Source organism: Labeo rohita, chromosome 13 (assembly GCF_022985175.1).
Source record: "Labeo rohita strain BAU-BD-2019 chromosome 13, IGBB_LRoh.1.0, whole genome shotgun sequence".
Classification (NCBI taxonomy): Eukaryota; Metazoa; Chordata; class Actinopteri; order Cypriniformes; family Cyprinidae; genus Labeo; species Labeo rohita.
The window spans coordinates 29,425,402-29,569,580 of record NC_066881.1 but is presented as its reverse complement, the minus strand read 5'-3'; the positions used below and the strand labels follow the sequence as shown (position 1 = coordinate 29,569,580).

Genomic DNA, 144,179 nt, shown 5'->3' with positions numbered 1-144,179 from the left:
ATTATCGATGCTGAATATTTTTGTGGAAATCAGTTTAAAAGAACAGCATTTGAAATAGAAATCTTCCGTAAAATTATAAACGTCTTAACTATAACTTTGATTAAATTAATGCATTCCTGCTGAATAAAAGTATCGATTTCTTTCCAAAAAAAAAAAACTTACTGACCCAAGACCAAGTTTAGACACTTTTAGACAATATTAGCAGGTAAATGAAATAAATTAGTAAGAGTGTGAGTTTGCATTTTAAGATTTTTTTTCTGTTCTAAAAATCCATAGGGCCTACGTTGAAGAAACACCCTGTAATGCGTAATAATGTATTAGAGGCACAGTAGTGAGCTCTTCTAAAACGCACATCTAAACACACACACTTGTTTCCAGACAGTTCAGGTAAAATGGGCTGGATGGCAGAATTCAGAGATTTTATGGATAAGTGAGGTATAAGTGTATTTGCGGTTCAGAGAGCCTCCTATCAGCAAGGAGGCCCGGATAGATCTATTTTAAAACCAACTCACGACAACACGCGGCAAGGTGATGAAAACCCTGACACTCTCAAATTGCCCTGTCAATCATCAGGGTCCCTAAAATCGCTGAAATACATACAGGCACAGACAGAAACTTAAAGACAGAGATCGTTAGAATAAAACAGCTTGAGACCAAACACAGAGTTGTCTAAACCAACTATACAACACAAGAAAAAAAAATGTGCATTCCTAATTTTACTGCAATCATATACTTCTCTTCCCGGTCTATGATGTAATATCACAGAGGACTGGTTTGCTGACACTGTCCTAGTCTTTTTACAGCTCTGAGGGAAATACTTAAAGTTTATGTGTGATTTTTTTTTTTATTCCTTCAGGTGACATCAATGATTATAATTATGTAGATAATAAAGTACACACTTCAGCTTAAAAGATGCAGAACAATACAGAAATATTGATTAATATATGTATAAGAATTGATAAAATGCTTCAGTTTATTAAAAAGTACTGCTGTGTATTTTTCTAAGTATTTTTCTGTATTTCAGTATTAAACAACATGTCAAAGACAAACTGTACTGAAATCAATTGTGAGTTGAGTCTAATATTCAAGTAAAACAGAACTTAAAGCATATTGAGTTTATAACATTCGATGCTGTATTTCTAGTATAATGCATTAAATGCACGAAAAAAGTTCATGTTTTTAAACTTACAACAGAAGAAAACACATTAAGGAAATATATTTAATTGTTTTTGCTCTTGGTGACTCCTTATGAGTTTTTTTTTTTGTTTTTTTTTTTAATGAAGAGAAACTACTTTTTAGACCTAAAACACAGGGCAAGTGCTTTATTCCATATATACGTATATTCTAAATGTGTTTATCATTCAGAAAATGGAAAAACGGAAGCAAATAAGGAAGAGTGAGGCAAACTGAGGGTCAGATAAGAGCACAAAAGCAGCTTATGATAACAAGAGGTCACAAGGTTAAATAAACATGCAAGCACTTCGACCTAAAGACAGGAAAACTATGAATAAGGGATGAAGTGGTGTAGAAAGAGGAGAGATGGGAAATATAGACAGCAAGGAAGGATTAACGCCCTTTATAAAATGAAAAAGCTTGCCAAAAAATATACTGTACATGTCGAAAATCAGCATGGCTGTATTGCCAGTTCTTAACAAGAGATGAAACTTTGAAAAAGAGGGTTTTACCATGCAAAATGTTTAACCGTATCACAAAAAATATATATATATATATACTAAAAATGACAAAAATAAACTAGTCAACCAGCTCATCTGCTGATTTTGGTCAGTGGTCTCTATGCATATCTTGTATTTTAGCATTTTCATCCAAACAGACCTTCAAAATGACGTACCTTTCAAATATTTAATTCACCTGATTATCTAAAAAAATAAAATAATATATATATATATATATATATATTATATTAAAACTTTACATTTTTTATTTATATTTATAGTTTATATTATATATTTTAGCAAAAAAAAAAATCTATATCTAGTTCAGAATCATTTTTCTAATGTGTCTTTTGCTTCATTCACACACAAAAGCAACTGTACTGAAAAATAAGTTAATTTGTGAGAAAGTGTAGAAAGGTCACATCATCAGTGTGTGCACAGACAGAGCAAAATGTGTGTTTGGAAGAGTCACTTACCCACTGGTGTGTCCTCATAGATGAGCAGGTACGACTGGAAGAAGTAATTCTGGAAACGAGGCGGCTGATTAGAGGCTGTAGGAGAGAAAGACAGAGACATGGGTCTTAATAAGAGAAAACACACACAGTTACAGCTGTTACATTAGACGGCAAACAGAAGATGACATCGATGAACACATCAAATGAACACTCTCAATGTAGAGCCGCTTCCAGCTTGGTGTGTGACATGACAATATCTCAGCCACTTCTACTACAGTTAAATAAAATGTTCTCCAAAGGTTCCTCGCACTACTATACCACACCATTTGTCATTGTATAGAGTTGGCCGTTTCTTTGTGGTACTAACTGAAAATACAATGTAACTAACTTAACTACATTTTGCAATAGCTCAGATTTTTCCCTGTAACTAGCTATTTTAATATAAAATTCCTTACCTATATTTTTTTATTAGTTAATGTATTGTTTTATTCAGAAACAATGTATTAACTTGATCAAAAGTGATAGCAAGGATATTTATGTTACAAAATCTTTTTTTTTTTAATAAATGCAGTTCTTTTTAACTTTCTATTCAACAAGGAATCCTGAAAAATGTGTAACATTTATATGACATTGAAAATGATATTGAAAATTCAGCTCTGCATCACAAAATAAATAACATTTTAAAATATATTAAAATAGAAAACAGTCATTTGAAATGCAATAATGTTTCACAATATTGCTGTTTTTGCTGAATCTTTGATAAAATAAATACAGCCTTGGTGAGCATAAGATACATCCTTAAAATCCTTAAATTATACTAATACGATTAGTATAAGAAACATTCTTAAAATAAATACAATAAAATAATTTTCTTGGTTAAAGAAACAGCACTTACACTATCAAAAAAAGAAAAACAATCTGTTTTATATTTTTCCATGAACATTGTAATCAATATTCTATTTATTAAAGCCAAGTATGAATCTCATCAAGGTAGTGTTTTTAAGCATTTTATTCCAAAATAATAACAGTAACAATTTAGACAATATATTTTACGTGAACTTATGCTCAGCAATTATTTGTAATAGTTAACTTCTAACTATTTCTGAATTTTATATATATATATATATATAGAGAGAGAGAGAGAGAGAGAGAGAGAGAGAGACTTTAGACAGCTTAGATATTTGAGTTGATTCAACTTACAATTTTAAGTCAGCTGGGTAATAAACACAGCTTTTAAGTTTAGTCAACTCAAATATCTAAGTTGTCACTTAGTACAACTTAACATTTCAACTTATTTTAGTTGACTGCACTTAAAATTTTAAGGCAGCAGTGTAACAAATTATTCTAAGTTGACTCAGCAAATTATGTTTTTTTTGTTTTTTTAAGTGTATATATAAAATAATAATAAACAGAATATTATTTGTTTTCATACAAAACAGTGTTTAGAGCATAGCACTTCTTATTTGAATTCCCCTACACTAGCACTCAATATTTCACCACTACACAGTTTGCTCTGACATGTGTAAACCTCCCCATCTGCACTTGTTGTGTGCAAGACATGTTTCCCCAGTGTATATACTCGTGTGTGTGTGTTCTCTTTCCAGGGGTAGCAGGAGACAAGCTGATTTGTCAGGAAGATCAGGAGAGCTTTGATCGTGTGCATGGGTAGTGGGCCACAGAGACAACACACACTCCAAAAAGGGCTTGTGCGCGTGTGTGTGTTTGAAGTGCCGGTGTCGGATAGGGTGAATCATTTTTTGACTCCACTTTGAACGCGGCAAGAACAAACCAGATAGAGAGAGAGAGAGAGGGAGGGAGATACCGAGCAAGAAACGAGAGCCATCGACTGTGCATCCGCCAATACGCACTAACTAAAATCAATCTAGAGTAACACGTCAGCCTGTGTTAATTACTGAACCATTACAGAATGGCAGCAGAGATTAAAACGAGTTTTAGGTGTGTGACAAACTGGATCACATATTTAATGAGAGTTCCTGCCAAAAGCGAAGCCTGCCGCATCTGTCCCAGCTCCGGCTCCAGATCTTTACACAGTCATGATAAAATTAATAATCATATCATTATTGTTGCTTAATGAAATTTTCTTTGAGCCCAACGCTTTTAAATTAAATTGTAATGAATACTGAAATTAATACGATTTAATTGAATTTTCACACTTAAGACTAAGGCCTGTTCCACACATACGCCTATGGCTGTGTGCAAAACATAAAAGATGCTCTCTTTGCAGGCAGTATATGGAGGTAGAAATGCAAAAAGTACATCCAAATCAGCAATGCTTTTGCCGCTAAGCCAAGATTTATTATATTTCATAAAATGCACTTTATACCAATTTATAAACACATTCAATACAATACAGTTTAGCTTACACTTTGGGGTTTGTAATAGTAAATAATGGCCTGCTCATGACAATTTTAGAATTTACAGACATTATCAAAGAAAAACTCTATGTCGTAATGAAAGCTCTACAAATGCCTACCGCTGCAGTTGTGTGAAGTATGTGTGAAACAGGCTTGATAGCTGATGTTTTCCCATTGTGACACTGACTGAGAGTCTTTTGAGTGAACAGGTCGGACAGAACCTCACGTCAAATCAGATCTCTTCACAGACACTTCATTTTTTTATCAAGACAGCTCACCTCTCTTCTACCTCTTCCACTATTTACCTTAAAAAGGAACACCAACAGGAATTATTTAGCAGAACATAAGGACTGTTCACCTTCCAAAAAGCTCCAAAATGCCAGAAAATAAGACTCCTGCACTACATTTAAGTCTTCTGACTTTATAAGGGCATTTTTGAAAGACTTGAATTTCTGTTGATCTGTTCTTCAAACAAAGCTATCAAATGTGACCCCGGACCACAAAAGCAGTCATAAATAGCACGGGTATATTTGTAGCAATAGCCAACAATACATTGTGTGGGTCAATATTAACGATATTTCTTCTATGCCAAAAATCATTAAGATATTAAGTAAAGATCACATTCCATTAAGATATTTTGTCAATTTCCTACTGTAAATAACAAAACTTAATTATTTAAAACTTTAAGTATATAAAACTTAATTTTTGATTAGTAATATGCATTGCTAAGAACTTCATTTGGACAACATTAACGGCGATTTTCTCAGTATTTTTTTGCACCCTCAGATTCCAGATCTCAAATAGTTTTATCTTGGCCAAATATTGTCCTATCCTAACAAACCATACATCAGTGGAAAGCTTATTCATATATGGTGTATGAATCTCAATTTCAAAAAAATTGACCCTAATGACTGGTTTTGTGGTCCAGGGTCACAAATAAGACTTGAAATACAGCATAGTCCCAATATAGCAAGTCCCATGGACTACTTTTACGGTATTTTTGTGCCTGTACATTACATAAAGCTATCGTGTGGCTTCAGAAGACTAGAAATATGTGGCCCTGGACCACAAAACCAGTCGTAAGTAGCTAAGTAGTTTGTAGCAACGGCCAACAAAAAAAAAAAACATTCAGCAGTCAATACAGCTTATGCATGACACTGAAAGTCTTCTGAAGCCATACAACAGCTGAATTACAGCTTGTTATTTGCTGGAAATACTGCATTTAAATGCCATTTTTTAATATGAACAATTGCAAAGGAGATTTACAGTCGGCATGACATGAAAATTCACTTCATCTATTTCCTAAATGCATGTAATTGATGTTATTGTAAACAATTCATTCATGCATGTTTAAAGAGCTTCGAATATTAAGTATGAAGGTTCATCTCTAAACTTTTAATGTCAGTAGAGCATAAACAGATTGTACAAATTAAAACAAATTAGCCACCAATTCGCAAAAACAGAAGCAAGTTCAAAATGCCTTGAGTGTCTTGGAAGTGGTAAATAATGTAAATGATGACATAAATTTGTACCTGCATGTCATATAAAGCTATCGTATGGCTTCAGAAGACTAGAAATATGTGAGTCTGGACCACAAAACCAGTCTTAAGTAGCACGGGTATATTTGTAGCAATAGCCAACAATACAATGTATGGGTCAGAAATTATATATTTTTTTATTTTATGCCAAAAATCATTGGGATATTAAATAAAGATCATGTTCCATGAAGATATTTTGTAAATTTCCTACCATATATATATATATATATATATACACATAAACTTAATTTCTGATTAGTAATATGTATTGCTAAAACTTTATTTGGACAACTTTAAAGGTAATTTTCTCAACATTATCTCAGCCAAATATTGTCCTATCCCAGAGGTCTCAAACACAATTCCTGGAGGGCCGCAGCTCCACAGAGTTTAGCTTCAACCAGTGCCAACTCACACCTGCTTGGAAGTTTCTAGTAATCCTGAAGACCTGATTAGCTGGATCAGGTGTGTTTGATTAGGGTTGGAACTAAAATTGCAGAGCAGTGTCCCTCCAGGAATTGAGTTTGAGACCAGTGTCCTATCCTAACAAACCAAGCATCAATGGAAAGCTTATTTTTTCAGATTTCAAATGTATAAATCACAATTTTAAACAATTGACCCTCAAATTGACCCTTATGACTGGTTTTGTGGTCCATGGTCACATATAGTACAAAAGCTTCTTTTTAGGTTACTTTCATGATGTGTTCTTGTCCTTGTGGAAGCTTGACAGTCATGGTCACTATGAGTTTGGATAATGACCGAAGTTTCTTTTTTGTGAACTATTCCTTTAAACCCTCTCTCTCTTTTGGGCGAGAAGTGTTTAACATTCACTCTCGAGTTGTCCTGGGGTTCAGGGCTCAAACTCCCTCCCTAATTTACCTCCATTTCATTTAACCCTCCAAACCCTGAACCAATCACAGAGAGCTAATAACCATGAGAGAACAGCTCCCTCAGGATCTATAAGAGACAGAGAGAGCGGGGCAGATTCATGAAGAAAGATGGAGTGTGTAAATGATTGAGAGAGGTTCAGCCAAAGAAAAGGACACAGACAGGAAGAGGAAGGAAGGAGAGGGCAGTGAATTATAAACTCCTGTGGATGATGTTAAGTGGCAGCGACACTGTGTTGTTAAACGTGCCGCCGCAGATCGCAGGTGTCCGACACACACACGAACGGAGAAGAATGATAGACAGGCGCGAGAGAGCAGTGATGGAGTGAGATGTCTGAAAAAAGACAGGACTCGCGGGCTGATAGAAGGACAACAGGAAGGTAATGAGAGCACGCTGAAAAATGAGAGAAACAGATGAGAGTGACACAGAAGAGACACCGCTGTCAGCACAATCAGAGTTTTAATCTCAAAGTCTGAGAGACACATTTGACCCGTGAGCAACAAGTTAGTGTTGGGGCTGAAGGTGGGTGGGGTGTGATGTCACTGGGCTAATGAATATTAATTAGCTTGTGCAGTTGTTGTTAGATCATCAACATTCATGAGGCAAGCCATCACCTCATGTACTGTTCTTCTAGTAGACGTTTCACACTGATTGGACATCGAAAAAACAATATCAGGCCAGCTTCTTCTGATATTTTTATATTTACTTTTATTAAGGGTCAATTTAACACATTAAGTGAGTAGTTTACTTCCAGAATAGTAATTTCTCACCCCTATGTCATCCAAGATGTTCATGTCTTTCTTTGTACAGTCGAAGTTTTTTGAGGAAATCTCAAATCTTTGGACTTCAATGGGGATCAGCAGGCTTAAGGTTCAAATTGCAGTTTCAATGCAGCTTCAAAGGGGTCTACACGATCCCAGCAGAGGAATAAGTGTCTTATCTAGCAAAAGATGTCATTTACTAAAAAAAATGTAAATGTATATACTTTTTAACCACAAATGTCTTGCACTAGCTTGACTTCACGCATTGGTCATGTTGGAAAGGTCAGGCGTGATGTAGGCTGAAGTATCGTGTTTACAAAGCGAACATGCAAACAAAGTCAAACACCCTTTGCAAAAAAAGGTAAACTAAGGATGTCAGATGATTTTGACGTTTTTCAACCTTTTATTAGGGGTGTAACGATACATGTATTCGTACCGAACCGTCATGGTACGGGCATCTCGGTTCGGTGCATGAGGCCTTACAAATATTCCATAATATTTCCATATTTGCAATGCATCCAAATGTTAAACTATTATTTATTATGTAAATTATAGTACTTTAGTCGCATTCTTACGGTGACACAGTGAGGCGGACGCGCTGATGTTTGTTCGGTGTTTTATTTTGATAAAGTACCAACTGCGCTGTCAAGTTAGCAATGCTAGAAGCCTGGAACTGATATGTTTTGTGTTTGTGTGCGCCGGCGTGATTACTTCAACTTTCCTCATACCAGAAAAATCAACTTAAACAAAAAATAATTAGAATGTTACTTTCTGCCATTTGAGTTTCCTTTCTGTCACAAAACTGAACTGAAACTCAGCAAATATATGTTACGTTACGTGTCGTTTTCCCTTGTCTATGAGTTAACTAAATAAAATCTATTTAAATTATTTAGTCCTTGTATATACATATGTACTGCAGATTTTATAGCCTATATGTGACATTCATTTGATATAATATTTAGTATTTTTACATATAGGTGGGAAAAAAATTGTAATTTGTACTACTGTCTGTTTAAAATAAATGAAAAGAAACCTAGCACAGTAGATTTGCTTTTTTTCTGTTGTACCGAAATCGTATCGAACTGACGTACATACCGAACCATGACATCCGTGTACCGTTACACCCCTAATATATATATATATATATATATATATATGATAACTAAACTAATTAAGAGCTTAATTAACATTGCATCATACTCTGTAAAATAAATATGATTTATTGACATGAATATATATCAACAATTTGTAAAAGCATAAGTGTGCAAGCATTGTGTGTTTCAAATACATAAGATGAAGTAAGAACATGAACAAAGAAACAAAGTTAAACAAACTGACAAATAAATTAAAACAAAGACACAAATGAAATAAACAGTCCTTTAATTTTTTTCATGGAGGTCTTACTAACATTTTTGTTCAGGTACAATATAGCCTACAAAAGAAAATAACCCAATGTAAAACAACACTGCATAGTTTTCACTGTATAATTTGATAGATTAATGCTTAAAACTAACATATTCAGATTAATAGCAGTGAGGGATTTTCTCTGGCTAACATGCAAAATCTGATTGTGGCGTGCATATGATTCGCAATTTTTGGCGTTTATATGATATGCAGTTTTGACGTGCACAATAAGCAATGTCTTTGCGTGCATATGATACGCAGTTTTGGCGTACATATAATACGCACCTACCCCACACCACTAATCCTAACCATTGCGTATCATATGCACACAAAGTCCATTTCTGTGTATAAATAGTCCACCAAATAGAAACAGAAACTTGTGGTGTTGACACTCACTTTCATGAGATTGTGTTGACACATCGGATTTTCTCACAGCTGTTCACGTCCAAGACATAAACTGTGTTTAAGTGAATACTCTTCAAGCCGACCACTTTGACATATTTGTGTGTTTTTGATCGTTTGGACGCACACTTGAATCCCAAAGTGTAATTTGCTTGTCCGTTTTGGAGCGCGCACACACAGTTTGGCCGGGGGAACAGCATCTCTAACATGTACCGCAATTTGTCAACAGTAAAGACTGCATTTTACAACAATCACCTATTGTGCTGATTCTGACATTACGTTTGGGTTTTATGGAGGAACGAATGTGCACCACTGTGAAGGTAAGTAAGTTGAAAGAATAGTTTTACCTTTTACCAAAAGTCAACAATAAAATTTGCTTAATGTCACAGCCACAGGTCTAAAGTGTAAGCAGATGTTTGATTGTTTAGTTCTGTCCTCTATCATCATGATCACAGTTAAACAGGGCTTTCATATTTAGCGCTCTGTAGCTCCTCCATGTGAGCGTGATTTCTGTTCTTAATTGCAAATATGAATCATAGACAAATGTCCTAATATTACTGCTCATAAAAACAGCTGACAACTCTGGAGAGATAGAATTGGCAAGATAATGTATATATAGTAATAATAAAAGTATGTGTATTTTCTTAAACTCTCCAGTACCGATAGCAGAACCGTTAATGTCAGAGCTTATCGATACTCCGGTCTTTCATAATTTAGTACCGGGGCTGATTTAATACCGGGTTTCGGTACCCATCCCTATGTAGAGCCCTTTGAAGCTGCATTGAAACTGCAATTTGGACCTTCAACCCGCTGATCCCCACTGAAGTCCACTATATGGAGAAAAATCCTGGAATGTTTCCCTCAAAAACCTTAATTTCTTTTAGATTAAAGATTTACATGAACATTTTGGATGACATGGGAGTAAGAAAATTATTTGGAATTTTTATTATGGAAGTGAACTAATCCTTTAATGTTGTATAATTACTTATGAAAGATTGATTAAATATTACTGCTTTAATGCTTAATTAGCTAATTGGCTAACTGGCTGGGACATGGGCGTGTTTCCACATTCAAAGACAGCTAGACGGAGCACAACAGTATGGAACAGAACACAGGGATCTCGAGATCCAGTTCTCTTAATGCTGTCTTAAAAATGCAATGCTTATGTTGTTGAGAGACACTAAAAAAAACCCAGCCAAAAATGTTAATTTGACGCCATCTGCACACACAAATAATTCAAAAACAGGCTAGTACATTTTCTCTAAGAACAGAAAATGAATTGCAATGATAAGCTGACTTCAATAAAATATGATATATTGCCATCTAAAGCAAGTTTATATATTTTAATAATGAAAAATATTGTGAAACATTATAACAATTTAAAATAGCTGTTTGAATACATTTAATATATAAATACTGTGTAAATAATTCATTAAAAATAATTAATTTTGGAGACTCAGTGTTTAGTGGAGCTCATCTATTATGTCAAAACTTAAATGTCAACCTTTTAACAGCAAGACATAAAATGTATAAAATCTTTTAAACAATTAAAACTTCTAATAAAGCTGTGATTGGCTGTTTCTCCACAAATCATGAGGTTTGATTATTTTGCAAGCTTATCAATTTGATTCTCAAATCAGCTTGATCATTTATAGAGGGTTTGAACTTACATCACGGTTTGGTCATTTACCTGGATGTTTGGCCATACTGGTGATACTCCGATGTAAAAAACAGCATGGACTACATGGTTAATGTGCTACTAAATTTATGCTGTCTAAATCATAGAAAAAATGTTTGGAAGCTGCTAAATCATATAGAGAATGATTTTGTAAACAGGAAAAGGCACAATATTTTGACAAACTAAAGTTAATAGCTAGTAAAGATACATACAAACAGTATTAATTATGATATTAGCCTAATATTTCACCTACCTGACTAGAAATGATAAAAACAAACACGAATGTTGTCAAGATTCTTGTTCATCAGGCAGTTTTTGCACTCTACTTCTTGATTTGTTACAACTTTTGGCAATCTATAGTACTTCAAATGTTTTTCCTGGTCCGCCCGGTTAGTACAGCCCAAAACATGACAATATTTGACCATTTTTAGCAGCAATAATCAACAAAATATGCAAGTTCTGTTTGTTTCAGTGGCATTGTTTACATTCAGTGCCACCAATATGGCAGCTTGATGATGCATCATGAAAACACTCTATTAGATAAATTGATTCATACACATGCTAAAATAATCAAATACTCAAATGTAAAGTTTGCTTTGGTATGATACATGGAGTGACAAAGAGAGGAACTGTGTGTGTGTCTGTGTGTGTGTGTGTGTGTATACCAGATATTCCCTACATTATGAGGACCAAATGTCCCCACATGTATAGTAATACCAGTAAATTTTGACCTTGTGGGGACATTTTTGGTCCCCATGAGGAAACAAGCTTATAAATCATACACAATGAAGAGCTCTGAAAATCTAAAATAGAGGAACGTTTTCAGTAAGGGGTAGGTTTAGGGTAAAGGGATAAAAAATACAGTTTGTACAGTATAAAAACTATTACACCTATGAAAACCCAACATGTGTGTATGTGGTCATTACCTTCAGAAAGTGTGTGTAGCAGCAAAAAGGAGAGGAGTAACTTGACCAAAGTCATCTTGCCTCCAGAACCTTCACACCACGACATCTCCAACCTGCAACACACAAACACACACAATCACCAGTGCGTTCAGAGCGACATTATACAACAACCTCAACTGTTTGGTGCTGCTGGCACTGCAGAAATTAGACACTGCATATTTGTGCACTGGTATTGTTTGTTCGAGCCTTTGTGATTGAAACTTGTCATTAAAAATTCTATGACATTAGCAAAGCACAGCTGGTAATCCACATCTGCGATGTGAAATCCATCTCTCTAAATAAATAATGTATGGTTCATGTTGAGAGTTGTGATGTCTCCAGGTGAACCTCATTACAAGTTCATTGCTCCTGATGTCAACATGTGATATGCAAATAGAAGCATTGGCTGCTTCCTGATAAACTGTAACAGACCGCATGATTCTCAGTGAGAAAAATCTCAGAGGTTTTACACTGGAAGCTCCGGAAATGGCCTTTAAAGCATAAGCCAGACACTATGTGTCCAAGAAAAAAAATCCCGAATATTTCTGAAAATCACTGATTGTTTGGTATGCATTAGTTTTAGGGGGTTATACAGTGATCTTGTTCATGATCTCAAACCGGTTACCAGTATTTGAATATGAAGTCAAAATTCTCATACATGCAGCTACAACAAACGCATGCGAAGAGTTTTCATTGCATCAGTGAAGTTTGCTAAAATGTTATATATATCATATACACACATATACAGCGGGTAAAATAAGTATTGAACACGTCACCATATATTTCTAAAGGTGCTGTTGACTTGAATTTTTTTTTTGCCAGATGTTGGTAACAACCCAAGTAATCCATACTTACAAAGACAATAAAACAAATAAGTTCAGAAATTAAGTTTTGTGTAATAAAATGGAATGACACAGGGAAAAAGTATTGAACACATAAAGAAAGGGTGGTGCAAAAAGGCATGGAAAGCCAAGACACCAGCTGAAATCTATCAGTAATTAGAAAGCAATCCTGCTCCTTGTCACTGGAAATTAATATTAGCAGGTTTCATTGTTCAGTTCACTGGACATTTCCGCAAGACAGTGATCCCAAACAGCCAAGGAAACTCTCAATGGGTTTCAGAAAAAGAAAATAAAGCTGTTAGAATGGCCCAGCCAATCAGCTGACTTGAATCCAATAGAAAATAAGAACTAAATATCAGAGTTCATAGAATAGGCCCACAGAACCTTCAAGATTTGAAGACTCTGTGGAAGAATTGAGCCAAAATCACATCTGATCAATGCATGAGACTATTTTTTTCATGCAGGAGGTGTCTTGAAGCTGTCATTACCAACAAAGGCTTTTGTACAAAGTATTACATTTCAGTAGTTCAATACCCCCCCCCCCCCCATGTCATTCCATTTTAATACACATAATGTAATTTCTAAAAAATTATTTATGTTTTATTTGTATGTATGGATTACTCAGGTTGTTTCTAGTGAGACAGTTTCTAGTAACATCTAGTGAGAATTTCATGCCAACAGCTCCTTTAGAAATTAAGTGTTCCAATGCAAAAGCAGCTAAAAGCCATCTCGGTCAAAAATGAGATAATGATACTGAGTGAATGCTCCTGACACATAGTAAACATCCATCAAATACTTTTACCTCAAACTCGCTAAAATACAGCCTCAGCCCATTCAGAAGGATCAGTACTTACACAGAAACCTATACAAACTAGCCAGAAAGAAATGCTAACTTTAAAGAAATATGTCAGATGGATTTAGAGGCTTTTGCATCTGAACTCTTCAAATATATTTACCGGGAAAAGTGGTGACGTGTTCAATATTTATTTTACCGCTGTATAATAAAAAAAAAAAATGCAAAAAGAAAGGTTCACTGTTTCAAATATATAAACAATATATGGATTCCATATTAATAAATATAGTGAGATTTTATACTGTACATAAACTGCTGTTCAGTAGTTTGGGATCAGTAAGGTTTTTAATGTTTTGTGAAGAAGTCCCTTATGCTCATCAAAGTTCAATTTGTTAGATTAAAAATATAGAAAAACTGTAATATTCTGAAATATTATTGCAATTTAAAATAACAATTTTCTGTTTTAATATACTTTAAAATATTATTTCTGTAATGCAAAGCTGAATTTCATCAGCCATTACTCCAGTCTTTAGTGTCATGATCCTTCAGAAATCAATGTTATATAATCAATGTTGAAAACATTGTGTGCTTAATATTTTTTTGGAACCTGTGATACTTTTTCAGAATTCTTTGAAGAATTCTTTTAATGTTTTACTCAAAGAATCCTGAAAAAAGTATCACAGATTCAAAAAAATATATTAAGCAGCACAACTGTTTCCAACATTGTTATTAAATCAGCATAATTTCAGAAGAATCATGTGAAACTGAAGACTGGAGTAATGATGCTGAAAATTCAGCATTTCGTCACAGGAATAAATTCTATTTTAAAGTGTATTAAAATAGAATACCACCATTTTAAATTGCAATAATATTTCACAATATTACTGATTTTTCTGTATTTTTAATCAAATAAACACAGCCTCGATGAGCAGAAAAGACTTCTTCAAAAAACATTACGAATCTTACTGATCCTAAACTTTTAAATGGCAATGTATATTTTAAAAAATGGCTTTTAAATGTTCAATTGTTCAATTCAGCTGACATTTTTATTTTTCAATATATATCTATAAAACCTCACTAAAGCTGGTGGGCTAAAAGTTAATTTCGTACCCTGGTGAACACCCTTAAGTGTAACTCTTTTGTTGGCAGCAGAGCGTAAGTGAAATAACTTAATTTGAAGACAAAAGGCATCATTTGCCAGCTTGTAGTGTTTCACACCCTGTTGAACATAAGAGCTGCTGTTTCAAAATGATTTTATGCCTTTTATTCTTTTAGCCTTGATATACAAGCAGTAGCTGTACGAGATGTTTAAGTATTTGTACTGCATTTGCAATCTGTCAACATAATCCCAACATGATATTTGGACCAAACTATGCAGCCCTACATTCAAATGCGCACATCAACACACCATATGCTGCATTTCCTCTGAGAAGCAGACTTTCTCACAAATGTTTTGCAAGCAAAAGGCACTTTCAGACTTACGGGAAGTCACTGAATAGACAGTATTGCTTGAGGAGAGGGGTATTATATTGACAGTATTAATGATTAATAGGCATATAATTTATGCATTAAAATGAAGAATAGTTTTACACTTGCTCAAGTGAGGAGGAGGGTTCATTCAACAAGGAATTCCCATAGAGTGAAGTACTCACACACTCGAGTTAATCGAGAGACGTGTGCTGCTAATCATCTCGCCAGCATCTCTCTCGCTCGCTCGCCCTCCCTTCCTCCCGCCGAGTAAAAATAAGTAAATGAAATAAATAAGTGTCTGAGTGAGAAGAGTGAAAATGATATTTACAAGGGAGCTGATGTGATGAGCGACTTAATTACAGCAACTGTAAGGTCGAAATTAATGATGTATAATCACGCCGCGTACAACCTCAGTTTAATTAGGCTAATTACCGAGTTGGGATTGGCTGAGCTTGTTTGTTTTGCTGGTATTTACTGTTAATGCTGCGGCGTTAAAGGTGTCCGCGGGGATGGAGATAAGATACAATCTAATTCTCTCTCCATTCTAGGAAACGATCAAATGGAAGTTTAGCCGTTCAGCATCTTAGGATTTCACTCGATAATGAGGAAAAACCCAGCGCTGGATCTCTGGGTGGAGTGATTTGCACATTTTTACTTATGATCATGTAATTAAATAATATTTTTTCATAAAATTCCATTATATGCTGATTAATCACTGTTTATTACAAACTACAATCAATAATTGCCAGAAAAGCACTCAAACAAATATCATTTGAAGGTATTATTGTGGTATTCCTGAGCGTCACAGTTTAAAAGGGTCATGAAGTGCCTTTTTTATTATTTTGGACTGTTCTCTGAGGTCCACTTATAATGTTATCAAGATTTTTTAAATAAAAAAAACATCATCATTTAGAAGTAATAGGCTATTTTCTGTGTTGTTTCGACCCACCTCATCAGAACGCTCTGTTTGAATAGACGTGGCGGATTGTAGACTCTGAAGTAAACGGCCACTGCCATCACTGGCTAAGAGTTTTGCAGTTTTTAAACAGATGGATGCTGCTGTGATTTAGGTTAAAAATGCATGAACACTCAGTACATATCAAACGATCTGTATTAACAGACAAAGCAATAGTGACCATGTAATAAAAACAGTTACTCACACTTGTGTGTTGCAACAGTTACAGTCAGCACAGCATTGTCTTTTAGTTTCAATCTTTCTGAAAATCCTGCGTCAAATTGTGCCGTGTTTGTAAACGAATCTATGGTAAAATGGAGTGAACAACGGACCAAGTTCTTACTGATGTGGTCTTGACCTCATTAAAAAGTTCATGTACTCTTTCCTAATGTTGGGACGAGAAAGAAGGCAATACAAAGACTGTGTTTTTCTACAAGACTGGCTTCAACATAAGCTGATTTTAGACTAACAAGAATGTTTTGAGTTCTAAAACTTACAGGATGCTTTTATAGTACAACAGCCTTCTACATGAGGACTGTCAAACGATTAATCGCGATTAATCACATACAAAAAAAAAGTTTGCCTAATATATGTGTGTGTACTGTGTGTAATTATTATGTATATATAAATACACAAAAATTAAAGTATATATTTAAGAGAAATGTTTTTATGTACAAAATATTTGTATTTATATATTATATAAATTCTATAAAAATGATAATAAATACATTTAAATATTGTAAATAAAACTTGTAAATATTTCTTAAATATATACATGTTTGGGCTTGTATTTATACATAATTGAACACAGTACACACACATATATTAGGCAAACTCTAATTTTTATTTTGTATGCGATTAATCACGATTAATCGTTTGCCAGACCTAGTCAAAATATGCCGGGAATTTTAATTTCTCAGTTCATGACCCCTTTAAGGTTTTGTGTTAAGTTAAAAGTTAAGGTTGACATTCAGTGCTACCAGACCAAATTTGGACTTGAAAAACACGATTATGGCATTGTATTCACAGTAGTTGCTTGGTGATAAATGCTTGTGTGTGAAAATATTTGTTTGAGTGTGTGTGTGTGTGTGGTGACAGAACTTGATCTACCTTCTCAGTGTCCATGATGGATTCATTATTCAGAGGATCTACCGCACACATGGTACATCTATCTATCTATCTATCTATCTGTCTATCTATCTATCTATCTATCGCTGAGGTCAAAAGTTGACATACAACTTACAGAATTTGCAAAATGATAATCAGTGTTTCCCCTGCCATTATATTAGGGGGGCGACCCGCACCCCCAAAGGCACACCCGCCCCCCTTAAAGGTCAAATAAACTTTACTTTCTATATAGCGCCAGATCACAACAGAAGTCATTTAAGGTTATCTTTTGCTATAAAGCAGGTCTATACCTTGTTCTTTTATTAAACAAACAAAATAGTCTTATGTTATTTGTATTATTTATACAACGGCATGTCATTTCTGTCTCTACATGGACGCGTATCTACAATTTCTCTGCGAATACGCAGATGGGATCGCAGTGTCCATTCATAAAAACGGATTTACTCTATAGCGCGGAATGCCGCGGAATTCATCAATTTTTGGATGAATAAATCAAAAATCACTTAATTCGAATTGCGATATGGACTAGTGTCTAATTATCAGAAAAATTAAAACACAAGAATTTCTGAAAAAAAGAAAAGAAACGATTGTAGGGCCCTATTGTTCAAAATGTTGAAATTGAGATTTTTGGACTTATTTTTTCACTGAAATAAATGTACATAGAGTAAAGAGTAAAGTAACCGTTACCGAGAAAAGTTCCGTACCGTACCGTACCACTGGTACAGCCATTTTTTTTTTACAGGACAATTGACGGACTCATATGCAGCTATTACAGAAGGTTCAAATGCTCACTGATGCTCCAGAAGGAAAAACGGTGCATTAAGAGCCAGTGGTGTAAACTTTTGAACAGAATGAATATGTGCACATTTTTCTTATTTTGCCTAAATATCATATTTTTTTTTATTTAGTATTGACTTTCAGAAGCTATACAGATTAACACGTTTCCCAGAAGACAATAAGTTAAATTTACCCTCATCTTTAAATTAAAAAAATGTTCACCCCCAGCTCTTAATGCATCATTTTGCCTTTTGGAGCATCAGTGAGTATTTGAACCTTCTGTAATAGTTGCATACGAGTCCCTCGGTTGCCCTCAGTGTGAAAAGAAAAATGGATCTCAAATAGTCATTGTTGGAAAGGGCTCTGTCTATCTATCTATCTACCATAGAAGTGTTTGTAAAAGCTCAGTCTTTACATGAACAGTTTAAGTCCAAAAAAAAAAAAAAGAAAAGTGTTTATTCTCAGCTAAGCAAATTACAGTCAACCTGGAAAAGCACACACGTCTGCTGTTTGTCCCTGCAGACTCGGTAGCAGGGCACGCACTCAACAAAAATACATGAACATTGCAACAAAATGAAATGAGCAAGCTGCATATTATAATGTTTTGGTTAGCATGGCAATCCCTGGTGTGGAATTTGAGCAACAACCTTGGCAGTGAATTGCATTTCGAGAGAAACAGAAGAGAAACGCAAAAAAAAGAGGAAGAGAAAGCGAGAGCGAGGGAAGGAGAAATAGTCGCATTTGTTTTCATTTGGCGTCTTGCAGTTTCCTGGGTGATATAATAAAGAGTTCCCTGGCGTCATATAGCAGCACAAACCTTCTCTCGGTCCATCGTGTAGCTGAACATTCTGCCACTGGAAAAGTGCTGTCACATGGGCCCAATTCGCCTACTTCCACTGCAGGGATATCCACACATTCAACATACAGTACTATGCTTATACTATTTTCTGAACAGACATACGGTTTTGCAACAACGCAGAGTAGCTGATGAATGTTTAATGAACGCAATACATCCTAAACATACTGTGATATTCAATAAAACACGCTAGGAGGATGCATATGTGAGCCCTGCTACAGACAAAGGATATGTTTAAAAGAAATACTAGCTGATATATATATAGTTAATATAAAAGCATATTAAACTACTATTTTCAGGCACCATGTAATCATCTTGTAAATATTTTGCATTTTAATTTAATTTTGTATAAAGACATTTTGTTGCTTAAAGGAGAAGTCCACTTCCAGAACAGACTGCTATGGTGCCCGAGTTGAAATTCCAAAATGCAGTTTAAATGCGGCTTCAAACGATCCCAAATGCGGTTGTAAACTACATATACTTTTTAATGTCAAATGCTCGTCTTGTCTTACTCTGCCTGTTTTTTTCCGGTTCATGACAGTTAGGGTATGTCGAAAAACTCCCATCTCATGTTCTCCCTCAACTTCAAAATCATCCTATATCACCGTTTTACCTTTTTTGTTAAGGGTGTTTGATCTTCTTTGCATGTTCACTTCGCAAGGACTGGGTCGGTACTTCTGCAACAATGTAGGATGATTTTTAAATGATTTCAAAGTTGAGGGAGAACATGAGATGGGAGTTTTTCGACATACCCTAACTGTCTTGAACCAGAATACACAAAGTTCAGGTAGAGCAAGACAAGACAAGCAATTCAGTTTAAAAAGTATTTAAATTGTAGTGCATTTATCACCATCATGGTAGAAAGGAGGCCAAACTAATTATAGAATACATGATAAACTAAACATTTGGAAATAAATTAAGCTTTAACTTAACACCTTTTATACAATATCACATGACTCATAGTCACAATAGACAAACTACAAATAAATCTAAAAATTACAGCCTGAAACAACAGCACTCCTCAATATTTAACAACATTTAGGATCACAAATAGCTACTTTCATATTAAAAACAAGACCTTAAACAATAAATGCTGTTTTGGTCATTTTAATAATTTTATTTAGAAAGGAAGCTTTAACCTGATCAAAAGTGATGATAAAGACATTACAAAAAGATTTCTATTTCAGATAAATGCAGTTCTTCTGAACTTTCTATTCATCAAGGAAACCTGAAAAAACTTATGTTTTCAACATAATAATAATAATAATAATAATAAATGTTTTTTGAGCAGCAAACCAGAATATTACCATGATTTCTGAAGGATCATATGACTAGAGTAATGACCATAAACTCATTAGTCAGCTAGAGAAATTAACTCTAGAGAGGAGTATTTTGTTAAATATATGCACCATATAACATATTAATAATAATTTGTACCGGTCCTCAATGTTCAATTTATGTTTGAATAATTCCGTCAAGTTTTAAAGACAGCCACCATTTAAATGTTTGTATTTCAAAAAAATATAATTATGCAATTGTAGATTCTAAATACTTCATTGAGTGTAATATAAGTGTTTGTATACAAATCAGTTCATTTTAACCTTCAATATTATAGTAACGTAGTACCAACTGACTCTTATGAGATTTTTTTCGTTGATAAAATTTGGCATGTACTGTACCTGATACACATTCAAAATAATATCAGTCTAACTGAATTGGAAATGGAATCAAATCCCAAATCCCAAGCCAAAACCCATCCATAATAATGACCCATGAATAATAAAGTAAAAGTTAACATGTTGAAAAGATTTAGGGCTACATCACTTTTAGCCCAGGAGCAATGCAGTGCCGTGCTAGTGTGCTTTAAACAAGCCAGAAAGAAAAGAGTTAGCAGTGTGACTCAAAGAAACGTTATACTGACCTGGAGCCAAATCAGAGCAGGACCCATAACTTCACTCTTCACTACACCGTCATTAATAACGTATACAGTATGAATGCGAATGCCAGTTACATCATCACAACATGTAGTGTACACTTGCAAAACAGAACTCTATCTGACCTCTTACAAACAAACCTTCAATCCCACAAACTCTAAAGAACTTTCTGAACAAAAAAAAATTGATGTAATCGACGCAGACACTAAGACGACATTTCAGGATAAGACAAAAAGATTCGAGAAATCTTACAAAACCAACAACCTCTAGGCCAAAAATAGTACACTGATTCTTCATTTTTTTTATTGTAAAACCACTCATGTCTGGCGGAGGAAATTGAAAAAAGGAATGTAATTCATTTTCAAGATGCTTTCAAGCAGTAAATTGGTTGATTACAGTTTGAGAGCCTTGTTTTTAAAGCATCAAGCAAAAATTGAAAAGAACTACCAATCAATAAAAAGGTTACTTGCCCACAGGGATGGCGTGTATAATCCAGCTCAGCATAAATGTTTGTATTATTATTCAAACTTAATTTTACTAATGAGAAACCCACTGGGCCCTGAGGTCTATAGTTCACAGACTGTGGCACTCTTGATGGAGCAACTCCCTCATCCTAAACTAACCTGCTCCAACATAGAGAAAACTCACTTTATGTTCTCATTTTGATACCTATTTTATATATTACAAACAACACCCACAGTCTTTCTTCGTTTAACTCACCACACACCAAGCACTAAAGGAGCACAGCTTGTGTGATTTCTTTGATGTTAAAACACTTTCTCCTATCTAAGCTTAATATGCAGAGACAACTATAAGATTTGGCAATCTAGTTGTCACGCTGCCAACTAGTTGTGATGCTGTGCACATCGTGCTGCAGGTACTGTGACATGAAACACAACTTACACTTCAGTAAACAAACAGAGCAAATGAGCCCAAATGCGCTGATGGAATTATGGGAGTTTGCCGCATCAGCCCCGTAATGTCATGTGAGCGTGCATTTGACACTCATCTCAATGGACTCAGAATGGAACGCACTACACTTGAGTTAAACTATGGGGAAGTTCACTAAAAATTAATTGTTCCTTCTGACAGTGTCGTTTATTTGCATGTGCTTTGAGTTGCTTTAGTGCCCAATTCAAAATGAATTATGCACATCAGATAATGGGGCAAACACTGCCACAAATCTGAGGCTGTTTGTGCAATCTGAACATAATTTGCATGGGTCAATTGACTTTTTCTCCCACAGTGTCAGTACTTTGTTGTTACCTGTCTCACGCCACACACACAATCGATCTGGCTACAATTACTGCTGCCACGATCACTAAAAAACACACTTAAACATCCTTTTTTACTGCATGCTTTTCAATAAAACCAAGTTGAGTATGGTTGCATCTGAGAATCCATCCACAATGAGCATCATTAAGAAGCATTTATGATAAAAAGATGCAGTTTTTATGCATTTATGTATACTGCAACTGGGTAATTTTACCTGTGCATTTTAGAATAGTGAAAAATCACCTCTGTTCAAAAGTTTAGGGTAGTGAGATTTTAAATGTTTTTTTTTTTAAAGAAGTCTCTTGTGCTTATCAAGGCTGCATTAACTTAATCAAAAATACAGAAAAGCATTAATATTGTGAAATATCATTTCAATTCAAAAGAACTGTTTTCTATCTACATCAAAATGCAATTTATTCCTGTGAAATCCTGTGTTTTTATTCTTAAAAGAACCTCAAAAAGGACATTTTAGACAAATTTATAGCTTGAATAATAAACAGGATTTTACTAAAAAATTAATGCAAGTGCTTTAACAACACAAGCCTGCATTTCCTCTTTTTTTTAAACAGGCCTGATTTCCAAAAGCAACCGCTAACATCTTTATTAACCTGCTTTAGCATTGCACCATCTAACACAAACAACGCTGACTTGAGAATGACATCCATTTGAAATTCCTGTCGTGCTGCGCAACACCCATAACAATCAAAAAGTGAGTGCATGAATTATTACAACCTGCATCTATGCAGGATATTTGACTTTCAACAACACCATTTGGATTATTGGCACTACGTTAAGAGTTTAATCAGTCATTATTCACAATTATAAGAACAATAAAAACCTTGATAACCCAACAAAGCCATCTGCTGACTGTATTACAACCAGTACATCAATTAACAGCGTAAACAACACTATCAAGTACAATGGATTACAAATTTGGATGAAAATGGTTGGTGGATATTTGTGGTAAATGTACAGGATGTAGGAGTTCTTTTAAAGAGAACTAAACTTCCAGCGTATCTGCTCTCGGATTCCAGTAAGATTATGTGTGACAGGATTTAACCTCAGCGAGTACAACACTTCAATTTGTTCTTCTCTGCCCCATCCACTAAGATCATTGTGAGCTTTTTAGAGTCGCCAGTTCCACATAAGTGACCAACCTCTCATGATCTTATTATCCTGCTGTCTGCACAGGCTAATTATTTTGTGCGTCCTTTTTCCACAATATAATGGGATATTTCTTCTCATTCACTTCTAATGATCAGTAGCAGAGGGTTGAATCAAGCAGCTGCAGCCGCAGGGCAGAGCGCTGTAGGTAATTCAGTACAGCTCGACTGCAAATATGATATTGCTTTTATACAACAATTCTATAAACAAGAAGTTAATATCGAGTAACTTACTGTACGTTTTGGAAACAATATGCAGTCCACCCAGGTGAAAATCAGTCTATCTCCAAACATATTGGCTATGCTAGCATGCACTTTTGTAATGCCATTAAGCCAGAACTGTGATTAAGTTAGAGGTCATGCAAAATGTTGTTATTATGTTAATGTGATTGCGCTCATGATTAACAATAGCAGTAAAATTACTGCGGTTTTAACCGTACAATATGGCCATGTATACACTTACAATTTTTAAAGGGAACATCGGATGCAAAATTAACTTTTACATGGTGTTTGCATATAAATGTGTCTTAGCAGTGTGTGAACACAACCACCCTACAATGATAAAAATCCATTCGCTCCTTTTTTTAAATCCACTAAAACCTAAACAGTCTCAATTATCAAGCCATTCTGATTTTCTGAGCAGTATGATGTCATACTGCTCAAGCCCCGCCCACGACCGCTGACGGACTGTCCTATATTTGCATATTTCCACCCTCAGCCAGTTGCATTCTGTCTGCCATTTTCTCGAGCAGCTATAGCGACAACAATGAGTCATAAGCAATGCAGTTTTTTTGTAGTTGGATGTAAAAGTGAACATAATGGTCACTGCACACCGAGTCTGAAGTTTTCATATGCAATTTTTTTTCGGGGGGGTTTTCATAATCGTCATCCTTTCCTAGCAAAATGCTTGATACAGATACGAAAACACAGAAAATCAAACCTGATCCAAATTTTTTATACGGACGAAGGTTTCGGAGGCAGTGATTGACACAACATGAGGTTGTATTTATTTTTTTAAAGTTTAGAATAAACTTTAAAACATCATTTAAAGAGGCATGCACTGAAACGTGTGAACAGAGCAGTTTTTGACAAGGTAAAAAGGGTATTGTTTTATATAACCATTGAGGAATTTTAACCAAAGTATGTTAAAGACTCTTCATAAAGACCCTAAACAATCATACCATCTTGAAAAAAAATGGGCATCCGATGTCTCCTTTAACTTTGAGTTTGCATGTGCTAGTGCACAGACAGATGACGTGACACTAGATATTTTATGAAGATATTTTATGTACCCCATCATTCAAAAGTTTGTGGTTTTTTGCCTGCCTGTTTGTTTGTTTTTAGAAAATTAATATTTTTCATCAGATGCATTAAAGGAGAACCCACTTCCAAAACAAAGATTCACATATAATGTACTCACCCCCTTGTCATCCAAGATGTTCATGTCTTTCTTTCTTCAGTCGCAAAGAAATTTTTTTTTTTTGAGGAAAACATTTCAGGATTTTTCTCCATATAATGGACTGATATGGTGCCCCGAACTTCCAAAATGCAGTTTACATGCAGTTTCAAATGATCCCAAATGCGGTTGTAAACAATCCCAGCTGAGGAAGAAGGGTCTTATCTAGCAAAACGATCGGTTATTTTCATAAAAATAATACAATTTAAATACTTTTTAATCTCAAATGCTCATCTTGTCTCGCTCTCCCTGAACTCTGTGTATTCTGGCTCAAGACAGTTAGGGTATTCGAAAAACTCTGATTGTATTTTCTCCCTCAACTTCAAAAATCATTTAAAAAAATCATCCTACATCACTGCAGAAGTACAGACACAGTCTTTGCAAAGTGAACATGCAAAGAAGATCAAACACCCTTAACAAAAAAGGTAAAACAGCAATATAAGACAATTTTGAAGTTGAGGGAGAACGTGAGATGGGAGTTTTTCGACATACCCTAACTGTCATGAACCGGAACAAAAACAGTCCAGGCAGAGTAAGACAAGACAAGCGTTTGGCATTAAAAAGTATATAAATTAAATTGTATTATTTTTATTAAAATAACCGATTGTTATGCTAGATAAGACCCTTCTTTCTCGGCTGGAATCGTTTGCAACCACATTTGGGATCATTTGAAGCCACATTTAAACTGCATTTTGGAAGTTCAAAATCAGGGCACCATATCAGTCCATTATATGGAGAAAAATGCTGAAATGTTTTCCTCAAAAAACAAACTTAAACATAAATTTCTTTACAACTGAAGAAAAAGACATGAACATGGGAGTGGATGACAAGGGAGTGAGTACATTATATGTGAATCTTTGTTTTGGAAGTGGACTTCTCCTTTAAATTAATCAAATGTGACAGCAAAGACATCCGCAATGTTACATAAGATTTCTGTTTCAAATAAATGCTTGAACTATCTATTCATCAAGGAATCCTGAAAAAAAAAATTCACATGGTTTCCACAAAAAAAAATATAGCAAATGAGCATATTAGAATGATTTCCGAAGGATCATGTGACACTGAAGACTGGAGTTGATGCTAAAAATTGAGTTGATGCAGAAATAAATTACATTTGAAAGTATATTAAAATAGAAAGTAGTAGTTTCAAATAGTAATAATATTTCAAAATATTACTGTTTTCTGTATTTTGATCAAATAAATGCAGGCTTTGTGAGCATAAGAGACTTCTTTCCGACCCCAAACTTTTAAATGACAGAGCATACAATATTTATGAGAAAATGAGAGAGGCTGTGGGAACCAGCAAACATTTTGCATTTCAAACAGTCAAACAAAAACTGCAAGAACAAAGAGATCTGTTCCGTTTGCAAGTTAACATTTTCTGTTACAAAGTGGAATTAAAACAATCACATTTCTTACTGAGTTATCAAAATTATAGTAACTAAGATAAGTAAGTAGAAAATAGTATATAAGCATGTGATAATACATATTAAACAAGATTGAAGATGTACATCAATAGTTTGATGATTATTACCAATAATCAGAGAAATAAAGTTTGTCATAGATTCCTAAGGCAAACCTCTTCAATCCTGTCAACATGCATTGTTTCACTTAAAGTATTCACTAGGAGTTGTGTTTTTAAGCTTTAAAGGGTTAGTTCACCCAAAATGAAAATTCTGTCATTACTCACCCTCATGTTGTTCCAAACCAGTAAGACCTTCGTTCATTTTCAGAACACAAATAAAGATATTTTTTATGAAATCGGAGAGCTTTCTGACTCTGTATAGACAGCAACACAACTACCGCGTTCAAGGCCCAGAAAGGTAGTAAAGACATTGATAAAATGGTCCACGTGACATCAGCAGTTCAGTCTTAATTCTATGAAGCTACGAGAATACTTTTTATGTGCTTTTTTTGTGTTCTGAAAATGAACAAAGGTCTTACAGTTTTCGAATGACATGAGGGTGAGTAATTAATGACAGAATTTTCATTTTTGGGTGAACTAACCCTCGAAATAGGCAGGCTCTCCATCAGTTTGTCAGTTTGGTTATAGCCAGTCTACCTCATTTTGTAGAAGCAACCCTTCTAGCATCTTTCGGAAGCAAAAGTTTATGGACATCATGTGGCGGTCAGAACCACTTGTGTTCCAGCATGCTTTTAAATCCGATCATGAGCGCACACCTGGAAGAAATATGATTAAAGTGTATACATGCGATTAAACGCAACATATTTGACTGTGATTGTGCTTACTGTAATTATGAGCCTAATCACATTAACATAATCACAGTATTCAGTGTACATGAGCTCCAACTTAATCTCATTATATATTGTTACGTCCCAGGACGTATTTTCGTTGTCATTTCTTCTTTTTTTTGGTTTACCAGTGTGGGGGTGTGGTCAAAGCCCTGTGTCTGTGCTATGTTTGTTTTTTCTCTCTCTCTCTCTCTCTCTCCTCTCTGCTCCCTCTCAGGCAGAATCACCATCACCTGTGGCTCGTTATGAGAACGTGACTGAGACTGGAGTATAATGGTGGCAGCCCAGTGTTTGCACCAGAGTGAGACACACTTCTCCCCTGCTCCAGATTGATTGTTGTGTATTAGCAGTGGCTAATAATCCTTCAGTTGTGAAATCTCTGGAGGTAATACCTTTTTTTTTTTTTTGTTCCATTTGTTTAAACTAAAAGCAAGTACGAGAGCTTCTACTCTTTTGAATTGTGTTATCTGTATATTGTTGTGGGAAGCGTAGGGAGAGAGTGCCTTTTTCTTTGGACTTCTCCTTCATCCCTGTTTTTGGTTCAGTTAGGCAGTAGAGGGAAGTTTTATGTTGTTTATTTCTCTTTTCTTTTGGACATTTGAGGTAAGTTAGTTGCTTCCTAAAATTAGTTAGTTGAACCTTTTGTTCGTTATTTTAGGCCTTGCTCTCTCCTGAGTCATTGCTCCCTATCTCTTTTATGTTGAATTTATTGTTCCTTTTTTTTGCAAATAAACCTGTTCTCTTCTAAATATCTAAGCTGGTGTCATCTTCACTCTGGGACAGAGAACTGAAGTGTGTTCTTGCCGCTTTTTTTTTTATTATTAATGCTTTTTTTTGTTTGCTACTTCCCTGATACAAATTTTGATATTAGTAGGAATCTCAAACTTGTTCCACCATTTAGAGAGAGTGAGGTTGATGCATATTTTGTCACATTTGAACGTATAGCCACAAAATTGAGCTGGCCAAAAGATGTGTGGGCCCTGTTTCTGCAGTGCAGGTTTACTGGGAAAGCCCAGGAAGTCTCCTCTGCTTTGCCCCTCGAGAAGTCTCTTGATTATGATGCCGTTAAAGCCTCCGTATTAAGGGCCTACGAATTAGTGCCGGAGGCGTACCCCCAGAAATTTCGCCCCCATGTTAAAACTGCCAAACAGACATACGTCGAGTTTGCCCGAGAAAAATGCACACTTTTTGAAAAGTGGTGTTTTTCTAACCGAGTTGCTACTCTTGAACATCTTCAGGAGTTGGTTTTGCTTGAAGAGTTAAAGAATTGTGTTCCCGAAAGTGTAGCGGTCCATTTAAATGACCAGAAAGTGATGTCTCTCATGGATGCGAGTGTGTTAGCTGACGAATTTGCACTAACGCATAAGAATGTGTTCACTGGTGTGAGGCATAATGCATTGCCTTTAATTGATGAGAGCTCAGCCCAGGTAAAGTCATGTGTCTTTCCTTGTGCTATGACCAAAACTCTATCCAACTCATTTCGCAAGAAAAGTAATGGTAAACGAGCTTGCTTCTTCTGTCTTGACCCAAACCATCTAATTTCTGATTGTGAGGCTTGGAAACAAAAGGTCTCTGCACCAAAACCCCAAAGTGTAGCTTTGGTCAACACGATGCGTGACGTTGATAATGCTGCTACTGCATCTGAGGGGTATCAACCATTTTTGCTGGATGGCACACTGTCTCTTTCATCTAACTCTGAAGAGAAGTCAGTGAAGATTCTGAGAGACACTGGGTCAGTCCAGTCACTCATTCACGAAAAACTGTTGCCTTCACGGTCTAATTATACAGGTGTTGACGTTTTAGTACGAGGTATCGGTGTGCAATGCCTCAACCTTCCCCTACACGACCTGTACTTAAGGTCGGATTTGGTAACCGGCACTGTAACACTTGGGGTTTGTTCGCATTTGCCTGTCGATGGGGTAGATGTTATTCTGGGCAACGATCTCGCTGGTGGAAATATTTTCCCACAACTTGTCTCTATTAGTGAAACAAAAGCAAGTAATTGTTCAAGACTTGTACCATGCTTTCCTGCGTGCAAAGTGTCACATGCACAGGCAAGAGAATTCAAAGATGTAGTTGACCTCTCTGAAACTGCTTTGGACAGATTCTGCTGCTTGGGTGCTGCTTGCCACAACTGTGTAGGTCCACTACCCAAGTCAAAGAAAAAACGTTGTAAAATGAAAAGTGTCTCTTGTAGTTTGCAGCCAAATGAAGTTCATGTACTTATGCCTAATCTTGAGGTGGATCCAGGTGGATGCCAGCACTTTTATGTGCCTGACCTGCCCTAATCCGAAAGGATGCTCATGGTGATAAACACCCTGTATCCTACTTCTCATGAACCCTTGGCCTTATTGTGGGCCCTACAGCACTTTGACCAGCACTATGGAAGTAGTGCTGTTCCAATACCTGTGCATACAGACCATAACCCTTTGAGCAACACAACTACCGCGTTCAAGGCCCAGAAAGGTAGTAAAGACATTGATTAAAATGGTCCACGTGACATCAGCAGTTCAGTCTTAATTCTATGAAGCTACGAGAATACTTTTTATGTGCTTTTTTGTGTTCTGAAAATGAACAAAGGTCTTACAGTTTTCTAATGACATGAGGGTGAGTAATTAATGACAGAATTTTCATTTTTGGGTGAACTAACCCTTCAAAATAGGCAGGCTTTCCATCAGTTTGTCAGTTTGGTTATAGCCAGTCTACCTCATTTTGTAGAAGCAACCCTTCTAGCATCTTTTGGAAGCAAAAGTTTATGGACATCATGTGGCGGTCAGAACCTCTTGTGTTCCAGCATGCTTTTAAATCCGATCATGAGCGCACACCTGGAAGAAATGCGATTAAAGTGTATACATGCGATTAAACGCAACATATTTGACTGTGATTATGCTTACTGTAATTATGAGCCTAATCACATTAACATAATCACAGTATTCAGTGTACATGAGCTCCAACTTAATCTCATTATATATAAACGCAGTAAGTGTGTGAATGCATGCGTGTTGCATTTAGGTGTTCGATTAAACAGGCAAACTGCCAGCTTGCAATACAGCAGAAGCAGCAGGAGACACTGTTAGACAAACATACACAAACACACACACACCTTTCTCACCTGCAGCCTTGAAACAAAGTGAGATCTCAGAAGCTCTGTGTGTGTGTTAGCATCTGCTTGTTGTGCGTTTCACATTTATGAGGGTGAATAATGTGTTTGTGCATGTGTGTGTGTGTGTGTGTGTTTGGCGACCTGTAGAGACGGTAATTACTGCGACAGGATGGGGCCCCAGCGAGACAGCGTGCTGCAGTTCATCCTGTCACTATCGCTCAAGCACGTCTTCTCTTCCAGCCACAAACGTGTGAGGTCTCTCCTCCAACATCTCTGCTCTCTGCTTATTATTTTTTTATTTTTTATTTTTTGTTCTTATATCTTTTGTCTTCTTTTTTTGTTTTGTCATTTCTTTCTCTAACTGCAGAACTAAATGAATTAGTCTCCTGTAGAGCGAGAGAGTGGAGCAGGCTAGCATGCTCGTCTGAGACTGAAACCAAGCTGAAATCCGCCGCTGATACACTAAGTGCGAGTGGCATCACTTCACAGCATCCACCTTTGAAAAATACCAAGCAAATCTGACAGGAACTTCACAGCCACTTTAAACTTTAACTGTAAAGTACTACAATAGAAAGTACATTAAATTAGTAGTTTGGAACAAGTTTGATTCATTTTGTTTGGCTTTTTATGTCAAATGTATATCAGTGACTTTCACAGGCATTCTGTAATCAGATATATTTACAAATGAAAGATATTCAACAAGAAAAAGAAGTTCTAGTGTGATACTAGTGAGCCAATGGGTTGAAGGTACAAATTGCAGTTTCAATGCAGCTTCAAAGGGCTCTAAATGATCCCAGTCTAGGAAGAAGGGTCTTATCTAGCAAAACAATCTGTCATTTTCTTAAAAAAAAAAAAATTTACATAATCTTTTAACCACAAATGCTCATTTCGCATTACATAGTACCAATTCAGTGTTTACAAACGAATGTGCAAAGAAAGTTAAACGGCCTTTACAAACAAGGTAAAACGATGTTGGACGATTTTGAAGTTGGAGGTGTATTTTCGCCCTTCCTTTATTTTATTTTATTTTATTCTATGGGAAGTCATTGGATTGTAAAAAAAAAACGGTTAGAGGGGTTGAACGTTTTTTTCAGATTTTAATTAAAATGATCAAGACCAATATTTTTTCCCTTCGGAATAACATGAATCGTTATGAACAGAAAGGTATACTTTAGGACTGTCATTAATGATTATTATGGTAATCAAGTAATCTGTTGATTATTCTGATGATTAATCGAGTAATCGGATAATTATACATATATTTTTGTAGTAATTAATTAAAAACATATATTAAACCTGCATCACATATATTTGTTTAATTGAATCATAGCGTTTGTAAATTCTTAATTGACATTATGCTTTATTATGATTTTTAAATGGGTGTAACGTGGAAGGCGCCACTTACGGTATTTTGCCGATTACTGGACATGGGCAAAATGCAATCGAGGATTTTTTTTTTAAATCGTATACTCGAATCGTTGCAGCCCTAGTATACGTAGTATATAGGGTCAATTTTAAATTCATGAGGACTTTCCTGATTTGAGTGCCTGCTAAACTTCTGTGATATATTTTCTGCTCTTTTTACAAACTGAGGGACACTGACATTTACTTTGAGGCAATCGACACCATTAAAGGATTAGTTCTCTCCAGAATTCAAATTTCCTGATAATTTACTCACCCTTATGTCATCCGAGATGTTCATTTCTTTATTTCTTCAGTCAAAAAGAAATATAAAAAATTAATTAATTTTGAGGAGAACATTTCAGGATTATTCTATGTAGTGCGGACTTCAATGGGAGCCAATGGGTTGAAGGTCCAAATTGCAGTTTCAATGCAGCTTCAAAGGACTCTAAACGATCCCAGTTGGGTTTTATCTAGCAAAACAATGTCATTTTCTTAAAAAAACTACAAATGTATATATTTTTTAACCACAAATGCTCATCTCGCATTACATAGTACCAACTCAGTGTTACAAAGCGAACGCGCAAAGAAAGTTAAAGGAGTCATCAGATGCTCATTTTCCACAAGTTGATATGATTTTTTAGGGTTTTAATGAAAAGTCTATAATATACTTTGGTTAAAAATTCTCAATGGTAGTGTAAAACAACACCCTTTTTACCTTGCCAAAATCAGCTCTGCAAAAATCATCCCATTCTGGTCAAGGCTGCTTTAAATGCAAATGAGCTCTGCTTGCCCCGCCTTTCTCCTCTCTCTGTGGAGTGACAAGCATGTTTACTTTAGCCACATTTAGCTGTGTTTAGGCGCTAATCTTGCTAACTAGCACATTATTAGGAAAGGCGATCACAAAGATTCATAAAAAAAAAACATCATACTCACTTCTGCTGTAAGTGAAGCTGGATCACGAATGATTCACGCGAACATAGACGGATATATGTAGATCGGGAGGTGCATTCCCTTCACAAACAAACGTAATCCACTGCATCTTCAGCAGCTCAGATGTCAGGAGTAAATGACGAGCACTACGTTCATTATTACATCCAGCAACACAACACCTCAATCGCTCAATTCTTGTCTAGCTCACATCCCTGCTCCGGCATCAAAACATGTAGGTTGGACTGTTACAACTGATATTAGGTAAGACGCTCATGTCAATCAACTATCGTGGGAGCGGCCTCTGTCGGTGTGACACCACAACGACAGGCATCTGAGAATGGAACAATTTGAAAAAGGGGATATTATTTTTACAGATTAATTAAAAACCACTGCATGGATTTTTATCATTATAGGGCAGATTTGTACGTACACTGCCAACACACATTAATGTTCAAACAACATCTAAAAATGAACTTAGCATCCGATGACCCCTTTAAACAGCCTTTACAAACAAAGTAAAACAATGTCGGACGATTTTGAAGTTGGAGGTGGATTATTGCCCTACCTTACTTTTTTGAACCACAGGCGTACACAGGCGAAGAGCTAACTACGTGTGACATTTCCAACGTGATTACATAATGCGTGAAGTCGTAGACATGCATCGCAGAGCTAGAGCAAGACGAGCATTTGTGGTTAAAGTGGTTAAAACTAGACAAGACACTTATTCCTCAGTTGGGATCTTGTAGAGCCCTTTGAAGCTGCACTGAAACTGCAATTTGGACCTTAAACCATTTGATCCTCATTGGAGTCCACTATATGGAGAAAAATCCATGGGGGTGAGTAAATTATCAGGAAATTTTAATTCAGGAGTGAACTAATCTTTTAAACAGATGCTTTCGTAGAGCATATCTGCATATTAGAATGATTACTGAGGGAATTCAGCTTCGTGATCACAGAAATCATTTAAAATTTAAAATACAGTCAAATGGAAAATAGTTGTTTTAAATAATAATATTTCACAATATTATTGTTTTTACTGTATTTATGATCAAATAAATGCAGCCTTACATGATGCAAAACAAAAAACTTTTCAAAATATTACTTTATACAATATTTTTAAAAAGCACACACAGAAACATAGCTGCATGTGTTAAAAATCTGACTTGTGAGTGATACATGAAAGTCTTGGGCAGCAGATCAAACATACTCACAGAAGAGAGAGAAAAGTGAGATTTGTGGGGTCAAAGAACATTGAATTTTGAGTATTAAATGGTTTGTGCAGACTAATATGTTCAACATGTTTCACTGCTATGTGCCTACTGCAAAACTTGGAAGCAGGCAAGACAAGCTCACTGCGCCGACAAAATGCCTAAATCAATAACCTGTCAGAGGAGAGGAGAGCTGGAAAAGGACTGATATTCTCTCTCTTGCTCCCTCTGCCTCTATCTTTTCTTTTCCACCTCTTCCCTCTCTCCACAGAGAGTTTGTTATAGCTTTTCACTATTATTGCATTGCAAAACAAACTGTCAGAATTCAAGAAGATAGAGAGAGAGATTCAGAGAGATAGAGAAAGAGAGGGCAGCTGTTGTATTGTGAAGAGGTCCACCTCTACAATAAACACATCAGACGGGGAAACTCGCAGCCTATCTGACAACACACAGGTGAAACAATGCAAAGACGTAGAATAAAACACATCTTTACTTTCAGCAAAACACACTCTGTCTATTAAATGTGAAGTATGTAAATGAAGTATGCAATTTCTAAGCCACTAGCAAATTCAAACTGTAAAGCAAAAAGCAAAAAAGGTTTTCAGAGCACTTCCACAATCTGCTATTGATTTTGCTATCTGCAATCTCACACTATGGGTTAAGAGCAGCATTGAAAGCAATAAATTGACAGTAAAAACAAGGCATCTGCAATGAAAACATTTTGTTTAAAGAAAATGAAGTCTGTTTTTAGGACCAAAAGATGTGACATTATTTTCATGACAATTAAGTGTACATAGACCAATATGTTTACCAGTTATGTCTTTTAATGACCAGTATTTATTGTTACAGTATCAAAACCAACTCAGGCTCATTATAAATACAAGACTCTGGCTTAAAAAAAAATATAATATATATATATATATATATATATATATATATATATACATACAGTTCAACGCAGATACCAGGTGGAAGTAAAACACCAGGTTCATTCTATAATTGTGGGTACATCTCATTTCTGTGAACTATATTTGTAAGTATATTTTCATCAGTATAAAGCCCCAATGTTTAATTTTCTAGTACACAATTATATTTTTCCCTCAATCACACTACTATATGTCGAAAAAGCCATATCTTTTGTTCAAAAATGATGTTCAAATCACATACAACCCTGGTATTCAGTGGTCCAATTTTGTAAAGTTGCTCATTCTACTCTGCATTTAAGCATGAAAATTACCTCAAATATAAATTAATTTTATAGTTTTGCCTTTAGTTAGATTAGGTTATCAAGACATTTGAGTGTGTGCTTCAAAAATAATAAGTGTTTATTGTGATATAACTTGTTTTATTTGTGTCTGAAAAACCATTGTCAACTAAGTTACCCACTAGAAAACCCTCAAAAAGGAATGGTTTGTCCCATTCTCACATAAATTGCACAGCATGATGATAGAAGCACATGGATGAAACACTAGAAGTTATGTTCTCTCTCCTTCCCCTAATATTGGTTAAACTAGCAAACCTGTGTTAAGAGTGGATTAACTGACCGTCGACAGTGTTACACAAGTATTATTGCTGCGAATTTTAACAAGACAATATGTTTTCTTTATGAAAATATATTTTTAAACATACCATATGCTCAGTGGTTCTAGGCTTCCATGTTGAGTACAGGCCCCAAACACTAAAAATGTCAACTAAGTTACCTGTCAACTGTGTTACCCAGTAAAGCTAACATTAGCAAACATAGATGTTATTTTAGGCACATATTCCTACAGATCATCTTTATTTATATAGCACTTTATACAATATAGATTGTTTCAAAGCAGCTATGTAAGGTAAACTTTTTTTTCTTCAGATTGTCAAATTCTAAATGTACCCTTAATTATAGAATGACCCACCAACATCTTTTGTTCCTGTTCACACAAATTATTACGGGAAAGATTATTGATTAATAAAGACAACAATATTTTTGCATGTTTTCTCACACAACACTACGTTATAACCTCACAATACTTTTACCATAGTACACAGCAACATATTTCAGATTTTACAGAACTGTAGGGAGTGTCATGTATTTGCAACAAGTCTGGGTTATTAAAAAACTGTGTTGTGTATTGGTTATTAGACAAGTAAAACAAAATAATCAATATAAAAGAAAATAAAAACAATTAAACATCAGTCAAACTAATATTAAGCATCCTCCACTACCATAATGCAAAACAAAACAAAACCAACTTAAAATAATTAAACATCATAGAAGTTTGTTGCACTGCCTTAAATTTATGCTGATTTAAATAAGAAAAATATTTACAGTAATCACAACTGAGAATACTGGGAATTACACAAAATAAAAAAAAATGTTTCTACAGGCAAATGTCATGAAAATAAAGTGATTAAAAACATCTTAATAGTCTATAAAATGTTTCCTTTTATTATTCAAAACATATATATGTGACCCGAGCATGCTTTGTCTCCTTATCTTTATTAAACCAATATAAACAGTGACATTTATGATTAAAATACCTAAAAATGGATTTTAATGTTATTTGTGTGTACACACACACACACACACACACACACACAAAAACAAACATTCCCAAGGCTGCATTCTGTACATAAATACCAACAACAAGGATTTGTCACGCTGTAAAGCTAACACTGAATGGGGTATTATGACCGGCCTCCGTCAGATTATTTATGAGTGGGGCTGTAATTGAACACTGCAAATCCTACAGCTTTGAGTTATGGATGAACAGGAGAGGGCGTTTGCAAGTGTTCTCCATATGCTCCTCTCTCTCTCGCTCTTAACAAACTTTACAGATTCATACAAGCTTATTTACACGGTACAACAAAATACACAGGGAGTTGTGCATGTGACATCTGTAGTCAAAATGGGAAATGTAACACCTCAGAGAAACTTCACCTCAAATAATTTGCCATTATACAATACTGTACAGTACAGTTTTTAAGAAATTTATATTTTATTCAGCAAGGATGTATTAAATTGATCAATAATGACAGTAAAGACACAAAAGATTTCTATTTTAAATTAATGTTATTCTTTTAAACTCATCAAAAAATCCTAAAGAAAAATATATTACAGGTTCCACAAAAAATATAATGCAGTATAATGGTTTTGAACCTTGACCAAAAAAAAAAAAAATAAAATAAAAAAAAAAAAAAATAAAATATATATATATATATATATATATATATATATATGTGTATATATATAATATATATATATACATAGAATATAGAATGATTTCTGAACAACTCTGACATTGAAGACATAAAAAAAATTATACAGTAAAAAATCTTTAAAAATCTTACCAACCTCCAAACATTTGAAGAGTAGTGTACATGGCTACTGAAAACAATTAAAATGCTACCAGAAAACTACCAGACTTGCTAAGACATCAAATGATATTCATTAAGCATGCACAACTGATTGAATTAAAGCTGAAATCGTTTTATGGCCTTGAGGTTGCAATTTAAAAACACAGTCTGCATTCAACATTTCTGTCAAACGTGAAAGAGTGACGCTCATTCCATTTTGCAGTAATGAACTACACAAACTCTAAAGCACTTCTGGGACTCACGCTAAGCAGGAGCAATATGAGATGTTAAATGTTTATCATATCACAGTTCAAATCGCATTCACAGTGTGTCAGACATTTGCATGAAATTGCCTCTATTGAATACATACATATATATTCTTTAGTTTATATTTTTGAGTGAAATGGATTCCTGAATATTACTATGCTCACTATGATGTGTCCCATCAGAGGTTTTGTTCACCCAAAAATGACATTTTTTGTCATTATGTACTCATATTACTTTCTTTCTTCTATGAAGCACAATAGTAAAAATCTTAAAGAATGCCCAGTGAATGAGGACTGGATAGTTCAAAACCACAAAAGACATCTAAAATGATCACTAAACTAGTCCTGTACACTGTAAAAAAGAATTTGTTGAGTCAACTTAAAAAAATTTGTTACCCCGCTGCCTTAAAAGGTTTAGTCAACTTGAAATGTTAAGTTTTACTAAGTGACAACTTAGATATTTGGGTTGATTCAACTTACAATATTAAGGCAGCTGGGTAACAAACAGCTTTTAAATTTAACAAAACAATTTTTAGTGTAGCCAGCTCGAATATCTAAGTTTTCACTTAGTACAACTTAACATTTCAAGTGAACTAAACCTATTTGAGTTAACTGAACTTGCCATTTTAAAGCAGCATGGTAACAGATTATTTTAAGTTGACTCAACAAATTGTGTTTTTTGGTTTTTTTTACAGTGTAGTTGTTGTTCACTGATCTTCTCTCCAATGAGTTTTTGGATCACAGTTTTTGGAGCTGATCTCAAGAACTGGATTAGTATGAGTCATATGAATCATTCAGACTGGTTCTGTGAACTGAATCAACTGATTCACAGAAAATATCTGATTCAAAAGAACAACTTATTTACATTACTGTACAAATCAAAATTATTCAATATTTTAAATATTGGTTATTAAGCACCTTCCATCCACAAATCAGAATCAAAGGTGCTTAACTAATTAACTCTCTAACTAACAGTTTAATATTAATATTAGTTTAAACTGATTGATTAAAACATGCAACATTTTGCATATTTACAGCCCCAGTGCTTATTCACAGTTATCTTGATAAGTTGCCCAAAATATCCTTTAAAAATTCACTTTTTTGTGTTGCACAGTTTGAAACTGTGTGAGTGTGAGTAAATAATAACTGAATTTTTTTTATTGCTAGCTGAACTAAACCTTTAAGCTTTCGGCTCTATCTCGTTCTAAAGCCTGTTACTGTCATAAAGCACACATGCAGCCATTCGTTTACCCTCTCTGACCGAATAAACAGCTTGTTCTTAAGAGCATCATGTCACATTCACATCTGTGCTCAATTAAAATCTCAATCACTCATGTCGAAAGACGTTCGGCTCCAAAACAGTATACAAAGATCAGTGTGGTCAAAAATATCGAGAAGGATGCTGTAGTGTGTTACTACAATAGTATAGTATGTATACCAATATCAGTCTAGCCCTACTATCCCATTCCAAATACAGACAATATGCATTTGGATTGATGGGAAGGTCCGGTCCAAAATCCACTCTCCTCTCCTTCTGCACCCCTCATCTTTTTTATTCTGTCCCTCTGACCTCTCTGCGTTCTGCCTGACTGACCCTCCTGATTTAATGACCTCGCACAGACGGGACGCTCAGATAGAACGGGCGAGAAAGGGAGCGAGTGGGAGCCAAAAGCTAAAACAAGCGGAGTGGGATTCATTGCTGCTTACAGATCAGAATTCTCCAATTTTATCCCTCAGATTCATCTTTTATTTTCTTCATCTGTTCGTCCTCTCTCCTGTAGCTTTAGTGTCACTGTATCTGCAATTCATTCCCCTCTCCTTCTCTGATACAGCCATTCATTTCAGGCTGTCACTCAAAATACCTGTCCCATCCTCAGCCTTCATTTCAAATGATCATTCCTCTCTCTCCCTCTGTACTCGTTTTCAGAGTGGATTTGAAAGGAGTGACAGACACGCCGAGCCGAGAAAGCGTGGCAGAGGAGCCAGCAGATTCTATATCAAACAGAAACACTTGTGCGTGCACACAAACACACCTCCGCCGCGCATTCATCATTTTTTGTTATTTCAACAAAGCTAATGCAACCAAAGTCCTGATGATGTCACTCTGATGTATAAACTGACATTCAATCCTCACAAACTCATCAAGTATTCAGAGCAGCCATAATACCTTCACTTCAACCCAAATCATTTTTGCCTACATTTACGGCTTCATAACCACAGAAAATAAAAATGACAATGGCTGTGTTCCAAAACTTAGTGAGCTGTCTTGCTGGCTCCCTGCGTAAACTCACGAGAGACTGATCTGATGCTACCAGCCACAAAAATAGCACTTCTTCCATGCTCAAAATTGAATTAAACTGATTTCAGAATTGAGTTTGGAGTTAGCACATTGCCAAGCAAATGACGCAACTTTTTTTATAACCATAAAAATATTACACACAACAGTCCATTGTGTGTTTCTTAATACATTAAGATTAGATTTTTTTTCATGTATACATATATACATACTGTATGTGACCCCGGACCACAAAACCAGTCATAAGTAGCATGTGTATATTTGGGTCAAAATTATTGATTTTTCTTTTATGCCAAAAATCATTAGGATATTAAGTAAAGATATTTTGTACATTTTCTACCGTAAATATATCAAAACTTAATTTTTGATTAGTAATATGCATTGCTAAGAACTTTAAAGGTGATTTTCTCAATATTTTTATGTTTTTCGCACCCTTAGATTCCAGTTTATCAAATAATTGTATCTCCGACAAATATTATCCTATTCAAACAAAGCATACATTAATGGAAAGCTTATTAAATTTTAAAAATGACCCTCATGACTGGTTTTGTGGTCCATGGCCATCCTATTCAGTGAACTTCACTGGTACATTGTGGGATTGCCTTCTCAGCACAGGACACATGCAATGCTGCCCTAAAAAGAAATCCTATTAAACTTTTGGAAGAGGTTTCACATCTTGAGCTTACCTAGGATGCTTTAAAATGCAGCTCACAAGTTTTGGAACAGAGTTCATGCCTTCTATGAAGTTGTTCCAATGTTCCCAAGCTGATCAACAGTTGAGAAAAGTCCTAAAACTAGAGAACTTTCTTTGTAATCAATAAGTTCAGTGAGTTCACCAGAAGTCATGCATTTGGGGCCAAATGGACCAAAAGGCAATATCTCAGCTTTCAATTAATCTTATTTTCAGCTCAAAGCAATTTATAACACTGTATGTGAATTAACTGTGAGCATGAAGGACAAACAAATAAGCAAACTGAAGCAAGCCCATGTGTTTTGGATCACTATAGAGTGCTTATGCATGCACAGGTGATCAGATCTGCCGTCCAGCTGGAAGTCCACTTGCATGCTGATCACATGCATCACCAATTACCTCCTGCCATCACATAACATCATAAACTCCAAACGTCACTAATGGCATGCCAGCCATTCCTCTTTCATCAGTGTCACCATCAGTCATAATAACGCATTAAATGTGGTTATCAGCTGACACGCTGTTTTATTTGGTTCTTCAATAAGTTTCCGGGGGTGAAACCCCTCACTCGCTTCATGGCAACCCGCTAGTTCACCCTCATGAGCTCGCATGACACATTAATAAATAAAGATACGCGCAGCAGGCGCGCACAGCGCTACCCGATACGCACGACACTCACGCAAAACTAAAAACACTCAAAGGTTACAAAAAAACACAGTAGGCATCTAAAGCTAATAAAACATTGAAACATTATACACACAAGATGCATAAACTGAATTGGCATCTTAAAGCATGTATTTAGATTAGTTGCATCATTGTCTAATTGTCTAACATGTCCAGGTGATACTGAAGTAACGTTATCAATAAAAGTAGCTGTTATATAAACTTGTCAGCAATTTTTCAGAGTAAGTCAGAGATCTTACCTGCTGCCTCCTCCTGATCAGTCCGGCCCGAGCGTTCTTGACAACCGACCGACCGACCAACCGAGCGACCGCTGATCCTGCTGCTGAGAGAGTGCCGGTGCTCCGTGCGCTCAGCCTCCCCGCTCTCTCTCTCTCTCTTTCCCTCTCTCACTCTTTCTCTCGCATCATCATGTTGCGGTTTCAAGTTTAAAACAAGTTGAATGCTGCATGACTGAGCAGCATTGTCGGGTGTCATTTATTATCCACAAATGAAGCTGGCTAGAAATGTCATTTTGCATCTCAATGCATTTAAACAATATGCATGTGACCAATCGTCTCTTAGCATTGCATTACTAGATTTATTTCTTTTTAGATTAAAATTGTAATATCCGATGGTGCTTTGCAATATAAATGAAAACCAAGTTTTAAATAAATTTTGTTAAAAAAAGAAATGCATTTAAATTCAGTAAAGTCTGTGTACATCTTGTTTGCTATCATTAATTGACATTATAACTACAGTAAGAGTTACCACTGTTTATTGTGACGTGTATAAATTCGTATATTACGGCAAATCTATAATGAAGTCATAAACAATGTTTATACCTAAAAGCGCTTGACACGTTGCTATGGTAAAGCGACTTCAGGGCAATGACTAATTTGGTAATCCAATTTTAAATGTGACTGAAAATTTGTTTGTAAACTGTAAAACTTATATACACTTATATTTTAGCCTGTTTGTAACGGCAAGTGGGCACCCTTCTGCCGCTTTATATTATATTATATATTATATTATATTATATTATATTATATTATATTGAGTTCTTTCAAAGCGCAGCTGGGACTCTCGGGTGCACTTGCTGCCATCATGTGGACTAAAGTTTGTACAAATCTTGATACAATATAGGTTTTGTGTTTATTCTGTAGACCTTTTTATGATACTTTATGGCGCTTTTTATTATTTGCTTTTTATATATTTATTTTTAATCGCCATCCCTTCTCCTTGTATTGAAAAGGAGGGGTTTATCGTTTAAAATCATGAAATGAAGAGTTACCTACATCCTTACCGTACTGAACAAGACAGGTTGCTTCAGACACATCTGGTAAATGACTAATATAACTAGGCCTCAGAGCCTCATTGTATTTGCTTGACACTCTACTTCCCTCTGCTGGACAAGCTTCAAAGTTAATGGAAGGAACATGGGAAACATATACTTGGAGAAGCAAGAAAAAGACTTGAATCAAGTATGTGATATAACTTTATATAGATCAAAGGCTTGTATTCCAAATGGAGAAACATCAGACGGCATTAAAATGTTTATTTTACATGAGTTCAATATTCTAAATGCCTGCTACTTGCAGAAGCTAGCTATAAGACCTAAGACTTATTCTCACATTTTATTACTTTGTAATATAATATTATATTGTTTATAATATATTATGCATTACTGTTATACAATTTTAAGTTATTGTAGAAGGAAGGCCACCATATTTTCCTACTTTGTGTATTTACTATTATTATTATTTATTTGTTTGTTTCTGTCTTTCTTTTAGTGCTGGGCAGTGATTAATCACGATTAATCGCATCCAAAATAAAAGTTTTTGTTTATGTATGTGTGTGTATTGTGTATATTTATTATGTTTATATAAAAACACATACACATACAGTATACACTGTAAAAAAACAATTTGTTGAGTCAACTTAAAATAATTTGTTACCTTGCTGTCTTAAAATTTTAAGTTCAGTCAACTCAAAAAGTTTATTCAACTTGAAATGTTAAGTTGTACCAAGTGACAACTTAGATATTTTATATATTCAACTTAAACTTTTAAGGCAGCTGGGTAAAAAAAAACCCAGCTTTTAAGTTTAACAAACCACATTTTTTGTTTAGTCAACTCAAATATCTAAGTTGTCATTTAGTACAATTTAACATTTCAAGTTGACTAAACCTATTTGAGTTGACTGAACTTAAATTTTTAAGGCAGGAGGGTAACACATTATTTTAAGTTGACAACAAAGTCAACAAATTGTTTTTATGTTTTTTTTTTTTTACAGTGTAGGCTAAATTTTGAAAATGTTTACATGTATATATTTATACTCATATAATTGTATTATATATAAAAATATTTAATATATAAACAACATATTTTTCTTGATATTCGTGCATGTGTGTGTATTTAAATATACATAATATATATAAACAGTACATACATATTATGTACACAAAAAATTATTTTGGATGCAAATAATTGCAATTTATCATTGCTTGATTTTTTTTTTAAATCAAGAATAAATGTATTACATTTGATGTACACTTAGTATTACTAATATAGTTACTCTTAATATTGAATAGTGAATGCTGTTAATATTGAAAGGCTGATTTTAAGTTTTAAGTTTTTAAGGTTTTAAGTTTAATTTAAATTAAGAAATGAATATATGATTGTGTTTTAATGTACAATAATATAATATTTTAATTATGAGCTGTTTATAAAATTTGCATACACATGTGTGCATAATTATTAGGCATGTTGATATTCTGGTCATAGTTTTTTTTTTTTTTTTTCAAGCACATTTTACCAATTCCAAAGCACATCAACCTTAATTACTACTGTTAATTTTGTATTTAATCATTTATAAGTGATATATAATTGTTCATGAAGGTTGGAAGTGAAAAACGTAAATTCAGGAAAAAATATATTCAGGTGTGCATAATTATTAGGTTTTCTTTTACAGATAAAATGAGCCAAAAAAGAAATTTTAAATGTCCATGAGATATATTAGGTCATGACCATTGGACAGCAAAATGCTCATTGGTTCAGTACAGTCAGAAATAAACAGGTGGAAAAGAAAAGACATGGTAACTGCAAAACAATTAAGAATTAATTACTTTAAATTGTATAAATGTAGAAAGTTTTCTGTGAGGGTGTGGGATAGGATTAGTCTATAAAGTCTGTGACTATCTGTATATAAAAACTACAGAAGTCTATGTAATGTCCCCATTTAGCCAGAAAAGAGATTTAACTTACGATTGTTTATAAACTAATCCTAACCCACACTCTAACCCTACCCCTCAGAAAACTTTCCACATTTTTACAATTTAAAGAACAAAAAAAAAGTTTCTTATTTTTATACAAATTTTATACTCCCCAAAGGAGGTTTTTTGGAGATCTGGTCAGGTTTAGCTCACTTTTGAGTACACATTTGTCCCTAAAACATGGTTATAGGTACAGGCCATAGGTTCTCACACACGCACAGGGTACATTTCTTCAGTTCTTCGCTTATGTTGTGCTCAAAACACAAGAGGGCAGCAGCAGTGCATCATGAAATTATAGATAGCTCTATCTGCAGACCTGTGATGAACTGGATATAATTTGGGGAGAACAAATATTGACTGGTTGACTGCACATTTTCCTGCTTACGCGGCGACTCACCAAATGAAAAAATACGACATGACAATAAATTTAAGTTGGAGTTGTTTTATAAATTAACATGTATTCTAAAACTAACGTTTAGAAAATAAATACAATGCATTTTATTCCATTGCACTATATAGCATAATCTGCACACCAATAACACGAACATTGCACCAGCAATACAGTAATATTATTAAAGTTCCCTAAAGGCCACTTTCACTACAGTCGATAACAGAGGTACACCATGGCACCAGTTGCGTTTGTACAAAACAAACGGTTATGATTCATTCACTTACGCACTTTTCCTATTCAGTGCAGGATGATTTACTATACTGGGAATAAATCGCTTTTTACTGCATAAACAGCCCGTGAACGATTCTGTACTCCAGGTAAAGGCAATTTATGTCCATAACAGTTTTTAAACAAATATCAAAGTATGCCCTCATACTGAATGAAAGCCTGAACGCCCCTGGAACCATCCCCTCTGAAAAGACTCACTAAAACCAGTCTGACCAGGCTTAAAACCCATGTAAAACTAGTCAACAGACCGGCTTGACCAAGCAAGGAGACCAAGCTGGAGTTCTCTGCCCCCAAACCAAAAGTTAAAAAAAAGTACAAACGGAATGTAAAAACTTCCTGTTATAAGCGCACTTTGAAAAAGACGTTCTGCGTTCTATTCGTGTTCCGCTGTGCTGTATCCAGCTGTTTTCGAACGCAAAAAGAACGCAGAACGCATTCTGTGTGTGTGTGAACGGCCCAAAAATTACAGGCTTAGGACCACGCCTGTTCTAGGAGGAGTGGGTGAAGGCGTAAGTGTAGAAATTTTTCACTGCCACACTTTACAGCTGCAAAGGAGCACAGGGCAAAAAAGTTGAAAATGTCTGGCGTGGCATCCACACTCGCCAAGAAGAGAGCCCTGGCCGCTGGCTTTGGGACGAACACCAATGCGGTGAAGTACCTGAACCAGAATTTTGAGAGTCTGAGAAGTGAGTGTCTGAGCCGAGGGCAGCTGTTCTGCGATCCAACGTTTCCAGCCGCTCCCGAATCTCTGGGCTTCAACGAACTCGGTCCACGATCGTCAAAAACAAGAGGCATTGTGTGGAAAAGACCCGGGGTGAGTACTGTCAAAGCAACATAAATGTAGTTACCAAAGTAATGCATCATTACTCAAATCTGTCTATCTATCTATCTACATTGTTAGTGCGGCATGAAGCATTAAACTCTTGGTAATGTGATTATCATAAAAAGCAATATATGCCAGCACATGACTCATCCCATGAGTATTTAAATAGAAAACAGGCACTGTAGAACAAATCTTCATGCAAATGCTTTTTACTACTTCTGCAGGAAGTGACCTCCAATCCTGAATTTATTGTTGGAGGGGCTTCAAGAACAGATATTTGCCAAGGAGGTTTAGGTAAGTGAACGCCCCTACTAAGTGTAGTTCTAACAAGTCCACAAGGTGTTCCTTATGAGGAATCTCCAAAAGCATGTGAGATTGACCAAATTTGTCTTACCTTTTATGAAGCTCTCTTGGAATTGTTCTTATTGTTTTGAATTATTGGGAAATCCCCTTTGACCATGTGAAAACATTTTTAGAAGCACACACATTGTCTTTGAGTATTCTCTTCCCCTTTAAACTATTTGCATGCTCTCATAATGAGTTAATATTGAACTGCTGTCTAATTATCACTACTAAGTGAGACCCTAGTTACTCACACATCAGAGAAGTCTTTGTGCACCTTTTTTGGAAAAATACTAGCCACTGCTGTTTTCAGCTATCGTGTTTGTTTTGCTTGCAATGAAACTGTTGAGCCGGATGGAGAGATCCTCATGATTTGGGGTGTGTTATGCACCATTGCATAACACAGACGATGATTCTTGTAACCTCTGCCTTACACGGCTGTTTATTATTTAACATGCTAGACATTTTTTAATTTTTACTTTATTACCTATTTTTGTACATTTGCCTCCATTTTTTTATTTCTTTACATAAAATATTATTTGTGACCATGGACCACAAAACCAGTCATAAGGGTCAATTTTTTAAAACTGAGATTTATACATTTATAAATTTTTAATTATAAATAAGCTTTCCATTGATGTGTGGTGTGTTAGCACAATTTTTGCCCAAGATACAACTGTTTGAAATTTTGGAATCTAAAGGTCCAAAAAATCCAAATATAAAGAAAATCACCTTTAACGTTGTCCAAATGAAGTTCTTAGCAATGCATATGACTAATCAAAACTTAAATTTTGATATTTTTGCAGTAGGAAATGTACAAAATATTTTCATGGAACATGATCTTTATGTAATATCCTAATAATTTTTGGCATAAAAGAAAAAACATCATTTTCATTTTAACATCAACTCAACATCAACAATCATTTTAACCCGGTTTTGTGGTTCCAGGATCACATTTTTGTATTTATTAATTTAAGCTTGATTGCAGTATTTTTTATTTCATTTATTTATTATTTAGTCAGTTTGAGATGTGCATAAGCTTGATTTGAGGGTCATGCAATACTTGTAGCCTCGCTAAACACTTCAGAGTGGCATAAATTGTTGTGTAAAATAAAATGCTTTTTCAGTCCTACAGTCCTGCTTATAGTTTCAGTGCACGTTGAGGAAACCACAGTCAACCCTGTCAGCTTAAGTATTGCTATAGTAACACTTTCAGTGTTGTTGCACATCATAGTAGCATCCGGAACATATTGTCATATCTGTGTGATTCATTCAGCTGAAATGGAAACTGTGTTTAAGCTCAGTGAGTTATAGGCATTTCATATCAGCTGATATGTTGTGGAAGAATCTGAAAGGCGGTTTATTTAGTGGCATTCCACTAAACTGAGTTGTCTTTGTGAAGATTATGGAATGCAAGGATCTTGGGGCAGGACAAACAGTGTAGGCCTACAAACAAACCACTGGAGGATTGAATGTCAGCATTTGAGCATGTAAAAAATTGTCTTCAAGGGATAGTTCATCACAAACATTAAAGGATTAGTTCACTTCCAGAGTAAAAATTGACAGATAATGTACTCACCCCCTTCTCATCCAAAATGTTCATATCTTTCTTTCTTTAGTCATATAGAAATTTTGTTTTTGGAGGAAAACATTTCAGTGTTTCTCTCCATGTAATGGACTTCTATGGTGCCCCCAAATTTGAACTTCCAAAATGCAAGGAAGAAGGGTCTGATCTAGCAAAAAGATCTGTTTTTTCCTCTAGTGATGACAGTTAGGGTACGTATAAAAACTCCTCTCTCGTTTTCTCCTCCAACTTCAAAATCGTCCTACATTGTTATTTTGCCTTTTTTGTAAAGCGTGTTTGATCTTCTTTGCATGTTCACTTTGTAAACACTGGGATGGTACTTTTGCAGCGATGTAGGACGATTCTGAAGATGGAAATGAGATTGAGTTTTTAGATGTACCCTAACTGTCATGACCGGAAAAAACAGAGTTCACACTGAGCTAGACAAGACGAGCATTTCAGGTTAAAAAGTATATAAATTGTAATTTAAAAAAAATAAATAAATAATCGACCGTTTATGTAGCTGCTTGCCTTTTCCATTTTTCAATTACAATGAGTACTGAAGCCTTCAAGTTTTTTAATCTTATTTTTTTGTAACTACAGGTGATTGCTGGCTCTTAGCTGCCATTGCTTCCCTAACCCTTAATGAAGACGTTTTGGCTCGTGTCGTTCCATCCAACCAGGGCTTCGGGCAAGACTATGCTGGAATTTTCCACTTTCAGGTAAACAAAGTAGATATGAAAGTTATGTTGCACTTGGACAGCTTGCGTAGAGAAATATGTTGAATAATTGGGATGTTTGCAAAGTGATGACGTTTTAAAGAGCCACTGAAGTGCTTTGAAGCACGCGTCTGTATTCTATATCTTGACGTAATTTCAACTGAAATAGGAAGATAGGGCCATTTCAAGCAGTCCTGTCCCCTTTTTTTAATAGCCAATAGCGGTTTGTTTGTTTCACAGCTTGGACCAGAGCTGCTGAGCTTGGTAAAGCCACATTTGACAGCCACAGTCTCATTCATATCGCTATAAAATATAGCATTCTCTGTAGAATTCAAATATCACATATTCGATACGTTTTGTGGTCTGCGCCGACTCGTGCGTATGGTCCACTCCGTGCTATTGTGTCTCTGGCGGTTCACTTGACAGTATTCATTCACCCCTGTGAAAAGCATATTTACACTGTCTGAATAATTCTCCTATATAGTGCACTACATGTCTTTCACCGTACAGAAAATACAAACACAGCTGTCTATTTATAGTGTAGGGGGCTAGACTTTCATAATCTAGAGAGAATTTGATTGGACAGAATTTTTGATGAGAAGCTGAATTGCAGGGTGATGTCTAACTTGACATTAAGTTAGAGATTGTAAGTTTTGAATGCTTATGTCTTCTAAATGCAAATTTTGTAATTGTTTTGGAGCACACTAGCTTATAGATAACCTTAATACTAAAATAAAAGCCAAAAAAATAGGTTCATATAGCATTTTGAGTGTCTAATACTAGCAGTTATTAGACAGATAGATGTCAAATAATTGGTACCACTCTTCAACCCAGACTCACATTGGCTTGGTTTTATGGGTTGGGATGTTGGAACGTTTTTATCAGGACAGGAAGCTTAAACTGACTCAATAGACGGACAGCATTAGTCCCAGAGGAAGTGCGTGCTCAGTTCCTCTATGTGCTCAGCCTTGTATTTTTAAATTCCACATTTTGCCATGCCACTAAGTTTGATTGTGTTTAAGCATTTAAATCATTTCCAGATCATAACTGTAAGTGACACCAGAGATTATTCACAGGCCTTTCAGATGTAGCAGGCATATTAGGCTTGATGCTGTGCGTTCATGTGTTATGAGGTTGTATTTTAAATCTTGTCTGCCATGATTCCTCCCTAATTTAAGTATATTTGTTTTGATGGTTGCAGTTGTGGCAGTATGGAGAATGGGTGGATGTGGTGGTGGATGATCGATTGCCCACTCGTGATGGAGAGTTGCTGTTTGTTCATTCCGCCACATGCTCAGAGTTTTGGAGCGCCCTGCTGGAGAAGGCCTATGCTAAGTGAGTCATATAATCGTCCTTTTGTTGGGTTTGAGATGTGTTTGGCTTGCATAACAGCCACAACTGCAGTCTGTCTTACATATTAAAAGTGGTCTATTTGTTTAGTCTGTTTTTTTTGGTTTAAAATAGTGTATTTAAAATTATTATATTTAATTATATTATTTATTATTCTTATTTTAAGATTTTTTTTAATATACACTAACTAAAAGTCTTATGTCAATAAAATTTTCAAAATAATTTTTTCATATTTTAAAAAGTAAATTATTCCTATAATGGCAAAGCAGAAATTTCAACATTTTTATTTATTTGTTATGCTATTATTTATTATTATTTTTAATTTAAGATTTTATAAAAATAAATTTATACTAACTAAACGTTTTGAGTCAATACGATTTTTTTAAATATTTCTGAGAAAAGTGTAGGATAATGTTCTGACAAAAGTCTATTTTTTTATATTTTAAAAAGTAATTTATTCCCGTGATGGCAAAGCTAACTTTTTAGCAACATTATTTTTTATTATTATACTATTACTTATTATTAATTTAAATGTAATATATATTTTTAAATGTATACTAACTAAAAGTTTTGAGTCAATAAGAATTTTTTCAAATGTTTCTGAGAGAAGTCTAGTGCACACCATGGCATTTATTTGTTTTAAAAAGTGCAGATAAAACAGGAATAAAGTGACATTTTTTGACAAATAACTGTTTTATATTTTTTTCTATTTTATAACATAATTTATTCCTGTTATGGCAAAGCTGACTTTTTATTATTTTTATTATTATTATTTATCATTATAGTTGTATTTATTATTATTTTTAATTTAAGATTTTATTTTTTATGTATACTAAGTCAATAACGATTTTAAATATGATTTTTTTAAATGTTTTCGAGACAAGTCTAGTGCTCACTAAGGCAGTTATTTGATCAAAAAAGTAAAGTAAAGACAATAATATTGTGACGTAGTATTATAATTAAAAAAAAAACTTTTTATATTTTAAAAAATAATTTATTCCTGTGTTGACAAAGCTAAATTTTCAGAATTGTTTTATTATTATACTGTTATTTATTATTATTTAATTTTAATTTTAATCAATAAGATTTTTTAAAGTGTTTTAGAGAGAGAACTCTAGTGTTTACCAAGGCATTTATTTAATCAAAAAATACAATACAAACAGTAATACTGTGACATGTTATTACAATTTAAAATAACTGATTATTTAAAAATGTAAAATTTTAAACAATTTAAAATAACTAACATTTTTTTATATTTTAAAAAGTAATTTATTCCTGTGATGGCAAAGCTGAATTTTCAGCATTGTTATCATTTATTATACTATTATTTATTATTATTTTTAATTTAAGATTCAAAAAAATGTATACTAACAAAGTCTTGAGTCAGTCAATTTTTTCAAAATGTTTCTGAGGGAAGTGCAATGCTCACCAAGGTATTTATTTGACCAAAAATACAGTAAAAACAATAATATTATGACATATTATTATCATTTAAAATAACAGTTTTATATATATATATATATATTTTTTTTTTTTTTTTTTTTTTTTTGATTAAAAAGTAATTTATTTCTGTGATGGCAAAGCTGAATTTTCAGCATCATTACTCCAGTCCTCAGTGTCACATGACCCTTTAGAAATCATTCTATTTGATATGCTGATTTGCTTGCTCAAGAAACATTTCTTACTATTATCAATGTTGAAAACGGTTGTGCTGCTCAATATTTTGTGGAAACTGTGATACATTCTTGTCAGGAATCTTGCAGAGTGATCAGTAGTCATACACACGCAGCTCCCAAATGTCATATGATACTTTTATATCTTATGCTGGTAGTTTGTTTCTCTCTTTTTTTGCACACTTGTGTGACATCGTGTTCTCTCTTTCAGAGTGAATGGTTGCTATGAAGCTCTGTCTGGAGGTTCCACCACAGAGGGTTTCGAGGATTTCACTGGTGGGATTGCAGAATCGTTCGAGTTGAAACGCGCCCCGTCCAACATTTTTCAAATCATCAAGCAGGCCCTGGAATCTGGAGCTCTTTTGGGATGCTCCATAGATGTATGAGCTCTTTATTAGTTCACCCAAAAATTAAAATCCTGTCAGAAAAGATGAAGTAAAACAGAATGCTTATTTCCTACAGATCACCAGTGCAGCAGACTCAGAGGCCATCACTTCTCAAAAGCTTGTGAAAGGACATGCCTACTCTCTTACTAAAGCAATTGAGGTTAGTCATCTGAGTGTCTTTCATTTTTGGGGCTTTTTTGGCATTACTATTACAGATAATGCCTTGGATTAGACTGAATTCAATTGGTTTCTTTTACGCTTGCTTAGTTAAAGGAGACGTACACTAAAAGTAGTATTTTACTTATTCACTTTTATGTGCGTACTTTCTATAATCTTGTCAGGTTAATTACCGAGGCAGAAAGGAGAAGCTGGTCAGAGTTCGTAATCCTTGGGGTCAGGTGGAATGGACAGGAGCCTGGAGTGACAAGTAAGACCCAAAAATTCAAAACAATATTCATTTATTAAGATATATATTATGCAGTTGCATAAGCTTGTAATGAAGCTGTTGTAGTGTTAAGGTTTAAAAGTGAACTTCCCCCTTTTTAAGAACTACAAAATGTTAATTATTTTACCAAAATAAGAGGGATCATACAAAATGCATGTTATTGTTTATTTATTACTGATCTAAATAAGATATTTCACATAAAAGACGTTTACATATAGTCCACAAGAGAAAATAATAGCTGAATTTATAAAAATGACCCCATTCAAAAGTTTACATACACCTTTTTCTTAATACTGTGTTGTTACATGAATAATCCACAGCTGTTTCTTTGTTTAGTGATAGTTGTTTGAGAGTCCCTTGTTTGTCCTAAACTATTAAACTGCCCAGTGTTCTTCAGAAAAATCCTTCAGGTCCCAAAATTCTTTGGTTTTCCAGCAATTTTATGTAATTGAACCATTTCCAACAATGATTGGATGCCGGGGGGTGAAAACTTTTGGAATTTGAAGATCTGGATAAATTTGACTTATTTTGTCTTCTGGGAAACATGGAAGTATCTGTAACTATCCATTCAAAAGTTTTCACCCCCGGCTCTTAATGCATGGTTTTTCCTTCTGAAGCATCAGTGAGTGTTTGAACCTTCTGTAATAGTTGCATACGAGTCCCTCAGTCGTCCTCAGTGTGAAAAGATGGATCTCAAAATCATCCAGTCATTGTTGAAAAGGGTTCAAATACACAAAAAATGCTGAAAAACCAAAGAATTTGTGGGAGCTGAAGGATTTTTCTGAAGAACAGCAGGCAGTTTAACTGTTCAGGACAAACAAGGGACTTATGAACAACTATCATTAAACAAAAAAAGGGGGGTGAAAGGGGGGTGTCGACTTTTGACGTCAACTGTAGCTTGACTTTACTGCTGTGTATTTTAGCTCTTCTGAATGGAATGCTGTGGATCCGTCTGAGCGTGAGAATGTGAAGGCAGAAGATGGAGAGTTCTGGTAAAATTCAGTTAAAACCATATAACTGCATCACTGAAGCTTATTTTGGCACAATTATTCACTACATGTTTGCACTTGTGCAGGATGTCATTCTCAGATTTTGTGAGGCATTATTCCCGCATAGAGATCTGCACTCTGACCCCAGATACGCTGACATCAGACTCTGTCAAACACTGGAGTACGAGTAAATTCGATGGCACCTGGAGAAGAGGCTCTACAGCTGGCGGCTGCAGGAACCATCCATGTAACCATGTTTATATTTCTGTAACCAACCAAATGATTTAAGTGGGTGTGACAACATCAGCTCAAGTTTGACATGAGTTTGGACTTTGTGTTCACTGTACGAATTGTAAAAAAAAAAAAAAAAAAAAAGCTTTGCACCACAGAAATAAATTACATTTTAACGTATATTCATATAGAAAAAGGGTATTTTAAATTGTAGTAATATTTCACAATATTACTGTTTTTACTATATTTTTATTTATTATTTTATTGTACTTCTGAGCATTCCATGATTCTTTCAAAAACATTTAAAAAACTTTTATGTTAAAAAAAATCCATGTGAAATGTGCAATTTAAGAAACTATGTACTGTAACCTGTTGCTTTAATTGTCATCTTAATTATTTGTCTTCCTCAGACACCTTCTGGATGAATCCTCAGTTTAAGATCAAGCTGGAGGAGGAAGATGATGATCCTGATGATAATGAAGTGGGCTGCAGTGTGGTGATTGGCTTGATACAGAAGAACCGGCGTCAGCTGAGGAAGTCTGGAGAGGACATGCACACCATTGGCTATGCCATCTATGAGGTGGGGCTGATAAGATACGAATGTTTTATGTCTCCTTTCTTGTAAATTTAACAACGTAACTCGTAAAGTGCACTGTTCATAAAACTATTCTTTTTCTTTTTATTCTAGGTGCCTCCCCAGGTGAGAACAATGGAGTAACTTGAAAAGGATTTCCCAAACAATTGCATGAAAGGATTAGCTCACTACCAGAATAAAAATTTCCTGATAATTTACTCACCCCCATGTCATCCAAAATGTTCATGTCTTTTTTTTCAGAAATATGTTTTTTTAAAGAAAACATTCCAGGATTTTTCTCTATAAAGTGGATTCAAAGTGCAGCTTCAAAGGGCTCAACATGATCCCAGCTGAGGAATAAGGATCTTATTTAGCAAAACAATTTCATTTTCTTAAACAATAATAAAAAATTATATAAAAGGTGGTTAAAAAGTGTATATATATACTTTTTTAAAAACAAAAAAATGAACAGTTCTGCAACGATGTAGGACGATTTTGAAGTTGGGGAAGAAAACACCATGCAGTCATGCAGACTTAGACAAGATGAGCTTTTGAGGTTAAAAAGTATATAAATTGTTAATTTATTGTTTCAAAAATGACAGATTGTTTTGCTAGATAAGACCCTTCTTTCTCAGCTGGGATCATTTAGTTCCACTTGAAGCTGCATTTAAACTGCATTTTGGAAGTTCAAACTTGGGGGCACCACTGAAGTCCATTATGGAGATAATTCCTGAATTTTTTTCCTCAAGAAACATAAAGACATGAACATCTTGGATGACTGTACATTTTTTTTCTGGAAGTGAACTTCTCCTTTAATTTCTTTTGGTATTTTGGTAAAAATACTAGCTAATATTAACCACAGAGAAATCCCCTAGCAATCACCCAAGCCACCCTGGCAGCCAGCCATAACACCGTAGTAGCGTTGACTTTTGTTCAGGCAAACACCACTCTGGTTTATTCTACTTTTGGTTCTTGACCACCTCATTACAGTTCCGCGGGCAAAAGGACGTTCATCTGGATAAGAACTATTTCCTGACCCACGCTCAGAAAGCTCGATCCGAGACCTTTATCAACCTTAGAGAAGTCAGCACCCGGTTCAAACTTCCTCCTGGAGAATATCTCATCGTCCCTTCCACATTCGAACCGCACAAGAACGGAGACTTCTGTGTGCGTGTGTTCTCCGAGAAACAGTCTGAGATGCAGTAAGGAAATTCAGCAAATTCTTCCTTTTTCCTAGAGTTTGTAGTCACCAAAATAATTGTAGTCAAATTAAAAAAGGTATATAAGTAGAGTTTGGGATTATTAAGATTTTTAATGTTTTTTTAAAAGAAGTTTCTTATGCTCATAAAGGCTGCATTTATTTGATCAAAAATTCAGAAAAGTGTAATTTTGTGAAAAATTATTGCAATTTAAAATAACGGTTACCTATTTTAATATACTTCAAAATAGAATTTATTCCTGTGAAGCAAAGCTGAATTTTCAGCATCGTTACTCCAGTCTTCAGTGTCACATGATCCTTCAGAAATCATTCTAATATGCTGATTTATGATAAGTGTTGGAAACAGATACTTTTTTCAGGATTCTGTGATAAATAAAAAGCCAAAGAACAGTGTTTATTTAAAATATAAATTTTGTGTCACAATATACACTACTGTTCAAAAGTTTGAGGTCAGTATATTTTTTTTAAAAGAAATTATTACATGGATGAAAACTGATAGTAAAGACTTGCATTGTTATAAAAGATTTCTATTTTGAATAATTGCTTTTTATTAATCAGAGAATCAAAAAAAAAAGTATCACAGATTCCAAAAACATATTAAGCAGCACAACAGGTTTAAACATCAGCATGTTAGAATAATTTCTGAAGGATCATGTGACACTGATGACTGGAGTTATGATGCAGAAAATTAAGCTTTGCATCACAAGAATAAATTATGTTCAAAAGTATATTAAAATAGGAAACCAATACTAGAAATCGCAATAATATTTCACAATATTACTGTTTTGTCTGTATTTTTGATCAAATAAATACAGCCTCAATGAGCATAAAATCTTACTGATACTACAAGTAGTAATAGTAGTAGTAGTATTACTCAGTTTTTTAAGAAGAGGTGCCATATGACCTGTGAAATTCTCCTTTGTATGTGATACACCCATATGTTTATCTGCTCTGTGTCTTTTATTTCCTCCAGACAATGTGATGACCCTGTAGAGGCAAACATAGATGATGTAAATCCTATTTTTCTGTGTTCCCGCTACAATGCTAACATTGACTTTATTAATGTGAATATCATCAATAAACCTTTTTTCTGACCCCTCAGGAGACAGTGTCTGAAGAAGAGGTTGATGCTGGCTTTAGGGGACTGTTTACTAAACTTGCAGGGGATGTGAGTTATTTTAGACCCTGCATAATATAAATTATACCTTGATTAACAAGAAACATGTTTGACCAAAATACATAAAAATGTAATAATGTTTGCTCTTGCCTAAGGACATGGAAATCTCTGCCACTGAGCTGCGAACAATTTTCAACAAAATAGTCGCAAAAAGTAAGTCTTTTCTGAAATTACTGATTAAAAACATATTCATATAGATATTTAGTAAACCAATTGTCTTGTCCTTACAGGAACAGATATTAAGACAGATGGTTTCAGTATGGAAACGTGTAGGGTCATGGTGAACCTCATGGATGTATCCTTTACAAATACTCCAACAGGCAGTTGTTTAAGATGTCCAGAGATACACTTCTGTTTAACCTAGTATTAATGAGAGTCATAAGCTGTTTGACTTAACTCTAGTGCAGGAAAGTGGCAATGGTAAACTGGGGTTAGCTGAGTTTGCCACTCTTTGGAAGAAAATTCAAAAGTATCTGGTAGGTTTGTCTTAAGTTTGGCATATAAAAAGTGCAAACGTCATGGGTCTTGGGATAAAATAGTTGTCTTTTTAGGCCATTTATAAGAAGAATGACATGGATGGGTCCGGCTGCATGAGTACACCAGAGATGCGGATGGCTTTAAAGGAAGCAGGTACGCTGACCTTTGACCTTCGTTCAAATTTTTAGTTTTAAAATGAGTTTTTAATGAAGGAGCAGTAAGTGACACTTCAAAGTAACCCCAAAGTAACTTGAGTTATTGGTAATCGTTGCACAGGATTCTCTCTGAATGACTGCATTCATCAGAATCTGGCTGCACGCTATGGAGACACAGACATGAAGATCGACTTTGATAACTTTGTGTCCTGTGTGATGCGCCTGGAGATGATGTTCAGTAAGATCAGTTCATTTTTTTCCTAATTGGTTGAAATATGTTTTTAATTATAGGTTTTAAAGGGGTCATCGGATGCTAAGTTCACTTTTTCATGTTGTTTGAACATTAATGTGTGTTGGCAGTGTATGTACAAATCTACCCTATAATGATAAAAATCCATGCAGTAGTTTTTAATTAATCTGTAAAAATAATATCCCCTTTTTCAAATCGAGCCGTTCTCAGATGCCTGTCGGTGTGACGTCACACCAACAGAGGCCGCTCCCACAATAGTTGAATGACATGAGCTCTTACCTTAGACCAGCTGTCACAGTCCAGTAACTTTCCATGTTTTGATGCCACAGCAGGGATGTAAGTTAGACAAGAATATCTCCGATTGAGCGATTGAGGTGTTGTGTTGCTGGATGTAATAATGAACATAGTGGTCGTCATTTACTCCCGATATCTGAGCCACTGAAGATGCAGTAGATTTGCATTTGTTTGTGAAGGCAATGCGCCTCCCGATCCACATGTATCCCTCTATGTTCACGCGAATCATTCATGATCCAGCTTCACTTACAGCAGAAGTGTGTATAAGCGTTTTTTTATGAATCTTTGCAATCGCCTTTCCTAATAACGTGGTAGTTAGGAAGTTCAGCGGCTAAACGTGGCTAAATGCGGCTAATGTAAACAAGACCGTCTTTCCACAGAGAGAAGAGAGGGGCGGGGTGAGCAGAGCTCATTTGCATTTAAAGGAACAACTGCTTAGAATGAGATGATTTTTGCAGACCTGATTTTGACAAGGTAAAAAGGGTGTTGTTTTACAAAACCATTGAGAATTTTTAATCAAAGTATATTAGAGACTTTTCATTAAGACCCTAAAGAATCATATGAACTTGTGGAAAATGGGCATCCGATGACCCTTTTAATGGTGTTTTTTAAAGAACTGTATGGCTATAAAGTACTTGAGGTTTGTTGGCAGCATTGTTCATCACTTCATTCATTACATACTTTCTGAATTGTCTCAAATTAGACTTTTTTTAAAAGGGTCATTGGATGTAAACTTTTACGTGTTGTTTTAACATTAATGTGTGTTGGCAGTGTATGTACACATCTACCCTATTATGACAAAAATCCATGCAATGGTTTTTAATTAATCTGTAAAATAATATCCCCTTATTCAAATCGAAAGGCCACTCCCATGATAGTTGATTGACATGAGCATCTCCCGATCTACATAAATTCATCTATGTTCACGCAAATCATTTGTGATCCAGCTTCACTTACAGCAGAAGTGAGTATATATAAGGGTTTTTTTATGAATCTCTGCAATCACCTTTCCTAACAACGTGCTAGTTAGCAAGTTTCACGGCGAAACGCGCTAAATGCGGCTAAAGTAAACAATCTCTCAGAGCAGCAGAGAGAAGAGACGGGCGGGGCGAGCAGAGCTCATTTGCATTTAAAGGAACAACCCCTCAGAATGGGATGATTTTTGCAGATCTGATTTTGACAAGGTAAAAAGGGTGTTGTTTTACACAACCATTGAGAATTTTTAACCAAAGTATATTATAGACTTTTCATTAAGACCCTAAATAATCATATCAACTCGTGGAAAATGGGCATCCGATGACCCCTTTATCTTTCAGTTAAGTAGAATTTCAAAAAGGTTTTTCAAAATGTTATGACTTTCATTACCACCTTGTGTGTGCAGCATGTTTGCAGTAATTCAGTTGTATGTATTATTTGACATTTAAGTTTTTTATATCCATTAAAAGCAAATTCTTCTTTTTTAACTTTTGCAGAAGTGTTCAAAAGGATTGATGTAGACAGCAGTGGGTTCATTGAGTTGGACTTCTTCCAGGTACTGAACATCTTGCAGTCTAATAGTGCTGTATAACTTAATGTTTATTAATTTCGAGCATTTTAAATGGTTCTTTTTCTTTCTTTCAGTGGCTGACGTTTGCTATGATTTAAAGGCCCAGAGGATTATTATGATTATTATATAGTATTTTTATTGTGCTAGTTAACTTGCACAGAAAACCATAATATAACTAAATGCTTAAATGTGGCCCTGTACCACAAAACCAGTCATAAGGATCAATTTTTTTATGAAACTGAGATTTATACATCATAAAAAAGATTTCCACTGATGTATGGTTTGTTAGGGATAGGACAATATTTGACCGAGGTACAACTATTAGAAAATCTGGAATCTGAGGGTGCAAAAAAGTTTTGATATACTTACTGAAGGAAACTTACATGATTTTTGGCATAAAAAAAAAAATATATATATATATATATTGTTGACCCATACAATGTATGCTATTGCTACAGATATACCCATGCTACTTATGACTGGTCTTGTGGTCCAGGGTCACAAATAGTATAATGGACCAATTGGAATTTGTAAATGTTTCCACTGTACTTTGCTACAAAGATACAAGTATAGTTTCCTGTTGTTATATTTGTAATGCACTTTCCTTTTGTTGCGGTGCTTGCAAGGCATCACTGTTTTGATTTTATTGCTGCTCCAAATGGTGTGGCTTGTTGAGGAGAACTGTGCAATTACTTTAAATGATCAGTTGCATGATTTTCACTTGGTCATATAGACTTATATGGAAAGAGCAATCAGAGTTATATATAGGCACCAGATTATCATACCAAACCTTTTGGCCAGTAAGCAACCACATATAGGGCTGCTGTTTGTTTGAGAAATCACTGCTCACATTTTTTAAGAAAATGTAAAACTAGCAGACAACAGTAAGCCAACAGTGAAATTACAGACCTGATGAAATCATTTGACAAATGCAGGATTTTTTTACTTCAGTGTAGATGTGTTTCCTATCCACCTTTCTCTTTAACACGGAAGTAAGCCTATGGGTGAGACTTGCGGTTCATTAGCCGCTATAGGGAAATAACAAGAAGAATAACAACGTGCAGTAAACGGTAAAACTGTTTGCACTACAAAGCAGCATGCTCATAATTAAGATAATACATTAAAATAACATGGTTAGACAATTCGCAAATCAAGCAGCAAAACGAGGTGTTTTGTACTTACATCTGTCTTTAATTGTCTAAAAAACAGCTACATTATAACAGTCCATGAACCATGATATTGTAAAGCCACAAAACTGTAATTTAGATTCAGTGCACAGACTCCATTAATTTTTTTATGGTTTTCATTTGAATTGTATACTTTTACTGAATTAATTTTTTAAGCTGAAACCAAGTTTACTTGTCTTTACTGCCTTGCAAGCACTGGTATTTTCTTAGTGTAAATGCAAATATAACTTGTATTGTGGACCATTTGGAATTTGTTGCTGTAGAAAAAAAAATAAAATCTTTTAATATTTGTAACATTATTTTCCAGTGTTAAAGTTATTCAGTGACTTTCAGGGTGTCCACATCTTAGGAGAATTTATGTCAATCATTTTTTACAACCAGTGTTGGGGGTAACTCATCACAAGTAATGTGAGTTACATAATAATATTACTTTTTTTAGGTAACTAGTAAAGTAACGCATCACTTTTGAATTTCTAAGAAAATATCTGAGTTTTTTTTTTCAAACAAGTAACGCCAGTTACTTTTTTCCCCATTTACTGATTGCCAAGTCTAGACTAAATGTGAACATGCATTAATTCATCTCACTCACAAAAAACAGATTCAGTATTCCTCAAAATGAATAAAAACTGTGAAATGCAAACTCAGAATATGATAAATATGTTAAATAAAACAAATATCCTTTATGTATTTAATCCCATTTTATTAACCAGTGTCTTTACTGCTGACATTTGATGATGCAATTCAACCATACTAATAAGTAAAAATTACTTTAGATAAACTAACATTTGTGCATCTTTTTTTTTTATAGCTGAAGAGTGATCTCTTGCATAAATGTACTTTTCTTTCAGCCTGAGGTGAATTCATTTCACTTTTGGTGTAAAAGGGCTTTTACATTAGAATTGTTTTATATTAAAAACAAAGAAGCAAACCCTGCCCAGACTTAAAAAGTAACGCAAAAGTAATGTAACACATTACTTTCCACAAAAAGTAACTAAGAAACATAATTAGTTGCTTTTTCAGGGAGTAACACAAAATTGTAATGTATTACGTTTAAAAGTAACTTTCCCCAATACTGTTTACGACACAATATTTGGCAACATTTGCAGCCTATCCACCTTCTTTAACAATGAAGCAAGAACATGCAGTAAACAGTAAAACTGTTTGCACTATAAACCACTGTGCTTATAATTAAGATAATGCATTAAAATAATATGGTATGGCACACTAATTTGCAATATCAAGCAGCAAACCAAGCTGTTTTTGTACAGCTAAAAATAGCTGGACATGGAAACCGGAAGCCGCACCCATAAAATGTACAAATGGCCACGCCCACTCTTACAGGAAGAAAAAGGTGGACGCGTCAAAATATATATAAAATACGTTTTAAACAAATATTTATGGTGCGAAAATTTACACTAAAGTGATAAATAATGACAATACTAATATTTGTCGCTGTTCTGTAGAGTTACGTCCAAACCCTGTTAATAGTGACATATTTTTAATTAGTGTTAAAAGTATACTGTCTGAAACAAGTAATATATGCCGTTATGTATGATATATAATATATGAAAGAATTTATGCTTATTTATATACCATGTTGTTTTAATTTCAGTTAGAAAAGTCCAAGGCTTAGTTAAAGAACCCTCTCGAATTCATCCTTAATTCGGACCCGTTATTTGTAACGCACTTGACCGGTTTGTCGTGACAAATGCACTTGTCGGTCTCAGTGTTTAAGGCCCCGCCTCCTCTGGACTCTCGCAGACACACACACCGAAGCTCTAATACAGTGTAGCACTTATATTTAGGGAGAATATAACTGTATATACCCCACAGCCCCCTCACAGAAGAGACTGACAGGACCGCAGCTGCAAGGCAAGTGTAGCGGTTCTTGTATTTCTGCCCTCAGTGAATCATTTCGAGATTTATTTCGTTCTGTTCTGTCTTGTCCTGTCCGTATTGTTGGACTCCGTCGGCCTGCTGTAGTCTGTCGCATTGAGACTTTATTCAGTATTAACTATGCATGTTATGCACATGAAAACGTTTTGGGCTGGCGTAGTATCGCTAGAAATTGCAGCTAAGTTGAAATTAATAACTAAATGAACCGCAGTGATTTGTAAAGGCGAAATAGAGTTACTAAGACAACACGACAAAATGCTTGGCATGCCATACATTTTAGAAATGAAATAATGTACAGAACAACTTTAAACACTTACTAAATAGCCACTAAACGTGTTATATATACAAATGAAGGTTTTAAAACAACCCTGTAGTGGATTTCTCAAAGTGCTAATAGCTTTTGTTCATTTATCTAAATAGAATTCAAGCTGTAAAGTTACACTAAGCGTGATTTGTGTTGAATGGGAGGCCCTCTGTTGTGAGTTTGCCAGCAGCACAATGCAGTCATTGATACAGAGAGATAATAGAAATATGATGCTAATGCTGCCAGTTTAAATAATTATTTTGCATGCCAATATGTAACTCTGAAAATTGAGTGAGAATTCTGTAGAGTCTACAAACCTGCACATATGTGACCCTGGACTACAAAAACAGTCTTTAGTAGCACGGGTATATTTGTAGCAGTAGTCAAAAATACATTTTATGGGTCAAAATTATTGATTTTTCTTTTATGCAAAAAAATCATTAGGATATTTAGTAATGAGCATGTTCCATGAAGGTATTTTGTAAATTACCTACCGTAAATATGTCAAAACTTACTGTTTAATTAATATGCATTGCTAAGAACTTCATTTGGACAACTTTAAAGGTGATTTTCTCAATATTTAGATTTTTTTGCACCCTCACATTCCAGATTTTCAAATAGTTGTATTTCAGCCAAATACTGTCATATCCTAACAAGTACATCAATGGGAAGCTTATTTATTCAGCTTTCAGGAGATGTATAAATCTTATGAGTCTTAAGGGTCTTGTATAAGTTATAAATCTTATATGTGACCCTGGACCACAAAACCAGTCATAAGGGTCAGTTTTTTGAAATTGAGATTAATACATCATCTGAAAGCTGAATTAATAAGCTTTCCATTGATGTATGGTTTGCAGATACAACTATTTGAAAATCTGGAATCCGAGGGTGCAAATAATCTAAATATTGATTAAATCACCTTTAAAGTTGTCAAATGAAGCTCTTAGCAATGCATATTACTAATCAAAAATTAAGTTTTGATATATTTACAGTATGAATTTTACAAAATATCTTATGGAACATGATCTTTACTTAATACCCTAATGATTTTTGCCATAAAACAAAAATCAATCATTTTGACCCATACAATGTTTTTTTTTGGCTATTGCTGCAAATAAACCCCAGCGACTTAAGACTGGTTTTGTGGTCCAGGATCACATATATGTAATAAGGGTCAATTTCAGAAAAATGTACCCTTATGACTGATTTTGTGGTCCATTGTCACATTTTTAACCATAATGTGATGATGATAATTCATCACAGTTATCAAAGACAGCATTTAACACCAGACCTTCTACATATGTTCTGTTTACATTTTTAACCTTACTGATATGAAATATGCATAATTGACTTTGAAGTAATTTTTAGTGATCTAACTGATGCCCACAGCCTTCAGTGTAACCAAATTATATTTGGACACTAAAATTAGTGTTCAGATAATTTGCAAAATTCCCTTAGAAACTAAATATCAAAGCAAATGATAAACAACTTTTCTCTGAAAGGAACATTTTTGGGCCGTTTTTGCATTTAAAGGCTGTCGGGTTGATCACACTAACATGCTCCACTAGTGTTTAACAAACACAAAGTACTAAAAATGCTTCATTTAGTATATCAATTGTTTTAGCATTTAAACCTGTGATGAGATCCCAAACATTCATGTAAGATGCAAAACTGTCACTAGGGTGGTGCCCTTTCAAAAGTACTAAGTACTACATTTCAAGTACTAAGATGTATTTTAAAGTGCTAATATGTACCTTTAAGATAGTAATGTATACTATTTAGGAGTAAATAATATACAAAAAGGTACATAATACATGATTATGTACATCATTTACATGTCAATTGTAGAGTTTCCGGTTTGTTTGTCTTTTTTTGTTATTCCAAAATACAGTGCAAAGTATTCAATGTCTAAACAAGTACTTTGCTATCAGTTTTGCTATTTATACCCACTCTGCATCTCACGGCTCCAGCATGTTCACATATGGAGGAATCGTGGCACAGGTCAGTGCTAACAGGCTACAGGCAGAAGGCGTGGGCTCTTTTGAGCAGGCTTTACACTTCCAGAACCAGGATTTTGAGGCCCTCAAACAGGAATGTTTGGAAGGAGGGTACCTGTTTGAAGACCCATGCTTCCCTGCTGAACCACCCTCTCTTGGCTTCAAAGAACTTGCCCCGTATTCCTCCAAAACCCGTGGTGTAGAGTGGATGCGCCCTACGGTGAGGGAAAAATGCTTTGTTGTTATGCTGCCTCTAACAAGGCGTTTATTTGATCAAAAATACATTCAAAAACAGTAATATTTCATAAATCAAACAGCTGTTTTCTCTTTTAATATATTTTAAGTTGGTGCATTTTCAGCAGGCAGCCATTGCTTCAGTCCTCAGTGTCACATGACCCACCCAATTCTTTCAGTTCATAGTCAGAATGTTTATAACCGCACTGACCCCTCCCTTCTCTCTATTGCAGCTGTTGTCGCTATTATAAAGTCACATACACATGGATTATAACATTTCTTTAGACACGCTTAGTCAGAGTACACATGATTCCTCTAAGGTGGCTTACTGTTAATTCATTACAGAATACGAGAATGTTTCTCTGGCAACATAGGCGTGGCAGCAGTCACGACTGCACGCTCATCTTGTTCCAAAGCCTGTTATTTTTTAGCATAATGCATGAAAATATCTTATTTTCAACACCAGGGTTATTATAGTTAACTAAATCTAAAACTGAAACCATAAAAAAGTGTTACTTGAATTAGAATAGCTTAGTAAAATTAATTATTTTATATCGGCTAGTTGCCAAAGCAACATTTTTTTAACTTGTTGTACTAAAATAACAAAATCTGAACTATATGGTCATTTTAAAAATATTAAAAATTATAATTAAAATTACAATAAAAATGAATACAAATGGAAAAATGCACACAAAGTTCTGAAAACTTTAATTAAAATTACAATGAAAACTAAACTAAATTAAAATAAAAACTTTTAATTATGCTAAAACAATCTTCCATACACTAACAGTTCATGTTGATGCCAAAAAGACAAAAAAAAATGTAATAAAGTCATACCATGCAAATATATAAATAAGTGTATATAAAATGTATATAATGTATAACGAGTATATTTGTAGCAATAGCCAAAAAACATTGTATGGGTCAAAATGATCAATTTTTCTATTATGCCAAAAATCATTAGGATATTAAGTAAAGATCATGTTCCATGAAGACATTTTGTAAATTTTCTAACGTAAAAATATCAAAACTTATTTTTTGATCAGTAATATGCATTGCTAAGAACTTCATTTAGACAACTTTAAAGGCAATTTTCAACGTATTTTGATTTTTTTGATAGTCCTGATTTTTAAATAGTTATTTTGGCCAAATATTGTCCAATCCTAAATCATACATCAATGGAAAGCTTATTTATTCAGCTGATGTATATGTATTATGATGTATAAATCTCAGTTCAAAAAAAAAAAACTGACCCTTATGACTGGTTTTGTGGGCCAGGGTCACACACACACACACACACACACACACACACACATGTCTGGTTTATTATCTTTGTGGGGACTCTCCATAGGCGCAATGGTTTGTATACTGTCCACACTGTATTTTCTATCCCCTTACCCTAGCCCTACCCCTAAACCTAACCCTTACAGAAAACTTTCTGCATTTTTACTTTCTCAAAAAAACTCATTCTGTATGATTTATAAGCTTTTGTACCCATGGGGACCACAAGCCAGTCCCCACAATGTCAAAAATTTCAGGTTTTACTATCCTTGTGGGGACATTTGGTCCCCACAATGTAGCAAAAACAAGTACACACACACACACACACATATATATATATATATATATATATATATATAATTTTTTTTTCTTTTTTTTTTTTTAAATACAACCATATGGGTTTGTTACAAAATTAAGATGCTTTTTTTCATTTTTGCCTGAACTATTTTTATAAATCCTTTGGATTGCCTAGTTCCAGTCTAATCCCTCTTTTCTGTAGGAGCTCTGTGATGATCCTCAGTTCATTGTGGGTGGTGCCTCAAGGACAGACATCTGTCAAGGAGCTCTGGGTAAGCTTTCTGGTTGCACAAACGTCATTCAGTATGCATAGTTTCTAAGTGTTTGTCTCGGCAGGTATTATGTGTCATGGAATCCCCTATAAATGATTCTGTGGCTATAAAACTCAAAGCATGACTCATATAGCTGACCTGAGGCGTGTCTGCATGTGACTCATCCACTTCCCACTGACCTTGAGTCAGTGCATGTTTGCAATTGTGCCAACTTATCTGAATCAGTGTGCATGTCAGATTTTTGTTACCGCCCTTGTACGGTACATATTTGTACTCCTTTTACATAAGCTAGTATAAAACTATCAAACACAGTACCAGGCAAAAGTCTGCACACACTAATTAACAATAATAGATCAAGAATAAGTCATCAAAACTATGAAATAATATAAATGAGTATTATATAGTGACCAAAACTGTTTAACAATTGAAAGCTTACACTGGTAGTGTATGTTCAGCCCATGTCTGGCCCCTTATGGTTTCTGTGGCTGTGGAAAATTCCTGTGCTCTGAGTTGGAGATCCGAGTGGGATGTAAACAGGAATGGGTTCACACAGGCCTCACAGTAAAAATAAACCACACCCCTTTTTCTGTCCCCCTGCTGGTTGTAGATTAATAGTTCAACTGCCATGTTTTATTAAAAGGCAAAATATTGATGAGCATATTCAGGGATTTTGGTATTAAAGTTTAAATTACTTTTTGAATAAGTGGTTTTATTACACTTCTCCCTGCTTCATTTGTTTTGTTTTGTTTTGTTTTTTTTCTGATCAGGTGACTGCTGGCTTCTCGCTGCTATAGCCTCGCTGACTCTTAATGAAAGACTCCTTCACAGGGTCGTCCCTCATGGGCAGAGCTTTCAAGATGATTATGCTGGAATATTCCACTTTCAGGTTCTGAAACACAATTGCATCCTCTAGAGGGTCTTGTTGAAACTCACACACACTACCAGTCAAAAGGTTTTGAACAGTAAGATTTTTAATGTGTTAAAGAAGTCTCTTCTGCTCACCAAGCCTGCATTTATTTAATCCAAAGTATAGCAAAAACAGTACATTTTTGGAATATTTTTACTATTTAAAAAACTGTTTTCTATTTGAATATATTTTAGAATGTAATTTATTCCTGTGATTTTAAAGTTGAATATTTAGCATCATTACTCCAGTCACATGATCCTTCAGAAATCATTCTAATATTCTGATATGCTGCACAAAAACATTTATTGTTAGTATTATGTTGAAAACGGCTGAGTAGAATTTTTTTCAGGTGTCTTTGATGAATAAAAAAGTTCAGATGAGCAACATTTATCTGAAATAGAAATATTTTATAATATTATAAATCTCTTTATCATCAATTTTTATCAATGTAAAGCATCCTTGCTAAATAAAAGTATAATTTATTTTCTAAAAAAAAGAAAAATGATACTGACTCCAAGGTTTTGAATGATACAATGTATAATGTTACAATGGCTTTTTATTTCAGATAAATGCCAATCTTTGGATCTTTGTATTAATCAAAAAATGTAATCAAATTGTTTTTAATATTGATGATGATGATGATAATACAAACAAATTTTCTTTCTTTCAAATCAGCATATTAGAATGATTTCTGAAGGATCATGTGACACTAAAGGCTGGAGTAATGATGCTGAAAATTTAGCTTTGATCACAGGAATAAATTACATTTTAAAATATATTCAAATAAAAAGCAGTCATTTTAAATAGTATAAATATTTCAAAATGTTGCTGTTTTTGCTGTACTTTGGATCAAATAAATGCAGACTTGGTGAGCAGAAGAGATTTCACATTAAAAGTCATACTGTTCAAAATAAAAGTCATACTGTTTTTTTTTTGACATTTATGTTAGTCTTAAGGTGCAGTCACATTTGCATTTAAAGGGGTCAACGGATGCAAAGTTCACTTTTACATGTTGTTTGAACATTAATGTGTGTTGACAGCGTATGTACACAAATACCCTATAATGATAAAAATCCATGCAGTGGTTTTTAATTAATCTGTAAAAATAATTTCCTCTTTTTCAAATCAAGCAATTTTCAGATGCCTGTCGGTGTGGCGTCCCCATGATAGTTGATTGACATGAGCATCTTACTTCAGACCCGCCTTAAATCAGCTGTAATAATCCGACCTCCATTGTTTCGATGCCGGAGCGGGGATGTAAGTTAGACAAGAATATCTTTGAGGTGTTGTGTTGCTGGATGTAATAATGAACATAGTTCAATTTTATTATTATTATATTATTATTAACTGCCTTTACCTGAAAATTGAGTGTTTACTGTTGCCCTTTTGCATTATTGATGAGCTATTTCCTATTTAATACTGTACAACCGCTTTGTCACAACTCTGTATTGTCAAAGGCGGTATATAAATAAAGGTGACTAGTGCTCGTCATTTACTCCCGACATCTGAGCCGCTGAAGATGGAGTGGATTACGTTTGTTTGTTAAGGGAATGCACCTTCCGATCTACATAAAAATGTTTATGTTCGTGCAAATCATTCATGATCCAGCTTCACTTACAGCAAAAGTGAGTATAAGGGGTTTATTATGAATCTCTGCAATCACCTTTCCTAATAATGTGCTAGTTAGCAAGTTTAGCAGCTAAACGCAGCTAAAATAAACAGGCTCGTCACTCCACAAAGGGAAGAGAGGTGTGGAGCGAGCAGAGCTCATTTGCATTTAAAGGAACACTCCCCTCAGAATGAGATGATTTTTGCAGAGCTGATTTTGACAAGGTAAAAAGGGTGTTGTTTTACACAACCATTGAGAATTTTTAACCAAAGTATATTATAGACTTTTCATTAAGACTCTAAATAATCATATCAACTTTTGGAAAATGAGCATCCGATGACCCCTTTAAGTGAAATTTCACAGGCAAAAACTGTTTCAAGATCAATTGTCAATAGTGTAGGCATGTATGAAGTCACTTTCATCAAATCTGCATGGGAAGATCTTTACACACCCAACTGCATGGATTCCTATTGAAATTACTGTATTTTACCTGCAAAAATTCAACAAACAACATTAAATGTGCCCGCACATTTAATCTGGATTCCTCTTAACCTTTGCTTCTCATTAATCTCTGTCTATCATCTAGATGTTAGGTTAATTACGGTTGCTTTCGTCTGTTCTGCAGTTCTGGCAGTTCGGTGAGTGGGTCGATGTCGTGATTGATGATCGGCTCCCGGTCAAAGACGGAGAGCTCATGTTTGTCCATTCAGCAGAGGGAAATGAGTTCTGGAGTGCCTTGGTTGAAAAAGCCTATGCTAAGTATGTCCTGATAGACATTTTGGTAAAGGCCAGCAAAATATGTTCTTACTAACCAATAATCATTTACAAAAGTAGAACGTATCTGTCTTGTTTAAAGAGATCTCCACTTCCAGAACAAAAATTTACAGATAATGTACTCACCGCCTTGTCATCCAAGATGTTCATGTCTTTCTTTCTTCAGTCATAAAAAAATTATGTTTTTTTAGGAAAACATTTCAGGATTTTTCTCCATATAATGGACTGGTATGGTGCATTATCTGTAAATTTTTGTTCTGGAATCTTCTCCTTTCAGATTTTACCATAGTCTAAGTAGAGTATCCTTACTTGTGTGTGTGTGTGTTTTGTACCAGGCTGAATGGCTCCTATGAAGCTCTCTCTGGAGGATCCACCACTGAAGGTTTTGAGGATTTTACCGGAGGGGTTTCAGAGATGTACGAGCTCCGGAAAGCTCCAAGAGACCTGTACCGAATCATCGGTAAAGCCTTGGAAAGAGGTTCCCTGCTGGGCTGCTCTATTGATGTGAGAACTTCATTTACCATACTTCATTTAAAGGGATAGTTTATCCAAAAATAAAATTCTGTCATTAATTACTCACCCTCATGTCGTTCCAATCCCGTAAGACCTTCGTTCATCTTCAGAACACAAATTAAGATGATGAAAGAGCTTTCTGACCCTGCATAGACAGCAACGCAACTACGACTTTCAAGAGATAGAAAGGTAATATTTAGATTCATATATTATTTCTGATTGTGTACCAGATAACCAGTGCCTTTGACATGGAATCTGTGACGTTCAAGAAGCTGGTTAAGGGTCATGCTTACTCAGTGACGGCCCTCAAACAGGTACTGTAATGCCCCCAGTATATGTTGCTCATAGATATATTTGAGTTAATTTTGTCTGCCTTCATGCGTGAGATCTCTCTTTGACAGGTGGAATTTAGGGGTAGTACAGAAAGGCTTATCCGCATCCGGAACCCATGGGGTCAGGTTGAATGGACGGGGGCCTGGAGCGACAAGTAAGAAATTACACAGAAACACTTATTCGGTTCAACTCAAGTCACTGAGTAAGAAGACTGTGTATGTTTCTTTTCCAGCTCTCCTGAATGGGACGAAATTGACCCATCTGAGAAGGACGACTTGCACTTACAAATGGAGGATGGAGAGTTCTGGTGAGTTTCATCAGCAATAAAAATTTAAGTAAAATTTCTCCCAAAAATAAAATTTTGCTGAAAATGTACTCACCCGCAGGCCATCCAAGATGTAGATGAGTTTGTTTCTTCATTGGAACAGATTTGGAGAAATTTAACATTACATAATTTGCTCACCAGTGGATCCTCTGCAGTGAATGGGTGCCGTCAGAATGAGAGTCCAAACAGCTGATAAAAAGTTGTCTCACTTGAATCAGGAAAGAAATATGCACAGAAGCATGTCCAGAATAGTCCAGAAAACTGGACTGGAAACTTTTTCACTGGAGGAATCATTATTTTGGATTATGGACTCTTATTTTGGGCAGAAGTGACCATTTAATGTTCTTACAAACATGCAGTTTTTCACTTGACAAGACATTAATCGATAGAATGGAGTCGTGTGGATTACTTGGACTGTTTTTATCAGCTGTTAGGACTCTCATTCTGATGGCACCCATTCACTACAGAGGATCCAGTGCAATGCTAAATTTCTCCAAATCTGTTTTGATGAAGAAACAAACTCATCTATGTCTGTTTTTATTTTTGGGTGACTTGGCACATCAGTAGACCAAAAAAGCATTGTGTATGCTCTCAGCATAAAGAAACGGTTCCCTTTGTCTCCAGGATGTCATTCAGTGAGTTTTTGCGGCAGTTCTCCAGGCTGGAGATTTGTAATCTGACCCCTGATGCTCTGAGCGATGATGACACGAGTCACTGGAACACCATCAAGTTTCACGGCGCCTGGCGGAGAGGCAGTACCGCGGGAGGTTGCCGAAACCATCCCAGTGAGTAACGCCCCTGTTTACATCCAGCGTTTTTATCATATGAGGTCACAGAGTGGCTGTATTGTTGGTCGTAGTGGATGTCTCTACTGCTGGAAACATTGGTAGGGCTTTATAGCTGGCCGTAGGTTTAGAAAAATGTGATTAATAAATCCAATTGCCAATGAATTGTTTTTCTTGTAAAATTACAATATTTGGATGTAGACTACTGTTTAAAAGTTTTGGGGTCGGCAAGATTTTTAAATGTTTTATGAAAAAAGTCTCTTATGCTCACAGAGGCTGCATTTATTTGATCATAAATACAGTAAAAACTGTAATATTGTGAAATATTGCAATAAAAAAGTTGTTTTTTTAATGTACACTACCAGCAAAAAAATTTTTGAGCAGTAAGATTTTTTTTTTTTTTGATAAAGAAGTCTCTTCTCCTCACCAAGCCTGCGTTTATTTGATCCGAAATACAGCAAAACCAGTATAATTTAAAAATGTTTTTACTAATTAAAAGAACTGCTTTCTATTTGAATATATTTTAAAATGTAATTTATTCCAGTGATTTTAACGTTGAATTTTTAGCATCATTACTCCAGTCACATGATCCTTCAGAAATCATTCTAATATTCTAATTTGCTGCTCAAAAAAACATTTATTATTATTATTATGTAGAAAACAGCTAGCGAGTAGAATTTTCTTTGATGAATAGAAAGTTCAGTAGAACAGCATTTATCTGGAATACAAATCTTTTGTAACATTAAAAATGTCTTTATCATCACTTTTGATCAACTTAAAGCGTCCTTGCTAAATAAAAGCATTAATTTCTGTAAGTTCTTTCCCCAAAAAGATAAAAATAAAAATAAATATGTATACTGACTCCAAGCTCCAAGCATGTTACAAAAGTTTTTTATTTCAGATAAATGCTGATCTTTGAATATTTCTATTCATCAAAGAATCCTGAACATTTTTACTCAACTGTTTTAAATATTAATAATAATAATAAATGTTTTTTGAACAGTAAATCAGCATATTATAATGATTTTTTAAGGATCATGTGACACTTGGTGAGCAGAAGAGACTTCTTTAAAAAACACTAAAAATCTTACTGTCAGAAACTTTTGACTGGTAGTGTATTTTAAAATGTAATTTATTCCTGTGATGCAAAATGAATTTTTAGCATCATTACTCCAGTCCTCAGCATCACATGATCCTTCAGAAATCATTTTAATATGCTAATTTGGTGCTCAAGAAAAATTTCTTATCATTATTAATTTTGGAAAAAGATGTGCTGTTATTTATTTATTTTATTTAGTGATTTATTTTTTGTAGAAACGGTTATACTTTCCTCCTAGTATTGCTTTATGATTGGAAAGTTCAAAACAACAGCATTCATTTAAAAAATAGAAATCTTTTGTAACATCATAAAAATCTTTACTGTCACTTATGATCAATTTAAAGCAGTCTTGCTGAATAAAAGTATTAATTTCTTTCAAAAAAAATCCTTCTGACCACAAACCTTTGAACGGTAGTGCATTAAGTATCATATCACGAACAGGATGAACAGTTATAAATGCATGAATCAAGCTACCAGCTTTATCTGAGATTTTAACCCTTGATTGGCATGTGTTCCTGTAATATTTGGCAGACACGTTCTGGATCAATCCACAGTATAAGATCACACTGCTGGAGGAAGATGATGACCCAGAGGATGAAGAAGTGGCCTGCAGCTTCCTGGTGGCTTTAATGCAGAAAGACCGCAGACGGTACCGCCGCCACGGACAGGACATGCACACCATCGGCTTCGCTGTCTACGAGGTGAGGAGCCAAATAGGTCTAAATTAAGTTTGTAGATAATTATTTTGTTTTAGAAGGGAAAAAAATGCTTAATTGTTTTCTTTCTTTTTTTCTTCTCCATGCAGATACCTGAAGAGGTATGACCCATGTCAGTAATTTCTTAAATAGGTTTGCCAGCATCATTAAGACTTCCATAAACAGGTCAAATTCAACAGAAGGTTATTCACAGTGCATAACAGTGGAATAATTTTGCGTGCTGCACAGATTTGTCATTTCCGTCTGTCTGCAGTATGCAGGGTGTCAGAACGTGCATCTTAAAAAGGACTTCTTCCTGACAAACTCATCAAGCGCTCGCTCTGAGACCTTCATCAACCTGCGCGAGGTGAGCACTCGTCTCCGCCTGCCTCCCGGTGAGTACATCATCGTCCCCTCCACCTTTGAACCCAGCAAAGAGGCTGATTTTGTCCTACGAGTCTTCACTGAAAAGCAGTCACAGACAGAGTGAGTGTGTGTTCTTGTTTGAGCTCTTGAGGCATTTTACTAAGGAAGTTAAATCTATAAGGATTTAAACTATTGTTGTTTTTTTCCCTCTCTCTCAAAGGGAGTTGGATGATGAGATTTCAGCTGACCTGGAGGATGAGGTAAATAAACATTAAGACAAAAAGTAGATGTCATATTCTTTGGACTGTTAAATGAACATGGCTCTTTTGGGTTTTTTTTTATTGTAGGCAGAAATTACAGAGGATGACATTGATGACTCTTTCAAGGCCTTGTTTGCCCAGCTGGCTGGAGAGGTTGGTAAATATATAAAGCAGCGTTTAGATCAAAATTGTTCTCTAATGTTAGAATATTGCATATAAATATTAACTTTTGAACATTTTAGGATATGGAGATATCTGTCCGTGAACTCAGGACTATTCTCAACAGAGTAGTCTCTAAACGTGAGTAACACACTAATTTTCTTACACTTGGGGGTCAGTGGTGTCGAAATCAACTTGTTTATCTAATCTGAATGAGCTGTTTCTCTCTCAGACAAGGATTTAAAGACAGATGGCTTCAGCATGGAGTCCTGCAGAACTATGGTGAATCTCTTGGATGTATCCTTCACTATTTAAAAGAGTATTCTGGGTCAAATACAAGTTAAGGTCTATTGACAACATCTTTAATTCTGATGATTACTATGGAAAATCATTTTAACTCATTCCTGAGTTGGTTAAAAAAAAAAAAAAAGTAGTCCTCTTTACATTAATGCAAATTGCAAGGGCACAGAATTTAGTAGGGACACTAAATGGACTAAAATGTCCCTACTAATATCCTGTGCCGACTAAATTGACCCTAGCAATAATTTTGATCAAACAGTTGATCAAAGCGCATATCGCAAATCATTTAATTCAGATTCAAAGCATGCATCGTGAATCATTTGAATGTGTAAATGTAGCCAATGATTCGTGAAACCGCGCCAAAGTCCCGATCTGAATCAAATGTTTCGCTATCCACACTCCAAAGTTCAGATCTGAATCAAATGATTCATGAATTATTTGATTCAGATCTGAACTTTGGAGCGGGTTTGTGAATCATTTGATTTAGATCAGAATGTTGCGTATCGTGAATCATTTGATTCAGATCCGGACTTCGGAGCAGGTTTGCAAATCATTTGATTCAGATCAAAACTTTGGTTCATGAATCATTTCGCAAATTAAATCATTCGCGATCTGCGCTTCGAAGTTGGTTAAGGCTCATATACAGATGCAGTCTGAAACCCCAAGTTCCAATTTAAATTAAATGATTCGCAATCCACGCTCCATAGTCCCAATTTGAATTCACGAACCATATCAGGATCATTCGTATCACTAAATGATTCACGATCCTGCTTTGCTGTTCTGATCTAAATAAAATGATTTGCGATGGATAGTGCTCTGTGGTCCTGATCTTAATCAAATGGTCTGTGATATGCGAGTTACCATGTAAATCAAATGATTCGCTTACCTGCTCCGAAGTCATGATCTAAACAAAAATTCACACTGCAGGCAAATGTGACCCATATCAGATTTTTTTTCTCACATGCAAAAAAACTCAGATCTGTTTTTGTCATGACAGTGTGAACAGAACAAAGCACACAGAATCTGCTCTTTTCGATTCGAATTTGTGCCACTTCCATATGTGGTACTAAATGTGATACAGGTCAGATGTTTTGTCATGCAACTTTTACGTCAGTCTAGATCGACATTCAGCATAATTCCGTGCTGACGGGAGACACTTTAAAGATTTTACATACTACCCAAATTTGTCAAGATAGTTTTGAAAGGTAATCAGTGGAAGTGTGATGTGTCACACTTGTGAACTAGTTTTGAGAAGCAATTGGGCAGATTTTGTTGTGAAAACCTGGAAACCTTGTTCGTATTGTTTATTTGCACATGCAGGTCAGTTCAGAACCATGATCTGTTCACACTGTAAATCTGATATTGGCCACATTTAAAGCAACAATGTGAACACCTATACAAAAAAAGAATTGAGCACTAGGGCTCGCAGTGTAAATGTAGCCAATGATTCGTGAAACCGCGCCAAAGTCCCGATCTGAATCAAATGTTTCGCTATCCACACTCCAAAGTTCAGATCTGAATCAAATGATTCATGAATTATTTGATTCAGATCTGAACTTTGGAGCGGGTTTGTGAATCATTTGATTTAGATCAGAATGTTGCGTATCGTGAATCATTTGATTCAGATCCGGACTTCGGAGCAGGTTTGCAAATCATTTGATTTAGATCAGAACTTCGCATATCGCCAATCATTTGGTTCAGATCGGGACTTCGGAGCGCGTATCATGAATCATTTGATTCAGATCAGGATTTCAGAGCGGGTTCGTGAATCTTTTGATTCAGATAGGGACTTCAGAGCGCGTTAGAATCCTTTTTTAAACAGTACAAGACATCAAACCATTAAGGCAATACAGTTATTAAAACAAAACAAAGAAGAAAGAAAGAAAGAATACACAAATACAAATCTCTGCCAAAATCAAACCTACACCCTTGGCAATTACAGTGGAAGTATATATTTAAAGGGGTCATCGGATGCTAAGTTCACTTTTCCATATTGTTTGAGCATTGGCAGTGTATGTACAAATCTACCCTATAATGATAAAAATCCATGCAGTGGTTTTAATTAATCTGTAAAAATAATATCCCCTTTTTCAAATCGAGCCGTTCTCAGATACCTGTCGGTGTGACACCACAACGACAGGCATCTGAGAATGGCTTGATTTGAAAAGAGAATATTATTTCGCTCCCACAATAGTTGGAACAGCTGCAACAGTCCTATCTCCATTGTTTTGATGCCGGAGCAGGGATGTAAGTTAAGACAATTGAGGTGTTGTGTTGCTGGATGTAAAAATGAACGTAGTAGTCGTCATTTACTCCTGACATCTGAGCCGCTGAAGATGCAGTGGATTACGTTTGTTTGTGAAGGGAATGCGCCTCCTGATCTACATATATCCATCTATGTTTGTGCGAATCATTCGTGATCCAGCTTCACTTACAGCAGAAGTGAGTATAAGGGTTTTTTATGAATCCTTGGGGATCGCCTTTGCTAATAATGTGCTAGTTAGCAAGTTTAGCGGCTAAATGCGGCTAAAGTAAACAGGCTCGTCACTCCACTGAGAGAAGAGAGGGGTGGGGCGAGCAGAGCTCATTTGCATTTAAAGCAGCCTCGACCAGAATAGGATTATCTTTCCAGAGCTGATTTTGGCAAGGTAAAAAGGGTGTTGTTTTACACTACCATTGAGAATTTTTAACCAAAGTATATTATAGACTTTTCATTAAGACCCTAAAGAATCACATCAACTTGTGGAAAATGGGCGTCCGATGACCTCTTTAAGATATTCTTGATGTTTAAAAGCAGAAACATGAAACTCATATGCTATGTTTATTGGCTTTATATGCCAAAATGTACAAATTTGTGCAGAAATGTTAGCAGTAACATTAACTGTATAAGAAATATTTATTCTGGTGTATTGCCTTGCTAAATTATTTTTTGTTCTAAGTAACGTCAGTTGCGATCAGACAACCTGCATCTGTTTTCACTCTTGACTCCGTTCATCAGAAAGATGGTAGTGCACGGTTGGGTTTAATAGAGTTTCAGATCCTCTGGAACAAAATAAGGAAGTTGCTGGTGAGTACCTTAGTTAATTTCTTCCCCCCACACACTCTGAAATATTTACAGATTCTTTAGTTCAAAATAAATATCTCATGCTTTCTTTTCCACTCAGGGGATCTTCAGAGAGTTTGATATTGATAAGTCAGGAACTATGAGCTCTTATGAGATGCGTCTGGCTGTAGAATCAGCAGGTGAAAGAGACATTTGTTTCATTAATTGGCAAACAATTGTTATTGTTACTATTTGTAATAATATTTAACACCCATTTCTGTTTTACTGTATTTTTGATCAAATAAATGCAACCTTGCTAAGCATAAGACTTAAAATATTATACATATTACATTAAAAATATCAATATTACCAGCCCAACATTTTTGAATTCACTTAAAAATCACTTTCTTTACAGGCTTTAAGCTCAATAACAGACTCAACCAGATCCTTGTAGCCAGATACGCTGAGAACGAGGTCATCGATTTTGATAACTTCGTCTGCTGCTTGATCAAACTGGAGGCTATGTTCAGTAGGTATTTCTTTTCGTATCACATGTTATCTTTTTGTATTTGTTTTTCATAGTCTTGCACTTACTTTGTAGGATCGTTTCAGCAGTTGGACAGAGATGGAACAGGAACGGCTGAGATGAACCTATCTGAGGTGCTCTGGATTGATTTCTTGACACCGAAATGTTAAAACAAACATCTACAAAACACTAATCACTCATTCTCTTTTTTTATGTAGTGGCTCTTCATGACCATGTGCGGTTGAGGTAAACCATTTCATGAACGTCCAACTCAAGATCCTGCTGCAAAGTGCCTCAATGCTGAACTCCTCATGCAACAATCCCACTATAACCTCATTAGAATAAAGTGCTACTAGATTTATAAAGATTTATTTTTCAATCCTAATAATATATACTGCAGTTACACTACAAAGAAAAACCCTCTAGTGTGAAACACAAGAAACCTCCACTCATTGCTTCTGTAATGACCGATGGCTGAAGAACATGTGCATGTTGTGCATTTTGTCCTAACAGAAGACCAACCTTTATTTCCAAAAGGCTGTCTATGAATAGTGCCATAGGAAAAAAAAAAAAAAAAAACACACAGAGCACTGCATGTTCTCCTATGAGGTGAACTAATGCATCCTGTTAAAAAAAGCTTTAGATGCACAATGCGTAATTGTGTCGATATTGTCACTGATTTCCTATAATCAGAGCTTCAGAATAAACTGTTGTTATACTAAACTTACATAAACAGTTTTATTTCATATGTTCTATGAAACGTCTGAGATGTCCTTACAAGTGGGTCATATAAAAGCATTTAATGGTGAATTGTGTGAAATTTAACTCTTAACTTAATTTTGACTTTATTTCACAATTCTGACATTTTCCTCCTGAAAACTGAAAGAAAAAACATTAGAATTGCAATATATAAATTTAGAATTCTAAGAGGAAAAGTCTGAATTGCATAATATAAATTTCTTTTTTGTCTTGCAGTGCCAAGTTTGCCTCTTGCATTTTTTAACTTCTTTTCTGAATTCAGAGTTTGCGCCTCGCAATTCTATTTTTTGTTTCTTCCTCAAAATAAAAAATGTAATTGTGAATAACTATAGCAATTCAAAAATATTTCATCCACATATTTTATTACAAATTATTCCACAAGCAACCATGAAAGCTATTTTTTCTTTCTGAATGGCATGAACAATCTTTAGTATTTACAAAGATAAGAGACGTATTTTAAGATTGGTTCTCCCAGAATACAGAAACACCCATTCAAACAAATCGCTGAGCGATGGCTAACAGTTTCGAATATTCCCCCTCCATTTTGCGCAGATGTGTTGGTATAGGAGTTTTTATTCTCGTTCCTGTGGGGTTTCCATTCTCTTCAATCAAAACCACGTTATTGGAGTCAAAGCGTGGGGTCATTCGGGCTCCAGGCATTTTGTGACCCACTATGAGAGCTTTTTTCTTCTGTCCTTTAATGGCCAGTAAGACTCTGTCTCCCACTTTACCTATTCCATTCTTGGTGTATACGTGAATGACTTTTGGTGGACGGTGGTGGTGGGCGTTTCCAAGAGCGCTGTTGTCGACCACCCTCACGCGTGTTAACTTCTGAATAGCGGACACAGCTGCTGAGACACTGCAGTGAGATGATAATATGATGGTATTTGTTGAGAACAGGTGAGATCATTAAAATGGCTAAATGACAACAATGCAACAAAGAGGTTTAGATGAATGATTTTAGATTTGTTTTCTTAATCATTCATTTATCATGTGGTGATATAAAAGTATATATGCATCACATATTTTCTGAGAATCTTCATCAATAATCATATAATCCCATGTGTGGGAACTGGTCTATAAATAATCGTTTAGAAACCACCAACCCTACATCACAAAACTAGGGTGCCCACACTTGCTGACCAACAAATTTCTGCAGTCATGATTTTAAATGATCATTTTTGTAGAAATTAACCTTAAAAAGACAAATTACAATATTACAATTCCTTCAAATTTCCCCGATGATTGATGATGAACCTCAAAACTAAAGTAAACCTAAAGAATAAAGAAACTGTTCACCTGAAAGCCCTCTGCTGCATCAGTTTGGGCAAAATCGCCCTGGACAACGACAGGGCCATCCTGAACTCACACTGAAAACAAGACAAAATTAAAAATAGTTATAATAAAAACAACTACTTTTTCTCTATTAATAACGGGTATATTATCGAACAATTCTCATGTTATTTAACTGCGTCCGGTTATCGATGTAAGTAAGCAATAAATCTAGGTGATCTATTAACGTTGGTCAAACTGTTCTTGTAAAGTAATATTCAAAATAGTCTAAATAAATAACGTTATTAAATACCTGCTCAGATCATTCACGCCACACCAATGTCATGCACACATCTGCGTCATAACAAAGCGACGTTTGCTCTTTTTCTTGTATTGTTTCAAATGCAGCGAACTGAGCTCATTCACGCCACCTGCAGTGCTGGAGGATACACACCGCACTAGCAACACTCCCTATGGAGACTTTATTATAAGAAATATAATTAATTTTTAAATTAATAAATTGGTTTTGTGTTATCCCCCAACACCCCACCCCCCAAACACACTTATATTTTCTGTTTTTACACTACCAGTTAAAATCTGTTGAACAGTAAGGGGTTTTTTTTAAATGTTTTTTAAAGAAGTCTCTTCTGCTCACCAATCCTGCATTTATTTGATCCAAAGTACAGCAAAAACAGTAAAATTGAAATATTTCTACTATTTAAAATAACTGTTTTAAATATATTTTAAAATGTAATTTATTCATGCAATTTTAAAGCTGAAGTTTCAGCATCATTATTCCAGTCACATTATCCTTTAGAAATCATTTTAATATTATTTTGCTGCTCAAAATAAATAAATAAATAAATAAATAAAATAAATATTACTATTATGTTGAAAACAGCCGAGTAGAATTTTTTCAGGTTTCTTTGAGGAATAGAACATTTAGAAAAACAGCATTTATCTGAAATAGAAATCATTTGTAACATTATAAATGTCTTTATCATCACTTCTGATCAGTTTACAGCATCTTTGCTAAATAAAAGTATTAATTGCTTAAATAAATTTATTTATTTATTTATTTATTTCCTCATGTGTCTGTTTACATACTTATTATTTACATCCAAAAATACATTAAGGAATAAAGTAAAAATGTATTTGTTTTATCAAGTCATGTGTTTCTTAGTTTATTTTTGTGTTATTTTTTGCTTGTTTATTTGTTTTCTGCAGGCTAGGGGCTCCATGCATTTAATCATTGTATATAACAACTGTGGGTCTTCATATTTATGGAGCAAACTGCCAAAAACATATATGCATATAGATGCAGCAAGCAACTAAATATTTTATAATGGTTTTTATAATGGTCAAATCATTTCATTTGATGAAATACAAAAACAAAAAATAAATAAATAAATAAAAATCAGGCTTTATAAATAGTAGAAACCAAGACAGAGCTTGGTTACGTAAAAAAAAAAAAAAAAAGCTATATATGTCCAGTGAAAAATAGCTTCAGCTGAAAGTAGAATTGCTTGTTTACAGTTACATTTTAATAATTTCACACACACATTGTAGGCCTATCATATTATTCATTTATTTAGTCAGTCAGTCAGTCATATTCTCATGTCTGTTATAACCTGACAATATTTTAAAATCAACAGCTAGAGGTCATTATTGCACTACAGATATGACACTGAATTCTGTCGAGGTAGAAAAAAAAAGAAATTATGTTTTATCATTAAAGATGAGGTTATCCCAAAATAAAACGAGACATTAAAAGCATCTCAATGCAGCTGACATTAGATTACACACAATCTGACTGTCACTGATGGTGTGGAGATCATAAAAATGCAATATGTCTAGTGTTAGTTGGTTAGGGATAAGGTTAATTAGTTTGGGTTGGGGTTAGGATTAATTGCTTAGATGAAAGATGGTTAGAGTTCGTTCGTTTAGGGTTATGGTTATCGCTTGTGTTAATGTAAATTAATAAGATTTAGGGTGGGGACTTTTTGTTATTATTGATAACAAGTCATTTGCAAGAGCAATAAACAATATTACACAAATATATCTACAATCTGAATAGCTTTCTGTTTAGGGGGTCTAACAGTTGGTTAGAGTTAGCTGGTCTAGGCGTGTTCACATGCCACGCCTCTTTTCCAACATCCGGGACTTTCAGCGCAAAGCTGGAAAAAACACCTCAGACTCCCAGGAGCGAGCGTTAACAGAGTGTGTCAGCTTTTCCCGCCATTAACGGTCTTTTGTAAAAGAACCTGAACTGAAACTAGCGGTGTTGTGCTGCATTTAAACCTCTTGTGTGACTGAACATGAGCCATTTTTTTAGGAAAGTCTGAGGTGACGGACAGTGTCAGTTTGTGGCGGTCACGCAGGCACGCTCTCGCTCGTTCAAACGGCTGCGCGCACGTGACGCGCACTCGCTCTCACTGGTCAACGGGAACGCGCCCGGGTCCCAGTCAGTCAGTCAGAACCGACCCGAGTCTCGAGTGGAATAGTGACGAACAGAAACGGTAAGAAACCGGCACTTACGGGAACCAACTGTCATGAAAGTCCAGGCTGGTCACTAAACTGTAATGTGTGAATTAACGGCACGAAACTTGAGTGACATTTACACACTTTATGTCTTTGAGGACAAGCTAGCAAGCTAACCGCTAACTAGATTCATAAATATTGAATTTTACTTCGCACATTTATAATTCATAACAATTACATATATTTAGCTTTGTGTGGTGGATACTAAATCTGTTTAGTCTGTTATTTGGTTGTTTTCTTGAATATAAAGTGATTTAAGTTAGTCTGTCACGCAGCTGAATGAGTGTTGGTTTATATTTAGCGCCTCAGCAGAAATATCAATATAAATATAGACGTTTATTTATAGGTTTATTTACATTTAAATGTAGTCACGACTATTTAAGACGCACAAGTATACACAATGCTTTGGTAAAACTAACGTTGCTCTCATTAGGTATCATCTGTTTATATAAATAATGTGCTTATTAAATATCATTGCATTAATTAGCTGACAAAAGAGCATAAAAGAACAGATGAGTCTGGTTTTATTTAAAGAATCAAACTAAACCCAATAGTCTTCCGTGCCTGTGATATTTCTCTGCTTTGTCACATTATATTATGAGGTTCGGTTGTGTGTCTGGTGTTAATCAGCTCTGAGTCCAGACACACATGACTAAAGCCTCTATTTGTGGGTGTGTGAGATAGTGTGAGAGGCCTGGCTTATCTAACCTACATTATCTAACATACATTTGAAATGTTTTATGAAATAACACGCTAAGATGCTATGCTGAGTCTAATAGACCTGCATAGGAAACAAAAAGTACTGCTCTGCTGTATGTCTGTTAGATTGCGTACTGTCTCAGAAAATGCATCATTAAGGTTATATTTTACATAAATAGACCACCTTTGGGAAACGAGACCATAGACATCTCATTCAGTGTTTTCTGTATGGAATGTGAAGTTGCTGCTAACATGGGGACGCCAGGATCCGGACGAAAACGAGCCCCGATTAAAGACCGCTTTTCAGCTGAGGATGAGGCTCTGAGCAGTATCGCCAGAGAGGTAAGAGTTGTTCACCTGCAACCCCTGTTGATCTCACTCGTGTCATTTTGTGGCTGGCGGTGGTTTCCTGTAACCACAATAAAGGAGGCATTCACAGAGAAACTCACCCTGATGTTGTTGTTACAAACCCAAGCAACTTAATTATGCATACATACAACAAAATCATACAGTGATTTTCGCCCGTTAAGCAAATAAGAAGACAAAATAGTCATGCTTTGTAAAAAACGAAGCAAAATTCAGTCATTAGTTGCCCTTCACTGTAGCTTTCATGATCTTGGGACCCAACCCAATTAATCTGCAAGCAACATACAGGTTGTCATGTGAACAAGTAGTGATGATACAGAATTAAGTTTCACAAACCTTACGTTAAACAAAACTCCGGACATCACTGAAAGCTATGATAACTTTCAGTTCAGTATATGAGTCATATGTTGATTCTGTAACCACTCTCAATGTGTTCAGTGTATTTGTATAGCAACTGTGTTTTCCCATCATTGTGCGCATTCTGAATGGGTAGGATGCTCCATCAAAGAGCTTTTTTGAAATACCACACACAAAATGTCCCTCTACTTTACTGGAATATATGTACCTGCCTCTGTGACAGCCTTAGGCTTTGTAAACAGCAAAAAAGTCTTGGGGTAGTGGCCAACACCTTATAATCAAAAACACTCTCCATCTGTCAATCATTGTGCCTGTTTGGGTTTGCTGATGTTGGAGTTGATGGCATGTCTTTGAAGGGTGGTGTTTTGGAGAGAGAGTGTGTTGTTATGACATCTGAAATGGGTATCTTAACTGAATTTAAATGATTTTACTGAATTCAAATGACTGAATTTGGTGTTTTGCATGCTTTTATGGCCCATGTAGTGAGAATGTGGAGTTCATACTCGAGAAGGAAAAAAGCAAATCAGATTTATTTAGAAGCTCAAACTGAGCAAAAATATGCGATTTGGTTCAGTTGTTATTTAAATGTTGAAATTCTGATAGTTTATAATGTAAATCGATGAGAACTTTATAACAGACTGCTTACATAAAATGCATATAAACGACAGTTGTCATGATATACAGTTGAAGTCAAACGTTTACATACACCTTGCAGAATCTACAAAATGTTAATTATTTTAGCAAAATAAGAGGGATCATGCAAAATGCATGTTATTTTTTTATTTAGTACTGAATAATATTTCCACATAAAAGATGTTTACATCCAGTCCACAAAAAAAAAATTTGAATTAATAAAAATGACCCTGTTCAAATTCTTAATACTGTGTTGTTATCAATCTTTTCACACTGAGAACAACCGAGGGACCCATATGCAACTATTACAGAAGGTTTAAATGCTCACTGATGTTTCAGAAGGAAAAACGATGCATTTAGAGCCATCTTTTTGAATTTGAAAATCAGGGTAACTTATTTTGTCTTCTGGGGAACATGTAAGTATCTTCTGTAGCATCTGAAGGGCAGTACTAAATTAAAAAAATATGATATTGAGGAAAAATTAGAAAAGTTTACACCCCTGCTTTTTCTTCTGAATCATTGGTGGATTTTTTTTTTTTGAAGAACAGCATGCAGTTTAACTGTTCAGAACAAACAAGGGAGTCATGAAAAATTATGACAAAACTAAAAAAAAAAAAAAAAACATAGCTGTGGATTCTGGCAACAACAGTAGCATTAAAAATCAAGTGTATGTAAACTTTTGAACCGGGTCATTTTTATAAATTTTGCTATTATTTTCTCTTGTGGAATATATGTAAACATCTTTCATATGAAATATCTTATACAGGTCAGTACTAAATAAAAAATAACACGCATTTTGCATGATCCCTGTTATTTTGGTAAAATAACGTTTTGCTGATTCTGCAAAGTGTATGTAAACTTTTGGTTTCAACTGTATTTTCCAGTAATACATCTCAAAGCTCTGTAGTTTTTATTGTAGGGGTAAAACTTAAATACAGTGATGATTGAGAGATAAACACTTCTCAAAAGGCTCAAATGATATGTGTCAAAAAATTAAGTAAGTTTTTTTTCAGTCCTTTAAGTATTTATCTTGAAATGTTACTAACAATATAAAACTTATCTTTACGTTTACCTTGTGAAAATCATTAAAGATTTAAGACATAAGTGCAAAATGACATGTAGGTGGTTGTTTCTTATAATTATGCTAAAAAGTATGACTAAAAAGTCTATCAGTCAGACATCAGAAGGTGTGTAGACAATGCAAATTTTTGATAATGTGTCATTTGGTGGCCTCAGAAGTTCATGTATCAAATATGATACAGTATGCTTTATAGGGTTAAAGGTGAATGTCTGCTATGTGTCTAATCTCTGCATCTAAGTCTGAATAGTTTGGGTTTGCATTATATTGTTGGTCAGTCCCTCATAGCTCTTTTGTAATGTGCCGATATATGTTGACGTTCAGGTTCTGCCAGTCAGATCTGCAGCTGATGAAGTTTGACTCACAGCTCGAGCAGGGAGCAGCCAGTATGGACTTGTCTTAGATTTTTTAGCAGCACACATGTGTGAGCCCATCACTCTTTCAAGCAGAAATCTCTGACTGCTATCAGTGCTTTGCTCTGGGACTGTTCGAGCTGAAATTAACTTGTATGACCCAAATTTATAATTACAAAGCCCTCGTGTGACCAAATGGGATGACCTTGTTGCTAAGCCAGATCATGAGTTAGAGAATTTGATGTCCGCATCTATTTTTCGTCGTTTGTATGTCATGTTCATTATATAACCGTATGTGCATTTCTTGTTGCTGTGATACAGCATTAGCTAAAGCACAGTACATTGTCAGTATGTTAATTACAGTACTGGCATTTAAAAAACCATTTAGATAAACTAGTCAACATCACTAATCAAATTTGTATTTGTTTTTCCATCTTAAAAGGCACCACGAAATAAACATGGACAATTCTTATTTTTAATGAAATATTGCAGTGTTTATCATGAATAATTTATCTGTGCACATCATTATATTTTAAGTCCCATCACATGCTCTTCTCTGATGATGTGCATTTCATTTAGTAGGGAAGAAAAGATGATTGGAATTTCCATTTTGTGACTTTAAAATGGGGTTTGATGTAAATAACAGGACTTCTCTGCTACGGTTTAGTAAGGGAAAGGAAATCAAGAGTAGGTTCCTGAAACATTATATATACACAATATTTTTTTTCCAGTCAACTGTTTGTTCAGTCTGTAACATGAAGGAAATGAAAGGCAGTCATTTCCTTTTGATACTGTCACTGAAAGAGCAAATTCATGCAGCAATATCTCCTGAATATGGACCATATAAGGATATTTTGAAAGAGGAAGCAGTAAAATCTAAAGCTACATGGTGTGAGTTGTATTGCAGAAGTGAAACTGCATCCAGATTGAGGATGTTTGTTAAGTATCTAAATATTTAAGAATGATTTATTCTTGCACTGAGAGATGTCTGGCATCTTGTCCTAAGTGTGCACTTCTGGAGTTCATGTACTTCTTAATTCAATGAATCATTCACACTTTTTTTTATAGTTAAGAGAAGCTGAATTACATGCCAGTCCATTGCATAAGGACATAAGCTACTAGATCTCCTGTATCTAGAAGTGCAGGAGTCACTCCACCCATGCAGTCCAAAGATTATGAATCACAGTCTACCTACAGTACACATAAAGCTTTGCTTGTTTCATTCAACCTGCCTTTGGATCCACCCATTTTGTGCCTGCTGCGAAGGAAACTCCCTAATGGCTAACAGAAATCTCTCTAAACTGAAAGCATGCTGTTTGATTTGTCTGTGCATGGCCTGGGTTACTGGGGGTGAATTTGAGCCATGCAACCCCCTGTTGAGGTCACTTATGTTGCTGGCCAGTCTCGTCACTTTCAGAGACCAGTGATTCGCATGGTCCATTAGCCACAAAGCAACAGAATGAGATCGTGCCCTCATCTTGGAGTATTTAGGGCGAGGTGTGATGTTTCTTTAGCTATTACTGGCTTGCACTGCAGTCTGTTTAATGTGAGGTCGAAATACGTCAATGTACTGTAGTTCTTTTATGCCAGATGTAGTATTCAAAGTGTGCACCTACTTTATGCAGTGCAAAAATACTTGTACAATGAAATTTTTATTTATTTATTTATTTTACTTTTTTGTTTAAGTGCATTTGTGGTACTTAAGACCATAGTCTATTGGATCAGTTCAGTATTAGACTATATGATGTTGCTATTGCACAATGCACATAAACTGGTTTCCACATGCTGGTTTACATATTCTACTAAAATGAAGGCTTTGCTGAAAAATATTATTTATGTAAAGTGACTTGTCATTTCAATGGCCTAACTTGTCAGCCAAAAGACAATCCACTTAAATCAACTTAAATATAATCAGACATCACTGAAAGTATCATAACTTAAAGGTGAAGTTCATTTCCAGAACAAACATTTGCGGGCAATTTACTCACCCCGTCTTTCTTTCTTTAGTCGTAAAGGAATTGTTTTTTGAGGAAAACATTTCAGGATTTCTCTCCATATAGTGGACTTCAGTGGTGCCAGTGATTTTTAACTTTCAAAGTGTAGTTTCAGTTCAACTTTAAAGGGCTCTAACGGTCCCAGCTGAGGATGAAGGGTGTTATCCAGTGAAATGATCTATCATTTTTTTTTTTTTTTAAATAGACAATTTACATAGATTTTGACCTTAAATGCTCATCTTGTCTAGGTCGGCGTGAACTCTGTGTATTCTGGTTCAAGTTTCTTCTCCAACATCAAAATCATCCTGCATTGCTGTTTTACCTTTTTTTGTAAAGGGCATTGCATGTTTACTTTGTAAACACTGGGTTGTAGGAGAAAATGAGATGGGAGTATTTCGACCTACCCTAAACTGTGTGCAGTGGCCTTAACTGTCTTGAACCAGAATACACAGAGTTCACGCAGCGCTAGACAAGATGAGCATTTGAGGTTAATAGGTATATAAATTGTCAATTTTTTAGAAAATAACTGTTTTGCTAGATAAGACCCTTCTTCCTTGGCTGGGATTGTTTAGAGCCCTTTGAAGCTGCATTTAAACTGCGTTTTGGAAGTTTAAACTCAAGGAGCACCTCGTACAACACAAGGCTATTGGCAACACAAGTCTTTTGGAATGCTTATTGAAAAGATCTGACTCATAAAACATTTGTTCATAAATCAAACTTCTATGGAAGCTCATTTCCGCCGCTGAAAAAAAAAAAAAAAAAAAAAAAAAAAGGTTATTGCGACCTTTTTATCTCAATTTTTACAACAACTTTTTTTTGTCAGAATTGCGAGATGCAAACTTGCAATTGGAGTAATAAAGACAGAATTGGGTGAGATACGCAAGATTGCACGAGACTTTTTTTCTTTTGCAAATGTGAGTTTATATCTTGAAATTCTGACTTTTTTCACACAATTCTACTCACAATAAAGTCCAATTTTGAGGGGGAAAAAAGACATGTTCTCAGAATTGCGAGTTTATATCTCACCCTTCTGACTTAACTCAATTGTGTGTTATAAAGTCAGAATTTCGAGGTATAAACTTTCAATTCTAAGAAAAAAAAAGTCAGAATTCTGAGTTTTTATCTTAGAATTGTGAGTTTCTGACTTTATAACTTGTGGTGAGTTTATATCGCTCAATTCTGAGAAAAGTCAGATTTGCGAGTTTATGTCTCACAATTCTGACTTTTTAAACTTACAATTGCGAGTATATATCATACAATTCTGAGAAAAAAAAGTCAGATTTGTGAGAAATAAACTTGTAATACTGAGAAAAAAATTTAGTTTTGTGAGTTCTTATCTCAGAATTGCTGAGATATTCTAAGAAAAAAGTCTGATTTGTGAGCTTATATTTTACAATTCTGACTTCATAACTCGCAATAGTGAGTTTGCTTCATACAATTCTGAGAAAAAAAGTCAGATTTTCAAGTTTATATCACTACTCTGAGAAAAAACTCAGATTTGTGAGTTTACATCTCACAATTCTGACTTTATAACTCACAATCGAGAGTTTGTATCTCTCAATTCTGGGAAAAAAAGTCAGATTTGCGAGCTTATATCTCGCAACTGCGAGTTTATATCACATAATTCTGAGAAAAAAATGTCAGAATTGCAAGTTTGTATAACGCAATTCTGAGAAACAAAAGTCAATTCTGATCCAAAACAGATGTAAACTTGCAATTACGAGAAAAAAAATCATAACTGTATGATAAAAAGTCGCAGATACTTTTTTTTTTAAATTCAGTGGCGGAAATGGGTTTCCATAGACTTCAGTTGTTGTGCTTTGATTTGCCTGCAGTCCACAAATACAAGACAAGTAGAACAACATGTTTTCTTGCCGTTTTTTAAAAGTCTTTTTATCATATGCAAGTGGTGCAAAAAAAATGTTTGGACTGCATGGACTGCATAGTCTTAGAAACTTATGCTTTGAGTAGATAATAGACGGCAAGCCGGCTGCTTTTTGAATAATGAACTACTGCAAATATAGACACTTTGCATTTTATTGTGACCTGCAATAGCACAGTTGCAGACATTTCCATATCTACGTTGATAAGCTTACTGGGCTGTCAGTCACTCATTGTTCTGTTCACCTATGGAGCTCCTTTTCTGCAGAATACAGTAAGGCCATCTCTCTTATAAATGAACGACTGTGTTGGAGGTTGTAAAGTAAGTGTGTCTCCCCCCACTCAGATTTCCTCTTGCAGTCTCATGATGAAGGCTCTGCTGGTCTATAGATAGAGCTGGAGACACTGGGCTCAGCTGAGCTGCTCTGGTGAGCGGGTCAAACTGTCAGACAGCTCGACAGGTGCTGAACACAAGAATCACACACACACTGAACCCACCCTCTCTAACCTCACCATATGTGTAAAGATTTGCCGTAAGCCTTGTTTAAATGTTTGCTGTCAGGCCGCATGCTTTGCAAAGTCACTGTCCGATCTGTCAAGGCATATTTGTATTGAAGTGTAATGTGATTATTTATTGTGTAGGGTATTAGGAAATGTACGCTGGTCGTATTGCATGTGTGTCACATGAGGAATGTGATAGTCAGAAGTCATCCAGCATATGTTTACCTGGAGTAGGAGTCTGGTGCACTGTGTCTGTGTGTTGATCTTAAATTAGACGCTGTTGCTGAATCATTGTTGTTGTTTTTTTTACCTAGTTAGAGATGAGCCGTACTTCCAGTACATGTGAATCAGACCACCCCTGTTGCTTCAGCCACACCCCCTAATTTACCAAATCCCGCCCTCCAAAAACATGTCAGCCAACCTGATGTCAGCAAACCCAAACATTTAAAAAAGCTAAAAGCGTGGGCTGCTTTTTTTGCAGAGCCTAGAGTTGTCAAAGAGACAGGTGTGGTTTCCCAGGACACCCTTTCACCAACTCTTGAATGCCTTCTTTCAAGCCGTTAAATGTTTTCCTAAACAGTCGAGGCAAGCTTAAGAGGGATGCCCTCCCAGCCATGGTTTCTTTCTTATTCTATCATGTCCACCCTTGTGTTATGAAGATGGTGCTTTTGCTTCCAAGTGTGGTTGCATGGAAAATATGACTGTTCCCTCTTTTTTTTTTATTTTTGTTATGGGTGCTTTTAAGGCATTTATTTATAGGACTGTAGAGAGACAGTTGAGGGAGAAAGAGGGCCAATGGGATTGAGACAAGACTCAGGTTTGAATATGGGTCCTGTGAGCCAGCTGTTCTTATATGTTTCCTTGATGTTCAGAAGAAAAGCATTTATCCAAAATAGAAATCTTTTGTAATGTTATAAATGTCTTTATCATCACTTTTGATCAATTTAAAGCATCCTTGCTAAATAAAAGTATTAATTTCTATAATTTCTTTCCCCAAAGACAGCTTTTGAATGGTGGTGTATGTTACAAAAGCTTTTTATTTCAGATAAATACTGATCTTTGGATCTTTCTATTCATGAGAAAATCCTGAAAATGTAATAATAGTAATAATAAAAGTAATAAATGTTTCTTGAACAGAAAATCGGCATATTAGAAAGATTTCTGAAGGATCATGGGACAATGAAGACGATGTTGAAAATTTAGCTTTGATCACAGGAATAAATTACATTTTTAAATATATTCAAATAGAAAACAGTTATTTTACATAGTAAAACTATTTCAAAATTTTGCCGTTTTACTATACTTTGGATCAAATAAATGCAGGCTTGGTGAGCAGAAGAGACTTCTTTAAGTCTTACTGTTAAAAAACTTTTGACTGGTAGTGTATATATTTAACTACACTTTAGCTAAACTATCATATGAACTAGTCAGTAATTAGACTGATTTAGCCTTCACTAACCAAACAAATGAGCATCTTTAACGGATTACATATACATTTTAAAAATGGTGATGATTCTTGGCTCATTTTGACTGTGTAAGGGGAGTTATCTGAATGATTCATACAGGACAGATGCAGAATAATGATTCCTTTTTAAAACTGCAGGTCTAAGATACCATTAAGTGTCCAGACAGAGTGCTTTCAGCTCAGATTGTTTGATGCAACAGCTATTAAGATAAATTCTCTTTCCTCTCTTGTGCAGGCGGAAGCCAGACTTGCTGCGAAGAGAGCAGCTCGCGCTGAGGCTCGGGACATACGGATGAGAGAACTGGAGCGGCAGCAGAAAGAGGTGAGTCCTACAGAGCAAGTGGGATGAGAAAAGGCACTGGAACCTCATGCCTAATGAATAGTGCTGAAGTTGCACCAATGTGCAGTTTCTCAAGGTCTTCATACCTCTTTCCTGTGCCTTTGCCCAAATCCAGAACCACATGCCTATTATGCTTATTTCAATCAGGTCTGTTAATCTGCAGATCTGTTCTTCATTGATCCTCTGTTCCAAAACCTAGCGAACTACCTGCATAGGTAGCATTGTAAGGCATTATAGGCACACTTTCAACATGAAAGTTGGCAGCATTATTGATGCAGGTTTGCATATATCCTTAATGGAGAAGGAATAGCCATAACGCATTGCGACAAAAATGCGATTGAAACGATACTGAAATGAGTCTCTGATATGCTGAGCATTATTAGTATGACACATGGTTTGCTGCATATTTAGACTGTTCCAAATCCATGACTTTGGAGATTCGATTTCAGTTAGGATGCTGCCTATGTGGTACTAAAAGGCAGCTCAGTAGGTCTTTGGGGCCTCATCATTCAGAATATTCCTGATCTTCTACAGACTTTCACCTCTTTTGTTGCAGTAAAGCAGAAGTTTTTAGAGTGGCCTTTGGTGTAATTTGCTTCTCTTTTTCAAGCATTTTTGTTGAGAAGACAAAGTACGACTGCTTTTACAACTAGTTCCAGATTCACAATCTAGATTTAGCTAGCTGCCTAACTGAGCTCGTAAGTGGAAACAGGACTTTGACAGTACAGTATGTTTTCAATGGTTGCAGCCACATGTGAACGATTCAGTTATCGATGTCAGCTGTATCTGTCAGTGCATTTTCAGATGATGTTCTACACTTACAGACAGGTTTAAAGAATGTGTTTGAATACTGAAGTGCATACTTTCAGTATGAGTAATTGCATGTTAACGGGTTTGTTCATCAGTATGTTTGTTTTTCTCTGTAAGACATTGACCAAAAAAGTACCAAACGATCCACTGTCAATTGCAATAGAAGTCTTTTTGTTTATTTTGTGGCTGTCTTTCTCTCACAGCTGTCTTACCATCAGCACTCCTCCTCTAGCAGGAAATGGGGGCAAATCCACCAATGGATGGTATGAGAAAGATTAGGCCAGTTTGGACATGCATGTACTTTCGCCTTTAACTAATAAAGAGCTTTCAGATGGGAGTGTGCTAGCTGTATCGTCATACATTCAGTTGTTTGTATGTGGCTTTCAAGCATGTTTTTAATAATACTTGTGCTCTTTTGGGTTATAAAAGAACCCTTGTGGTCCTGCTGTTGTCTTTAAAAATAGCATTCCGTTAGGATAGCTTTGAATTCTCTTTTTCGGGAGAGATTTTTGCACATGATCTGTTTGCTATAGTGTTTGTGTGTTTATATATTACAGTGGAAAACCCATAAAATAGATCTCAGGCTTTTAATTTTATCAGTCTAAAAATGAGTGTTGCTACGTGGCGTTTTCTTTATGGGCTGGGTGATATGTTTCTAATGTCTTTGTGATGATTCTGCTGGCAATACTAAGTTATGTTGTGATTTTAATGCATTTTTTTTTAATTCTTTAGAGATGTTTTATAGCAGCTATGATTTTTAAAGCCCTGCACTACATATTTAATGTATTTAAGTGTTTATTGTATTTTACATTATTTTGTAGTGTATCTTTTCTATTGTTGCATATACATGAAAATAGTACATTTAATAAATAATCAATACATTTTATAACTTTGTGCAAAATATTCATTGCATCTACTTGCATCAGAAAAAGCAAACATGTAAATATGAAGATGCATTTTGAATTTAGTCAAAACGGTAAAAAATGGAGGGTTTGTTTTTTTAACTGTATTGCCTGGCCCCTATTATCATGTTGCTGCTAGTGAGATTGTATGCTTGCTCTGAAATTTGAACAGGTTTTATCCTTGCAGAATATCAGCAAGTTAAGTGTGTTTAGAGTTTGTTTAGGACTGCTGGTGAAGACTAACACTAACACAGCTGAAAACAGCTTCTTTTGTTTAAATCTTTAAATCTTCATTCTCTTCATCTCAGGCTGATACAGAAAAGGCCCGTCATGGTCATCATTCCAGTAGCCACAGTCGACGGGTCTGTATCTCCTGAAGTTGCTGTCTGTCTCCTGTTCTTTCTCCTCTTTGTGTTTTTTTTCTTCTGCCTTATTCCTTTTTTCTCGTAATTTTTCATCTACAGGGACTAAATGATGACACGGCATCAGTCCGGAGTGTCGGAAGTTACAGGGTGTGTCATACTGGACTTTATAAAACAATTTGTCATCAACATATATAGCTTATTTTAGACCTGTTTAGAGTAAAACTTCCCCACAAGCTGATGTAAAATAGGTCTTATTAGTGACCCTGGACCACAAAACCAGTCATAAGGGTAATTTTTTTTAAATTGCTATTTATACAACATCTGAAATAATTTCAGAATAAATAAGCTTTCCTTTGTATGGTTTGTTAGGACAGGACAATATTTGGCCAAGATACAACTATTTGAAAATCTAGAATCTAAGGGTGCAAAAAAATACCTTTGGCCTTTAAAGTTGTCCAAATGAAGTTCCTAGCAAAGCATATTACTAATCAGAAATTAGGTTTTGATATATTTAAGGTAGGAAATTTACAAAATATCTTAATGTAACATGACCTTTACATAATATCCTAATGATTTTTGGCATAAAAGAAAAATCGACAAGTTGGACCCATACAATGTATTTTTGGCTATAGCTGCAAATATACCCATGCTACTTAAGGCTGGTTTCGTGGTCCAGGGTCACATCTGAGACATTTGAACATTAATTATAACAAAATGTTTAATTTGAAATATACCAATTTGAAATGGTCCAGTAATCACAAACTGGAAAGTTTTAAAAGCTTGTTTAGAAAGGTAGATCATTTTGCATTTTACATGCTATTGGAATTTGAAAAATAAATTTCTAATTTTAAAGTCAAGTTCGTCGTCTTTACGAGACTTGAGCAGTTCTCATCGCTCCAGTCGGGTTAGTTCTTCCAGGAGAAGAGACTTGGTGGTACGTCACTGTGTGTGTGTTTTATCTGACATTGCAGTGTGTGTATTTTGGCAACATTATTTTCTCTTGTGTGACTGTCATGACTCTCTAAATTAGACTGCTGTGTTATACTAACATTGTTTGCTAAGTTTGATTGTCTAGAAAGTAGGGATGCACGATATTATCGGACTGATATCGGAATCGGCCGATAATGACTTCAAATGTAAATATCGGCATCGGCCCGATATGAAAGATTATGCCGATATGTTTTGCCGATAAGATGAATATGTTAACTCACATGTGCTAAGGGTGTGCTAGGGATTAGATCATGTCAGCAGTGTGGCTCATTCTTGAAGCAAAGTTTTGACTGAATGAGGAGTAGATTCACTGTTTTGGATCGATGCATTTAAACTGAGAATACACATACAGAATGATGCATAGCAATAGCACGTGCAGTGGCAGCAGAGGCTATAGGAGAAAACGCGCCGTTGTTCCATTTGGGATAATTTACTGTTGCCTGTTTCATATCCAGTCACTAGATCGCTAAATGCACATTTTAAATGGTTTTATGGTGCTCTTTGTTGTATTTTGAAACCCAATGGCTGTGTTTGCACATGACATGATCTGCATTTAAAATAAAAAGTAAAATTCTCTTTCTTCGGCGGCGCAACGGCAAAACACACTGTTGCTCATATGAAACATTTTTCGTGAATATGACACAAGTGAGGTATAAAGCATTCTTTATAAGTTAAATAATTGGTTAGCAGGCAAATGTTAGTAGCGACCATACTTTTGGATTCATGCCGTTCGAGCCAATACATTTAAAGCCATAAGCGGCTGTGTGTCCTGTTTTCCCGGTTGGTCACGAATTGCCACAAACTTAATAATATTTATAGTTTCTTTTCACAAATCATCACCGTCTCACCCTTTAATTTCGCAGGTTTGTTTTCTTGTCATTTACTTTTAATCCATGTTGTCGTATCATTTATGCGGGTAAACTGCGTGTGGGAAATAAAAGATTTCGTGGCAATAAATTAAGAATTCGTTAATAAGACTTTTTAATTCGTTCCCTTATTTTACAAATTAATAAATTAATAAAACGTAGGAACGAATTAACAAGTTGTAGGAAATAATTATGTTCGTGTCCCGCAGCCCTGTCAGAGCACAGTGCACCATATAAAATAATTAGAAATTATAATTAAACATGACTTAGTGACTACATTTCTATTACTTTCTTTCCATGTTGAATGCCTTTGTATTGCAGGGCTCTAGACTGATCAAAACTGTCACATGTTTTTGTTTTTTTTTTAAATGTGCAAGTTAAAATTTGACGTGGTCGCACTGCTCCATACAGCGCGGGTTACAGAGTTACAAAGCCGTGGCATATTCAGGATTTCACTGATCACGCGAAGAGTAGTTTTCGTTGTGAGCGCTTTGGGTGTAGAGCCTGGTTTGTATTTGTAGTGTCAGCACGAGCCAGGCGGTGATGGCAAAAAGAACGCGACTATTCTGGAAACGATGGCGGACGGAGGATTTGGTTTTCGAGTAGGGTAAAAGACCGCTTGTTAAACCAGAGAAGGTAAACATGTTGGTTTTCTTGTGCAAAAAAAAGTGTACTGTTTTGCCAGTTGGTCACGAATTGCGACATAACTTAATATTTTTATTTTCCCAAATCCTCACCGTCTCACCCTTTAATTTCTTAGGTTTATTTTCTTGTCATTCACTTTTAATCCATGTTTTCGTATCTCTTACTGTGATAAATTGCGGGTGGGAAATAAAATATTTCGTGGAAATAAATTAACAATTCGTTAATACTACATATTAATTCGTTCCCTCATTTTACAAATTAATAAATTAATAAATCATAGGAACAAATTAAGAAATTGTAGCAATGAATTATGTCCTGTTCATGTCCCGCAAAGCACCCTCACAGTCACCCAGTTTAGTTCTACTTTTCTGTTTTCGTTTTGAAATGTCATATTCAGATTGCGAATTCGAAAGTGAAAGCATCCGAAGTTCGGCTTATAACATAGCAAAAGTGAACTTAATTTACAAAATTCAGATCATAAATAATGCTAGTCTACTGATGAAAAAGAAGGGATTGAATGTAAACCGTTCATTACTATTTATTTAATCCTAACGAATAAGTTATTGTTAAAAACTAACTTTAATAAAATGATATATATCGGTATCGGTATCGGTATCGGCCAAAATGAGATGAAAAAATATCGGCATATCGGATATCGGCAAAAATCCAATATCGTGCATCTCTACTAGAAAGTTCTAGAAAGCTAGAAAGCGTTCTGAGAGCTGCAGGTTATTTCAAGGTTGATGTGCATGAACATTACAGACAGACTTGTGCTATTGATGACTAGCATAATCGAGTGGTTTTCTGTAAATGAAGCATACTGACTCAGTGACTGAGGGCACTAACACAAAAAGGTCTTTGGTGTGATCTGACGTAACACTCCCTTATTAGCACACATGGCATGTGCATGGCATGGATTACTTCATGTTGTATATCCAGCATAGATTGTGATGGTTGTGCTGTTTTCTCTGCAGTCTGGCATCTCCAGTAGTTCCTCTTTGAAGAGCTCCCACTCCACTGTATGTATCTGTGACAATTTACGTTTATTCTCATTTGAGTGTCAGTAGTTCTGCATTTAGGTATTTTATATTGTTCTAGTTTGACGTTTTATAAGGGTAGACAGCCAGATCTGGGATCTTTGTTCTTTCGAGCTATGTATTATGAAAGCATAGCTTTATATATCTGTGACTAGATTCTTTGGCTACATGATTAGACAAAATAAAACTGAACTTGTGATGTGGCTTAGTGCAATAACCAGATCACAATTGCTTGTATGAGCTGCGTGTTTCTAAGCGAAGCACTGCACTGTGTTCCTTTACACATGGGCAGCTCATGATCCAGTGTTTTTAGTGTTTCAGGGCAACTCTGTTCTCAATAAATGCAGCTCTGCTCGAACTACTGGAATGTTCTAAGTATGGGTCACTTATAACGTGCATTTGGGAACGAAAAAATGTGCAGACAACTTCCCAAACTTGTAATGAGAAGCACCTGTAAATAAAAGAGAAGCTGTAGGGATTAGTTTATAGCCATGCTGGCCACATTAAACAACCCTACAAATAATCACTTTTAAATCATAATCACAGTTTTTGGAAAATTGCAATTAGATTTTCCCCTTACATCATGCAGCCGTACTGGTTACGAAATTAAGTTATTAACTTTAGTAAGTGGAAGCTTTACACATCTGTGCTTTTCTATTCCAGAGCTCTGTATATAATGATCTTCATAAAAAACCTGTTGGCAGTAGCTCCAAAAAGGACCTTCTGGTCAGTACTGATCAAGATCCTGAACTGCTTCAAACGTTTGCTGCATTATCTTGAACTGGTTTAGAGCATGATATTTCAGATCTATGACTATGATTCATATATACATATCGGATATGTGTTCATTTCCCATTGCATTACATCATTTCCTTAGACTGGATTATATCATGACCAAAGAAACTACACCAGCTTAAAGAACTCCAAACCTCCTCCCTCTACTGTCTCTACCTATACACCACGGGTTTGTCTCCTTTCTTTCTGCATATTTAATACTCTCACACTTCAAACTTTTGAAAAAACTTCTTTAAGTCCTCCTGGAAAGTTACTGCTCGCTAATTCTCTTGTCTTTTCAAGGTTTTTATTTCCGTATTGGTTGTTTTTTCACTTTTACAAGAGGGTTTGTCATCATCTGATTGACTTGTTTTAGTCAGTGGTTTAGTCAGGATATCTGACATCTGTTGCTTGTTGTTTGACCTTTACAGGCTACGACCACCAGCAGTTCTACAGGTCTGACGCGCAGCTACAGTGCGGTCAGTCTAATTTACAGCACGTCTGATTGGATGTGATTAATCCCCACTCTGTTTTATAAGCCTCTTTGTCATCTGTTCATTTAAAAAATTGTGTTCTCAGGCCTCCATATGTGATGACGGTCTGTATGGTTCATATAGTTCCCGAGCTGTAAGTGATGCCATAGCATACGTACTAAAATAATCTTATCATATCCTTGGAGCTGTGTTAGCTCAGTGGTCAGTGTTATTCCTCCCACAGCCCTCTGAATGCAGCTGGTATTCTTCGGGTGCCAGTTCCACCCGCAGCAGTCCTGTGGTGAGCGTCGCATGTGTCCAGAGCAGTATCAGCTGCTCCTGCATGTGTTCATTCTGAAACACCAGTGTGTGCTTATCTTTATTATACACTCGACCAGATAATTCACCTTTTGAAAGTAGATGTTTGCACTAGTCTAACTCTAGATATTGAACTTTAGTGAGTAATTCATCATGCATTGTTTGTGTTACGAACACGAATGATTCCCTTAAATTGTGTGGCATGTTAAGTAGACGTGTGTTTTTAAGTGATTGAACTTACTGTTTATGATAACAACAACATAAAAATCCTTCATAGACCTACAGTGAAGAAAGGACTAAGCTACACACTACTGTTAAAATGTTTGTGGTTGGTAAGATGTATGTTCTGAGTTTGTCAAGCCAGGTTTAAATGATAAAAAACCCTGGCAAGTTAATAAAATTAGGGATCAAAATCTTGAGAAAAAAAAGCAATATTCGCTGCTCTCAAACGCTCTCAAACCACGCCTGCTCGCAGAAGGCTGTTGCCTCTCTCAACTGCCAAATACAGCTAAAACTGAATAAATGCTCCTGTTAGCAGCTTAATTTAAATAAGGAGACCAAACTGTTTTGCAAATCAACGCAACCAGGTACTATGCATTGACGTGACGAAGGCATAGCTAGCAAGCAAACTGTAGACTGTAGTAACTAAGGTTAATGACAGTAACTCTCGATTGAGCAGCGAACAGCAGGTGTATGATGACAAAGTACCGCAAGTTATATAGTGTTAGGAGGGGCCATGCTCAGTGACTGCGTTTCGTCATCGAATCATGATTTTAACCCCGCCCAGAAAAGAAAGAAGTGGGTATAAGGGTTTTTTGTGCATTTTTGCAAATCGCCTTAGTAATGTGCTATTTAGCAAGTTTCACGGCTAAATGCAGCTAAAGTAAACAGTACTGCTTGTCACCACACAGAAAAGAGGGGCGGGCGAGCAGAGCCAAGGCTCGAAATGAACTCTTTTACTTGGTAGCACTGATGCTACCAAATTCAAAAAGTTAGGAGCACCAAATAAAATTTAGGAGCACCCAATGAATATTAAGGAGCACCACAACTGCCAATTGAGAGGAATGGCCAGCAACATCCTGATGATTAATATAGCTTCACCAGTCGAACCCGATCTTGAATGCTTTACCACACACTTCTTTTTAGTAATGCACTGATCTTAATTCTTCATGGCCAATTCTCATTGCCAATGCTTTACAAGCAAATGGTCTGATTTTGAAAGCATTTTTTAAAAATAATTATTTATTGCCTTAAGAACAAGATGTTTATTTTCTGTATTACGGGTCAAACTCTCTGTAGCCATTTAAATTAGAAGCTGCTGCATGCATGAGCTGTTTCTGATTTAAATTAGATTATAATTTCAATATCTAAAGCAAAAACACAATGATCTGACAAACTTTAACTTTAGCCACACATGAAAGATAACTTACTCCAGTAATCAGGGGCTGGTTGACGGGCTTTTTATTTATTTATTTTTATTTTAACTTTTTTAAGTGCGCACGCCTTAAATGTAAGCGCATGTCAGAACAGCACATGAATAAAATGTTTAAGCGGCAAGGTTTAAAGCACATACAAATAATGTACTTGGATGATTGCAAATAAGTGCAGTGTTTAGTGAGTGAAATTCTGCTGCTGAGTAAACATTTGGTGTGAATGTATGTCGCGTGAGACAGAAGCGACAGAACTGCAACTGATAGAATGTGCGCTGTAGCATGATAGATTATTTCTTCAATAAAAGCAGATTGTAGGGATATTTTAATCGTCAACAATCAAAAATGTTCATATCGCACACCCGTAATTGCAGTGCAGTTCAAAACCGGAACAGAGATTGGTTGAAAGAAAACGTTTGGAGCAAAAACCAGCTGGTTCCGAGTTCAACGGAGCACAATGTGAGTGATAGATGGCTAATATCTAAAATCTGCATGAAAGCTAAGAATGTAAAGATGAAGTTTAACTGGTTATGTAAGCTAATGTTGGATAAAATGGCTCACTGTATCAGCTCACAGCAGTCATATACTGTGCAGTACTTGAACGAAAGTTTTGTAAAGAAATGAAAACAAGTCGCACCACAACAATTACTCGCACTCACACAAATGCTCCCAAATATATTTTGAGGTCACGCAGATTAAATTCCGGGAGCATATGTGACCAAAACAGTCGCAATTTCGAGCCCTAAGAGCTCATTAGCATTTAAAGGCAAATGCAACAAAACGGTCTGAAAAGGACTGATTTTGACATGGTAAAAATTGTGTTTTTTACACTATACTGAGAAATTTTAATGGAAGTAAGTTATAGACTTCTATTAAGACCTTAACGAATCATATCAACTTCCGATGATCCCTTTAATAGAAAGTTTGAACAACATTTTTGAAATAGAAATATTTTATACCTTTATAAATTTCTGTACCGTTACTTTTTTACTAAATAAAAGTATTCATAAAAAAAAGCTTACAGACCCCAAACCTTGGAATGATAGTCTGTATATAGAGTACAAGGATCAGTCTATGGAGATGAGGTATACTTTTTCTTTCTTTTTCTTTTTTTGTACTTACGCCAATAAAAGGGAACTATTATGCAAAATTCACATTTATTAAGCGTTTGAACACAGAGTGTGTGCAAACAACCAGCCTGTAATGGTAAAAATCCACCCTCTCATTTTGTTTATAATCCCCATAAATCATAAACAGTCTCTCCAAATGCGTGTTTCCAGATTTCCCCCTACTCTCACGTAAGATGACAGATGACTTGTGACGATCTGCCCTATTAGAGCGGATTCTTCCCTGAGTGGGCTGCAGTTGTCTGCCATTTCTGTTTACTTGCTGTAGCAGCCAAAAAAAACATTACAAATATTCTGTTGTTGGATGTACCAACGAACATAAGAGTCTTCATAGACTCCTGACATCTGGGCCACTAAGAACATCGTAGTTGAATGTCAATGCAAATGCCATAGCATATCATAAAAGACAGATGATGATGTAAATTCTAACTGTAATTAAGCAAATCGATACCTGCTCTATCTCCATGCAGCATATATCCTCTGGCTCTGTAGGCAACCTACTACAGTTTCCAAACAAAGCACCTGTATAGCAGTTTTTAGATTAACATTTAACATGATGATACATGTTATTCGATGAGTTGAATCAACTCCACAACAACTACATAAATTTATCCACTAACTATTCAGAAATGTCAGAGTGCAGTCTGAAAGTTGTAACCTCTTTTTGAGTCTCTCCATCTCTGTCCGACTGGTTCAAACATGTAAGACTGCACTCCACTACTGGTAATTTATGAAATTTTGACTGTGTTAAATTTGCCTGTTTTGCTATTGCTGGAGTATCTGAAGAATGTGTAAAGGCTCCGCCCTCTCCTGTAGAAGGGGGTGGGGAGCAGCAGCTCACTTACATTTAAAGGGACACGCACAAAAACGGCCTTGTGAAAAGGTGTAAATATGTTCCCTTTAAGCAACTTGGCTTGTCGAAGGTCATCAGCGTCTGGGTCAAAGAATAAAGCCAACAGTCGGTGTAGTATGTCCAGAAATGTGTTAAAACGTATAAGTTACTCATTAAATTCAGTGCATATTCTAAAAGTATAACAGATTGGATGCATTGGTGGTGTTTTGATGGTTTGTTCTCTGAAGGTGGGGCAGGAATGCAGCCAGTATCTTTATTTCTTATGTGGTGCATGCATTTGTCTAAACAACTTAAGTAGCATTGATGTTGTTCAATGACTTGTTACTAATCCAAATGGAGTGCTATTAAAAGAGTGACTCATTCACTGAAATGGTTGCATGTTCTGCTTAACAGTTATGACAGATGGTTTTTGGTTTTCTTTCTTGTGCAATGTGCATTTCTTCTTTTGAATCATCCTCTTTTAAACCTTTCAGTCATCCTCTGATGACGATTCTGGCAGCACTGTATCCCGGAGTCGACGTGGGAGAAGGGATAGTGTGGTGAGCCAGAATAGAAACTATGACCGCATATCTACGCAACCACATATTCTGTTGTGATTAAAACAATAATATATCAGAAAAACTTTTCCACTTCAACTCTTCCTTTGCTTTCTCATGTTCTCGTCTGTGTGTGTGTAGTGTTCTGATTTCTCTGATATCTCTGAGACGGCTGCTGATTATTTCAGTCGCTCTAATCGCAGAGGCAGCATTGTCTCTGATCTTGATGATCTGAGCATCCCAGACCTGGACAGTGTAAGTCAAGATGTGCATGAAGTGTTAACCGATGTGACACGTTCACTAAAGAGCACTGGATGGTTACTTAAAAGAATAGTTCAGTTATTAAAGTTGGTTTACTTTGCATGGCTTGATAGTGTGTATAAAAGGAAGGTATACATATATTATTCCTGTAGAAATGCATCTAACTGTTGCGTGTGTGTCTTTTTTGGTTGGTCAGCGTTTGGTTTTAAAACAGACAGTTTTGGTGAAGTCTGGCTGGAGCAGTGACTCTGATGGTTTCTGGTTAAATCGTAAGAGTTACGTGGCATGATGTGTGCCTAAAGCTACCGCAAGTAGCGTCCCACTAACTTTTTTCTTTCTGTCTTACTTCAGGATGAAGGCAAAACCCATTAATGGCCATTCAGATTGCAACAAGTGTGTATTTCTAAAAGTAACTAATGAGACTAATTCTTCTTTTTCAGCTTGATGAGAAATGTGACAAGCAGTATACAGACACCTACAGCCGGGTAAGAGGAATAGAGATTGTTTTCCACTTCCCTGTGTTGTGATATTTGACATATAATTAAGACCCAAGTTAATGTTTCTCTTCTCATTAGGGGAAAGTTGGTCTGTATTTGTTCAGTTTTTTTCAGTCAGTGTTTACAGGAATAGTTCACTTCCAGAATAAACATTACCTGATAATTGACTCATCCCTACGTCATCCAAGATGCTTATGTCTTTCTTTCTTCAGTCGAAAAGAAATTAAGGTTTTTGAGGAGAACATTCCAGGATTTTTCTCCATATAGTGGATTTCAGTGGTGCCCAACAGGTTGAAGGTCCAAATTGCAGTTTCAATGCGGTTTCAAAGGGCTCTGCACGATCCCAGCCGAGGAATAGGAAATACACAGACAAATAATTAACAGTGTGACTTTTCCAGTGTGATTACGTAATGTATGAAGACACATTTGTGGTTAAAGAATATAAATTTTATTTTATTTTATTATTATTATTTTTTTTATGACTGATCATTTCAAAAGACAACATCCTTATTCCTCAGCTGGGATCGTGTAGAGCCCTTTGAAGCTGCATTGAAACTGCAATTTGGGCCTGCAACTCGTTGGTCCCCATTGAAGTCCACTATATGCAGAAAAAAAGTTTTTTCTCAAAAACCTTAATTTCTTTTCGACTGAAGAAAGAAAGACATGAACATTTTGGATGAAATATGGGTGAGTTAATTATCAGGAAATTCAAGTAAAATTTCCAGATATCAGGTTTAAGTGATACAGTTATAATTATTAAATACACTACTGTTTAAAAGTTTGGGGACAGTAAGATTTTTTTTTAAATAAATTAATTCTTTAATAAAGGTTACAAAATATTTTTCCACAAAAAATGTTAAAAGTTTCCCCAAAAATATTAAACAGCACAACTGTTTTCAACATATTAATAATAATTAGAAATTATTCTAGATTTTCAAAATGATTAAAAAAATGTTTCACTATAGTTTTGATCAGATAAATGCAGCACTGGTTATCATAAGAGACTAAGAAACTCAAGTATCAGTCATTAAAACTCTTAGTGATGTACAATGGTATTCGGAAACTTGAGTCACATTTAGTAAATATAAAATATCTAAGTTGCATCTGCAAATACATTTTCTCAGAACTTAATTTTTGCAAATAAATTTAACCAACAGGTGGTTAAGGTAAATAATTTTTTGATGGATTATTGATGGATATTTTGTGCTCATTTCCTCCAGCCATCCTCTCGATGTGCCACCCCAGCGCTCTCGGCAGCTGCCCTGGCCACTTTGGGAGGCACCAGCTCTAGAAGAGGCAGTGGAGATGCTGGAAGCATGATTATGGATGCAGAGGCTTCTATCAGCGAGTTAAGGGTAATTATGTTGTTAATTTCCATTGCACAAACTGTAATCCAGATTGCACAGGTATTTCTTGAACCAAGATGAATCTACCTGCTTTTGAACATAAAGCATCAAACTTTCCTATTGAATGCATCTGATCTCAGAGAATCCACTTGTGTTCATTTCACAGTTTTATTTGTGTCTGTTAATGCATTCGTTTCTTTCCTCTTTGTGTTTGAATGCCTTTCGGGAAGCGCTTTCTCCCTTTATGTGTTTGTGTGAATGTACAATCAAAGGTCACCGCTCTGACCTTCAGTGAATGCCATACCTTTCCCATGATTCATTCCTCCATCTCAACAGGACATCTATGATCTAAAGGACCAGATTCAGGATGTAGAGGGCCGATACATGCAGGGTCTTAAAGAGTTGAAGGTAGAGGGTCCTGAGCTCAATGCATGCCTTTCCACATTCTCCACTAACACACCAGGCTCTTAGCACTCCTTAGTCTGAAAGCATGAGCCTTGCATGAATCTGTCACATACTACATTAGCTCTTTACAGTCACGTTCACCCCACAGTCATGTTACCTTAACAAGTAATTGCTCCAAAGACCTAAAGTCACATGGAAGTCTTCTGCCTCACTCCCAGCTGCTGATAAAGAAGATGGACGAGGATTGCAGACACACGCATTTAATCAGCTGTAGCTGTGTGAAGATTTGTGTTTGTTCAGTTCACATTTGGATGTTGGAGAACTTCCTTTGAATATCCTGATATCAGTTTGACTCTGTGGAGGAACTGCACATGAACAGACAAGAGTTAAAGGAGAAGTTCACTTCCAGAATGAAAATTTCATGATAATTTATTCAGCCAAGATGTTCATGTCTTTCTTCAGTCGCAAAGAAAATAAGCTTCTTGAGGAAAACATTCCAGGATTTTTCTCCATATAATGGACTTCAGTGGTGGTCAACGGGTTGAAGGTCCAAATTGAAGTTTCAGTGCAGTTTCTGCACAAGACTCTACACAATCCAAAGTGAGGAACAAGGGTCTTATCTAGCGAAACAATAGTTTGTTTGTTTGTTTGTTTGTTTTTAAATAAAAATTTACATACTTTCTAACCACAAATGCTCGTCTTGCTCTAGCGGGTCAATACTTTCGCCTACATCATGTGTGCATGATTATGTAACGTGTGAGGCCAAGCCAGTGCAAGACAAGCATTTGTTGTTAAAAAGTATATAAATTTTTATATTTTTTTTAGAAAATGACTGATTGTTTTGCTGGACAAGACACTTATTCCTCAGCTGGGATTGTGTAGAGCCCTTTGAAGCTGCATTGAAACTGCAATTTGGACCTTCAACCTGTTGAGCACCATTGAAGTCCACTATATGGAGAAAAATCCTGGAATGTTTTCCTCAGAAAACGTAATTTCTTTTCAGCTGAAGAAAGAAAGATTTGAATATCTTGGATGACATAGGGGTGAGTAAATTATCAGGAAATTGTAAAGGAGAAGTCCACTTACAGAACAAAAATTGCCATATAATGTACTCACCCCTTGACATCCAAGATGTTCATGTCTTTCTTTCTTCAGCCGTAAAGAAAGAAAGACATGAACATTTTTGAGTTTTTTGAGGGAAACATTTCAGGATTTTTCTCCATATAATGGACTGATATGGTGCCCCGATTTTGAAGTTTAAATGCGGCTTCAAACAATCACAAATGCGGTTGTAAATGATCCCAGCCGAGGAAGAAGGGTCTTATCAAGTGTAACGATCGGTTATTTTCATAAAAATAATATAATTTCTATACTTTTTAATGTCAAACGCTCGTCTTGTCTTGTTCTGCCCGAACTGTTTTTGTATGTTGAAAAGTTCCCATCTCATGTTCTCCCTAAACATCGAAATCGTCCTATATTGCTGTTTTACCTTTTTTGTTAAGGGTGTTTGATCTTCTTTGCATGTTCACTTTGCAAAGACTGGCTCGGTACTTCTGCAGTGATGTAGGATGATTTTGAAATGATTTTTGTAGTTGAGGGAGAAAATACGATTGGAGTTTTTTGACATACCCTAACTGTCTTGAGGCAGAATACACAGAGTTCAGGGAGAGCAAGACAAGACGAGCGTTTGAGATTAAAAAATATTTAAATTGTATTTTTTAATGAAAATAACCAATCGTTTCGCTAGATAAAACCCTTCTTTCTCGGCTGGGATCGTTTACAACCGCATTAGGGATCGTTTAAAGCCGCATTTAAACTGCATTTTGGAAGTTCAAAATCAGAGCACCATACCAGTCCGTTATACGGCTGAAGAAAGAAAGACATGAACATCTTGGATGACAAGAGGGGAGTGCATTATCTGTCGATTTTTATTCTGGAAGTGGACTTCTCCTTTAACTCTGGAAGTGAACTACTCCTTCAGTGTGACATAGACATGGATGGTTCTTTTTTAATCTGATGATATATTTTTCAGTGTTAAAGTCAACATGAGATGCTGCAAACAACCTGTTTAAGGACTTGATTTAATCTAAGAATTTATTGGATTGTAAAATGTTGGTGTTAGATATACTATTGTTCAAAAGTTTGTGATCAGTAACATTTCTTAAGGATCATGTGACATTGAAGACTGGATTGATGGCTGCTGAAATTAGGAATAAATTACATTTTAAAGTATATTTAAATAGAAAACTGTTAAAATATAATAATATTTTACAATTTTACTGTTTTTACTGTACATTTTAAATAAATGCTGCCTTGGTGAGCATAATAACATAAACGATCATAAACCTTTGAACAGTAGTTTACCTGGATGGGAGCCGATAAGGGAAAGTAATGTCAGAGGCGGAGCAAACTATTATCTTTATGGATGCGTTACAAAGAAAAGTGGACAGTAAGACCAGGAAAACATGCATTTATAATAAGTAAATGGGACCATTTTCATTTCATGTTGACTTAAAAATTTCTATTCAGCTTTATATATAATATTTAGTTCAGTTTTTACCTGTACATCACATTTTTATCTAAACTTCAGTGCAGTGTTCAGTGTGTGCTTTGTTTATTTGCCTGTCACAAAGGTTTGTAGTGGTTTTGTAGCGTGTAAAACTATTCCAGTACATTTGTGTGAAGGATTTTTCCTTCCTTTGATCAGGATTCTCTGTCGGAAGTGGAGGAGAAGTACAAGAAAGCCATGGTGTCCAACGCCCAGCTGGACAACGAAAAGGCCAACCTCATCTACCAAGTGGACACACTCAAAGACGTCATCGAGGAGATGGAAGAGCAAATGTCAGAGCTGCGCAGAGAAACAGAAGACAGATCAAAGGTGCTTATAATAAGTAGTTTCTAGAAAATAAAACTGCTTTTTGATTGGATTAAAAAAAAAAGCATTGCCACAATGTACAGACCCAGGTTCATTTCTGATACGTTTATTTGATGTTGGAATATTATACAGATTATGATGTGAATGTGTTTTTTTTTTTGATTGACAGGAGTTAGAGCGGCAGAAGCACACATGTTCAGTCCTAAATCACAAACTAGAGGAGATGAAGGAGGGCATCCGTCAGCGAGATGAACTTATCGAGGTACAGCCCAGAACAGAAATGAGTTATCGACCACTTCATATGAAAACATTACAAACATTTGCATTAGACTTAATGTTTTGAAAGCTTTTGCAGAATAATCCAATTAAATCTGAGTGAAAGTGTGCTTTATGTTCTTCATGGATGAAATAGGAAGGTTCAGAGTCTTTATATCATTCACTCTCCTCCTGTTTTCTTCCTTCATGTGTTCTGTTTCATCGCTTCTTTGTTGTTGTCTCTACTTTTTCCTCTTCTTTTGCTTTATTAAACGCTTACGCAGGAGAACCAGAAAATTCAGCAAAAACTAGATAACCTCACAAGAGAGGTGTTTGACCTGCAGGAAACTGTAAACTGGAAGGACAAAAAGATTGCGGTAGGACGGTTTAGGAGATGCTGCTTGAAACGATTGGCAAAAATTAACTGTTTTTTCATCTCTTAGTCATCTATTAACTTTAGTTTTGCCAGGCAGCCTCATACATATAAACAAAATTATATGTATAGGATTGATTTATATAAAGGATTGATGTGTGGCTAATAAAATATGCATGTAAAAATTCAGACATTTGGAGCTTGTTCATAAAAAAAGGAAAATGTATTAGTGTAGATTGTGCATAAAAATATTCTTACTTATTCTTACATCATTTTTTGTTTGAATGGATTTATGCACAATATATGGAAAAAAAATTGTAAATGCACAGTGCTGCACTCTGCTGGTATCCCATTAGCCTCACCTGTGTACACCAGAAGTGCTGGGTACCACACAATAGAGTTGAAAACTGTTGAATCTACATACTAGTGCATGAAAATATATTACATCCAGAAGATTGATTAGTTTAACTTGTGATATACTCACTACTGCATGGAAATCAGTGAATTGCTCAAGATGATTGAAAGAAAAGTGCTACACAGACTAATAACATCACTCCTTCACTTCCTGCACTGTTCATCTGTCAGCATGGTCTATTTTCATCCTGCCATCTGTTATTAAAGCTAAGGCTGGGCAATATATGAAATATCTGTGATGGTTGAATAAATACACATGTACACATATTGCTGTTTGTTATGTACTGTCAATGTCAGTATCATTATTATTGAAAGCTGTAGGAAACGTCTTGAAATTACTTCAAAAAGTTAAATTCACTGCAAATACACAGATATGAGGGGTGTGAATCGGCACTGGTTTCACGATTTGATTCATTACAATTATCATGTCAGCGATTTGATTCGCTATCACAATGCATCATGCTTATATCAACTTTATTTTGTGCATTTTTATTAAATTATACAAGTATTTATTAAATTATATAAGCAGGCTACTTTATAAAATAATTACAAATTAATAAACTAAAACAATTGTTAAAAATTTAACCAAGTAAATATAGTTTAAAACATACAAGCAAATATAAAGTAATAAAGGGGGGAAAAGACAATTACAAGTGATAAGCAAAAAGTACTTTCAGTATCTGAGAGTGCTTCAAGTATCCGAACATTTACAGACAATCATAATTATGGGTTTTTCTCTTTTCCTCAGCATTATTGCCGTTTGATTATTACCGATGAGATCATAGACAGTGGCAGCTTTAATAGACTGCGTTCACAGTAATGCACAGATCTGTTTCGACATATCAGATGTTTTGTCCTGTTCTGAAGACATAAGTGACTGTTTACACAATTTTGTATCAGAAAAGTATTGAGAGATGCAAGTGCATTTAACTGCGACCGCGAGCTTCAAGAAAAAGAAACACAATGTGAACATGAAAGCCTGTCAGTACGTGAGTTTTGTGCATCTAATACGTACTTGTATTCCAAATTGCATAACAGTGCATATCCTGTGCAATGAGGTTGCAAAAATGCCATAATCATGTTTTTTTCTCGCACTAAGCTTGGTTTTCCCAAAATGTGCCCAGATCTCAGAGCGCGTTTGCGAATGACATCAGTAGGCTATAAACGATTATGGTCTATTACTGCATTGACGCAGAATCGTCCACATCCGCATCATGAAGCATCTACGCAACAATTAATTTCAACACCCCTAATGTATATCAAAGGTCAAAAGCTAAAAAAAGGTTATATACAAGATTTGGGATCAGTAAGATTTGTTATGTTTTTTAAAGAAGACTTTTCTATTCATCAGAGTTCCATTTATGAAATATTGCAATTTAAAATTACAGTTTTTAATTTTAATATACTTTAAATATAGTTTATTTCTGTAATCCTATTATTCTAATATGCTGGTTTATTATCAATATTGGAAACGGTTGTGCTGCTTAATATTTTTTTGGAACCTGAAATACTTTTTTCAGGATTCTTTAATGAATAAAAAGTTAAAAAGAACATTATTTTTCTAATAATATACATCTTAATCACTTTTTTATCAATTTAACACATCCTTGCTGAATAAAAGTATTAATTTCTTTTAAAGAAAGAAAGAAGGAAAGAATGAATAATCCCCAACTTTGAATGATAGTGTATATTGTTGCAAAAATGTATATTTTAAATAAATGCTGTTATTTTAAATGTTTTATTCAACAAAGAATCCTGAAAAAAGTATCACAGTTTCCAAAAAAAATATGAGGCCACACAACTGTTTCCAACATTGGTAATAAATCAGCATATTAGAATGATTTGAACTGAAGACTGGAGTAATGATGCTGAAAATTCAGCTTTGCGTCACAGGAATAAATTCTGTTTTGAAGTATATTAAAATAAAAAAACGCTTTTTAAAATTGCAATAATATTTCACAGTATTACTGTTTTTTCTGTATTTTTAATCAAATAAACGCGGAGCAGAAAAGACTTTAAAAACATTAAAAGTCTTACTGACCCCAAATGTTCAAAAACACACACACACACAGGAGATATTGCCCAGCCTTAACTGAAGACTGTTCATTGTGTGTTTTCTGCTGTGTCTTTGTCTACTTTCTCTTCACTCCTCTCTCTTTTCCTGCCCTTCGTGTGGCCAGGCGTTAGAGAGACAGAAAGAATACTTTGATTGCATTAGGAGTGAGAGAGATGAGCTCAGGGATGAGCTGGCTGACCTCAAGGGGAAAAGCCGAATGGGAGAGGTACGTCCTTTAAGTGCTCCTGCACAGGATGAAAGCTTGTATCAACAATAAACAGATCGTTGAATGGAAAGTTCTGGTTTGCTGCTTATGTTAGTTTTCTCTGCATATCACTGGCCATGTAAACACTGCAAACTTTGAGCATGACATAACAGTACTTTACTTTTAATTTGAGCTATTTTATCTGAGCTGATTTATTATTGACCATTTCCTTGCATCACAGTGCATTATGGGATGACCTTTTTTATAAAGACTTGCAGTTCTGTTTTAGAATCTGTCCTAGGCATCTTAGAAGGAAGTGCAACTATGCTGTTGTTAAGTTCAGTTATCACTTCGTGAAATTTTTATGAGTTGTTCGTGAGTTCATGACTCCCATAAATCCCAAGCTTTGGTGTGTCCAGAAGAGGAGTGACAACAGTACTGCAGTGTGTACATGGGTAGTGTCCATTATAAAAGACTTTAATTCACTGTGACTGTCCTGCTATGGCAGAAACACGGGCTGGTCATCATACCCGAGGATACGCCCAACGGCGACGTCAGCCACGAGTCCCCTACCTCAGGCATCACTGTGGTCACACAAGAGGCAGCGCAGGTGCTGGAGTCAGCGGGAGACGGACCTTTGGGTGAGTCTCTGCATGAACTGTCAAGCTTATATATATTAGTATGAAACAATGGAATAATGCTTGTTTTGGTATTCATAATCCAGATGTAAGACTACGAAAGCTTGCGGATGAAAAGGATGAACTTTTGTCCCAGGTATGAGTGTGTATGAAGTGATTAAAAATGGATTATTTGCATAGATGAGTTGTAGTGACACATCTGTGCTTTTGTAGATCAGAAAACTGAAGATGCAGCTGGAGGAAGAAAGACAAAAGCACTCAAAGATCGACAGTGTTTACACAGAAGGAGAGCGAATGGAGAACGGCACTGACCTGCATATTATCGAGATGCAGAGTGCGTATTGGGACGCATGCTATGCACACACTTAAGTCTGCATACATTTTCCCTTTACTTTAATACTGTTTGTTTCCTGTAGGGGACGCCAATAGACAGATAAGTGAATACAAATTCAAGCTCTCTAAGGCTGAACAGGAAATGGCAACGATGGAACAAAATGTGAGTTTGTAATTGGAACAAAATTAAGTTGTTACAAGAATTACCTATATAACAATAGTATATAACAGTACTATAAAATGCAACAGAAGTATTATTGCTGTAGATTTTGCACAGAAAATGAAGCCTACTTAGGACCAATAAGAAGTGATCTTTTTTTTTTTTCCATGTCCATGTTTTTCCACTTTTTTAGTTTATAAAGAAAGAATCTTTTGTTTTTTTGTTCTGTGTGAACAAAAAATAATCTTTTAATTTAAAGAAGTTTTTGAACAGAAGTTCAAATAAGTTTTTTCTTTTTTTTTTTTACTATTTAAAATAACTGTTTTGTATTTTAATATATTGTAAAAATGTACTTTATTCCTGTGATTTTAAAGCTGAAGTTTTTGCATCATTACTCCAGTCACATGATCCTTATATTATTCTAATATTCTGATTTGCTGCTCAAAAAAACATTTATTATTATTATTATTATTATTATTATTATTATTATTATTATTATTATTATTATGTTGAAAACAGCTGAGTAGAATTTTTTCAGGTTTCTCTGATGAATAGAAAGTTCAGAAGAACAGCATTTGTTTATAACATTATAAATGTCTTAATCATCACTTTTGATCAATTTAAAGCATCCTTGCTAAATAAAAGTATTCATTTCTATAATTTCTTTCCCTGGAAAAAAATGATAAAATCATATAAAAACTTTTTATTTCAGAGAAATGCTGACCTTTGGATCTTTGTATTCATCAAAGAATCCTGAAAAAAAATACTCCGCTGTTTTAAAAATTGATAATAATAATATTAATAATAATAATAAATGTTTCTTGAACAGCAAATCAGCATATTAGAATGATTTCTGAAGGATCACGTGACACTGAAGACTGGAGTAATGATGCTGAAAATTAAGTTTTGATCACAGGAATAAATTACATTTTAAAATATATTTTATAAAATAAAATATTTATAAAATATATATAGAAAATTGTTATTTTAAATAGTAAAAATATTTCAAATTTTTACTGTTTTGTTGTACTTTGGATCAAATAAATGCAGGCTTTAATGAATAGAAATTAAAAATCTTACTGTTAAAAAACTTTTGACTGGTAGTGTGTATATATAGATATTTTTCTTTAAATACATTTTAAAATGTAATTTATTCTTTTGATGCATTTCTTATCAATGTTGAACAAAGCTTTTGAATATTTTTGGTGGAAACTGTGATGCATTTTTCCCGCATTGTTAAACGAATAGAAAGTAAAAAGAAAAAAGGTTTGTTTGAAACAGACATTTTTGTAACAATGTAATATTGTAATATTGTAACTTTTGACCAGTTTAATGCATTTTTGTGTGTTTATATATTAGTTTTTTGTGCAATTCTCATTATTTTCAGTGGTGATTCACATTTTATTAGCTATTGCTGAGAATTTAAAAAAAAGTATAATTTAAATTTAAAATAAAATTTAATACAAGTAAATTTTAAAATGATTTATACATTTTAAAATATTAATTACTAGTAATTACAGTTATTTTAATAGTAAAATATTGCCACTTTAATTTTATACTTTTAATTTATTCTTTTAATAAGTAATTGAATATTTGCATAACTGTTGCACATTTTTGTATGTGTCTTGCAGGTAAACAGACTTGAAGGACAGGTGTCCAGATACAAAGCTTCAGCAGATAATGCAGAAAAGATAGAAGATGAACTGAAAGCAGAGAAAAGAAAACTCCAGAGGGAGGTATGAACCCAACCATGAATCTCTGATACTGACCTACATGAATATCATGCCATCAGAGTTCCCATAATCATAACCTGACATTTTAAATCTCTGATGTCTGGTTCTGGAAAAGTTACGGAAAATATCTGTTAATTAAAAAAAAAAAAAAAAAAAAAAAAAATAGTACCTGATGCCAAATCCAAACATGAAGTAGATTAAACTCATCTCATATTAGCAGTCACAGTCAAGACGAGTCATTCTCAAACATCCGTTCTCCTTTCATAGCTGCGTACAGCCCTGGACAAGATCGAAGAAATGGAAATGACCAACAACCATCTCATAAAGCGGCTGGAGAAGATGAAAGCAAACAGAAACGCTCTTCTATCCCAGCAGTGAAGAGAGACTCCTCCAACACCTTATAGTAGGACACCAAAAACAGATCTGCAGGCCCTTTACCTTGTTTCCTCGCCTCATGTTGTAAAACACAGATTTACACCCTAAGGCAACATTATGAGCGAGGAAATCTCTAAACCTTCTCTGAACCTGAGAATATTGTACTTCTGTTGGTTGTGTTGTTTTTAAAAGCTTGGTACATCACAGTAGCCGTTGAGGTTTCGTTGCTCGGACTGGGTGCTTTTTCTCCCCCCTCCTCTTTTGTAAGTTGCACGAGTATAAAAGCGCTTTTTAAACTGTAAATCGACATGCAGGGCCCTCGGCGTCCATGTAAATGCTTACACAACAATGTGCCTTCACAGGGAGGACGAGGGTTTTATGCATTATAACACTATACAGGAAAAGCATATATTTCTACCGGTACAAAAAAAAAACATTAATGTGTTTAATAAAGGGTACAGCCATGAGTTGAACATTATAGAGAATCAATCATGTCTGCTATGGTTTCAATTAAGTGTTTTTGTTTTGTTTTTCAAATATTTAAAATATTTCTTGAAAATAAATGTGTAAATGAATGCAGTATGAATGGGTGGGTGATTCATGAATTGTGATTGTTTGCAGGGCACATTGAATTTTGTTAGGTGTTTTTTTTGAAGTGCTTCGTCACAATGGACTACATCAATTTTACACTAAATGTATTGATTTTAACTCCCAGTAAGAGACCGATGTTTCTACTGTGACATTGTGAGATTTCAGATTCAAGTCCCAAATGCCACATGATGCCTTTCACAACGCTGTTGTATTCAGGTTTGGTGCAACTTTTTAATCACACTAGAAACCAATTGTCTGACACTTCATGCGCACAGTGATTGTGACTAAAGCAGCTGCAAAGTATACTGTAAATAAACTACACAATTTACAAACTCAACTCTCTTAGTAATTATTTTTAGACTTTAGGGTGGCATTATGTTGACGTTAAAATAATACTTTCACCTAAAAGATGAGTAGATGAGTTTGTTTCTTCATCAGAACAGATTTGGAGAAATTTAGTGGGGTTAAACCTCTGCAGCGAATGGGTGCCATCAGAACAAGAGTCTAAACAGCTGATAAAAGCCGTTTAAAAGCCTCAATTTTTCAACATGCATTGATGGACTGAAATGGTGTGGATTATTGTGATGTTTTTATCAAATGTTTGAAGGCTCATTCTGACGGCACCCATTCACTGCATAACTACTGAGTCAACTAATACTTTTTTGTCATTCAGTTCGATGCTATTAGTGGTACAAAATGATAGAAATTAATACTTTCATTTAGCAAAGATGCTTTAAATTGATTAACAGTGATGATAAAGACATTTATAATGTTACAAAGGATTTCTATTTTAGATAAATGCTGTTCTTCTGAACTTTCTATTCATCAAAGAAACCTGAACTCAGCTTTTTTTTCAACATAATAGTAATGTTTTTGAGAAGCAAATCATAATATTAGAATGATTTCTGAAGGATCATGTGACGAGTAATGATGCTAAAAAATCAGCTTTGAAATCACAGGAATAAATTACATTTTAAAATATATTCAAATGCAAAACAGTTATTTTAAATAGTAAAAAATTACAATTTTACTGTTTTTGCTGTATTTTGGATCAAATAAATACAGGCTTGGTGAGCAGAAGAGACTTCTTTAAAAAACATTAAAAAACTTCTGACTGGTAGTGTAGATCACTCTTTCCAATTAGCTTTGGATAAAAGCATCTTCCAGATCCATAAATGTGTAAGTGCATTATAGTATTAAAGACAATTCCATCAGTTGACCAGTAATGAAAACTTTGTTTAATATTTCAAAATACAGTCTTTATTTATTTGCAGTACAAATATCTATACATTCTTGGTTTGATGTTAGCTTATCATATGAAATAATATCACTGTCAGTTAGTCAGCTGACCAACAAAAAGCTCAGCAGAGCAGCCATTTTTGATAGTACAGTATTGAAACTATTACACAGAACAACAAAGTGCTAAAATTCAGCATCTTTCAAACACTTTGTAGAGTTCAGGCAGGCTGGCGATCTGCAGAACGCTGCCATCTTCACTGAAATGTTTTGGAGGACTGAAGAGAGTGCGAAGTGCTTTGTAAAGCACATGTTCCACTTTCCACTGCCAGCTCATCTCTGCATCCTACAAATAGTTAACATGTTTGTTAAGGATCATTGATTTTTTTTTTAAAGAAGTCTCTTCTGCTCACCAAGCCTGCATTGACTTGATTAAAAGTACAGCAAAAACAGTACATTTTTGAAATATTTTTTACTCTTTAAAATAACTTTTCTATTTGAAGACATTTTAAAACATAATTTATTCCTGTGATTTCAAAGCTGAATTTTTAGCATCATTACTCCAGTCACATGATTCTTCAAAAATCATTCTACTATTCTGATCTGCTGCTCAAAAAACATTTATTATTATGTTGAAAACATAAGAGAATTTTTTTCAGGTTTCTTTGATGAGTAGAAAGTTCAGAAGAACAGCATTTATCTGATTTATCTGAAATAGGAATGTTTTGTAACATTTTAATGTCTTTATCATTACTTTTGATCAATCTAAAGCATCCTTGCTCAAAAGTATTAATTTCTTTCCAAAAGAAACTATATATAGTTTTTGATTGCTTTTGACTGGTATAGTGTATAATGTTACAAAAGCTTTACATTTCAGAGAAATGCTGATCTTTGGATCTTTCTACTCATGAAAGAATCCTGAATCCAAATCGGCATACTAGAATGATTTCCGAATGATCCTGTGACACTGAAGACTGAAATGATGCTGAAAATTCAGCTTTGATCACAGGAATAAATTACATTTTAAAATATATTCAAAGAGAAAGCAGTTGTTTTAAACAAAATTATTTCAGAGTTTTACAGTTTTTTTCCCCCCAAGTAAATGCAGACTTGGTGAGCAGAAGAGATTACAAAACCTTTTGACTGGTAGTGTACAATTATCCAGTTTATACAGTTATGACTTTTGTGTGCAGCATTTGAACTACCTGTGGCTCCTCTGCATCCGGCTCCAGTGTGTATTGTTTCCTTATGGAATAAAAGTGACTGCATTCTATGCTGAAGTCATGAAAACAGTCCTTCTCGCGATCCCAGTTCACCTGCATCATCCATCAGTCATATGGATCTGGATTATATTTTTGAACCAATGCCTATTATATACAAAACCATTAAGTGAAATGCTGACCTCAGTAGCTAAACGCAGAATGAACATGGGAAGTCCCTCCATGGCAGGAGTATAATTATCAAGCAGCATTGGAAGACCAGTCAGGTTCCCTTCCTGTAAAAAAAAAAAAAGCTTCCGTTTTATAAAAGCAGTAATCCACTTGAGTGTTTCTTTCTTTTTTTTTTTTTTTAAACCATGGTTAAGGGGCTAGTTCACCCAAAAATGAAAATTCTGTCAATAATTAGTCACCCTCATGTCATTCCAGACCTGTAAGACCTTTGTTCAGAAATTCTTCAGAAGAAAAAGAAGAAACTGTTCAATAAAGGTTTTTTTTTTGTTGTTTTCTGTGCACACAAAAAGTATTCTCGTAGCCTCATGACATTACAGTTGAACCACGATGTCACATGGACTATATTTGGACTATATTGAGTCTTAAATGTGCTAGTTGCATTGCTGTCTATGATTTAATCAAAAACATAATTTGTGTTTCGAAGATGAACGAAGATCTTACGGGTTTGGAACGTCATGAGGATGAGTAATTTATGATAGAATTTTCATTTTAGTAATCTATCCATTTAAAGCATTTGTATCTAGGCACAACCTGAGGTAAATTAAATACAGCCTCTCAAGCTTATTGTGAATCAGTTATACTGATGTAAGTTAGTTATGATGTGTCACTCACTCCATCTATTTCCAGAGAAAAGTACTCTTCCAACATCTCTGCTTTCTGCTTCAGGAAATCTACAATATACTGGGCCAGTCCTTCTTTTGGACCGTCCTCCTCTGTCCACCCACTCTCCTCCGATTCAAGAGCCAACATGGCTAAATCGTAAAGTGGAGCAGGATTCTGAAGAAACACAAGTTTAGTTTTTAATCTGTTACATGTATCTGATGTAACAGATTGTTTTTAATAAAAAATACATTGTTACATTAATTAAAAAAATAAAATTAAATAATACTACTACTACTAATAATATATATATATACACATATATCCTACCGACAATCGAAGAATCCCAAAGTTACCAAAATCGTAGATCAAAATTTGATAAAACAGCTCCTGGCTGTAGAAAACAGGAGAGAAACGTAGGTTTGTTGACATATATGTGACCCTGGACCACAGTCATAAAGGGTCTTTTTTTTTTTTTAAATTGAGATTTATGCATCATAAATCATAAATAAGCTTTCCATTGATGTATGGTTTGTTAGGACAATATTTGGCTGAGATACAACTATTTGAAAATCAGGAATCTAAGGGTGCAAAAAATGAGGTTGCATATTACTCATCAAAAAATCAGAACGTTTTGACATTTACAGTAGGAAATTTACAAAATATCTTCATGGAATAAGATCTTTACTAAATATCCTAATGATTTTTGGCATAAAAGAAAAATCAACCATTTTGACCCTTACAATGTATTGTTGGCTATTGCTAGCCTGTGCTACTTAAGACTGGTTTTGTGGTCCAGGGTCACAAATATTATAAAAATCAGTATAAAATACTGGAAGACAATCAACTTTGAAAGTATAGTCTGTAAATGATCCGATTCTAACCTGAGTTTGGTTGTATTGAGCAGGTAGAGTTTGGTCTGGTGCTGCACTAGAGTCAACTGAGGACTGACTGAACCTACAAATGAGTGATTCTGGAGCAGATCCTGTAAACCTAAGGAGGACATGACAATCTGAGTGGTAGTAAACGACAACAATTAGGTCCAAACACTAAACACTTAATTCATTACATTAAATATATTCACTATCATTCAGAAATTCATGCTTTCATTCAGCAATGATGCATTAAACTGATCAAAAGTCACAGTAAACACATTTATAATTGCTATTCCATATAATTGCTGTTTTTTGAACTTTGTATTCATCAAAGAACCTAGAACAAAATGTATAGTTTTCACAAAAATATTAAGCAGCACAACTGTTTTCAACATTAGAATGTTTTCTGAAAGATCATGTGACACTGAAGGCTAAAAATAGGCTTAATAAGGTTATAATTTCAGTCTGTAAGTGGATATTGTTTAACCTTTGTGAGTTTGCTGCTCAATGTCTTCCCGAATCTCCTTTATGCTGGTCAGTTTAATGACGCGTCTCCTAGGTATAGAGGCAGCTGTTAAATCCTCCTTCACCTCCTCAACATGAGGCCTTTTCCTGAAAGACAAACAAACAACATGTTGAACTTCTGCTTAGAAAGACTGCAGCTACAGTTGAAGTCAAAAGTTTACATACACCTTGCAGAATCTGCAAAAGTTAATTATTTTACCAAAATAAGAGGGATGCAAAATGCATATTTTTTATTTAGTACTGACCTGAATAAGATATTTCACATAAAGACGCAAAAACAAGATGCATTAAGAGCTGGGGGTGGAAACTTTTTTGAATTTGAAAATCAGGGTAAATTGAACTTTTCTTCTGGTAAACCTTTAAGTATCTTCTGTAGTTTCCGAAGGGCAGTACTAAATGAAAAAAAAGGTATTTAGGCAAAATAAGAAAAATGTACACACCTTCATTCTGTTCAAAAGTTTACACTCCTGCGTCTTAATGAATCATTTTTCCTTCTGGAGCATCAGTGAGCATTTGAACCTTCTGTAATAGTTGCATATGAGTCCCTCAGTTGTCCTCAGTGTGAAAAGATGGATCTTAAAATCAAACGGTCATTGGTGGAAAGGGTTCAAATACACAAAAATGCTGAAAAACCAAAGAATTTGTGGGACCTGAAGGATTTTTTTGAAGAACAGCAGGCAGTTTAACTGTTCAGGACAAACAAGGGACTCATGTACAACTATCACTAAACAAAAAACACAGCTGTGGATCATTCAGGTAAAAACACAGTATTAAGAATCAAGCATATGTAAACTTTTGAACGGGGTCATTTTTATAAATTCAACTATTATTTTCTCTTGTGAACTACATGTAAATGTCTTTTATGTGAAATGTCTTATTCAGGTCAGTACTAAATAAAAAACAACGTGCATTTTGTATGATCCCCTTATTTTGGTAAAATTATTAACGTTTTGCAGATTCTGCAGGGTATATGTAAACTTTTGACTTCAACTGTATTTTCTCAGTAAAGACCACTTTTACCATTTAATGCCAAATAATATTCTCAGAACAAGGTCAAAAAAACGTTTGCATTGTGAAAACTCACTCCATATAGTGTCAATATGCTCTGCTATGTGTTAAATGTTATTCTTTTTACCTGGTCATTTGTTTTGTAGTGAATACTTTAAAGGGATAGTTCACCCAAAAATGCAAATTCTGTCATTAATTACTCATTCTTATGTCGTCTGAGACCTGTAAGACCTTCGTTCATCTTCAAAACACAAATTAAGATATTTCTGATTAAATTTGAGAGATTCCTGATCCTTGCGTCATGGTACTTTAGTAGTTATTTTAGTTTTCTTTGTGCACAAAAAGTGTCCTCGTAGCTTCGTAAAACTATGGTTGAACCACTGATGTTCTATAGACTATTTTGACAATGTAATAACTACTTTGCTGCATTGCTGTCTATGCAGGGTCAGAAAGCTCTCGGATTTCATCAAAAATATCTTCATTTGTGTTCCAAAGATGAACGAAGGTCTTTCAGGTTTAGAAAGACATGAGAGTGAGTAATTAATGACAGAATTTTCATCTTTGAAGTCCCACACAAAACTTATCAACAGCCTGTTTCCTGCATTTCACCTTGGTGGTGCTTCATCAGACGGAGGTTGACTATCTGCCTGTTGATCCTTGACGTCACACGGCTCCAAAACATCAACAGCAGTCAGCAGCTCTGAGTCGTCTGGTTTGGCTGAACCCTGAGCGGCAGTGGAAGAGCTGGAGGTTTTATCTGACCTGCTCTGAGCAGCAGACGATGAGGCTGATGGCTGGAGAAACGCATCTAGCTTCTGGACTTTGCTGTCAGTGCGGACCATCTGATGGGCGTATACGCGCTCCTGGGTATCTGCTGAAGAACTAGAGGGTTTTGTCGCAGTGGTAGACGTCGGAAGTCCTGGAAGCAGAGTCTATGGATCGTGCAAGTTAGTCAAGTGTTGGTCGGATTAGAAGATGTAAAATACTGAATTCTGAAATTGAAGGTTCACCTGTGTGAAGTATGTGCGTGAGGAGTTGGAGCCAAGCAGTTTACTCTCAACATGTTTCTGAATGCTCTCGATGATGCTGTCCTCATGCAGAAAGTGGACCTCGTGCTTGGTGGGGTGAACGTTCACGTCAATGTTTTGAGGAGCAATCTCTACACTTTAGAACGAAAGCAGTTTTAAAATATTAAAACAGATTTGTTTTATACATAGCTGAATTTTCAGCTACTCTTCAGTGTCACATAATCCTTCAGATATCATTGTATGCTGATTTGCTGCTCAAGAAACATTTCTTTATTATAAATGATGAAAACAGTTGTGCTGCTAAATATTTTTGTGGAACCCGTAAATGATAGTGTATACTTCCATAAAGTGATTTACCTAAGGTAAAGAAAAGGATGAGTGTTTTTGGGTAGATAAGCAGTGTAGACAGTCTCAATTGCTTTCTTCAAGGCACTAGACTCCACCAAGCGATCTAGAAGACAGCACAGTAATTATTTGTCATAAAGGCAACTACCATTTTTCCAGTGCTTTTAAAAACTTAGAGAAACAAACTCATTACACATACGGTTGATAAAAAGGATAAGGATGCATTTCTTGACAGAGTAGTTGGCATTGGAGATGTAGCCCTTCATTTTAAAAGCGAGTTTCTGATCCTCACACTCAACTTCAATCAGCTCCCTGAAACACACATATGAATGTTTGCTTTACTCCATCATTTAACCTTAAATCAATGTATCTTTTAGTTAAAATTAGGCTGAAATGTTCACATTTATGCAAAAATGGTCAAATAAAAGTACCTGCTAACAGCTACACCAAACACAGCACGAATGTTGTCCAGGACAGAGGCGTTCTGAAGGGTCTTCACATCTGCAACCATCTCACCTTGCTAAAATAAAGGGGGGAAATGTTATTATACATATTTAAATACAATTTACTCTTTAAAAATATTATTTTGTAGTATCAATATACTATTATAGCATTTTTTAAATATGTTTTTAATATACTATTATAGCATTTAAAAAAATATATTTCCTTTTAGTTAAAATTGTAAGAAATTTAGCTGATTTTTCTTTTTATTAATTATTTTGGTTTTAGTTTTAATAATTTTAATACTTCACTTTAAACTAAATGAAAATCAGACCACTAACTTATTTCAGTTTCTGTTTATTTTATTCCAATTTCTGTTTATTTAAATTAGTAAAAATTTGTTTTGTTTTTTTGCTTTCGTTAAACTACAATAACAACACTGCTATAAAAATGAGCATCTCACCTTCTTGACAGAAAAACTTTTCCCAGAGTTGTGAATGGCGTATCTGTGTAACAAGACATACATATAGGTTGATATGGATAATCTTTCAGGATCTTAATGCAAAACAAAAACGTTCTGGATCTCATGAACACACCTGCTTACAACCTCAACGATTCTAGAATATTCCTCACTGGGGCTCTTCAGGGCTTTCCGTCGAGTAGATACATTATAGAACAGATCCTCGACCTGGAATAAAAACAAATTAATTATGGGAAAAAGTGCAAAAAATGAGTTAATGGCAGGTAAACCTACAGAAATCAATGTCCCCTGGTTTCCAGCGCAGGGTTTGGGTGGAGCTTTCAGCTTTCCATCACAGTAATTGGCCCTGTAAACAAAACCAAAGTCAGTCAACTTGATTAAAAAAATCATAATAAATAATAATACTTATTGAGCTGCAGTATATTTAGTCTACATTCTGCATGTCTGCTAAAATATATATAAAAATATTTAACTGTATAACAATACACTACCAGTCAAAAGGTGGACAGTAATATTTTGTATAATGTTTTTTAAAGAAGTCTCTTCTGCTCAGCAAGCCTGCATTTATTTGATCCAAAATACAGCAAAAACAGTACAATTTTGAAATATTTTTACTATTTAAAATAACTGTTTTCTATTTGAATATATTATAAAATGTAATTTATTCCTGTGCTGAGTTTTTAGCATCATTACTCCAGTCACATGATCCTTCAGAAATCATTATAATATTCTGATTTGCTGCTCAAAAAAACATATTATGTTGAAGACAGCCGAGTAGAATTTTTTCAGGTTTCTTTGATGAATAGAAAGTTTAGAAGAACAGCATTTATAGAAATAGAAATCTTTTGTAACATTATAAATGTCTTTATCATCAATTTAAAGCATCCTAAATAAAAGTATTCAAATAAAATTAATAATAAATAATAATAATTCAAAGTAATTAATATAGAAGTATTAATTTCTTTCCCAACAAAAATGTCTTTCTATTCATCAAAGAATCCTGAAAAAAATTTACTTGACTGTTTTAAATATTGATAATAATAATAAATGTTTCTTAAACAGCAAATCAGCATATTAGAATTGAAGGATCTGACGATCCTCAAATGCAAACTGTGTGTGTTTTGCCTCAGAGCAACCATACATTTGTGATGTGTTTTGCTTTCTTTTTATATATTCTTCATTTATTCTGTATTCATTTAGAATCATTAATCATTTTATCATTCCATTTAATCATTTACAATAATCATTATATTCATTTACATATTCATTTTATTGATTCATTAATTGATTAGTAATTCATATTATATTATAGTTGTTTTTTTATATATATTTTCCATTGTTTAGTCTTATGACTGTGTAGCTTCAAGGGCTGTTTGTCTTCATGAATAAGAGATACAAGGGAATGTTTATGGAAACTCAAGGTTTATGGGATGCTGTTGTGAACCAGTTTGGTATAACAATACTTGTTGAATTTGTGTTCTCCAGACAAAGTCTGAGCATTGAGATATACGCAACTAAGACTATTCAATAAACTCTGCTCCTTTCTATCATCATTACTTCGTCTCCTGCTTCTGCTCTTTTCTGGCTTCCATCGGTCAACTTCCTAACTGACAGAAACCTGCTGTTAGTGGGGTTGAGGTAACTACAGCTTGCTGACTAGTTGTTCTGTTACCGGAGAGACTGATATTTCCTGACGGGATCTGGTGTCCGGGGCTGGATCCTAATTGTCTGGCGTGGGGATCTGATCTAATAGAATGATTTCTGAAGGATCATGTGACACTGAAGACTGGAGTAATCATGATGAAAATTTAGCTTTGACAACAGGAATAAATTACATTTTAATATATATTCAACTAAAAAACAGTTATTTTAAATAGTACAAATATTTCAATTCTACTACTTTCTGCTGTACTTAAATTGAATAAATTCAGGCTTTGTGAGCAGAAAAAAAAACACAGAAAATCTTGACCAGTAGTGTATATAAAATATTTTATATAACATAAAAATAAAACATTACCTGTAGGCACATTTTGCATCAGCTGTTTTTGTGGTGATTGTGACATGGGCGACATGACTTATACTGGCGAGAGCCTATAAGTGAAGAAAAGATTTGATTTAGTCAAAGTAAATCAGTAAACAGACTGGGATCAGCTGAAGTGATTCATACCTCTCCTCTGAATCCATATGTTGCAATTGATGACAAGTCTTCAAACGTCTGAAGCTTGCTGGTTGTAAAACGCTCACAGACTATTTCCATATCATCTTTCTGCAAAAATAAAAGCTCCAAATAAGAAATGTGTCATTTAACAACGTACCAATGTGTGCAGTGTAAAAATAAGTGATTTACCCTGATGCCACTGCCGTTGTCCTGAATAAGGATGAGCTTCAGTCCGCCTTCTTTCACTGTTATCTGGATATTTGTGGCCTTTGCGTCCAAACTGAGGATTTAAAACAAATATGAGTCTGTCACACAATATGGTCATTTCACTTAACAGGTGTCATTGGTATTGTTTATACATATGTGCAAATAAATGAATCAAATCTCATCCGTCTGAAATTATTATGGTGGTCAATAAAAGAGTTGTCACCAGTTCTCCATCATCTCTTTGATCGCATTGGCAGGCCGCTGGATGATCTCTCCGGCTGCGATGCGGTTCACTACCGTCTCATCGAGTCTGCGGATGACTCCCGCCATGATCAACTCTCTCTCATTCACTCAATGAGAAGTAAACACATTCACATTCACTACAGCAAATTTAAGCACTTTCAAATGCACGTGAATGTTTGTTTACGTCTCACGCGAGACCCGCTAAACTTCAGGCGCGAATGGCGAGCGCCCGCCTCCCGACTGCTGTGATTGGCTGGTGGAAGAACTGCATCCGTCGACGTCACACCTGGAGTGACGTCGTAGTAGACCGAACCGAAGCAGTGCAGCAAAGACAGCATGGAAGTGAATTTTTGGTGAATAATATTGTGAAATCTTTCACTTTTTCAGAAAGATTTAATGATCTTCTTCAAATCTTTAAAACTTATTTGAAGGTATTTTTTGGTGATTTTATTGTGTTTTATTTTTACATTTATTTATTTTTCTCTCTGTATTTTCAAATTTGTTTATTGTGTTTATTTATGTTATGCTGCTATTTGGACTTCTTGGAATTTTATTAAGATTTTTCTTGTTGTTTACTTGTTTTTTTGTATGTTACCTTGAAGCTAATTTAAAAAAAAAAAAAGAAATCATTGAAATGATTTTGGCATTGGTGCACTGTAAAAAATAAAAAACACAATTTGTTGATTCAGCTTAAAATAATCTGTTACCCTGCTGGCTTAAATGTTAAGTTCAGTCAACTAAAATAAGTTTATTCAACTTGAAATGTTAAGTTGTATTAAGTAACAACTTAGATATTTGTGTTTGCTAAACTTAACTTAACAGATGGGTAAGTAACCCAGCTGCCTTAAAATTTTAAGTTGATTCAACTCAAATATCTAAGTTGCCACTTAGTATAATTTAACATTTCAAGTTGAATAAACTTTCTTTGAGTTGACTGAACTTAAAATTTTAAGGCAGCCAGGTTACAAATTATTTTAAGTTGACTCAACAAATAGTTTTTTACAGTGTGGGGGAACTGGGGACATAACGGCAGCAACAGACATTTAATTGTTTGATCAAAATCATTGCTAGGGACAATTTAGTAGTCGCTGGATATTGGTAGGGACATGTCATTGACATTGAAGTGGGCTGCTATTTTTATCACCCTTCTGATGTCATTCAGTTGTTTTGACAATGTGCCCAAACAGAGAAATTTTGTTCCTAATATTCCTAATGTTTCTCATTTTGTAAGTGTCTTTTTTTCTGTTTTCTGTTTTCTTTGGATTGTTTAACTGCTCCTGCTAGCTAAATTTCACATACATAAACAAAAATCGCTTGTTTTTAGTAGCTAGTAAAGTAACGCATTATTTTTTAATTTACAAGAAAATATCTGAGTTACTTTGTCAAAGAAATAAGTGCAGAGGCGTTGTGTGCTGTGTAAACATGATGGTTACTGTAGTTCTAAACTAAATGTGACCCTGGACCACAAAACCAGTCATAAGTGTCAATTTTTCAAAACTGAACTTTATAGATTATCTGAAAGCTAAATAAATAAGCTTTCCATCGATGTATGGTTTGTTAGGATAGAACAATATTTGGCCGAGATACAAGAATTTCAGTATATGGAATCTGAGGGTGCAAAAAATTCAAAATACTGAGAAAATCACCTTTAAAGTTTTCCAAATTAAGTTCTTTGCAATGCATATTACTAATCAAAAATTAAGTTTTGATATATTTACAGTAGGAAATTTACAAAATATCTTCATGGAACATGATCTTTACTTAATTTCCTAATGATTTGTGGCATAAAAGAAAAATCTATAATTTTGACCCATACAGTGTATTGTTGGCTATTGCTACAAATATACCCCAGCGACTTAAGACTGGTTTCGTGGTCCAGGGTCACAAATGTGAATATGCATTTTCTCATCTCACTTGCACAAAATCAGATTCAGTAAATGAATAAAAGCTGCAACCTGCAATAATTACGTAGGCCTATGATAAATACAACAAATGTCCTGTTTTGTATTTAATCCCATTTTATTAACCAATGTCTTTGCTGCTGACCTTCGATGATGCAATTTAACCACACAAAAAAGCAAAATTGCTTTACATAAACTAACATTTGTGCTGAACTTTCTTGTTGTGTGTTCTACTGTACAGACTTGAGGCTGATTCGTTTCACTTTTGGTGTGAAAAGGCTTTTATGTTTGCTAAAATAGAACTTTTTATATCAAAAACAAACAAGCAAGCCCTGCCCAGATTTAAAAAAGGGAGGCAAAAGTAGCATAAAGCATTAGTTTTCATAAAAAGCCACTGAGTAATGTATTTAGTTACTTTTTAGGTTACTATTTTGTAATGCATTATTTTTATAAGTAACTTTCCCCTAAACTGGTTACCACGCTTTTACTATAATAAATCCATGGTTAATTTTCTTACAGTATTTGTGTATTCTTTCTTTCTTTTTCTTTGTTTTGTTTTATAACTGTGCCGCCTTACATGGTTTTATTTTTACTGTTTAATAAAGAAATTAAATCAGAAAAAAGATTCGCGATACGCGCTCCAAAGTCCTGATCTGAATCAAAAGATTCAGAAAAAAAAATTTATATTGGTTATATTAATTTGTAAAAAATATAAAATCGAGTGAATCTAAAGTATTTACTATATAATAAAGACTTAATTTTTTCTATTTTATAGAAAAATCCTTGTGTCAGGCCAGTATATGATGCCTGTCATGACCAAATACACAGAAAAACTGACCTCGAAACAATATATATATAAAAGTCAAAAGTAAGTTATATCATAACTTATTTTTGACTTTTCATCACTTTTGATGGCATGCTGAATACTGACATTGTGATGATTAACGAAACCTGTTGGAAGTTCATTGTTGTATTGATGTGTTGTATTGAATCTCTGAATGCTTCTGGTTTAAATGCAGAGCTGCTGCTTTAATTTATGGTAGCCTTCAGCGTAAATGATGCATATGTGGTTTGCAGATTACTGGTTTGGTAAGGAAACAAGTAAACAACTAGTGAAATACTGCTCTGTGTCAGCTATTTTAGACAATTCATGCTTGAGGAGAAGGTGCTATTACCTCCACACCACTGTGTAAACTTTTTCTTAACTTTTGTCTTTTTATAAGAGGCCTGTTGATGTGCATAGTGTGATTCACTTGCAATATAATGTCCCCAAATATATTTACATCCTTTAGACATCATAAGGTGAAAAAACTGTACAATAACCTGTCCCACTGCACGTTTACAATATTTATTATTATGCATACCTCATAATGCCACGCCCATTGTATACCATACATATATGTATATCATGTATACATATTCTGCATCTGCTTTGCCATTTGCACATTTCATTTACAACCACTTGCTTCTGTACCTCAAACTTCTCAAAAAAATCTCAAAATCTTATTGTATGTACATGCATATATACATGTATATGTTTATACTTATTTACATGCATATTGCTATTTGCACTTTTGGTTAGATGCTGACTGCATGTTATTGACTCTGCTTTGCACAATGACAATAAAGTTGAATCTAATCTAATTTATGAATCCAAAGTATAATAGGCTTCGTGTATTATAGTTTTTTTTATTGTTTGAAGGCTGAATGCTTTGTCATAGCAACAGAAAAACGTCTATTTTTTAAAGTAGATATTTATAGGGAAATAAGTGCATATTTTATGCCATTTAAGGGAATAGATGTGAACTACTTCAACTGTAGCATCACAAAACAGCCAGCAGGAGGCAGAAGACAAGAGTGATTGTGTAATGCTTCCTGGTTAAAGGGAAGAAGCTCTTGGCCTCTGAGATGATCCAGTTCAATAAAAATTCTTTTATGAATGTAAAAATAATTCTGTACTGAGTGTACCGAGTTATCTGCAATGAGTCATTGACCACAATGCAGGCATGCAACCTGTCTTGTATCTTTTAATGTCTCATAAATCTGTCTTGTATCTTTTTTGTATGTTTCATGAATATAAGAAGGTATATACTTTGTTAAAAAGGTTAATATATTTAGTTTAGCTTCATTTTTAAAGTAACAAACATAAACTTGAAAAACAATGCATAAAAACATGCATAAATGATACTTCTGTCATCCTTTACTCATCTTCATGACTTACTTTCTTCTGTGGAACACAAAAATATTTTGTGTGAGTAAAATGAGCTCCTAAATAACACAAAAGCACTAGGAAAGTGTCATACAAGAAACCATACAATAGCTTTATATGATGAATAGACCAAAACTTAAGTTGAGGTCAAAAGTTTACATACACCTTGCAGAATCTGAAAAATGTTAATTATTTTACCAAAATAACATACAAAATGTATGTTATTTTTTATTTAGTACTGACCTGAATAAGATATTTCACTTAAAATATGTTTACATGTAGTCCACAAGAGAAAATAATAGCTGAATTTATAAAAATGGCCCTGTTCAAAAGTTTACATACAGTTGATTCTTAACCCTCTGGGCCTTATATTTTGAAATTTTAAAAATCGTAGCTTCATCAGAATGAGACGACACTTGGTGACTTTTGTTGCATTAGCTTTGTAATCAAACACACACAAAAAAAATCATGGACATGATTCGGTGTTAAAAAAATAGTAATGGGAATGGGAAATACAAAAAAACCCTGAAAACTCAGAGAATCTTTTGGTGGCACCAACTACAAATTGGTAGTTGTTTTTTCTGTGCAGAAAAAAAGTGCACAGTAATCAAGGCGTGACGCTCTAAAATCTCAAGAGTGCAAAACAGACACCCACGCACACACACACACATAAAAATGAACTGATAAAATTGCAGCAGAGCAGATTTTGAGAATATGTGAAATGGAAAATACAAAAAAGTCTCTCTCACAAACGCACACACACACACTCAGAAATTAACTGGTAAGACTGCAACAGAGCAAATTTTGAAAATATGTGAGATGGCAAGAGCAGTTTTCTTGTATTTTAATGTTTGATTGTAATCATAAAGCAACCTGATATTTATCTAACCAAAAATATCTAAACTTCACAAAAAGTAGTCTTTTAGAATGTCTAAATGTATATCTAAAAGCAAAACCTAATAAAATATGTAAAAAACAAAACAAAAAAACAATGGTAATCCAAAAGCCTCTGTATATATGTATAATATGTATATAGGGAGATATACAGGAGCTTACATGACATTACATGTTTTTATTTTTTAATAACACCAAATGACACAGTTCTAACTTGAAAAAAATGGATTTTAAAAGCGTTCACTCTGTTTTAATGACAAGTGTTGCATTTATTGAAAAAAAATAATAAAAATATTATATAAATAAATATATATTAATTTTAATGGGAAAAATAGCTCATTAAAATTATATGAATATTGCATATTGTCATAAAAATCCCCTCAAAATTCTAAATAATAATAAATATTATTTAAATACAAAAATATTTTACAACGATTTTCCTGAAAAAACAAAAAGTTACATTTCAAGGTTTCGGTCACTTTTGACAGCAAAAGTGTGACTCCTAAACGAAGAGGACCAGTCGGTTAATACTGTGTTTTTTTGTTTAGTGATAGTTGTTCATGAGTCCCTTGTTTGTCCTGAACAGTTAAACTGCCCGCTGTTCTTAAAAAAAATCCTTCAGGTCCCACAAATTCTTTTTTTTTTTTTTTTTTTTTTTAGCATTTTTGTGTATTTAAATCCTGTTTCAAGAATGACTATGATTTTGAGATCCATCTTTTCACACTGAGAACAACTGAAGGACTCATATGCAACTATTACAGAAGGTCCAAATGCTCACTGACGCTCCAGAAGGAAAAATGGGGTGAAAATTTAAGGGAAAATGTAACTTATTTTGTCTTCTGGGAAGCATGTAAGTATCTTCTGTAGCTTCTCAAGGGCAGTACTGAATGAAAAAGATATTTAAGAATGTACATATCTTCATGTTCAAAAAGTTCAAAAGTTTTTACACCCCAGCTTTTAATGCATTGTGTTTCCTTCTGGATCATCAGTGAGCTTTTGAACCTTCTTTAATAATTGCAGAGTCCCTCATTTGTCCTCGGTGTTAAAAGATGAGTCTCAAAATCATAGTCATTGTCGGAAAGGGTTTTAATACACAAAAATGCTAAAAACCAAAGAATTTCTAGGACCTAAAGGATTTTTCTAAAGAACAACGGGCAGTTTTACTGCTCAGGACAAACAAGGAACAATGACTTTTCGTTATCTCCTTGTCAGTTACAGAGACCAAATCTGGAGAAATGGATAATACTGAGCTACAATACAGGAGTCACATCCAGTGTTTCCAACTCATGCACACTTGATCTTGTTCAGAAGTCCTGTGGTTGAGCTTCCTGCGGTGAGACAAATATGTCTTCTCTCACTCGTCACATGTAGGTATGCGAGGAATTTTTTTTTCTTTGTTCTTCCATATTTTGAATGCATATGTAAGTAATGCCTGAAACCAGCTCCCTTCCCCTGTGGGTTGAGCTGTAAATCTTTCACTTCGACACTGTTTGCTGAACTGAATTCACACTGAACTTTTTTTACAAACTTGCTGAATGAACAGGTCTGACTAATGCTGAACAAGAAACCATGCGTGCAACAGGTCTCTCTCAACATAGATAAACTAGATTTTCTATTTGCTTCTGTTTTGCAGATTAAAGCTAGGCGCACTTGTGGGTTTCTAGCCCGGTTGCAAAATGAGTTGTGGAAAATCAAGAATCCAAACGTCCACAATTCAATTACTAACACATTTCCATTCGTGCAACGTAGTTCAGTCACAGCCAGCTTATATTTAGCCAGCTCTTGTTTAGACTAATCATACTTGCATATTTCTATAACCGGTGCTTCCAGCAACCTGGATTTGTTTACACACAGTATGAAGGTTGATGAAGGCCTATAACCTGAGAAAGGAAATGCCATTTCACATTATTTTATGAGGTGTGTTCTGTAAAGTTGAAGCCTGTCTCATATGTCAGTCTGTGTTTCTCTCTGCTTTCACTCTTTTGTAGGTCAGACCAGATATTTTTAGCATGGAGGAAATGTATAGTGAGGTGTGTTTACAGTATGTATAGTATGAATAGGTAAAGTGGAACACCTTATGGTAATTTGTCAGTAGCATTGTAATAAAAGATGACAAATGGTTTAGCCCTTCACACAGTTTCATTCTGAATAGGCAAAGATTGCTGAAAAGGAAGGGGGAGACAAAACCTGAGCATCCCACATTACCCGTAATCACCTGCATTGTACAGTACACAAACACCTGCACACATATCAGAAAAATAAAAAGATAGTCTAAAAAATTTTCCTCTTCCAAGTGCAAAACTGGTCACACTTGTAACACAGCTAGTCTGAACCTGCTGACACGCTTGGGTTGTAAGTGTTTCGTTGTGTTGTTTGAAAAAAAAATGTAAATTATTCATTTTAATCTGATAATTTAATGTCATCTGGGTGTCATATCATTAGACCCCCAGGTTAAGAAGCTGTGGAGAAATGTATACTTTCGTAAAGAAGAGGACTGGTGAAATGAGAAAAAACGCGGAGCGAGCACTGAACCCTGAAGCACCTCAGAGTGATTATGTGATATGACATAGACACCCCTCCCCAGTAGTTGCCCGTGAGGAAAAACTCAAGTGCAGGTAAGAGTGTTAATGAGAACTAAACATAGAAATGTTTTTCAACAGTTGTTTCTTCTGTCTTTATGTTTTAAACTTATTGTCATTTTATCTAAACCAGAAATCTTACTTGATAGTAGAGTTTAAATAGTGCTTTTGTTACTACCTACTCTGCTGTCAATTTCATTTGAAGTATTTTCAGCAAACAAAAGCACACAAAACACTAGGAGAGCTCCTACACAAACAAATCGGAAACACTGAACCAAAACATAAAATGCCTAGCAACTCTAAGAACATCAGAGACAGTTTGTGTGTGATTCAGTTTGAGAGTTGTGGCAAATGTACTTTTATATAACCACTGTTTTGCGCAATCTTTGTGAGCCCATTAAGTACTTTGGAAGGTAGTTGCAACTCTCCCCTTCTGATCATTGATGATATTTCTAGTTTTGTTGCTTTAACTTGTGAGGATGCTAGATATCTAATTGTGTCTAACACGACAGCCTGCTGATTAACTGTCCACAAGTCCAATTATAAGCCAGATGTGAAAATGTATTTTTGTCCCATAAATTTGGTATAATAATGTTTGTATAATAAATCCTGTATAGTCATTTCTAACAGTCCTTCTACTTTTACCTCAGGAGGGTGGTGGTAATTTCCAATGCTAATTTAGTTAATCTATGATGTTTTTCGCTGAAAAGCTTAAGATGAAATATGAGATATGTGACCCTGAACCACAAAACCATAAAGAGTCAAAAGTCAAAAGAGCCAAAGTTGTGCCTATAGTTGAAAAAACATCAACAATTTGATGACATTACATTCACATATCGATGCTGATAAATTAGTGTTAGTGCTGCTAATACAGTCCTTCCTGTCTTTTCAATGCATGCAAATAATATTCAACAGGATTCTGACAGCACTGATGGAGTGCTGTCATTTGCATTAATCTGGATCCTGGGCAAAACGTCATTTTCATATTATTTGTGTGCAAAGGCTTACAGTATGTTTTGTAGATGCAGAACTACATTTGAGCTACATGCAGGCACAATGCAGAATGTTGGCTAGTCAAACCTCTCTATATAAAACAAAAAAATATATAATACATACTGTATATGCAAAATAAGTACCTTTTTATGTTTTTAAATGCCATGGTTGCCATGGTTTTTATGGTTGCAGAATCTCAAAATGTTACTTGTTTTACCAAAATAAGAGGGATCATACAAAATGCATGTTATTTTTTTTTAGTACTCACCTGAATAAGATATTTCACATAAAAGATGTTTACATATACAGTAGTCTACAGTTGTTCATGAGTCCCTTGTTTGTCAGCATATTTGTGTATTTGAACCCTTTCCAACAACAATGACTGTATAATTTTGAGATCCATCTTTTGACACTGAGGACAACTGAGGGACTACTATTGCAACTATTACAGATGGTTCAAATGCTCACTGATGCTCCAGAAGGAAAAACAATGCATTAAGAGCCAGGGGTATAAACTTATTAAAACTTATTTTGCCTAAATATCTTTTTTTTTTTTCATTTAGTACTGTCCTTCAGAAGCTACAGAAGATACTTACACGTTCCCCAGAAGACAAAATAAGTTCAATTTACCCTGATCTTCAAATTCAAAAAGTTTTCACCCTCGCTGAGTGTTTGAACCTTCTGTAATAGCTGCATATGAGTCTCTCAGTTGTCCTCAGTGTGAAAAGATGGATCTCAAAATCATACAGTCATTGTTGGAAAAGGTTCAGATACACAAAAATGCTGAAAATCCAAAGAATTTGTGGGACCTGAAGGATTTTTCTGAAGAACAGCGGACAGTTTAACTGTTCAGGACAAACAAGGGATTTATGAACCGCTGTCACTAAACAAAAAACACAGCTGTGGATCATTCAGGTAACAACACAGTATTAAGAATCAAGTGTATGTAAACTTTTGAACTGGGTGATTTTTATAAATTCAACTATTATTTTCTTTTCAAGTCAAGTCAAGTCACCTTTTTTTATATACCGCCTTTAACAATACAGAATTGTGACAAGGCGGCTATACAGTATTAAATAGAAAATAGTACATCAACAATGCCAAGGGCAACAGTAAACACTCAATTTTCAGGTAAAGGTAGTTAATCAAATACAATAAAGTAAAATACAATATTGTGTGAAGATAAAGTGAAGATAAAGTGTCCCCAACTAAGCAAGCCAGAGATGACAGCGGCAAGGAACCAAAACTCCATCGGTGACAAATGGAGAAAAAAAACCTTGGGAGAAACCAGGCTCAGTCGGGGGGCCAGTTCTCCTCTGGCCAGACACAGAGGACTCACCAGGTCCCGTGGTTCCGTGCCGACAGCCGTCTAGGTGACGAGGTCTTCAATGGGGATACGTCTCTGGGGCTCATCTAGTCGATGTGGTCTCCACTGACATTCAGTGCTGTAGAGGTCGTCTCTAGGTGCTGATCCACCGTCTGGACTGGGTATGGACTGGATCCGGAGGACTGCAGTGACCATCTGATCTGGATACGGACTGGATCTGGTGGTTAAGGTGACCTCAGAATAAGAAAGAAACAGACTAATATTAGCGTAGATGCCATTCTTCTGACGATGCACTGAGTACATCAGGTGTTATGGGAAGTGTTCCCGGTTCCGGTTGACCTAATTAGTGCAGCCTAACAATCCTTTCACAGATTTGAATTATAGAAATGTGTTAATGTGTTATGTGCAAGCCAGGTTAAAGAGATGGGTCTTTAATCTATATTTAAACTGACAGAGTGTGTCTGCGTCCCGAACAGTGTTGGGTAGATTGTTCCAAAGTTTGGGTGCTAAATAAGAAAATGATCTGCCGCCCGCAGTTGATTTTGATATACTAGGTATTATCAAATTGCCAGAGTTTTGAGAACGCAGCAGATGTGAGGGACTATAATGCGATAAGAGCTCGCTCAGGTACTGAGGAGCTAAACCATTCAGGGCTTTATAAATAATTAGCAAGATTTTAAAATCTGTACAATGTTTAATAAGGAGCCAGTGAGGTGTTGACAGAACCGGGCTAATATGATCATACTTTTTTGGTTCTAGTAAGAACTCTAGCTGCTGCATTTTGGACCAGCTGGAGTTTGTTTATTAAGCGAGCAGAACAACCACTCAATAAAGCATTACAATAATCTAATTTTGAGGTCATAAACGCATTAATTAATGTTTCAGCATTTGACATTGAGAGCACAGGTCGTAATTTAGATATATTTTTGAGATGGAAAAATGCAGTTTTGCAAATACTAGAGATGTGGTTTTCAAAGGAAAGATTGCCATCAAATAGCACACCTAGGTTCCTAAGTGATGACGAAGAATTGACAGAGCATCCATCAAGTATTAGACCGTGTTTTAGGTTATTACAAGCTGAGGTTTTAGGTCCAATAATTAACACTTCTGTTTCTTCAGAATTTAGCAGTAAGAAATTACTTGTCATCCAATTTTTTAACTCAACTACACAATCCGTTAGTTTTTCAAATTGGTATGTTTCGCCGGGCTGCGAAGAAATGTAGAGCTGAGTATCATCAGCATAACAGTGAAAGCTAACACCATATTTCCTGATGATATCACCAAAGGGTAACATGTAAAGCGTAAAAAGTAATGGCCCTAGCACTGAGCCTTGCGGTACTCCATACTGTACTTGTGGACTATATGTAAACATCTTTTACAGTCTTATTCAGGTCAGTAGTAAATACAAAATAACATGCATTTTGTGTGTTTCTTTTATTTTGGTGTAATAATAAGCATTTTGCAGATTCTACAAGGTGTGTGTAAACTGTTAATCTCAACTGTATGTGAAGAAAACACAGAGATGAAGGTAATTGCAACTTTTTATCTCCCAATTCATACTTTTCCTTTCAGAAAGTGCTAGTTTATATCTCACAGTTTTGGCTCTTCTTCTCAGAATTACAAGTTTCTATCTGTCACTGTCTAAATAGTGAGAAAAAAGTCTGAATTGTGAGATCACGGTTGTCTATTTTCATAAGTTACAGCACCTCCCAGTAGGGGCTAGCCAAACCATCACTTAGCATCCATAATGTAGCAATTTAAGATAAGATTGACCCTTCCTCTAACACTCCTTACCTCCAACATGCAACAACAAGCAACACAGACTGTGACTCAACTAAATGCTATTGATTATTTGATAATAAAAGGGCCTACGCCTTTGATATGTTTTTCGTATATCAGCACAAAAAAGAAATCTGTGCTTGTCAAGACATTTCATAGGGCATTAAGGATCCGTGATGAGCATAACAGGTATAAACACATGCGGATTAGCTATCTGTGAAAGCATGTGACTTCTGTACTTGGAATGTTTTGTTCACGTACATCTTTACCCTTAACACTGCTTGCAATATGTGCTTTAGGCGGTGTCTGTTGAAACAATGCAGGATTGTTCAGGCATGCACTTGAGAAATGACATCATATCCTGCAGCCCTTACATAGCCAAGTTTTACTTGGAAGGGAAATTAATTCATATGCAATAGCATTATAGAAGGCAAGCTTTACAAACATTGGATCAATAGCGCTTACTGTCGGATACATGTGAGCCTGAGGCGTTTGTGTACAGACAATAAATCAAAATAATCTGATTAAGATTTAAAGGAACTGTTTTTGTTTGAGGAGCTGTCTACAATGTATATTAGCACATCAGTGCAATAAAAAATACAAATTAATTATATTTTATATGTAACTGACATTGTACAATGCACGCTTAAAACAGAAGTGAATTTTACAGTGGGGTTTGAGAAATGTTCAAGCTTTTTGTGTCAAAGCATTGGAATACAGTTAGAAGTGAAGGGCATCCCCTTGAGATACTAATCACACTTTGGTGGCTACCTGATCAACCACACTGAACACCTTCTGGCGTAGATTTGATGTGATTTAATCTCCGTTGCCTATGGTGATGTTGGCATATACATAAATGTCACACCCTTATTTTGAAACTCTGCAAACAAGATTTTAACAATAGGACTTTATGTTATTTTAGAGCATTCTGCTTCCAGCAAAAACGTAATGCTTATCCAGCACATGTCCACTTTAGATTTTTGAGCCAGCTGGATTTAAAATGCTAAGTGGCACAGCTGTTGTAGTTTTAAACATGTGGTCAGTCCAATTGAGTCATGTCTTCTACAGATCATTTGCTTTAAACGGAAATTCTGTCATCATTTACCCACCCACAAGTCACTTGAATCAGTTCTTCATGTCTAACATGAAGGGGAATTTTACACTGCATCACAAGGAACATGCATACTGATCAGTTGCTGAAAGTACAAGCTTATGTTATGTATGTTCTTACATAAATGCAGTTTACATACACCTTGCAGAATCTGCAAAATGTTTATTATTTTACCAAAATAATAGAGATCATACAAAACGCATGCTATTTTTTAATTCAGTACTGACCTGAATAAGATATTTCACATAAAATACATTTACATGTAGTCTACAAGAGAAAATAATAGTTGAATTTATAAAAATGACCCTGTTCAAAATACTGTTTTGTTTGCTTGTTTAGTGATTGTAGTGATAGTCATGAGTTCCTTGTTTGTCCTGAACAGTCAGCTGCTCTTCAGAAAAATCCTTCAGTTCCCACAGATTTTTTTTTTTTTTTGTGTATTTGAACCCTTTCCAACAGAAAGTATGACTGTATGATTTTGAGATCCATCTTTTCAATTTGAGGACTCATGCAACTATTACAGAAGGTTCAATCACTCACTGATGCTCCAGAAAAAAAAACGATGCATTAAGAGCCAGGGGTGTAAACTTTTGAACAAGATGAGTAAATTTGTACTGTAAATTTTTCTTATTTTATCTATATATCATATGTTTTTTTCATTTAGTACTTTCCTTCAGAATCTACAGAAGATACTAACATGTTTCCCAGAAGACAAAATAAGTTCAATTTACCCTGATCTTCAAATTCAAAAAGTTTTCACCCCCTGGCTTTTAATGCACCGTTTTTACTTCTGAAGCATCAGTGAACTTCTGTAATAGTTGCATCAGTTGTGAAAAAAGTGAAAAAGTGAAATCTGGTTCTCAAAATCATATAGTCATCATTGGAAAGTGTTCAAATACTCAAAAATGCTGAAAAAAACAAAGAATTTGTGGGACCTGAAGGATTTTTCTGAAGAACAGCAGGCAGTTTAACTATTCAGGACAAACTCATGAACAACTATCACTAAAAAAACAGCTGTGGATCATTCAGGTAAAATATGTGTAAACATATTTTATGTGAAATATCTTATTCAGGTCAGCACTAAATAAAAATAACATGCATTTTGTATGATACCTCTTATTTTGGTCAAATAACAAACATTTTGCAGATTCTGACCTCAAGTCAACTTTTGACCTCGACTGTATATCAGCACTTTGCACGTACAAAGAATTAAAAAAAAAATGTTATATGCAAAGCAAAATCAATAACTGCTTATCCAGATAATGTATAAGACATACAGAATGTTCATAACAGTTGTATGGCCTTGTCTAAATAAGTTCTTGTTAGCCTACTATAATCAGTATTATTTGTGCATTCAAATTTATCTAAGTAAATTAAAACATGTATATTGCATTTTCTATTGAAGTAGTTACATTAAAAATTAAATTAAATTAACTCATTACAAATTACTTTAATAATATTTCATATACTTGTATAGTGGCTTAAGATCTGTGTTATTACAAGTGGAAGTTTTCCAGTGACCCCTGACTGACTGTGTGTCCAGCCAACACATATTATCCAATTTGTGTGCTTTTGAGCACCAGATCAAGTCTTTGCTATCAGGATCGTGTGTTCAGTTAAATATTGACTAGGACTGAGAATTATTAACTTTGTATATACCCTAATACTCTTATGGAAATCAATAATATTATAAAAATCAGTCCTGTCATATCTATCCGTCAACAACATCTACTCAAAAACTCACGTAAGTTAATTGTCTATCGAACACATGGACAAACGCATATTTTAAGCAGGACTGTATCATTCTCTTGTCTCTCGAGCGAACACAAACAGGTTTTGCCTGTGTGTGTGTGTGTGTGTGTGTGTGTGTGTTGGCTGGGATGTGTGTTTTCCTCTTCTTCCACTGGAGTGAAAGTTAAAGCGTCTGTCGTTCGTCATGACGGTTTTACATCGATGAAGGGATTTCACACAGGAAATTAAGGGAAAACTGCACTTTAGGTTGGTAAGTCGAGTTTTAGTCTATGTTGGGAAACATTAACACGTCATTATGTTTCATAATTGCACTTTTTGTTGCTTAAGAGTAAGTTTGCGAAGCTTTGAGAGCTTCACGATTCGCGGCTACAAAATCTAACGGAGTTGCGTCGATCCTCCTGAGAAAGAAAACACGTCTGTGATAAAGTTATCCATCGATGATTTGTATTTAAACAAACACAAGAGAAAAAAATTCACAAGTTTAGCCCCTAAATGGTGGGCTTTCTGTTGCGACACACCCAGAGGTTGTTGAAGCAGATGTGAGATCTTTACTCGATCTATTCAGATACATTTTGAATGACTTACTGATAACACACAGGATTCGTGGTTTTCCACTGTTTTAAATTATTACAAGTAATATTTGGCTGAGATTACAGTAGAATCCAAAGTCTAGAGATGTTTTCACTTCATGTGTTAACTGAGATTACATTGTAGCTTTTAGACTTGAAATGGACGCCGTGTTCGTTTATTATTTTTTTCTTTTGTTACAGTATCCATATTGTATTTAACCATTTCAAACCTTAATTGTAGGCTATTCCAGGAACACACTTACTTGTGACTATTTTATTTCCACTCTAAATGCTTAATAACCTTAAAAAATCAGTTTGTGACCATTGCGACAGCTATTTCTAAAGATATAATACAAGTAGGTGAATAAATTGATATCATAGTATGATATTATGATTTGTCCTACTTTTATTTATGTAGTTATGAAGGTATAACTGGTATCATTAGGTTTCTGGTGTTTTGCAGCATTTATAGATTTCCATTCTCATTCATTTGGATGTCACTGCGTGACTATAAATAACTTTTAACTACTCAAGAAATGTTCATTGAAACAGACATTGGGTTAAGTTTTAAAAAAATCTAAGAAACCTAAAAGGCCTCCTACATGTTATGTGAGCAGTATTGTTTTAATTAAACAGATTTTAAATGTATAAGTTTGTTTGTTTGTTTGTATAAACATTTGTGCACCTACAATAATGTTTGATTCTCAGTTGTTTAATGTACTTGAAGAAAAAACTGTGGTTGCCCTCATGTGGAATTAATGTGCATTATCATTTTTATGGTGTTAATTATTCTCTTAACACTGCATTGGTGCAGGTGTAAATATGGCTCATCGTTCCCAGTGCTCCTCTGCCGGGGACAATCCCCTGGACCCCAACTACCTGCCCCCTCATTACCGTGAGGAATACCGAATGGCAGTTGACGCCCTGGTTGAAGCTGATTTGGAGGGCTACTATGGGTTTCTTCAAGAAGCAGATGTGGTTGATTTCTTAGCCCGTTCAGAGCTTGAGTATATCAAACGCATGGTGAAGGCTCCGCATCACACCGCCCAACCAGAGAGGAGATACATGGCTGAAGATGTAGATGGCTCTTCTGACACTTACTGGCCGGTACATTCAGACCACGATGCTCCAAGTCTGGACCTAGGCTGGCCACAACATTACAGATTTGTTGGACCCACTGAAGTCACCACATTGGTGAACCCATCTGACCCAGAGATGCCCAGTATTAAGGAGCAAGTCCGCAGAATGATCAAAAATGCACAACAAGTGAGTTTTGCATGCTGTCCTGCAGCAATAAGTGAGATATTATAGGTGGATGACAGAAGTCAGCAAATACAGACTGTCTTCCCTTATTACTCTGATTTGAATCGCTTTGGTGCTGCTTTTACAAACGGCTTCATGCAGAAAACTGGTCACACGAGTTTCACGGCTGGTCTTTCAGCTTAAACTTGACATAATGACAGCTATTATGCACTAGGGTTGTAGTATCTAATGATAACATTAGTTAATTGGCAAACACAATTGAATTAACTTAGTTAGACATTGCAATTTCCAATTAATTCAATTGCGAACGTAGTTTCTTGTTCAGTTTGCCCAAAGGTGCTAAAAGAAAAATGCTGATTTTATGCCAAATTGACACAAGATCTGTAATGTGATATAATAGTTGGTGTGATCAATGATGGCGTGAAATGTTATGCAGTTACATGCACTGATGCCTGCAATAAAGCCATTCACAGTATGCTTCTGTACTGTGAAAGTATCATGCTTTTTTTGTCCAAAATGTCCTTCTGTTAGACTGAATTTACAGTTGAGGCAGTTTGAGTTTCAGATTAAAAAACAAAACTTTGGCAGTCTCTTTCTGTTGCCTGAACTGTAAAAAAGACTGGGCAAACATTGTTGACAGTGTGGTAAACCACAGTCTAAGTAAATAAAAAAGTAGACAGTTTTCCCTGCCCTCCACCTCTTTTGATCTGATATTGACCTCTGTATGTTTAGTTATCCTGCAACGTTGAAACTTTACAAACACACCCCTCCCCCACAAAATAACTGAAACTTGTTCTGATATCATTGCAACATATAATGTTTTTTCTTTGAGTAATATATTTTTTATTTCCTGTTTTAGGTCATCGCTGTGGTGATGGATATGTTTACAGATGTTGACATCTTTGCTGATATCCTTGGTGCAGCGACTCGTGGTGTGGCTGTTTATGTTCTTCTTGATGAAATAAATGCTCACCATTTTGTTGCGATGGTGAACAACTGTAGGGTGAATCTGGATGCAATAAAAGTAGGTACTTTTCATAGGTGTTTATCCCAAGTTGCAGCTATTTTTTAGTAGCTTTTTA

The 144,179-nt window shown here is 35.1% G+C and overlaps 7 protein-coding genes and 1 long non-coding RNA gene across 23 annotated transcripts in view; 5 read left to right on the top strand and 3 right to left on the bottom strand.

Moving 5' to 3' along the window:
* Window positions 1–41,250, bottom strand: part of cdh23 (cadherin-related 23) — a 308,861-nt gene extending 267,611 nt beyond the window's left edge. Inside the window, exons 1-3 of the mRNA XM_051125171.1 lie at window positions 41,175–41,250; window positions 12,098–12,189; window positions 2,150–2,224 (exon numbers count right to left, since the gene is read on the bottom strand). Of these exons, the coding sequence (XP_050981128.1) occupies window positions 2,150–2,224; window positions 12,098–12,182 (160 nt within the window). The 5' untranslated portion in view covers window positions 12,183–12,189; window positions 41,175–41,250. The remainder of the gene's footprint in view (window positions 1–2,149; window positions 2,225–12,097; window positions 12,190–41,174) is intronic.
* On the top strand, window positions 27,281–30,712 carry LOC127174678 (uncharacterized). The gene is made up of 3 exons (XR_007828894.1): window positions 27,281–27,402; window positions 30,268–30,370; window positions 30,488–30,712. It is a non-coding gene; the product is annotated as an uncharacterized LOC127174678 (long non-coding RNA).
* A 3,973-nt stretch (window positions 41,251–45,223) lies between the features above and the next one.
* capn2a (calpain 2, (m/II) large subunit a) lies at window positions 45,224–60,564 on the top strand. The gene is made up of 21 exons (XM_051126331.1): window positions 45,224–45,678; window positions 45,912–45,981; window positions 48,197–48,315; window positions 49,514–49,647; window positions 51,547–51,715; window positions 51,798–51,881; window positions 52,063–52,148; window positions 53,090–53,158; window positions 53,242–53,402; window positions 53,797–53,966; window positions 54,075–54,086; window positions 54,951–55,162; window positions 56,153–56,189; window positions 56,282–56,347; window positions 56,452–56,509; window positions 56,587–56,651; window positions 56,764–56,832; window positions 56,908–56,986; window positions 57,110–57,226; window positions 59,005–59,063; window positions 59,153–60,564. Exons 1-21 carry the CDS (start codon window positions 45,442–45,444, stop codon window positions 59,174–59,176), a joined length of 2,097 nt encoding a protein of 698 aa, XP_050982288.1. The 5' UTR covers window positions 45,224–45,441; the 3' UTR covers window positions 59,177–60,564.
* Window positions 60,565–61,872: 1,308 nt separating this feature from the next.
* capn1a (calpain 1, (mu/I) large subunit a) lies at window positions 61,873–79,091 on the top strand. Its single transcript, XM_051126334.1, has 22 exons — window positions 61,873–62,137; window positions 64,436–64,682; window positions 66,477–66,546; window positions 67,314–67,432; window positions 69,688–69,821; window positions 70,172–70,340; window positions 70,580–70,663; window positions 70,751–70,836; window positions 70,915–70,989; window positions 71,632–71,792; window positions 73,423–73,592; window positions 73,697–73,708; window positions 73,861–74,072; window positions 74,173–74,212; window positions 74,300–74,365; window positions 74,455–74,512; window positions 74,604–74,668; window positions 77,670–77,738; window positions 77,836–77,914; window positions 78,130–78,243; window positions 78,316–78,374; window positions 78,459–79,091. The coding sequence occupies exons 2-22, from the start codon at window positions 64,437–64,439 to the stop codon at window positions 78,483–78,485; spliced, it is 2,115 nt and encodes a 704-aa protein (XP_050982291.1). The 5' UTR covers window positions 61,873–62,137; window position 64,436; the 3' UTR covers window positions 78,486–79,091.
* Window positions 79,092–79,340: 249 nt separating this feature from the next.
* Window positions 79,341–80,703, bottom strand: mrpl14 (mitochondrial ribosomal protein L14). Its single transcript, XM_051126333.1, has 3 exons — window positions 80,585–80,703; window positions 80,299–80,369; window positions 79,341–79,858 (listed from the first exon to the last, which is right to left on the bottom strand). Exons 2-3 carry the CDS (start codon window positions 80,355–80,357, stop codon window positions 79,492–79,494), a joined length of 426 nt encoding a protein of 141 aa, XP_050982290.1. The 5' UTR covers window positions 80,358–80,369; window positions 80,585–80,703; the 3' UTR covers window positions 79,341–79,491.
* A 1,718-nt stretch (window positions 80,704–82,421) lies between these two features.
* On the top strand, window positions 82,422–116,459 carry lrrfip2 (leucine rich repeat (in FLII) interacting protein 2). Of its 9 annotated transcripts, none has more exons than XM_051126321.1 (28): window positions 82,422–82,790; window positions 83,753–83,853; window positions 92,375–92,461; window positions 93,493–93,552; window positions 94,500–94,553; window positions 94,656–94,703; window positions 95,410–95,490; window positions 98,032–98,076; window positions 98,758–98,820; window positions 98,972–99,058; window positions 99,300–99,347; window positions 99,448–99,495; window positions 99,586–99,642; window positions 103,543–103,608; window positions 103,747–103,860; window positions 104,307–104,351; window positions 105,584–105,718; window positions 106,046–106,117; window positions 108,822–108,992; window positions 109,159–109,251; window positions 109,529–109,621; window positions 112,212–112,313; window positions 112,801–112,933; window positions 113,017–113,066; window positions 113,144–113,264; window positions 113,347–113,426; window positions 115,055–115,159; window positions 115,424–116,459. In XM_051126321.1, the coding sequence occupies exons 2-28, from the start codon at window positions 83,764–83,766 to the stop codon at window positions 115,532–115,534; spliced, it is 2,259 nt and encodes a 752-aa protein (XP_050982278.1). In that variant the 5' UTR covers window positions 82,422–82,790; window positions 83,753–83,763; the 3' UTR covers window positions 115,535–116,459. The 9 variants fall into 9 exon arrangements, with proteins under 9 accessions (XP_050982278.1, XP_050982277.1, XP_050982279.1 ...); XM_051126320.1 differs by having other exon boundaries at window positions 83,691–83,853; XM_051126322.1 differs by lacking the exon at window positions 106,046–106,117 and having other exon boundaries at window positions 83,691–83,853.
* Window positions 116,460–117,328: 869 nt separating this feature from the next.
* On the bottom strand, window positions 117,329–126,953 carry mlh1 (mutL homolog 1, colon cancer, nonpolyposis type 2 (E. coli)). Its single transcript, XM_051126330.1, has 19 exons — window positions 126,701–126,953; window positions 126,460–126,550; window positions 126,280–126,378; window positions 126,130–126,203; window positions 124,386–124,458; window positions 124,228–124,319; window positions 124,095–124,137; window positions 123,622–123,710; window positions 123,390–123,502; window positions 123,203–123,296; window positions 122,828–122,981; window positions 122,427–122,749; window positions 120,772–120,896; window positions 120,294–120,402; window positions 119,740–119,803; window positions 119,422–119,586; window positions 118,761–118,853; window positions 118,564–118,674; window positions 117,329–117,704 (listed from the first exon to the last, which is right to left on the bottom strand). Exons 1-19 carry the CDS (start codon window positions 126,805–126,807, stop codon window positions 117,552–117,554), a joined length of 2,172 nt encoding a protein of 723 aa, XP_050982287.1. The 5' UTR covers window positions 126,808–126,953; the 3' UTR covers window positions 117,329–117,551.
* Window positions 126,954–141,308: 14,355 nt separating this feature from the next.
* The window catches only part of fam83ha (family with sequence similarity 83 member Ha), a 12,104-nt gene continuing 9,233 nt past the window's right edge, over window positions 141,309–144,179 (top strand). For 4 of the 8 annotated variants that reach the window (XM_051126319.1, XM_051126318.1, XM_051126317.1 and 1 more), the window contains exons 1-3: window positions 141,310–141,511; window positions 142,649–143,100; window positions 143,957–144,121. In XM_051126319.1, coding sequence (XP_050982276.1) covers window positions 142,657–143,100; window positions 143,957–144,121 — 609 coding nt within the window. In that variant the 5' untranslated portion in view covers window positions 141,310–141,511; window positions 142,649–142,656. Of the gene's footprint in view, window positions 141,516–142,648; window positions 143,101–143,956; window positions 144,122–144,179 lie in introns of all 8 variants that reach the window. The other 4 variants (XM_051126314.1, XM_051126315.1, XM_051126312.1 and 1 more) reach the window with 2 other exon arrangements.

Coding starts and splice junctions, on each gene's coding strand:
- capn1a (XM_051126334.1), top strand. CDS start 64,437: ATGTTCACATATGGAGGAATCGTGGCACAGGTCAGTGCTAACAGGCTA. Junction 70,664..70,750: donor CAGTGACGGCCCTCAAACAG/GTACTGTAATGC, acceptor TCTCTTTGACAG/GTGGAATTTAGGGGTAGTAC. Junction 74,213..74,299: donor CAGCTGACCTGGAGGATGAG/GTAAATAAACAT, acceptor TTTTTATTGTAG/GCAGAAATTACAGAGGATGA.
- capn2a (XM_051126331.1), top strand. CDS start 45,442: ATGTCTGGCGTGGCATCCACACTCGCCAAGAAGAGAGCCCTGGCCGCT. Junction 56,190..56,281: donor TAGAGGCAAACATAGATGAT/GTAAATCCTATT, acceptor CTGACCCCTCAG/GAGACAGTGTCTGAAGAAGA. Junction 56,652..56,763: donor TCATGGTGAACCTCATGGAT/GTATCCTTTACA, acceptor ACTCTAGTGCAG/GAAAGTGGCAATGGTAAACT.
- mlh1 (XM_051126330.1), bottom strand. CDS start 126,807: ATGGCGGGAGTCATCCGCAGACTCGATGAGACGGTAGTGAACCGCATC. Junction 123,297..123,389: donor CCTTATCCTTTTTATCAACC/GTATGTGTAATG, acceptor GCTGTCTTCTAG/ATCGCTTGGTGGAGTCTAGT. Junction 118,675..118,760: donor TTCTGCGTTTAGCTACTGAG/GTCAGCATTTCA, acceptor TGGATGATGCAG/GTGAACTGGGATCGCGAGAA.
- lrrfip2 (XM_051126320.1), top strand. CDS start 83,740: ATGGAATGTGAAGTTGCTGCTAACATGGGGACGCCAGGATCCGGACGA. Junction 98,821..98,971: donor GCTCCAAAAAGGACCTTCTG/GTCAGTACTGAT, acceptor TCATTTCCTTAG/ACTGGATTATATCATGACCA. Junction 99,348..99,447: donor TGACGCGCAGCTACAGTGCG/GTCAGTCTAATT, acceptor TTGTGTTCTCAG/GCCTCCATATGTGATGACGG.
- mrpl14 (XM_051126333.1), bottom strand. CDS start 80,357: ATGGCCCTGTCGTTGTCCAGGGCGATTTTGCCCAAACTGATGCAGCAG. Junction 79,859..80,298: donor ATGCAGCAGAGGGCTTTCAG/GTGAACAGTTTC, acceptor ATCTCACTGCAG/TGTCTCAGCAGCTGTGTCCG.